General features: G+C 38.1%; 4 protein-coding genes and 1 long non-coding RNA gene across 8 annotated transcripts; 2 read left to right on the plus strand and 3 right to left on the minus strand.

Annotated features, from left to right (window-relative positions):
- Window positions 1-5,315: 5,315 nt before the first annotated feature.
- LOC130563966 (coiled-coil domain-containing protein 60-like) lies at window positions 5,316-33,262 on the minus strand. The gene is made up of 14 exons (XM_057349809.1): window positions 33,026-33,262; window positions 28,769-28,846; window positions 28,365-28,438; window positions 25,652-25,828; window positions 25,141-25,266; window positions 21,244-21,348; window positions 18,081-18,171; window positions 16,833-17,062; window positions 11,727-11,810; window positions 10,734-10,874; window positions 10,381-10,548; window positions 9,715-9,904; window positions 6,460-6,563; window positions 5,316-5,809 (listed from the first exon to the last, which is right to left on the minus strand). The coding sequence occupies exons 1-14, from the start codon at window positions 33,260-33,262 to the stop codon at window positions 5,803-5,805; spliced, it is 1,812 nt and encodes a 603-aa protein (XP_057205792.1). The 3' UTR covers window positions 5,316-5,802.
- Window positions 33,263-34,226: 964 nt separating this feature from the next.
- On the plus strand, window positions 34,227-37,197 carry si:dkey-1k23.3 (heat shock protein 67B1). The gene is made up of 4 exons (XM_057349822.1): window positions 34,227-34,611; window positions 35,477-35,540; window positions 35,619-35,739; window positions 36,655-37,197. The coding sequence occupies exons 1-4, from the start codon at window positions 34,227-34,229 to the stop codon at window positions 37,195-37,197; spliced, it is 1,113 nt and encodes a 370-aa protein (XP_057205805.1).
- A 1,717-nt stretch (window positions 37,198-38,914) lies between these two features.
- On the minus strand, window positions 38,915-47,096 carry hspb8 (heat shock protein b8). The gene is made up of 3 exons (XM_057329026.1): window positions 46,399-47,096; window positions 44,788-44,851; window positions 38,915-39,674 (listed from the first exon to the last, which is right to left on the minus strand). Exons 1-3 carry the CDS (start codon window positions 46,787-46,789, stop codon window positions 39,506-39,508), a joined length of 624 nt encoding a protein of 207 aa, XP_057185009.1. The 5' UTR covers window positions 46,790-47,096; the 3' UTR covers window positions 38,915-39,505.
- Window positions 47,097-47,898: 802 nt separating this feature from the next.
- srrm4 (serine/arginine repetitive matrix 4) lies at window positions 47,899-102,141 on the minus strand. Its single transcript, XM_057361227.1, has 13 exons — window positions 101,439-102,141; window positions 70,272-70,412; window positions 62,044-62,136; window positions 61,440-61,511; window positions 61,298-61,324; window positions 61,075-61,125; window positions 58,325-58,405; window positions 54,758-54,896; window positions 51,335-51,657; window positions 50,886-51,071; window positions 50,708-50,797; window positions 50,465-50,593; window positions 47,899-50,099 (listed from the first exon to the last, which is right to left on the minus strand). Exons 1-13 carry the CDS (start codon window positions 101,567-101,569, stop codon window positions 49,856-49,858), a joined length of 1,707 nt encoding a protein of 568 aa, XP_057217210.1. The 5' UTR covers window positions 101,570-102,141; the 3' UTR covers window positions 47,899-49,855.
- A 16,027-nt stretch (window positions 102,142-118,168) lies between these two features.
- On the plus strand, window positions 118,169-126,903 carry LOC130564215 (uncharacterized). Of its 4 annotated transcripts, none has more exons than XR_008964223.1 (4): window positions 118,207-118,790; window positions 119,099-119,257; window positions 124,022-124,243; window positions 126,653-126,903. It is a non-coding gene; the product is annotated as an uncharacterized LOC130564215 (long non-coding RNA). The 4 variants fall into 4 exon arrangements; XR_008964222.1 differs by lacking the exon at window positions 126,653-126,903 and adding an exon at window positions 125,746-126,242; XR_008964221.1 differs by lacking the exon at window positions 126,653-126,903 and having other exon boundaries at window positions 118,169-118,790; window positions 119,099-120,280; window positions 124,022-124,661.
- Window positions 126,904-144,179: the final 17,276 nt, after the last annotated feature.

The raw sequence follows: 144,179 nt of genomic DNA on the forward strand, positions 1-144,179 counted from the left end.
GGTATTTTACCAAATAAAGCACAAGCTTCACCTTTAAAAAAAAACTCAGTTTATCTCCACCAATGTGATGTACGAAGGGTAAACATTGAGCTCATTGAACAACTCAACACGCACACAAAATAAATAACGGCCTGTATTTCCTGTTCAGGTGTGTGTCTTGACTCGAAATGTAAACGACTTACTGTCTTGGCAAGACTAGAAATACAAGTTAACAATGACGTAAAAGCAAAACTTGAATTGTTTTGCATGTATTTCCGATTAAAACAGGAAGTTAGGGGCGGGGCCTACAGAAGAACTTGTCGCTTGTGTTTAGCCAATTAATTTCATAATGGTTTTTAAAGGATGTACTTAAAAATATCTTTCTTTAAATACACTGCCCCCTGCAGAACTCCTCAAGCTTCAAAGCCCACAAGCACGAGTGGTAAAACAGTTCCGATGTAAAATTAGCGTGTGTGTGTACTGTGACATATGAGTAAGTGTGTGTGTGGTGTCAACACTGTCCATGTCTGAGGGACCAACAAGATGGCCAAAAGTGGAAGCATGATTAACACAAGACAACTCTGAGAAACTATTTCCTCATTCATGGGAAACGGAAAACTATATTCTCTTCTGTTCTCACTCATGAAACCTCATGATTCAGCGAACTGGGTGTCATCCATTTAGGTAACTTATAATTACGCCCAATGCGTTCTAATACACATGGAAAGAGATCTGTTTGCTTTCCTGTTCATTTCTAGGAAGTTGCTCAGCTGGCCCATGTGCATGGACCTGGATTTATCGCAATGATCTTGGATCTTTTTGGGATTGAACCTGTGACCTGTTAACATTTTAGCAACACCCCTTACAATTACCCTCCATTAGATTCTCTGGTATAACAAGAGAATAATAAGAAATGGTCATTGATGTGAACATGATATACAGCCACAGGCTATAAATTGCTCATAAAATGTAGTAAAATCAAAGACATTTACATATTAAAATCCTGTCCAATGTTCAATGTCCATGGGCCATGACACTATTCTTGCATATCATCTTACTTCCTGTTAACAAAATGTGTGTGCAAGTGAACCCTCAGAAACGATTTTCAAATATAACGCAAAGAATCTGTGAGGTTATTTGTTTAAAGGAAATGATAAAGAAATGACCGTGTCTAATGTCCTTAAAATGGTTGTGACAGCATGTTGTTCTGCTGCTCAGTTTAACAGAGGGAGAAAGACGGATTAAACCACAATCTGCTGTTGCTATAGTTTCACTTCCTGTACATGTATCAAACCTCACAAAAATATTTGATCAGCTCCAAACTATCAGCCATTTCCCCTTGACAGAAAGTGCATGAGATTGCATCATGCAGAATAAATAACAAGCTGACAAAAATATTTTAAAAACAACTCCAAGTGTGTCATTTTTGCACATTTGTGCTGTACTCCAGCCAGTGAGCAGGAAGATAAATATAAATAGTGACTAGTTTACAACAGTGTAAAATCTTAAACTGTTTGTTAATTGTAAATATTAAACCAAGACAAGACATTAACCATTACACAGCTGTATATATATATATATATATATATCAAATGTCTTTGATATATACATATATATATACAGTGAGGGAAATAAGTATTTGATCCCCTGCTGATTTTGTAAGTTTGCCTACTTACAAACAAATGAAGGGTCTATAATTTTTATGGTGGGTTTATTTTAACTGATGGACACAGAATATTAAAAAAAATCAGGGGAAAAAAATGTTATATAAAGGTTATAAATTGATTTGCATTTCAGTCAGTGAAATAAGTATTTGATCCCCTACCAACTAGCAAGAATTCTGGCTCCACAGATTGGTTATGTGCCTATATGGACCACAGATTAGTCCTGTCACTTTAAGAAAGTACTCCTAAATCAGCTTGTTATGTATATAAAAGATGCCTGCCAACAGAATCTGTATCTTCCAGTTCAACCTCTCCAACACCATGGTCCAGACCAAATAGGTTTTAAAGGATGTCAGCGACAAGATTGGAGACCTGCACAAACCTTGAATAGGCTACAGACAGAAGCTTGGTGAGAAGGAGACAACTGTTGGTGTGATTATTTGGAAATAGAAGATATACAAAATAACTATCAAATGCCCTTGTTCTGGAGCTCCCTGCAATATTTCACCAATGGGGTAAAGATGATCATGAGAAATGTTAAAGATCAGCCCAGAACTACACGGAAGAAGCCTGTTAATGATTTCAAGACAGTTGGGAACACAGTTAGCAAGCAAAACATTGGTAACACATTGGTAACACGCTATGCCACAGTAGACTAAAATCCTGAAGCACCCGCAAGGTCCTCCTGCCCAAGAAGGCCCGCCTGGCTCGTCTTAAGTTTGACAATGAACATCAAAATGATTCAGAAAAGGCTTTGGCGAAAGTGCTGGCACTGCTGTGAGACCAAAATGGACTCCTGTGTTTGGAGGGAGAGAAATGCTGACTATGAGCCCAAGAACATCATGTCTACAGAGAAGCACAGTGTTGGAAACATTCTGCTTTAGGGCTTTTTCTCTGCTACAGGTATACAGGATGACTTCACCGCATTGAGGGGCTGAGGGACTGGCCCATGTACCGTAAAATCTTGGACGAGAACCTCCTCCCCTTAACTAGGTCACTGAAGATGGGTCATGGATGAGCCTTTAACATGACAAAGACGCAAAACATATTGCCAAGACAACCAAATAGTGGCTTAAGGAGAAGCACATTAAATGTCCTAGCCAGTCTCTAGACCCTAGTCCTATAGAACCTCTGTGAAGGAGGCTAAAACTCCAATTTGCTGAGCGACAGCCAAGAAACCTTAAAGATTGACAGAGGAGTGGACTAAATGTATCCGGACACATGTGCAAACCTGCTGACCAACTATCAGAAATGTCTGACCTCTGTGCTTGCCAACAAGGGTTTCTCCACAAAGTACAAAGTTATGTTTTGCTTGGGGATCAAATACTTATTTCACTGACTGAAATGCAAATCAATTTATAACCTTTATATAACATTTTTTTCCCCTGATTTTTTTTAATATTCTGTGTCTATCAGTTAAAATAAACCCACCATAAAAATTATAGACCCTTCATTTGTTTGTAAGTAGGCAAACTTACAAAATCAGCAGGGGATCAAATACTTATTTCCCTCACTGTATATGTATATATTGCGTAGGATTTTTTTTCTTTTATAAAGAAAACTTTTACCGAAATGCCCATAATGGGAAACTTCAGTGGGAGTGCGTGATCATAACTACATTTCTTAGTAGTTAACTACTAGTTTCTTAGTTAAGCTGACCTTAAATGATGGCACACATCTTATTTATTTTCAACTTCAATGACATTTACTGTAGACTGTGGGACTAACATTACAGGAAGTCGGAAGAAATATTACATTAATTCTTTCTTTCTTTCCTGTAAAGATTATAAACCAGGTTTTTCAAGTTTTATGCATGCCTGAGTGGCGGTAAATCAGAAGAGAAACACGCACAGGATTGTTTTTCTATGAGGACAATATATCAAAGCACCTCAAAGCCACTACATTTTAGAAACTAAAGCATTGTAAGATTTTACCAGCATATATTTGACACATATGATGTAAATGTGTCCTATGGTGTGACAGCCAAAAATGAGAAAAAAGTAACAAAGAAGATAAACATTTTGTTTTCAACAATTTTGGCATGTCACTCCATAAAACACATGTACAGTGTATTTGTCAACTACCCATTTGCAATATATACAGTACACACAAACGCACACACACATGCACGCACCCACGTTTTAAAACGTGTTGTATTAAAGCACCTAATAGCCTATAGAGTGACACAATTTGTTAATGTATGACAACATATGCACTTGCTATAGCAAATTTAAAATAACTTTTCTATTAGTTTCTTTTAGAAGGGCCATGTCGAAGTGATCTTACTGAGTATGTCACACATTACCACTGTGACACAGGACATCATCCAGTGAAGTCAAGATCAACACAGTCTAAACACAACACACTCACGTTGTGTCATAATGACTGTGGGTGGAATGTCACCTGTCGGGACTTTCAAATAACGAACAAATTCTTAAAGTTGTAGTTACTGTAACTCTTTAAACATTTTTTAAAAATCATGTTTGTTTCATTGTGCATTCCTAGTAATATCAATCAAACTGCAAGTGGGTTGTTTTGATTAAGAATAACAAAAAAATAAAGCCAACTAACACAAAAAACATGATAATGTAATGAAAAATAAAAACGGAGTTTTTGCAAATGAATGTTTGAATGTGAATGAAAACGTGAATGTTTACTCTATTTTAATTTGACTTTCAACTTTTTACCATAATATTAAACATTTGCACCATTTTAGATGAAAGATAACTATGTAATACTTTTACCATAAAACCTTTTGCATAAAGTTTTTCCGTTACATTACTGATCATTTCTCTCTCGATATACTGTACAGTACATATGATTTTAGGGTAAATATGACCTGGACATAACCTGTTCTCAGTGCAGCAGATCAGACTGTAAGCAAACACACACACACAAAAATAAATGACTGCAAAATTGTTTATATTAAATTGTTTATAAGCACTGAATTCAAGGTTAAAGTCCATTCCACAACTTCTTTTTTCAGGTGACCTAAGATAATATAAAGTACATTACAGGGGCGACCAGTGTGCTGATGGTAATTGAAAAGTAAATATTGAATTTTCCTTCAGATGATTATTGACATTGTACAATAGCACAAGGCCAGTCTACACTAACCAACATCTTTACACAGACAAACAACAAGCAGTCTTTCAACATTTTAAACTGCATTTGCGCACTTTTTAAGAATATAACATTTACATTCAGGTGTTTGGCAGATGTGATCAATCATGCATGTAACTACAGCTGCTAGTTTAGCATCTGTTTACAGTAAATAAAACACTGTGAGGACAGTTTAATGTTATCTTCTGAACAAGCTGTGAGTGGGGTACAGATGTGCCCTGGACTGAGGCACTCAGGCATTTTAGAAATCTCCAAACAAAAAGCACGCCTACACCCCCCGGGTGAGCTTTGACCCCTAAACTGCCCAGAGTTCCTGTCACTATGTGTAAAAACAGGACAGCTTATCATGTTGGATAACAAGTTTAGCTGAAGGCCTAAAACGAAGGGCAAACGAACCACGATGACATGATGCAACAGATAAGCATATTGAACATGGTTTATTTGTCAAATAGAGTCTTAAATATCAGGTAGAATAAGTAACACTCAAAAAACAACAAAAACTTTACTATTACATGTAACTAGAAAATCCGTAGTGACAAAATCGTTGGCTTAAAACAACATACATGACTGTATTATTGAATTTCATAATATTGAGCAACATTTTTGAACGGAGAAAAGACACACAAGGTGACGGTTATGTGTTTCAACAGAGATCTGTTGAACATCTGTGGGTTTGTCCCACCATGACACATAATCCAAAAGTGCAGAGCCGCAGAAAAAATAAAGAGACCATTCCAAATTTTCATTTATTTAGCATTTCTAGATGTATTGTGATGAGTGTCTGTTCAATTGGAACAAAATCAAACCTCAGGAGTCATCCAAAAGCAATGTGAAAGACAACATGACAAGACATATAAAAACGTACATATTATTTATGTATTTATTACATAAAAGTAATATTTGAACTTTTCCTAAATACATTTCCTAAATACAAATATTACTGTTGTGATGCTTTAAAGTGAACATGAACTTGTTTTCTTTGCAGTATCTGAGGTCTGAAAAATACACAGCATCTTTTCACCTGTTTCTCCAGTTTTCATTTTCTGCAAATAAATGCAAATAGAAACAATGTTTTTATTTGAAATTCGGGAGAATGTTGTTATTAGTTCACAGAATGAAACAAAAATAATAATTTGATCTATACCTTTAAATAGTAAATTCAGAAAAACTGAAAATGGTATTTGGAATGGTCTCTTAATTTTTTCCGCAGATGTTTATTTGCATAAAGAAAATAAAGCCTAATATTTTGTTACATTGTCACATTTTACTGACAATGAAGCACATTTTATTCCCCAAGTATTACTGTAATGCAAAAAATGCCATTATCATTACAATAATGTATATTAAAGTAATTGTTTGCTTCATAGTATTGATATGTTAGTATTTGATGAAAAATGAAAAAAAAAAGTTCTATATAGCACTAAAAGTGGTTCTTGGCTCGTAATCATAGGGGAACCACTTTTAGAGTGAATGCTCATAACTAAAATTTTATTACAATATTACAGTATTATATGATATGATTATCACATTGCAGGAATGACAATTTTAGGTGTCGAGTGTTTATTTGTCATCAAAAAATGTCACCATACAAAGATATTTTAACAGCATGCGGTACACAAATAGACTATTGATTTTGTGAAAATGTAAAACATGACTTGTATTCTGAGCAATAGCCGAAGAGAGGATGAATTACATGTTGTGTGTTACACTCTTGGTGGTCTGTGATTGGCTGAGTCTGCGGTGTAACCATGAATCGTACTCTGCCTTGGGCATCTTTACTGCATTATCTCTCACTATCTGCAAATAAGAGAGTTAGAGATAAAAGACCACTTCTCATAATTACAACCCACTCGCATCCTAACCTCCCAGTTCCCGACAATAGCTTATTACCCCACCGGATAACCCATCTTTATACGGCCCAAATGTTGGTGTGTTACCAGAAGCCTGTCTGGACTTGGTTTAAGGGAGTCAGCAGGGTTTTGGCAGTTACAATCAAATAAGATTAATAGCTTGAAAGTTGCTACACCTGAAAATCTAAATCTGCAATAATTACAGAGACATTAGTAAGTAGATTGAATGAAACTAAGCCAACACAATATGTCTGCAAAACCTCTATATAAAACTAAGTGAACTATAAAGTTAACCATTCAAATAATAAAATAAATTGTTTACTTTCTATGAAGGTAATTATTATTACTGACCAAGTTATACTATTCAACTACATACAACCTCATTGGATAAGAGCGTATCAGAATTAGCTGCTTCAGAATTAGAAAGAAAATCCAAAGGGAATACAATCAGGTGCTTAGCTAAAATAAAAAGGGCCCCAACATTTTATTATGGCACATCAGGCCCACTGACTACAGAAGACCCTATTGGACCCCCTTATCACATCCCCCATGTCCTTTCACACCCGACATGGATAGCTAAAATTGGATTATAAATAGATAGTGGAGCTGATGGAGGAATCCACAGCTACCACATCGTAAACATTAGTTTGTTGTATTTATGCCTGACAAGATCATTATCACATCCGATAAAAGGACAAATTAAGTTGTGTTGATACAAATAGGCGTCTTGCCAAGAAAACTGCAGTTAATCTGTCAGAGTAAAACACACAACACAGAAACAATAGATAACAGCAGCTGACAGTTGGTGAAAACACTTTTCATCCCTATCATTTATCTTTTTTTTGTCATTTACATTTATTACTAGTGTTTTTTCGATAGTGATGGTATATGTAAAGGGGTCTATGAGAAATGTATAAAGACCGACAGACAGGGTCGGTCTATATAACCTTCCTCGCATGAAAACATGTTCCATTAAGACACATAATACTTTGCGTCTTATTTTTTAAAAGTATTTTTTTTATATTTAACCCTTTTGTTGTGTTCAGCTCTGTGGAATCTAGTTTTTAAATCTCAGACATTTATATTTATTCAAGATACACTTTTTTTCATTCACATTATAGAAGAAAATCTACGCAGTATCTTGTTTTACCAAAATAATGAATAACGCTGTGGGTCCACTAGACCCTCAAACATTGACTGAGTAACAAAACATGGATACCATACAAGGGTTAAACTAACAAACTTCCTTTTGAGAAATATTTAGCTTAAAAAGTGTACTTGTGCTAACTTTCTTTAGCATACATGTCCTGGGGCGGTCTGGACCCCTCATAAGCCTTAAGGGACCTCTCATAAGGTCTAAAATAGTGAACTTGGGGGTCCCCTGGTTTTTCATTAAAACTAGACAACTAAAAACACTTTTTTTGTCAAATTACCATGCTAAAACAAAACACTTTTGTCCATTATTTGTACAAATTTCATAAAACTAAAATGTCATTTTTATCTGAAAAATCCATGCATGCTCAAGCGCGCCACACAGTGTTCAATGAAGACATGTACAGAGATGTCGCAGCCAGTGGATCCTCTCATATTGAAAGCGTTTATCTTAAAACTTTACAGTTTGGCTAGTATAATTTTGATATCTCACATTTTCAAAACAGATGCGACATGGTACTGAGCCACTACAGGGACGTACAGGTGGTGGAAATAAAGGAAAGGTAGTGAAAATATTTTGCTCTCCCCAACATTGCGTTCCTTTGCAAAACTTTTGCGTTTCCCCAAGAATATTTTTCTTTCCCTCAGAAAACTTTGGCATTCCCCAGAGATTATTTTGCACTCCCTTCTGGAAACATGAGCTCAGACTTTGACGAGAAGGCTTCTGCTTTTGCCAAAAGGAATGACATTCGTTTTTCTTATTCTGCATTGGTTCATATGGATTATTTTCATATACTTGATCTACATTATTAGGAGATGAATCACGTTTAAAATGCTCATACGTGTCAAGGACGGCGTGGCGAGAACCCAAACGCATGCAGGCAGGCAAAGACGGTGTAAACAAAAACACTTTATTTGACAGAAAGAAAGACAAAGCAAAACACCCACGATGGGGAAAACTGAACTAAGAATATATTCAACAAGGCAAACAAAAACTTCCCTCAAGGGGGCAAAAACTAGAACAAAGAAAAAATCAAATTAACAAGACAAGAAACTACCTTGGAACAGAGACAGATGACAAGGGACGAACTGGATACAAAACACGACGTAGCATACGGCACGCAATACAGGCAATACAATACGCAAGACACTACAGAAGACAATCCAACAGCACAAGACAAAGAAACATGAGGGTATATATAGGGAGAGACAAACGAGGGATAATTACACGGGGCAGGCGTGGGACATTAGACATGAGAGGAAAGCAATACAAGAAACGAGAGGGGCGGGGCTAATGACAAGACATGAGAAAACACATGAGATGTCAAAAAACAAACATCTCATGGCTTTCTCACAAATAACCTAAGGCTTTGCCATGGCTCTGCTACAGGACCAAGAAAAACATGACTAAGGAAGCAGAGCCATGACACATACGCTTCTGCGTATACGGTGACGCGTTCTCTCCCTCACTCACTCCAAATATTTTTTTATTAATATTCCAATAAAAGGGAACAGCACCGCATTACAATAATATAAAGAACAAGAATCAAAGAGCTTGAAGCTTTGAGCTTGAACACGCCCCTGTTTGAGCCCTCGCCGTGGCTCTAGCGAATCACCTGCTTTGACCCGGAGCGGCGAAGTACCGGCAACATGTGAGAAGTACAGGTACACAAGAAAAAGTGAAGGTACGCTAAAGATTAATAGAGAATTGGCTCGTACCTGCCCACTTCAAGGACTGCGAATGAGATTGTATGAATTCATAAGAATTAGCCAAAATTAGCCATCTTGTAAAACGGTTACGTGTTGACTGTGAGATTGTGCTGAAAAATCAGTTGTTTTTGATGATTTATAACTCAGAAATGAAGGAATTAAAAAAAGTAAGAAATGACAGCAAAGCATGTAGAATCACAATGCAAAGTTTAGAATAAGTGTACAGTAAGAAGTACCTCTATAGACACACACAGATCCGGGCAGCAGAGCTCCCATGGTGGGAGGGAGTTTAGGACCCTGAGGAAGCTGTGTGGATGAACCCGCAGTGTGAGGCCTTCTGTAAATCGACTTAACTTCTCCAGCAAACATGCGACCCTCCTGTCTGAGTGTTTGATGGGGGTCAGGCTACTGAGCAACTCTGAGAGCCTTGAACACACACACACACGCACGCACACAAACACACACACACACACACACACACACACACGCACGCACGCACGCACACACACACACACACACACACAATGGTTAATGTAATGTTATTATAGATGGTTTCATCAGACACATGCGCTGGCCCAAAGTTACTTTCCGGTCTGTGTTTGGGTATAATATAACAATTTATTTTATATTTAATTTATAATAATATTACTTCATATTAGTATGTTATTGTATATTAATTGTCATAAATTAAATTAAAATGATTTATTCTTTGCGGAGATCTACCAAAACCGTCTATAAACAACAATGTTGAATGCATACACACACTCGCACACCTGCTAATATTCAGATTAGGTGGTCTACTGAATCCTGTAGTGTCATTAACGTTAATATTTACCAAACACACGTAAGTGGTTCAGCATCAGTGTTTTCAAAAGCACCGAATCTGACTCACACACACGCACCACTGAGTGCTGTATGGATCTTCTGAACACACAGCATCAGTCACTTTTGAGTCCTGTGCCGTTGCCGTAGAGACCGCAGAAGGTAAACAGGTCACAGAAGGAATTTGTCCATGTGATGTCATATTACAAAGAGACAGATATCGCTGGACCCCATTATCCCACCTCTTCCTACAAAGAGAGACGGAGGATTTATATGTTAAATTATTATAGCTAAGAAACAGATTTTTATTTGATAATGAATCTTTGATTCGGTTTAGACTGCCTACACAAATAAAAAAAAGAATTCTTCATCATCAGTATAAAGCAAATATTGCACCTGTGTTTCAACATGACAAAATTAAGAAATAACTCACTTGGCACTGCGCTCTAAAGCATCTGATAAACTAAGCATCAACTCTTCCGCTTTGTCACCAAAAGATGCTTTCATCGCATCCAACATGGCTTCCTTCTCACGCACCAGCTGGGTGGCAGAGCTCAGTCCCACAGGGAAACTTCTTGCATAGCAAAATAGGACAGCGAAAAAAAACACAGTTGCAGTTTCATAATGCCAACACAACAAATGTGCCCTCACGGAAGTGCACATGTGAGAAACACACGATGCACCTAACGGAGCGCAAGGCCTCATGGGAATGGAACAGCAAAGCTGTAGAGTTCATACATTTGGGGCTATACCCTACACACTTTTGCATGCAAAGAGGGTGTAGTCCCAATTATAAGAACACAGATCATAATTATTAGAAAAGGCTGTTGCACCGGATCTTTACTGCATACTTTTGTCATTCTTAGCTACGACAGTATGGTGTTAATAAAAGTGTGTTGGGTGTGTATGAGCTCTATTAATTACATGAAAAAAACCTTAAAAAAAAGTTAAAATCTTTGTCTGGTTTTACAGTACAAATATCTAAAAGTTCTTACATCAAGATTTTCTTCAAAAACAAAATGATAAAAATAGTTTACGCTTAAAACTCACAAAAATCTGAAAAAACTAAACAAAACATAACTGCTAATGGGGTAATGAAAGTAAACCTGTACGAAGTTTAACGCTTCATGAAGGATTTTTTTATTACCCCATTGGCAGATGTTTTTTTGTGTAAGCATAAATTTAATTTTTAGATTTTATTTCAGAAAACAATAGTGAATCTTTGTCATTTTGCTTTTCAAGTGAATGTGCTTTAAGATATTTTTTATATTTGTAGTGGAAGACAAAATACATTTCAATTTCTACAAAATCTGAATTTAAATGTTTAAATTGAATTTAAAGTGTGTAAATTTAGTTGTTTATCGGTCAAAAGGTTTTCTCATAGAATCACTCATTTCTCATATGCTGTATAAGAACCCAGACACACCTCTTAATGCTCTGAGTCCGAAACTTTGTTTTCTCATTGGCTGTGTTTGGCTCTCTCTCAGGCTGGACTTTGACTGACACATTGCTGTATTAAAAAAGAGACATACAGTCATGTGAATGTTCACAATAAACACATTGACTGGGGTCATCATATTCTCACATGATCACATTCACATAACACTATAACAGGTGTCTGTCTTGTGCTAAAATGAGATCCGAGCAGGTTTTGAGAACACTCTGATACGCTTCATGAAGGAATTTAAAGAAATCTGAAACAACACACATATATAAATATAAGGGTAACACTTTACAATAAGGTCTCATTGATTAACATTTTTAGTTAATGCATTAGTTAATTTGAATTAAAAACGAGAAAAATATTCCTGCTGTGTTTATTAATCCATGTTAATGTTAATACAAATACACTTGTTTATTTATTTTATTGATACAAATAAGTTGGACACTTTTGTTTTTCAATATTTTGTTAAAATGTTAATATCTTCCCACTAAAACAGGACTATGCCCATATTAAAATGATCCACGTGCGCCCTCTGCTGGTTGACAGATACATTACACTAAAATTGTCATTCTGTAAACAGATCTCATTTAGAAACATTTGACAGAAACAAACACTCAGGCTCCACATCCAACTGATAACCATTCAAACAGATTTATCGCTACGGAAATATCTTTCTCAAACACAACACTTCATTAACCGACACAATACACATCTATCTTGAGTGAAGGATGGGGTTTTCATTACATAAAATAAACTAGGTTTTCGAGACAAAGACGAAAAGAGCCATAACTCAGAAATAGATAGCTCCATAAATACACACTATAACAACGTCATTTGCGTTCCTCTGGGTTTATCATCTATTAAAATATGTACAGTGCTAATAAATTGGGAGATTAATCACGTTTATATAAACTGTAATAATAAATAATGAATGCTCACATTGAGCGATTATTTTCAAATACGTTCTCATACAGAATGTTTTTTTCAACCAATTAAACTGTTAACAATAAAAGTCCAATAAAGAAAGATATCTTCAGAGTCCAGCTCTTAGATTATGCACATAAATCGTTGGGGATTAGCCACTCGCTTGATTAAAAAAGGTTCTTTGATTATTTTTTCGATAAATTAAATAAACAGTAATAATTGTGCAAAACAAAGGCAGCTCGCAAGCTTTCAACAGGACTCAGCACTTTGATCTTCTCTGTGGTTCTGAAGGATTTTAGCTTATTATCTTCAGTCAAAAATGTGGGACTCCCATAGTGTCTGACCAATGACGGGATGGGGCCCAAACTGCCACAGGGACAGGAAACAGCAGACACATGTGAAGCACAGTGGAGGTGTACATCTTAAAACCAAGTGAAGGATCCTTCAAAGAGTTTTTTCTGAGGTTAGAAAGAGGATTGTACAATGCCTACAAACTAGCTTTTTTCCAAAATAGGACTTCAAGATGAAGACAACAGAAGCCGTATGAATAGTGCATTGATGTGCGCGACAACAGAGCAATTGTGAAAGTGTCTAATGGTGTCTGATGGATATTTTTCCTGTGTTTTTGTCCTGAGAGCCATTCGGCAGCACAGGGCTGAAGTGCATGATAATGATAATAATGACAAGGACTGTCGCCATGACAATGTGCTTCATGTGATTGTGTCAGCAGGGTAAGTGACAGTTCAGCTGGCAGTGAGATGGGAAACAGATAATGCTCATCATTTGCCCCAAAACTTCTAGAAGCAAAGTGTCTTTTCTGTGTGAATATTTGCAGTCTCCTACAAACTGTTGCATGTGCAAACCCAAGCGTCAACTTTAAAATTCAATTACAAAAATGAAATATTTTGTGCAGCACTCTTATTTTGGATTATGAAATTTTGGAAGAAGCACTTTAAAGAAATTTACATGCCCTCTTGTCATTTCAAACCTGTATGAAATTCTTTCTTCTGCAGAACACAAAAGAAGATATTTTGAAAAATGTTGGTAACAGAAAACGTCTCGGTTACGACTGTAACCTCCGTTCCCTGATGGTGGGAACGAGACCTTGTGTTGACAGACAGACTGGGGTTTGATCTTGAGAACCTATCATCTCCGAGACGAATTTTAAAACGCCAATGGGCTTGGCGAATGGCACACGCACGCCAGTCCCCCGCCCCGCGCATACGGGTATAAAAGGGAAATGGTGGCGGCCATTCACTCATCTTTTGGGCTGAGGAACCTGAGAGGCATCTCCCGGTCGCTGCAGAGGTGTCGGCGAAGCATTGTGCCATGATGACACAGTCATAACCGAGACGTTCCCCTTCAGTCGGTCTCTCGAAGTTGTGTTGAGAGACAGACTGGGGACCTATCTTTACACGCCACGGCACTAAGCCGTATCACAACCTCCAGCGGAGCGACACTGACTGGACTAGCGAGTCACAAGTGAGCGCTACTGCGAGACATAATCTTCCAGTGGGATCAGTACTTAGTAGCATACCCTGAGAGGCTCGTACCGACGGCCATCACGGACGGTGCACTCTTGCCAAGCGCCCAAGAACCCGTGACAGCGTAACTAGAGGGACGATCTGCTTCACCGTGCCGTGGGAGGCTGGTTCAGTGACTGACAGAGCGGTCACCTCGCAAGGGGTGGAACCCCGGGGAGGTCGACGGCTCTGTTGACTTACCTGCTTGTTGTCGCTGACCGACGCAACGTCCGGTGGAGGTTGCGGCCGGCAGCATGGTTCGTCCGAGACACCATCGAGTCGAGAGTGCTGTGGAGAGAGAAAACCCAGGGAGACACACTCTTTCTGTGAGAATGTGGGCACCGGGCCCTGATAAGGCAGTCAGCGTCCCTCTCCGACCCATGGGCGCTGGTATGGCAGGGGTCAGCCCGATGTTGGAGTCCCTGGGTTCTTCCCATCAGGGCCGGTCTTCTTCCTGGCATCCTCAAGGTGACAAACAAGACGAGACAGACTGCGACAGTGACAAGAACCAGCAAAACATAGTAAATAAAATCAAAGGCAAACAGGCATACATGTCACCCCAATCCTAATGTCATGTAAAAAAAAACAAGGGAGGGGGGGTGGGGGAACACAAGAGTTCATGGAGGGGAAGTCCAGAAGGGTTGGGGCAAGGTTGGAAAGTCTTAGGCCGGGGGGGTGCTCGGGAGGAAGAAGTGCATGGAGTCCGAGGGGGCTTGGCTGGAGAAGTCCTGGGGGGAACAGGTTGGGGTGGCAAGGGTCCAGGGGTGAGCAGGGAAACTGCTGGCTGGACCGCCGGCTGGAAGGTTGAAGAATTGAAGGTTGAAGATCGGCTGGGCTGGCGGCCAAAACACCGGCTGGGCTGCAGGCTGCTGAACCGGACTGGACGCCGGCTAGAATGCCGGCTGGACTGGACTTGACTCCGGCTGCTGGACCGGACTAGACACCGGCTGCTGGACCGGACGCCGGCTGCACCGGACTCAATGCCGGCTGCGCCGGACCCGGGACTGGATGCCGGCGCTGGTGGCAGCGATCCCCTCCTCCGCATCTTCCTCTTGCTGCGGGCCACAGGACTAGTGGCAGGCTGCCGAGATGCGGTGGGGGGCATGGCCAGCTCCACAATGGAAGAGTCCGATACCGTCCCCCAGGACTCTCTCCGCTCTCTCTTGCCCCAGAGACTGGTAGGAGGGCAGGACCAGCGGAGCTTGAGGTGGGAGGGGCTGAGTCCCCCAGGGTGACGGTAGCCAGGACGCAATCCTCCAGGACGCAATCCTCCGGGACGGTGGCCATCAGGGAGGAGACCCAGGTTTAACCACGTACCTGGCCATGTCGCTGAACCCCAGGGGGCTCAGCATCCGGTCTCCGCCGGCTTGAGGGGTTCACTCTGTCTCCCCTGCTGCAGCCGCGAAGTCCCAGATGAAGTCCCGGATTCCGCGATCCCCTGACGGACCCCAAACAAAAGGTGGGCCTGGCGGGACCACCGGAAGGACCGCGAACACTCTTCCATACTGTCTGCTGGGTTCTCTTGTTGGCTAGTTTGTTCTGTTAGGAAATTGCAAGGACAGAGAACCCAGATGCAGGCAGCAGGTAAAGGGTTAACAAAACAATGATTTATTTAACAAAAATACAAAAACAAAGACCCACGAGGGGGTAAAACAACATTGACAAAGGAATCAGGTCACAGACTAAGCAGGAACGTGAACGTAAACTAACTAAACTGGACTAAGACAACACTTGACAAAAAACTTACACTGACTAGACTTGACTTGACTTGACTTGGCAACACGGAGCAAGAACAAGACGTTATGTCTACAAGGACATGGAACAAAACGCACTAGCACAGGACAGAAGACACAAGGGCATTATATAAGGAGGCTAACAAGGGGTAAATTAATACTAGGCAGGTGTGGGGAATTAAACACTAACGGAAAGCTAAACGAGGAAACCAAAGACGAGACCAGAGAGAGGGCATGTTATGTCAGTACCAACAATATCATGTCTCCCTCCACACAGAACAAGAGGCTCTGCCATGATCCTGCCACTAGACCAAGAAAGACATGACATGATGAGGCAGAATCATGACAAGGTGAGTAAATGATGACATAATTTTCATTTTGAAAGTGAGCTGTTCCTTTAATGAATTATTCCATTAAAAAGGTTAATTTGATTTAAGTTATTTGGAGGAATTTCTGGTGTGTTACTAACATAATTCTGGTGAAAATGTTTAATACTGAGCTCTATAATAACAAGTTCTTATCTATAGATTTGTCACATACCTTCCTGGCATTGGAATGTGTCTGTTTTGTTTTGTAAAAAGTTACTTTCAGCTGGTTGATGAAGTTTTTTAATTTAATTATTTCAAAAAGAAGTATTGTAATTTGATTTTATTTCACCAGCCTCACCAGCATGTTGTCATATTATCGTTACATTTGATATATTTTAAGCGTGTTTCGGCAGTGCTCCATGCTTGCTCTCTCAGCTTTTATTATAAGCATTGGTCTATAGAAATAACCTAAAATATTCTTTAAAAATAGCCATTTTGTATACATGCTCCAGCATGCATGTCTAAACCATTTAATACACCCTGGCACCGTGAAAAGCTCATGTAGATCAGAGAGAGAAGGTGAAGGCTGACCATGCTGACCTACATTCTGATGGCGAAGGATCAGAATCGGGTTTCCGTGCGCTCAGGGCCTCAAAGCCATCACTTGAAACAGGGTCACTGCACGTGAAGTCGGGGGCCACCGTGAACGATGACAAGCTGCCCACCGATGATGCTGATGCTAGAGAGGAAACCACACTGAGGCTGGAGGTCTTCAAGGTCAGATGTCGTCCTGAAGAAACACGAAGGGGCTTTGATGTGACATGCCGCGGCTGGTTAGAGAGATTGACAGAGAGATTACAGTAAGGGAAAACTGAATTTGGAAACATTTTCCATTTCACCCCCAAATTAAAATCATAATGTATTTTTTTTAATTCCATATTTTGCAAATGCTACTTTTAGGGCAAGTTATAATGCACAAAGCAAAAACCCAACTGATTTAATTATTATTTTGTTGAAAATATTTTTTTAAATAATTTCAAAAAATATATAAAATTGAATATATCAATTATTAGTATTATTATAAACATAATCATTATTATAATATTGCAATAATGGGTATTTACCATAATACAAATATAATACAATTTTATAATAATAATAATTATTATTATCATTTTATAGTTATAATATTTTATAAGTATAATAAGTAAAAATTATAGTACAATATTTAAAAAAATATACAATTTTATATATTAATTATTATAATAAATATAATTGCTATTATTATAATTAATATTACAATAATTGACATGTTCAATTATAAAAATATAATAAAATTTTATAATTATTATTATTATGCCATTAAAAAAAAGAAAATTGCATAATTGAAATAATAGTGTAATATAAAATAATAACAATATATAACAAGATTTTTATAATTTAATTATTTCGGTCAGTATTTCTTTTATATTTGGGATGAAATATGGTTTGGGCTTGTGATGAGTTTCATGAGATTGATCAAAATCAATTGTTTGTCATTACATAATGTGTATTACATAAAAAGAAAACAGTAGACAGTCTTTCCAGCAAATTACACAATCCTGAACCTAAAAATCTTTCTTTCCTAGCTCAGATTTTTAACCACAACACCTACCTACATAATTACTGAGGAAAATGGGTATTTGAGTCACTGTTTCTTTGGGAAAGCAGGCTATGTTGCATCAGACCACTGCACTTATCTAAACCCCTCTGGCACACTTCAGGAGAACATAATGCTACACAAAACCTCAGCGGAACCAGAGCTACACAAACATTCCAGTGTAAAAGAGGCGATTTGGGAGGAAAAACCTTCGGCGTGGCGATAAACTGCTCCCACTTGGCCTCTATTGCCTTTTCCTTATTCAGTCTCTTTATTGTGGTTCTGCTTCTTCCAGGGTCCCTGAAACATTCAGAGAGAGAAGGAAAGAGCGAGAGAGATAAAGAGAAAATCTTGACATATTAATTATTCGTGCAATCTCTCCATAATGTGCTCCCCAAACCTGGAATATTATCAAAATCATATGTCACCTTGAGAGGACGGTAAAAATTGAGAGAAGGGCAAAAACAAGTGCGCACATCCCAGCTCTCTCTCCTCCTGGGTCGGGCTTTAACGGCTGCTGATAAAGTTTCATTATTTTTTGTAATATCTGCTCTCTACCGTGCTGTACTGTTTCCCATAAAGCTTCACTTTATTGGAAATTGGATTCTGGGATGGTAGAAGCCCCTCCAGGCTCTTCTGGGAGCTCCTGCTTACAATCTCTCTTTCTGTCTCTCTCACACTCACTCTCTCTCTCTTCTTCCATTTGTCTTGGGCTTCTTCTCTTCGTCCATCACTAACCTGTACCTCCAGGAGATGAAGGAATCATTTTTTTTGCCCTATCCTCCTTTTTCCATCATCTTTTCCCGTCTCTCTCCGTCTAACTCCATTTAAGCTCTGTGATGTAATCGTTTGTCCATTAACTTCTGATCTTGTTTGCTCTTCTTTCTATAACATCTTATTAGTTGTGATTTCTAAGGCAAACATCACTATACCTACTGCTACATACCTTTAGAGATTTGAACAAACCAACCTAAGCCACATCTAGGGACCAGAATATCATAGAGACTTGGGGGTGGACACTTTTGACTCGGGCCGAGTCACCCAAGCAAAAGAATAGCAATGTGCAAAAAAGAAAATTTAGAAAATGAATATTTTTTTGTATGCTCAAAAGCAAAAGCATTTGTTTTTTTCTTGAACTGGTGTGAGAACCAGGTCACAAGCTGCTTGCTTATTCACATATCCTATTCAATTCTGCATTTGAAGGCAAAAATGGTAGAAATCTAATTAGGTCATGACTTCAGGGGACACAGTCAGCTATTAGTGAGGGTCACTTCACACACTTACACACTAAAATATGTGATACAGAGATACTGTGCCCAAAACTACAGCTTCAGATTTACATATGTTCATCTTATGCATGAAAAATAGGTTTTACCATTTCATTATAAAAAAAGACAGAAATAGTTAAAGCTCATCGAATGATGCAATAGACATCATGGGCACTTTAACCTCTCACAGACTAAGCATATGTACCACTCTTCTAAACAATGGTAACCCTAAAACTAAAAAATACAACAAACTCTTTTAAACAAAAAAGATAAATGAACATTAAGCACAAACAAGTCTTTTTTCTTTACTGAAAAACACTTAAAATAACACAAAATTTTGAAATTTACTGCCTAAATGCAGTCTTCCCCCTCAACCAGTCATGTTGAATTAACTTGTTTATATTAAGTGAACTCAACAATTTTACGTTCTACTCAACAATGTTAAGTTGACCAGTCAAACACTTGTTAAGTAAAGCTGACAGATCTAAATTTTTAGTATAAATAACATAGTTGACTTACGTTAATTCAGTTACTTGCATTCTTTATGTACTGTGAACAAGGATGGGTTAAGTAAAACTAACAGCAGCGACAGTTCATTTTTTTGAGTGTGACAATAAGTGTGATTATTGATATTGGGTTAATACTGCATGATAATATTGTACATAATTCAGCCTCTGGTTGACATTACAACATACTAGGTGGTGGTATTTCAATAACATTTTGCGTTTAGAATCACAGTGGTTACAGTCGGTCTCTACGCCTTCATGTGCTTATATTTCAAATTTGATTCATTTGCACTAAAAAACAACAACATTAATTTCACTGACAGCATATATATATAAAAACTAGATATTGTGGTAATATTGTTATTGCGCGCACTTTTGTCCATGATAACTGTGTAGTGGAAAGTTTATATTGTGACAGCCACAAGTTTTTTGCCTTGAAAACAACCAAACGTATAAGGTTAAATGACGCTCTCATATCCAACATCTAAGCCATATATGTACCCGACAATGAACTACAACCTTTCAGAGAAAACAGATTGCTGTAAAGCACTCGAGACATGCTCTAAAACTTAGATCGGAAAGTCATAGCAACCATAAAGCCTCCAAAACTGGTGTTGGCTTAGTCGAACGCTCTGGGCAAGTAATTTAAACATTGCAGGTTCAAATCCTGGAAGAACCTGTTCATGTACTGGATCACATTTGTGCCCCTGAGCTATAGTCGGTTAACTCTCCAGGGTATACCATTGAGGATTGTCAATGCAGACAGTATTCTGGAAGTTGCTTTGGATAAAAAAACTGCCAGCTGGAGGACAAAACATCCAACCAAAAGCGATTTGCCTCGAGTAAAACAGCATTTGCTGTTTGGTTGCCAACAAGTGATTTTGATCTGCACTACCAGCATCTGCACCGGACACTTGCAGAACAATTTTTTTTTGTGCGTATTAGCTGCAGATCCGAGATTATTACATTTTTGGGTTGTTTTAAAACAACTGCAGCACAAGTGGATGATTTGAGGCATGTTTGACAGCTTGCTATAGGTGGCTTTTAATTAATTCACCCAGAAACTCACAAACATAATTTATTATTTTCAATCTTTACAGTTCCAAAAAAAAAAACGGGTCTGTTGGTCACTCCAACATGGTTGACACATAAATCTTTACACTAAAACATATACTTAAATGTCCAGTAAATGAAATTTAGCCGCATCTAGTGGTGAGATTGTGAATTGCAACCAACAGCTCACTCCACTCCTCCCTTCCGAAGCACTACGGTGGCTCTCACAGGACTAAGATGTCGTCATGTTTTCGCTTCTTTGCCGAAAGAGATAACGTATTTACGAAACATGCTCTGTAGAGCAGTTTGTCCGTTTAGGGCTACTGTAGAAACAACATGGCTAATTCCATTCAAGGGGACCTGTGGTGTATGTAGACGGAAATAGCTCATTCTAAGGTAATAAAAACATAACGCTTCAATATGTAAGGTCTTTATACACTTCTGAAGACATAGTTACATTATTATATTGCATTTCTGTTAACAGATCCTCCAAAAAACTACACACTGTACCTTTAAATATCTTGATATGTACGTTTTTTACTCACTTGGCATCCCAACAAAAAGTAAGAGGTCCAAGTTTCCCAGAATGGTCTAGAGTCAATGCCTCCAAAAGCCAGGTCAAACAGCACAACTGGCGATACACACACTCTCTAGAAAAAAAAGTAAAATAACTTTTATACAGCAGAAAATGAAATCCACCCCAGTATGCAAATACAATTTCCTGCAGAGGGCAAAGTGATGCAACCTTGTCTAAATCTTGCCCTCCTGACAGCAAACAACATCAGCAAGGACAACTGTTTCGCACATGTTTCCTTCAGCAATTATTTTTCATAAAGAAATCAATTTTTTATTTAATGGACAAGCCTTAGTAAAAACACGTCCATTTCCGTGCAAGAGGGGGTTTTCAGAAAGTAAAGTGGATTGCTTTTGCGAGGAGATCTTTATGATATCGACAGAGCAGTTTTGTTGAGAGGTCTTTAATTCTTTTTTTATTTGTGTCTCCTGTGTGCGGACACATTTTACGCCTGTTGTATTAACTGTAGAAAACGGGAATCAGATCCAACAAACACGTTAATACATTTAGTGCTTAATCTACTATTTATCGATGAGAAGAAAACCATCGATGGAGAAAAGAAACAGCAACGAGGAAACTGATAGAGAACGATACTCTTTCTGCACTTCGTTGATAATCTTTTAGAAGCTAACAGCTCAAGGTTATCTTCGTGTTAAATGAATTCCTCTGCATTTCTTTTCGCATTAAGCCATTACTTTGCTCTCTGCTTTCAGCCTTCAACATCAAGGTTAAGATTTATAATCAGAGCTCAAGTGAATGAGATCCAACTATTCAGTGTTGCCAGACAATATGCTTCTTGACACCACGCATGCCAGAATGCAGACACTGCGCTTTGTGACACGTGGGTTAAATGTACGATTTTGGTACAATTGGCATCTGATGGATTGACATCTCAGTCGCTTTCAAGTGTATGCGACCGACATGTCGCATTCTCACATGGGGAAGTTTTCAAGGTCCATTTCTAATGTACATTTTGAGTCAGATTGCATAAATGCTTTTCTCTCACTGTGATTTTGCATGTTAGTTTTAAAACTTTTTTGGGTGATTTTTCGATAAATTCTGTTCTCCAAAATAGGGCACATGATGTCCCAAAGATAAATGTGAATAGAGTACCTCAGAGACTAATTTTTGTAAGCAAACCTCTGAAGCAATTTAGCACATGGTTCCATCGCCCCAAAGTCTATGGGTTTTTTTTAATGTTTTTTTTTCCAGGTAAATCGCCTGAAACAAGGTCTGGTTAACAAAACCTCTAAATATTTTCACGTTTTAATTTATGACAGAAAACAGACTAGTTATAAGCCGCTAGTGACTTTTTAAAGCTTTATTGTGTCTTAAGAACGGCGGTTGCTAACAAGTTGCTAAAAGCGACATTGCAGCTGGCAATGTTCAAAGATATCATTTGTGCACGAAGGCAGCTTAGGCCGTGTTCACATTTGACTTCTTTTTGAGAAGAAAATGTTGACAATGGCGCTTTTCTAGTAAAAAAAAACCTCTTGCAGTGTTGTGGTTACAAATAGCAGCCGGCAAAGTTCAAAGATAGCATTTGTGCACGAAGGCAGGTTAGAGAGACAGGCTTCATATGGCAGCGCAATGGAATTCTATATGAATTATAAACAGAGAGCGTCTTTGCAATAACCAATCACATAAACTACAATGCTAATTTCTCACTAGAAATGCAGTCAAACATTACTTAAAGTACAAATTATGCTTACATTTTTACAAAACTATGCTCCAACGGCGTTACGGCCGCCATTTTATTTTTTCGAGCTTGAGCCTTCTCGACCAATCACGTTCGTTGCATGTTGTTATGGAAACGTCATGAAAAAGGTGTTTGATGTAGTGCGTTTTTTTTTTCCAGAAAAACGCTCTGAGCTGCAGAAAAAGACGCTGGCGCTGGCGTTTAAAGAAGTGCTCAGGACATTTTTGAAAACACGTTTACTCCATAGGATTATAACATAAAACAGACGCAAGCAGCTTAAAAAAAGAAGTCAAGTGTGAACATGGCCTTAGATGTTATCACGTATAAATCCAACAAATAATGCAACATGTACACAAATCTCTAAAAACGTGGATAGGGATTTAATCACGGAATAATTACTTAACATGGGACTCGTTTTCAATAAAGTTTTAAAAAGTTGTCAGAGGCTTGGTGGTGGTGACATTGATATCGAGTGACCGTAGTCTGTTCGGTTTATAGCCTCATGTTACCATTTTACATCTGGCAATTGTATTACGGCTTCAAAAGTAACAAATGTTGTGTTCATTTGTAAAGATGATCTTGATAGACAAAACGTTTGAGCATCATAAACCTTTGTTAATCACAGATCTTATTTTTTGCGATCTTTCAAAAGTCCATGGGAAAAATGCGGAACCAGTGCGGCGCTAACTTCCAGGTTGGCCTACAAAAATACGTCATCTCCGCACCACTTAATTAAGTGAACTGAATCTGATCATGAAAAAAATACTGGTCATGATTTGAGATTTGTATCTTCTTTAAAAATATTTACGGCAGTAAAAAAGTCTAACACAGAGCACTGGCAACTAGTTTTTTAATGTACAACCTTAAGAGATATCCCATTGCCATAGCACTGTAGTTTTATGGGAAATGAAAATAACCCTAATCTTTTCATAACCCCAAACCAGACCTATAGGTTTTCAGCCTTCTGTACAGAGAATTTTGTCTTAAAGCTGCAGTATGTCACTTTTTGAATTATATTGATACCCTTTCTCTTAAAAGCTCAGATCAACACCTCTTCAGGTTACTGGCGGCAACTATAAAATAAATAGAAGATATAAAAAATAACAAATTCCCTTTCCAAGTGTTGGCAGAAACCGCAAATAGGTTATCAAAGAGGTAATGATGCAAGAACAATGTACTTTGACTCCAGCATGACATACCGTTCCATCAAGAAACACTGTAAATGAGCCATGTTTATTTTTCAGTTATTTTACTACATTAGATCCGAGATATTCAGAGGGTAATCGCTCTATCCCGCTGGGTGAGGCTGATGGTTGAATGAGTTTTGTTTTTCTGGAAGCTGAGACGCTCGCAGCCAAAACTCTCTCCGATTGCTGTAGATATTTCCAGCAGATGCAGAAATTATTTTAATGTTTTCCATCTCTGTGCATTTTCTTTTGAGAGCAACATTTTTGTGTCAAGGAAAATGAGATGGTTCGTGTTTATCTAACTGTTAAGAAAAACAGGGTGATACGTGTCAGTGTTCCAACCGTCCATGTGGAAAAGTGACACTTGAAAGTTTTTATAATGCACTGATGAAGGAGGGCACGTGCAATTTTGTTCTTGTTGCACAGTGACAATAAAGGAACAGTTCACCAAGAAATGAAAATTCTGTCTTCATTTACTCACCATTGAGTTGTTCCAAATCTGTATAAATGTCTTTGTTCTGATGAACACAGGGAAAGATATTTAGAAAAATGCTTGTAACCAAACAGTTCTTGGCCACCATTGACTACCACAGTAGGAAAATTTGCTTTATTAATTTCTTTGTTTCGTTGAACACAAAAGAAGATATTTTGAAGAATGTAGGAAACCTTTGACTACTATTGTAATTTTTCCTACTATGGTAGTCAATGGTGGCCAAGAACTGTTTGGTTACAAGCATTGTTTCAAATATCTCTCTCTGTTTTTATCAAAATAAAGAAATTTATACAGATTTGGAGCAAGTCGAGGGTGAGTAAATGATGACAGAATTTTTATTTTGGGTGAACATCTTGATAAAAAAGATAAAAGATTAAAAAACACATTTACTTCCAATTGTATAAATTGTATATTCCAAAATGATACGAAAAACAACAAAATGCCTCTCTGGTATTTTTATGACAGAAGGAATAAAGAGGTGAGTGCTACCTTGGTAGCTGGTGAGGCTGAGCTGAGGTCAACGATCTGTGGACGGGTGTAAATGGACGAACAGACCGAATTTTCCTCCTGTTGCATTTCATCTCTGAAGAGGATGATGCTGCAAAGTCACACCACCTGACAAAACAGCTGTGTTTGTGTGAGTGGGTGCAAATGGAAGATGGAAGATGTGTTTACATACAAGTGCTGAGTTCCTGCATGCAGTAGTTAAAAACATACAATTTTCCAGGAAAAGTCAGCCTCATTGCAGAATCCATCTGTTTGCGACGGTTATGCATAAGACCAATTGTGTTACACATCTCAATGGCCATTTTAGATTTGTGTTTAAATGTGAACACTTACATTTATAACACGAACAATAATGGAAATAGACGATTGAGTGTTGTTTAAAACAATTTGAACCAAACACCGATTAAAACATTAAACCTACCCTGTATTGTTGCTTACGTTGTATTACACAAGTAAAGGTAGAAACTGTAAGACAATGAAATTCTGAAAGCACCTCTCAATGTCATTGTCCTCATCGGAATCTGAGGAGACAGCAGGAGGTCTCAGCTCGGCGAGTCTCAACTCCTTCTTCCTCCGTCTTTCTGTCGCCCGCTCCTCCTGCGCCTCCTGCTCCTCCTTCTGAAGGAGGTGAAAGTAGCTACGGCCCTGTTTCACTGCAAGACTGTGCTGCCTGTAGAAACGTTTAAAATACAATTTTGAAACAGACAAGAGCATTTGATTGAAGATATTTGAACCAATGATGACATTACAAGTGGGAGGACACAAAGAACTTCTCTGTGATGTCATCATTGGTTCAAATATCTTCAATCACATGCTCTCGTCTGTTTTAAAGTTGATTTCCAAAATTTGGTCATACAGTAAAAAAATTATTAATAAATATATATAAATATACATATTTTATACACATACATCTGTAAAGAAATGAGTTATCAATCATTTTATAGATGGTTTCATCGGATGTTAACTTCCGGTCTGTGTTTGTTTATAATACAACTATTTATTTTTGTATTTAATTTATATACATATCAATTAATATTTGATTGTATATTAATTGTATTGAATTCATTTAAAACTATACTCAACAGTAATTGATTCTTTGAAGAGATGTAGGCCTACATAACGTTATATTGTTGCCACTGACACCGTCTATATTTGATTTGATTAATTTGATAACTATTTATTGTTCACTTTGATTACAAATGTTTACGTATATATTCAATATGTTTGTTTTTAATTCTTCAGTGTAAAAAGCATGAATTTTCAAACTGGCTCAGGCTGGTTTGTGTCAGCTGTCAGTCATGCTGTTCACCAGCAAAACAAAATTGGTGAACGTGATAGACCAAGAGACCCTTGGTAATGTATACAGCAGACCAACCTCCCATGGTGGCGGGACCATCATCCAAAACACAAGATAGTATGCTTAAAGAACCTAGAAAACTGTAAAAACCCTGCCAGCTTTTGTCCTCATGTTGCCTTCTATAAAGCTTCAGTCATGACACTGAGCATGAATATTTCAGCACGCTCGGCTATGGCTGCCCACGTCTGTCATAAATGTCAACCATTTTGTGATGCACAACAAGGGAAAGGTCGAGAGAGGACGTGAAAGAAAGAAAGAAAGAAAGAAAGAAAGAAAGATAGGAAGAGAGACAGCCGTCTACTCTAGCCTGTGTTGAGACTGTGTTAAATTCTCCCACAAACAAAATACCATCGGTGAGTCCTGCCAGGGTTTTAAGCATAGCCGTCAGCCAGGACACATGCTGGGGGGAGCAGATCATATGAATTTATACTGCAAGAACACACAATTTATCATTTCAATTAATGGATACATATAAATTTCCTGTTGCGTTCAACCTGATGTGTCCTGTTGGAGTCTACAGAGTGTGCTGTCAGAAAAATAAATTAAATATTACATTAAATGCCTGGCAGTATAATTATGAATTTAATAGGGTAGTTTAGGCAAAAAATGATCATTCTTTTATCATTTACTCTCCTTCATGTCATTCCAAACCCGCATGACTTTCTTTCTTCTACAGAACACAAAAGAAGATATTTTGAAGAACGTTGATAACCAAACAGCATCGGACCCCATAGACTTCTATTGTATGGACACAAAACCACCGAGACATTTCTCAAAATATCTTCTTGTGTGTTACACAGATGAAAACGTCATATACAGGTTTTGAACGATGAATAATCACAGAATTTATGAACTATCGCTTTAAATACACTGTAAAAAATGTGAAGTTGTTTCAACTAATTATTATTTAGTGACTAGTTCCACCAATATTTTACGTTCACTCAATTTCGGTCCCCAAAGTGTTACTTGAATTGTTATTTTTTAGTTGGCCCAAACTTGACTCAAATATGAAAAAGTATGCTTGCTCAACTAGTTTTATAGTTCATTCAACTAAAGTTTTTTCATTAGTTTAATATTTGAAAACATACAACAAAGATTCTGTCAATTAAAATGTAAGTATTTACCCCACGTTTTATCTGTTACTTCAATAATTGTTTTTTATTTGGGAATTTTAACTACAGTAGTTGACCCTATCTCAGGGAATCTTGTCATCTACTATCATAATAAATACACAGGTCTCTGCCAAGCTGAGTTAATTTAGCATCTTTAACATCAATTTCCCTGTAGCCTATATACAATAAAAAATAAAATTTAAATTTTCCTGTTAAATTTTCCTTCAGAAAGAAATGAAAGAACCTTACATTGATTCCATTTGATTTTCTTTTAAACATAAGTCTAGAATTCTTTGTTACTATTGCTGTTGTTTATAATATTTGTGTCATGACTTCTAATAATAAGAAAAAACAAAAAAGTTGATTTGGCAGGTTTTTAGTTCATGTTTGATCTTTCATGTGTCACTGAAGTGCCTCGGTTCTGTCAGGTAAATTATGACTGCATGACGAGAAGGCGGAGTTTTAGAAAAAAGTGGATGAGTCTAATTAAGTTGTTAAATTTAGAAGTTCTCTTTTAGCACATTGCAAGATTCAAACAGTAAATGTGTAGTCAGTTTTGCAAGTCATAAAACACACCTAAAAGCATAATCATATTTTCTGAAAACATATTTATACTTGGTGTAAGAATTCAGTGATTTGGCAGTGCTTAACGACAGCATGTGGATGATGCTCACTGTAGCTAAATTACACACTGATGCAGACACAAACTATAATTACCACACAGCAGGAACTCTAACCTTGCTAGCCGTAAGTGCTTGCGAAGAACAGTGTCCTCTCTCTTCTGAAACCGAGGATATTTTGGTGGCAATTTCTAAAAAAAGATAAGGCAGACACTTTCAGCAAATTTCCCCAAATACTTCAACACTTAAACAGATAAAATACGCAAAATAAGAGAACAGGAACTATCGCCCTAAAATTACCCCAACTGACTCGAGATGGGCACGATTCTCAGAATGTGACATTCCACATAGAACTTGCACCTTTTCACACAATGAATTCGCTGATTTTAATTAACACGTTTGTTTGCGCCTATGTCGTTTGCTGTCTCAAACTTTTCACACCGCTGCAGAAAGAGGACAGGCATGTGGAGATATAGTCATTGGGTACGTGCGAGGGAGTCGCTGCTGATAGAGCCTCGCACCTCATTTTCCTGTGAAGAATGTAGAGGGGTTTCGTGATCCAGATCATCATCAACTTCAGAGATCTCCCCCTTTGGTGCCTATTAAAAAAACACCCACAAGTCATTTGAGAAAGATTTGACTGCAAACGCAGTTGCATAGGAATGAGAAAAAGAGTCATGTGGCAGTACGGCAAAACAGACAGTTCAGAGCAAGCAAAGCTTGTGCTTTCAGTTGTCAGAAAATGTAAACACTTTGATCAAAACTGTCACACAGTCGTGACAAAAAAGAGATGTGGTGCTTTCAGGGACACTTTCAGGTACTGTCCTCTTCCTCTGCTTTTAATCTGTTATCCTGTCAAAGACAAAAGTTTATAAATGAAAAATAAAAATGTTACAGTTTAAATCGACTTGGCCATGCTGCACGGGATGACAGGAAGAGAAATATACTTCTTTCTACACTTCTATAGGCTACTTTCTTTATTATTTCAACATATTCACACTTGGTTTTCATCAATCCAATAGAAGTTTTGAAAAAAAAAACATGAATGATATTGTCTGTATTCAAATTCAGACCTTCTCAATTTAAAGGTATAATTCACCCCAAAATGAAAATTCGTCATTGACTCACCCTTAACTTATATTCTGTATGACTTTCTTTCTTCTGCACAGAAGAAGATATTTTAGAAACCAAGCAACATTGGACCCTATTGACTTCCATTGTATGGACACAAAACCACTGAGGCATTTCTCAAAATATGATCTTCTTTTGCGCTCCACAGAAGAAAGAGTCATATACAGGTTTTGACATGAGGATGAATAAATTATGACAGAATATTTACTGTTTTATTTAGGTGAAGTCTAAATGACACTCAAAACCACAATTCACTCTAAAAGTCTGGATCTCCTTAAAATAAGACATTTCAGAGTTTCCCCTCATAATTCTGGTGAGGTGATCCAGAAGTATATTTCTCTTCCTGTCATCCCATGCAGCATGGCCAAGTTGAAGCAGAAGCAGACAAAGAGAAAAAGTTCGGAGTCAGAGGCTGAAAGAATGTGTCCTCTCTCGGGCAGAGGTCTCGGCACCGGCCGCTCCCTCTCTACTGTCCTCCGTGCCCTTGTTCTCCCCCTTGCTGATAGATGATCTCATTTGCAGTAAATCTGCTAGTGTTTGAGCCAGACGTGCCAGAAGAGAGATCTTTCTCTACACTGCTTGCTTTTCTGCTCTTATACTTTAATCCACAAGTTGTGAATTGCATTCATACACAGTTTCAAGAAAGGTAAAGCACAAAATCTGGTAATAGTACCTATTCAGGACCACACGTTCTGTCAGTGATTTTGTTACACAATCACATCCTATGAAATTTACATCTTAAAGGAACAGTTCACCCAAAAATATTTTTTAGTCTTCATTTACTCACCCTCCAGTTGTTCCAAATCTGTATACATTTCTTTGTTCTGTTTAACAAAAAAGAAAATATTTTGAAGAATGTAGGACAGCAAACTTTTGACTACCATTGGAATTTTTCCCACGATGGTAGTCAATGGTGGTCAAAAACTGTTTGGTAACAAGCATTTGTCCAAATATCTTTCTCTGTGTTCATCAGAACAAAGAAACGTATACAGATTTGGAACAACTCCATGGTGACTAATTGATGACAGAATTTTTATTTTTGGGTGAACTGTCCCTTCAAACAAGCCAATATCAAGACATTTTGTCATTTAAATATTCATAAAACTATCATAATAGCATTCGCAATCCGATTTATTTTTTTATTTTAACATGCAGTTGTGACAAATGGTGCACGGTAATGGTCATCTACTATTGAAGAAATACATAAACTTAAAAAAGATATGTACTAAATAACCGTGTCTTATGATGCTCTCACTAGAATAGATTAAAGTGTTCCTCTACACAAATACAATTGTCGGCATATAATCACTTTATTGCTTGTGAGAGATGAGTATGCACTTTAAGATGGTGAATAAAAAGGAAGCACGCCACAGAAGCACAAAGGACATTTATTAAGTCTTTCCTTGGAGAATCGCTTACGATTACTTTGTCTCAATACAACACGACTGTCTTCAACAGCTGATTCTAAAATTACAATTATAAACAGAGCAACTACGACTAAAACGTGATTTTCCTGCAGCTCATTCAACGTTACACCAAGCATAGGTCTGATTCCCAGGCAGTGCGTGTACAGCAGTGATAAAATGTAAAATGTGAATCAAAACAAAAGCATAATAACAATGCTAATGATATGAACAAGCTCACATTGACTCATATGAATGCTTGTTTCCATGATGTATTCACCTTTTTGCACACATTGCATAACTCTGTAAGGCATGTAGTGACAGAAAGCGATGCTGTAGCTCTGGCTCACTTCACAGAAGTAATTGTGTTTCAAACGACAGCCTCTGTGTCTCATTACATCCGTGTTGGTTATGTAAAGCCATTGGGAGAATCGCAGAGCCTCCATAACCACAGAGAAAAAATACAAGCCCCAATGGAGCAGTTTGAACAGAAGACATCATAGACAAGAAAGGACGATGTATACATGTCTATTAAAGGGATAGTTTACCAAAACTTTCTTTCTTCTTTCTCAAGATATTTTGAAGAATTTTGGTAACCAAACAACACCACTGTAAGGACAGTCCAGTCCACCTCAAACCTCAGGAGTGACAAAGTCATCCAACAGCAATGTGAAAGACTGACAGCATGACAAGACACATGAATGAAGACTTTTCCCATGTAGAAATATTACTGTTGTGTTGTTTAAAAGTGAATATAAACTTGTTTTCTTTGCAGTATTTGAGGTCTGAAAAATACAGAGCATATTTTGACCTGTTTCTCCAGTTTTCATTTTCTCAAATAAATACAAATAGAAACAATATTTTTTATTTTAAATTTGGCAGAAATATTCTTAGTAGTTCACAGAATTAAACAAAAAATGATCTTTATGACCTAAGTAAATTTTAAATTCAGAAAAAAAGGTCTCTTAATTTTTCCCGCAGCTGTATTTATGCATTTACAGTATATTCATGATTATAACAGACACTTTTATCCAAAGCGATTTACGGTGCATTCAAGCTATTTTTTAAAGGGGATGGGCAACGTTGTTTCATGCATTCTGACTTCTTTACAATGTTAAACGTGCTGACATGGTCAACTTGTCAAAAAACGAGTTGTACGTATGACGTAGTATTTCTGTGCTGGGTACACTTCCCCAGCATACGTATAGGTTTCGTTAAAGTTTTAAAGATCGAGTTCAGTTCGTTTCTACAAGAGCGCCATGTAAATAGCTAATGTTTTGTCATAGAAATGTTAGCGCCCATTCACATGTCGCATCTAAAAATGCGTGCAAAACGCGGACTGCGTCGCTTTCTCCCTCTTTTCAGAGCACCCGGGAGTTTCCACTCACGTTTTAAGCGCGCTTGACAAGCGTCAACATTTAAACAACAAACCTGAGTAAACGACCGATTGTAATATCCAGTTATCCGAAAGCTGAAAACATATCACATACGTGTTTAATGTCAGTTTGACGTGACAAAAACATTACCAGACCTTCACTAGTTCATGCTAAACTGCGTGGCTTTGACTCAGGTGTGTTTATTGTTGTGGTTAGCCTATTAAAACAACTATAGGATTTGCAAATAATCCAAATGCATCACTTTTAAACAAATCTCGTTCTTTTATTCTGTTTCTATATTATTTTAAGTTGACCTATTTTTAATAAAAATGAAAAAAGTGTGTGCAACTTCTGTAGTTACACAAAAAAAGTTAAAGGGACAGTTCACTCAAAAATGGAAACCTTTATGTAATTTCAAACCCAAATGCATGATGATCCTTTATGAAAGACAGGTTGTAATTTAATCTGGTAGTATTTGTATAAAAATATCAGTTGTGTTTACTTTCATTACTGATAAACATGAAAAGACAGAGATGGTTTTAGCAATTGTTATGTAATTTGCACTCCAAACGTTTTAAAATGCACATGTGTAGATCAAGAAAGTCAATTTTTTTGTTTGGGACAAATTCAGTTTTTGGACCTCGGTATTTCCAAAATGCTGCATACGGCCCTGTCTGTAAGTACTCAAGATTTATACTGAACACACTTTATACTGAAAATGATTGAAATTGGGATTTTTGGTACACCACGACAAATTAAAGTTAGTTAATAAAGTGGTTAGTACCACTCCCTTTATTGAAGTGTACCGCTCTCAAGGGCCTTAATCAAACTCAATGTGATGTCTTGTGTTCCCCACAAACCTACAAACCTTCTCTAGTTGTCCCAGAAAACTCACTAGGAGTCTCTTTGGTTCCAGGTGAAGTGGCTCTGAAACATCTTCAGTATAGCTCCACCCGAGTGAACTGTACGCTCCACAGGTCAGTGGCTTCTGTCTGCTGTTAAATCTCTCCCAAAACATCTCAAAGTCACACAGTTTACTTGGAAGAAGTGTCTTAACTACCACGCACGGTCTGGAATCTAAAGAGACGTCACTTTGAACTTCCATTATTACTTCTTTAGGTTAGAACCAGAGCATCAGTTCACCGTAAAATCCATTCCTGCAGTATTCCATGTGCCTTTGACTCTTATTTAGATAGTTCAATACATTCCTCCAAAAAAGCAGCAGCAGTCACATCTTTAACGCAAAGTCTTGCGATGCAGCTAAGTCTATTGTTGGGCGTCTGGTTGCCAATGGTAACAAAGCCATTGAAAAACCAGTTGGAACCCGCCCTACGGCCAAAGCACTTGAAACCAGGTTGGATGGATTATTAGCTCAGTTGTGCATCACAGATATTGCTTGCGCCGTACCACGTTGGTTTAATAAAGCAGGCGTGAGATGAAATAGTATTTCATTTTATGATTTTTTTTATTATAACACACACCAGGCAAAGACTAAACAGACTCCCATGTTCACAAACTGAAATAAAATCTGTACAAAATAATGAATTATTGAGCAAATGTAACCGCAAGCCTCTGTAGTCGGCACTGAGATTAATAAGGGGTGAGTCAGCAACACCGGGCCCATTACATTTACACCGTTCGCATTTTCAGTCGGATTCTAGGAAATAAAGTTCACAAGCACTTAGACGCCTCACTTTTATTAACAATCACTTCAATAAAAAACACCAAAGTCTAAGCCCGACCTTACTTAGGCTATACATTTCTCATCAAGCAGCTATTTGTTGCTTTCTTTTTAGATCCATAAATATCCTTAATTAGCATCTTCTGTAGAGCCCGTCCACCCCCTGATAGCAGCCGAGTGAACTATCAAACCATCACTTCAACCCTACATTCCATTCTAACAATATCATGGTTACAGATTAGTAAGTGCTAAAACACAAAGATGCTATATAAGAGAGGCTGAGATGTCCACCAGACACATTCTGCCTTCGCAAACTTTCCCAGCACCTCTTATATATCGGCTGGAACCTTCAATAACCTTCTCATCTTCACGTTTCAATTTTCCCACCATGGCGGACGCTATTAAGTTCTCATCTAGGCCTCAATATTGTCATGATGTCTCTTGGTATCCCCTGAGCTACAGATGGCCCAGCGTAATCTTTAACCAGCACTTTGGCCTGCCTCCATTATTGGACCCTAGAGACCTGAGTTGGATGGAAGGTATTCTCAGAAGGCTGGGGACGTCTGCTTGGCCCGGGTACTTACGATCACCTGCGCTCGCTCCCTTCAGTCAGGCCGCGGGACAGACCATCTCTAAGCTGCACAGAGAGATGAGAGGAGGGTTATCAGAAGTGGCTAGCGAGATGTGCAAGTGGAAAATTAGTCTGGACGTCAATCACTTCGCTCCCTCTGAGATCACGGTGAAAATACAGGACGGATTTTTGGATATTGCAGGTATGGGTTTTTTCTTGCAGTAGGAGTAGTGTGCGTTAATCAAAGCATTAAGCTGTTTTGTTAAGTTCTTCATTTACACAGTATTCAATCATTTTAATACTTTTTTGCTTATTCAAGGCAATACAAATCTTCATAAGAAATCATAATAAATAGGTAACACTTTACAGTAAGGTTCAGTTTATAAATATTAGTAATTAGCATTAGAACTAGCAGTGAACAACATGCAGACGCAGAAAAAAAATAAGAGACCATTGCAAATTTTCATCTAATCGGCATTTCAGTATTGTTGCCATTACAGTCCAACAGCAATTTGAAAGACTGACAGCATGACAACATGAAAACTGGGATAAAAAAATACAAAAAGTACAAATATTACTCTTTTATTGCTTAAAAGTGAATATGAACTTTCCTATGCAATATTTAAAAATACAGAGCATATTTTCTGTTATTTTTACCTGTTTCTCTAGTTTTCATTTTCTGCAAAATAAAGGCAAATAGAAACAATATTGTTATTTGAAACATGTACATATACCTATAAATAGAAGAAAAAAAACTGAAATAATTTTACAAATTGTCTCTTTCCGCAGTATTTTACACCATTTAATAATCTTTGTAATGTTAGTTCATATTAAGTTGTTTTTTGTTTTTTCATGTTAGTTTATTGTGGATTAACTAATGACACACCTTTAAATACTGAAAATTGATTAATTAATGATGACAAATGCTTTTCATTACCAAATGAAACCTCGTTGTAAAGTGTTACCAAAAATTACCTTTGTTCTATTACATTATATTAACATTTGACATGTAAAAAATATGCAATAAACTCCAAAATTAGTAATGTGTTTATGTTTTTGATCCATAGGCAAACACGAGGAGAGACAAGATGAGCATGGGTACATTGCTAGATCTTTCACAAGAAAGTACAAGTAAGTTCATTTAACATGACAAATTGCCATGCAACTGTGAACCGATAGAGCATGTTAATAGATATTTATTTGCTTAAGTGTTCCAGTTGGTGTAGATGCTGAAAAGATCCAGACGTTTGTGTCAGCGGATGGGATTCTTACAGTGGAAGGGCCATTACCCAGCATTCCACACCCTGCTGATGTCATTATCCCAGTGCAGGTATTGATTGGTCGTGATTTTAATCAAACAGGCTAAACATTTGGCCACAAGATTAAAATTGAGGCACCATAGGAAATAATTTTGGTGTCATGACCTTATAGAGCTTGAAAACCAGGAGGCATACATTTGACTTGCTTATGGGTTAGTAAATGTGGCAGATGGATTTTCATCATTATAACACATACTGTAGAATACTTTCTGTCCGTCTTGGTAAAATGTCCTCATTATAGATTTTTTTGTAAAGACAATCCAATGGAAACCTCTGTCTATCCATGGTAAAATATCTAATTGGTTAGCCATTATACAAGAGCAAACTGTCACACAAAACTGTGTCTCCGGAATTATATCGGCCAGTGTAAAATGTTGACAGTTTTTGGCTTTCACAAGGAAATCCTGGAGGCTAAAGAAAGCCAAACACTGGAAAACAAGACAGCTTATAACCCATTATTTCAATTATTGTGTTTTGGGTATTTTTATTGCATATGAGTTGGTCATTCAACTTAATTTCTCTCACTTAAGAAATGCCAGCCATTGTTTACCCACCGCATGTCTTTTCCCTCTCGTGCCAATTTGTTGAGCCATGCAATTATAACAGGGTGCAAAACAAAATGTTTTTTTTTATAGCCAAAGGACTTCAGGAATAATCATTGACAAACAATTCTGCAATGCCTAGCAAACGTCAGATGTCCAAGTCAATTTACAATTTAATCACCCTGCAATTCCAATTACCAGATTCGTAATTGTTCAAATACCTGACAAAGAGGTTCAACGCAAACACTTACTTTCCCTCAGGGGACGAATGGCCTTTCCTATCAACCCAGAAAATGAATAATTTCTGCGCATACTGGCCTTGGCATTTTGGGGTCTTGATGTGGCATTTTTAACTTTTTGAAAACGGTTTCATATTTGCCACAGGTTGAGTTGGAAGCACAAACCACGGAAGAGAAACAAACGGACGGCCATGAGCCTCAAGCTGAGGGTAAACCAGAAACCTTTCAACCCTTGGGTGTACCCGGAGAGCATCTTGAGGTGGAAGCTCAGGAACGTCCTGGAGGCCAGCAGATCGTATCCGAAATGTCCCGTTCTGATGTAGGCCCGTCCGGAGAACAAGCAGCTCCGTCCATCACAGAGCCAGCAGTCGACGTTGGTGAACCCGGAGAGGAAGACAAAGACAAAACCGTTCACGAGGCAGACGTGGACACAGATCGAGACAGCGAGGACATCTACGCAGAAAAGCCCCAGGCCCCGGAGACTCCAGATACCGTCATCTCAGAGCAAGAAGAGCAGGCAGAGGTCATCTCAATTGGCCAGCCTCAGCAGTCTGTGGGTGAAGAATATACATACCCTGCTGTGACAGCAGATGAGCAATCAACCTTCGGGCAAACCCAAGAGATCTTCAACCCACAGCAAGTGCTCCAGAAGGAAATAGCTGTGGAAGAAATGGAAGTCGCCAAATAGGATTTTGGCGACAAAAAACCATCCCCTGCTCTTTCCTTAGCCTTTAAATTCCCATCATTGTTTACCAGTTTACTGTAACATGCATCCTCTTAGCACTAATAAACGCCTGAGCATGATCTTGTGAAGCTCTTCCTTCAGTTTTAACAATAACACAGGTAATTCATCACGGAAAGGTCTATCAAATTGACACCCACATATTTGAAGAGAATGTGAGGTTTATAGTAAATGTGATTATTTCACGTCCAGGCAGAAAATATATTGTGCTATTTGTCTAACTCAAATGATTATAATGGAAGAGACTCTTTAGCGTGGCTATATTCACAATCCATTAACCTCAAAACCTCAAAATTAGATGACGGGAAACCAGAGCTTTGATCGATTCCATGAGAAAAATCCAATGGGCAAATAGGTCAGTTAATCAGCAGCGGAGAACCGTTTTCTTCAGTATTTTCCCTCCGTATCGGCGTCGGGGAGATTGAAAGTGAGCCAAACCGCTCGGAATAATCTCCACATTAATCTGTCACCCAATTACTGAAAGCGCGCAGAGACAACTCCCCTGAAATCGCTCTCATAACCAGCTCTCCTAAACATGGCCAATCTGCCTACCAAACACCCCGATGTGATGAGTGATTTATAATCAGGCCCAGACAGTTTTCTTTGCATTTTCTTTGTGTTTATTTTATTGAAAAATCTGTGAAATGCCCTAAACTTTGCAAAAAGTTTTAAGCAGAGTTTAATCAAATTCTGTATATTATATTCTGTCTGTTTTTGACACCTTAGAAAAGAAAATAGAAAACCGACATCCTCCATAATGAATTTCTTAACCATATAGATTTGCAGAGAAAGGCTTACTCTTAAAATTTTTATTTAATATAAAAATGCATAGCATTCATTCACAAACAGAAAAAAGGGAACACACAAGTATGAAAAGTACATAACAGCCCTTGAGAAAGAGCTCCAGCATTCAGGGACATTTTGCAGAGGAGACCTTCAAACAGAAGTCCAACGTGACAAATGTTCAGATGACTCAAATACAGCCGCTTTATGAAACAAGACATTTTTACTCTGAGTCAAAATGATAGAGAGACAGACCTACTTAAAACGTGACGTAATAAAAAATATGATTTATTTATTAGCATCAGCATAAACCATCTTCTATAGTAAGTTTTCTCCTATACAGCATCACAACAGAGCAACAGCTTGACGATAATCTTGCTGTGCAAATGAGTTAAAATGAGCTAAACTGTCAATGGGAGATCACCTTTATATCTTACTGTACATTCACAGTCGTGTTTGTGTACTTGTGTTTATGTACAAATGCTATTTTGCTTTTTTATATCTAATATCATAAAGTCACTCTTCAATTTTATATGATTTGTCCTACATGTGACACTGCTGCCCTCTTGTCTCCATTTCTGAGTTTAGACGGTTTCAAAGCAACAACATAAACGTTACTGCAAATGCACGCTTTTGTGGTCCAAACCTAACTTCCTGTACATATCCACAAAGAAAAGAGTCACCGCTGATTATTTCTGATGACAAGGAAAAGAAATAAAAAGTCAATTACATTAGCTAGCAGCAAGTTAAAAGTATCTGGTGTCTAGCATTATTTTGGGTTACCAATAGAAGAACCATTACTTGGCTAAACTGAAATGCTACAAAGTTACAGGACCCATTCAACAAATTGTTTATTTAATAAAATGAACACACAATAAAATTCAACAAATTGTTTATTTAATAAAATGAATATACAATAAAATTCAACAAATTGTTTATTAAATACAATTATTATACAATGAATTATTATTATGAATATAAATTGATTCAAATATAAATAGTTACATCATTAGCCAGACTGATGAACAAACACAAACCGGAAGTTAATTTCGGGCCAGGCGCATGCGTCCGATGAAACCCCATCTTTCTGGACATGCCTTAAAGGGGGGTTAAAAAGGGGTCGTGTCTAATTAAGAGGCACTTGTAATTAAATCTGAACATCAATTACAGCACTTTTCAGTACAGAAAGCTGGCCTGGTCTTCGTCTTCCTCTCATTTCATTGATAGCTCCATCACATGTGTTTATCCTCCTCCATTTGGTAACTAAAGGCTACAGGTATTTGATCCAATCATGTACCACGTAGAGGAACATCAATTTATGGACCACGGAGCTAATTTCACAACAAGTTAATGACTTTTGGATTAAGAAAATGCATGAAACTGATCAAACTAGACATTTGCAGCACTTGGAACAAATTCCATGAGAGCCCCTGCCCGCTCCCTGTCAGTGGTGTGCTTCAGAGAGAGGGATTTAAGCCATGCTGGGTTCCTGAGGTCTTGCCTTGGGTGCTTCTGTGGGTTCTGCGGGCGTCTCGTTGCTGTAGAGGTAGTACGGAGGGGTCTGCCTGGCTTCAATGATGAGAACCCCTTCCGGAGATAGAGAGGCAAACACAGTGAGAGGGTCCACGTCAGTTGGTATCCTGTGGAAATAAGTTCAGGAGAATGTGCTTAGACGGACCTCGGAAAATAAGTGAAATAATAACATTTGGATGTTACATGCACATTTGACTTAGAGAAGTCAGTGTGCATGATAAAGGAATAGTTTACCAAAAAAGGAAGAAAAAAATCACCATTTTCTCACCCTCATGTCATTCCAAACCTGTATGCCTTTCTTTCTTCTGCAGAACCCAAAAGAAGATATTTTGAAGAACGTTGGTAACCAAACAACATTTGGCACCCTTTGACTTCCATTTTATCAACACAAAACCTTATCTCAAAATTTCTTTTCTTGTGTTCCACAGAAGAAAGTCAAAGGTTTTTAATGACAAAATGGGAATGAATGAGTTTTTGTTTTGGGAGAACTATCCCTTTAAAGAAATATTTTACATAAGGAATAAAACGTATTTACTCCAAACCTATTAACATTTCTTACTTCTCAGAAAAGGAAAACAAAAACAAAAAGGAAAAGAATATCGGTAACACTTTAGAATAATGGTCCGTTGTTAACAAGTAACTATGCAGAAAGTAATAGGCAGTACTACATTAACACTTACCTTAATACTATTAACTAATATAGAAGCAAGATTAACTAAGCATTAAGTAATAGCTAATTTAGGACAAAGGTAGTTCCTTATTTGGTATTTGATAATTACTAAAGAAAAATGCCATCATTGACAACTACTTGCGAACTATGACCAATTAATAAAGAAAAAACAATTAATTACTAATCTCAACATTAACGTACATAAAGTGAAAAAATAGGTTGTTTGTGGATACTAATTTATGTATAAATACAAATACCAAAACATGAATGGATATATTCTACATATAGCCTATCCATAGAGATATATTTCATGTAGTACTGCCTATTACTTTCTGCATAGTTACTTGTTAACAACGGACCGTTATTCTAAAGTGTTACCAGAATATCTATGCAGAGTTGTGATATGGTTTTCATTGTATGCCATTACTGTAAGCAGTGGCGCCCCCAAGTGGGGACCAGGGGGGCCACGGTCCCCCCAAAAAAGTCACTGGCACCCCATTGGGCCCCCCAACCAGAATGAGATTTTTAAAATATATATATATATATTTTATATTAGAATAATAGTATTCATATTTATTAATTAAAATGTACATTATCGAAGCACTATGTAAAAAAATAACTTGTATAATGTGTTATGTAGAATACGATCTCAACCCCTCCTCTCTCGTTTAACCTGCGAAACCGCGACTAATATGCGCACGGCAGCCGCAGTACCACGCACGTGACGTCATGTTTGCTCCTGTTCAGTCAGCACGCATGAAAGGGGTAGAGGGTTGGAGACGAAACTCACAAACTAGTAAGTAAAACGTGGTTTACTGTATGATAAAATTTATTGTATCAAACTCTAATACGGGTTGGCTAACTGAGATTAAGCTAGTCGCTAAGGCATTGGATTTGAATTTTTCTGCTGCTCATACTTGCATTTTGATCGATCACTATACATGTTTGGTTAATACATTACTCCATCAGCTGATCTTTAAATTGTTGGATTTGCAGTTTTTGGCATCTATTACTATCATATTTTTTTATAGTCAAATATGTAGAACAGTTAGCGAATTAGCATGTATCGATCAAACACTGAAAATATTAGTAAATTAAATTAGAAATTAAATCGTAAGACTAGTAATAACTTTATATGATCCCAGTAGTATTAATGGCAATGCCAAAACTCTTAACCATTAGATTCAGGCATAATACAAATTTTTAAATGTGCCACCCTAAAATTTGTACTGGCCCCTTTGTGCCACCCGATAAAAAAAGTCCTGGGGGAGCCACTTACTGTAAGAGAGAAGAAAACTGAGATATTCTAAAAAAACTCATTTTGTGTTTCACAGAAAAAGGTTTGGATCACCCTGAGGTTGTGTAATTGCTGACAGACTTTTCATTTTGGACAGAAATAACCGTTTAAAACACACATGCACACTAAAAACTACTTCTCCAAAGTGACTATGAAACGAACTGGTGAGTTTGCTTACATCCGAGAGCAATATTAACACAGCATGTTTGGGAACTGCACACATTATACCTTTGTATGCTCGGTATGTTTCATTTTTGCTTAATTTTTAACAAACGTCATTTTCTATGTGGCAGCTTGTGGCTAGAAGATAATACTCAAAGCTTTTCGTGGTTTTCATTTAAATGGTCTGCCTGCCACCACTTGCAATAAGAGAAAGACGGAATGAAAGAGAGGGAGCGTGTAAACCCTGCTCCAGGTGCTGGGCTCAGAAATAGAGTCTGTTGCCAATTATTACAAATCGCCTCCTGATGTAAAGTTTATCACCAGATATTTCCATCTACACACTACTCTCATCATCCAGCTGGCAGGCTGTCTGCTGCCAATTTAATGAGAAGAGTTCTCACTCTCTCTGTTTAAATGTGATGCCTTTAAGGCAGGATTACCATAAATTCATATCGACTCTACAGAGAAAGGGTGGAACTTGTTGTGGAAATGAATGGATGGTGATATCACACAGAGGCACTCCCTACTGCAATGTCTTCTATTGCAACAGTTTGGGAAGTGGGTGATGGATTGTTGGATTGTTTAGTTCTTCGAGCGGTGAAAACAGAAGAGAAAACAGTGATAAAATAAGAAGAAGAATTATTTTTTAAATCAAACCTTTTTTTAAAATCAAACTTTTTAAAAGATCTGCATGAATCTCAATATAAAATATGGTCCTGTATAGAAGGTTTCAGCGGCAACAACAAAAACAAGCGTTTTGTGGTGCAAACTTAACTTCCGGTAGATCTCCGCAAAGAATCAATAACTGTTGAGTAGTTTTAATTGAATTCAATACAATTGATAATAAACTATAAATGAATATTAAATTAAATATAAAATAACCAAATACAGAGCGGAAGATAAACTCGGACCAGATGCATCTGATGGAACCGTCTATAGTGAGGCTAGTCCATATAAATTGCAGCAATGCTATAATATTAAAACTGCAATCAAAACCTTTTACTTGAAAATGAACAAAAAACTGTTATTGAGCAATGAGCAAGTAAATAAAAAACTGTTTAAAATTTTCTTTTTATATTATGCTTATAATATTTATCATTTATGGTGTTGGGAACGATTTTGAGAAAATGTCCGTTTGAAGAAAATGTACATTGGACATCAATGTAAAGATATGTAACCTGCAATTGCATGTTTCAAACAGAGGTGGCGATAGAGAGGCAAAAAAGATTCAAAGTGTTCTAGACAACAACTTTGTGTGTCATATAAATACTCACTTAATTCACAAGCGAGACCAAACAATTCTAAAGTTTTATATTTTTATAAATATATTTTATATTTTTTCTATAGTCCTTAAAATATACAGCACAAACATATCATAACATTGTGCATTTTAACTAACCATATTTCTGAAACACAATTCCACTGTCATCTCGAATGGATTTTTCAGGTGCATTCTGGGATTTTAATTCTGTGTTTAAACTTTGACAAGCCATCTTATAAGACAGCATGCATGAAGATGCCTACTACAGAAGAGCAGCATCAAGAACATCACCATGCATATGATGTCTAGGTTTGAAACTTGCAATTCAAAACAGAACAATTGTTTCTTTCAAATGTATCATGGGAGAGGGAGACACAGTAAGAGTCCCTGAGCTTTGTCTGTCATCATGGCCAAATATGGCTTTAGTTAAGGTTCCACACTCGTTGCCATGCGTCTGTGAAGTTTATATAAACCTTAGCGAGTCGCCAAAGTTGACTTCAGTGGCCTGGTGCTATTCAATTAACACGGCAATGCTACAGTTTTTTCACATCTTTGTGTTTTTCAGGGTGTCCGATAGGGTTTAAAAACAAGGACTGACCCTGTAAGCAGTGGCTCAAACATGCAGCTCTGTTGCTGAGGGACAAAAAGCTAAGATGAATCACATTCAACAATATCTTATTGCCATGGTGCTTTCAACACCAGAAATAGTATATTATTCAGAGTGATACATTGCATGTTTGTATGCATCTAGTCAGTTGTCTGCCCAAACAGCATTTTACAGAATCACAAGTGCACTTTTGACAAAAAGAATCTTCCAAAAGGTATAGACAGATACATTATGCTGATTTCTAAAATGCCTAGTTTTAGTCTAAATCTAAGGTAGCAGAAAAGGCAATCCCATAATGCACTGTGATCAGCTCTGAGAAAAACTGAAGATGGAGTCAAAGGACATGCAGATTATAGATATGCTAAAATATATCAATAAAATAGCCAATGATACCATACCAAAACATCTTTCGTGTTTTATGTGATGAGAACTGTTTTACATATCGCTGCTGTCCTTCTGAAACCTCGTATTGCCATATTTCATGATTTTTATTTTAATTTTTTGCCATCGATCATTATTATTAGTCACCCTTTATGTTTGTCACTGGGTTTTGCAAATATCTGACCAATAATTGTATAAAAAAGTGCTTGTCAATGTTGACAACACAGTATGTAATTATTTAAAATGTACAGTGTTTTTTCCATTTCCTGAAAAACAGCTAAAAAAATCAGAAGGACAGCGACGATATCATATCCACCGCCCATGCGGAGAAGTGGATCATCCTATTACACGTTTAAGGGACAAATAAGAGGCAAATCTGCAGTTTCACAATTAAAATCAGCTACTTTCATCAGGCTATTTCTGTTAATAAAGACATTTATCATTGAATAGATACATATAATAGTCCTACATTTCTGTCTTGTGCTAGAATAGTCTTGCTGTTATCCAATTAAATGTTTTTTTGCTCTCTCTTCACTCTGTTAGAGAAACAGCATGGCAACCAAAATCTCATCGCTTTGTCGCTTAATTACTGCAGACATCAGAGCCGTGTGATGTTTCGTCTCCGTCTAACAATAGTTTTCTCTTTTTTTTATTTTATCTGTAACATTGATTCCCTTTCACTGCCAGCTACCATCCAATTTGATTCTCTGAAGAGTGAGAGAGAGGAGAGGTAGGGGGTTGGAAATGCTTCGTGCTTGTAATAACTCAGAGAGACATTCCTCTGGAAGTTGCTCGATCATTCTAGAAGGTTCCAAACTGTCTAACACGACTGACACACTTACTGGATTTTCTTTGTGAAGTTTTTGGTGACGATTCCGCCCTCGTCCTGCTTTTCCTCGTGTTTTCCTGGTGAAAAGATTACAGCAGTCGTTAACACAGAGATCAATTCGACTGAGGTGATTGATACATGATTGATACAGCTGCATTATGCCATTGTGCGGTTCTCAATAAAGCCTTGAAAATATTTAGCGAGAAATACAACATCGAGGGCTTGGTGCGCACATAGGATGTCTTTATCTGTAAGCACTTGTTGCTTTAACAAACGCATTCTTTACCTGAATATGACCTGAAACAAAGATTTTTAACATCCTCAGAATGATTTAGTGTAAATAAACAGTTTGTATATGCTTTTATAAAGTGCTACGTCAGGACTGTGTAGAAGCCTCTAGATCTCTCCATTCTTTGCAGCTGTTGGTCACCGAATGCCAGTCATGCCATCCAGCGTCTCGGCACGGCCCGCATATCTACAACAGCCGCCTCTTTACAGCACAGGATGAACGTAGATGAATAATTCTCCTAGGAGTATGCTCATGATATCTGGTTTCAACGAGAAAGAACTTAAAACGACTTCTGACGTAAGCCGTTTCCGGCACAAACCCATTACCACATAAATAGACATTTACCTACAGGCCTTTCCCTATTTAACAAAGACACTCAAAATCAAGTGTCCCTTTGGAAAACAGCGAGACACCCTTGGTAGTTACCAGCATTTGACGATTCTTTCCCTCAGGATGTTGCTGAACTTTCAAGGCGTCCCAAAACTGGTCACTTTGATTTGGAGTTTAGGTCAAACTGAGCTTAAAGTAATTTTAGAGAGAACATAAAAACCTCGCTTTGATATCTCTGTGTGGCCACTTCTAGAATGAGGTTGTGTGACGTTAACAAAGTGTGTTTCCACCCTCCTCCCACTGTGACTGATTGACCCAGCTGGCATACCAGCAGAGCGGTTATAAAAATCCCAACGCATGAGGCCTGTGATCTCTCCTGAACCCTGAACTTCTGTCCTGCTGTTAGAGTCAACAAATAAAAAAGGATTTTCTAGGGTACACAGCCATCATTTCCAGGGGCCTTTCATTTTACACACTCGGAAGGTTAATGTTTGAGTATTTTAACAGAGGTTGGACGGAAATCGGTGACCTTGAGTCATTTAGGAAAATGGAACAATCTACAGCAAAGTGCAGCATGGGACTCTTTGAGGTCTAAATATGGGTTGTTTATTATACCGTGAGAGATCCTAAAAGCATCTCAACAGGTGGTGATTACACGAGACCTGCTGGTAATGTGCAAGTCATCCCTCAGGAAATGTTACCATGGTTTTATTATAGTAAAAGTGTAGTAGCCATGTTTTTTGGTCTATTTCTTACCAAGTTTTACTACAAATTTAATGAGTACAGTATAGTAATAAAAAGCTAGCCTATTTACAAACAAAAGTATATATATTTGTGACATAAAATAGTAAAGAAATATATACAATTTCAAACTACTAGGTCACAAATCCAATCCTTCTGTGGCGCATGCATGTCGTCATACTTTGGACACACTGTTGTAGGTATGTCATTGGTTTTTAAATGCCGCGTGCTCTTTGCAAAAAGATTATGGTGTGTTTTCCTCACCTGACACTTCTACAAAACCGTCTTTTGTTTTGACGTTAAGCTCCTCTGGTGTGAAGCTGTGCACGTTCACGCACACTTTCCACGGCTCGTCCGGGTTGCTCGGGGACGCGCTGGATCTGCGAGGGGTCTCGCTGTACCTGGTACTGAAACCCTGCGGCGCGCCCATGCTCGTCCGCGGAAAGCCCGTGCGCAACGAGCCGGTCCACGGCGTGTCGAGGCGCGCGCTCAGTCGAGGTCGCGCCCAGCCAGGCCAGTCCATAGATAAATCGTCGGGAAACGCAGGCAGTCCAAAGTCATCGTCCATAAACCTCGACGCGAGCGACTGTTCCCTGAAAGGATCCCGCGGGGCCCTCTGTCTGTTGCTCATTGTGTAGAAATCTCCCTCTGCCATGGTGAAACTCGAAAAAGTTGAAGAAAGTGTGTCCCAAAGGTTTGCTGTCAAATGCCCACCACCAAATATTAAAACTAGAGCTAAACTGATTATGTTGTTTACCGTTATAAATAAAAACACAAAATCACCGTATCTCTCCTGTCGCGTAATTACGCACAAAAGTTTTGCCTAAATGTTGTGTTCCAGAAGTTTGCGTGCTTGTCAGTTTTATATGCGATTCACCGCAACGCTACCGGTCAACAAAGTCCAGAATGTGCTCAGCTGCACACAACAGCTGAATGAAGACCCTCCCAATCCAAGTTTAGACCCCGGGCTGTGACTGGCTCTGCCGGACAGCGATGGGTCTAATCTCACCCTCCCCGTATGACTCATTCACTTTTTAATAGAAAACTAGTCACTCCTCAAGGCCGGAGAGGAGTCACGCTAGTATGAAGAACGACTATGATGTTCTAAACTCGAGATGTGACGAAACGCATCATAGTTATGTGGCATCTTCTTTTCCTACTTAAGACGTGTTCGCGTAGCCGTCACGAAGGGGTAATGAGACCAAAATGAGAGTTAAACTAATGCACTCAAGTATACATGTGAAAAGCATGCATCCTAAATATCTCCGAGTTCATTACTCCGAGTCAGAGAAGGAAAAAATATAAGCCACACTCGAAAAATGCATTAATGTATACATGTATACATTAATACAGCATACTATAAGAAAGTTCTATTTGTTTTAAATAGAAACAAAAAATAATTTTGTACACTTCAAGCAACATTTTGGAGAAATAAATGTCTCAGAAAGGTTACTTCTGAGAAAAGCTCGAAATAATTTGACCAGAGATGCCACTTGGGGTATATTTTGTGGTCTACTACAATGACATTCATACACAAGTGTTTGATGTTGGATTCAAATCTCAAATCTCATATAGCAAACAGTTTCCCCATGTGTCACATAACAAAACTGTTGTGCCCAGTTTTCCAGATACAGGGAATGGCTCAACTTACCCACTGGATAATTTCACACAATTTTCCCTGTTTGCAAACACAAATGCAAGGAAAAAAATTGATTAAAAAAACGACAGATTCGATAAAATGACGACAGGCAAAAAAATCAAGATACTGTGTAAATAATTTATTTATCACAGATTTAGACCACAGAGAACTATTCATTTGAAGATCAAGGGAGACATTGATATTCTTGTGTACATAGACACCCAATATTTACAATATAGAACAGAGAATTATATGAGGGGGGTTTATATTCTTAAAACACTCTGATTGTGCTAAAATAAAGTATTTGCTTTATGTTTTTACCTTTTATTCTGCTTCTAAATATATAAGAATATTGCAACACATCTGCAGGTGTTCGGCAACTGCAGGAGCCAACGCCGACCTCCATAGCATATTTTCTCTCTTGATTTTGTGTAAACTAGACTGGATTCATGGCTAAACATCAGTATTTTAGAGGGAATAAACAATGCAAATGATGTAAATCAGAAAGCTTGCAAAGAGTCAGTGCAACGACTGCATCTCAATAAATAAAGCCTAATATTGCCACATTAAACGTTTGCATATTTACACGACAGATTTACATAATCATTTACTCATTTACGCTCCGTGACGAAAGAACAAGATGGATTTAAGAAGATAAAACGTTTCAAGTGCTTCCCCCCTCTACGACTAATTATCTGTACAAGTGTCAGAATTCACAACAGTCAGACAGCTAAAAATGTACAGTGCATAGAGATCACCATGCCTTCGCTTAACAAGCACTCCAATAAGACACGTAAACAAAGAAACTGCCGTAATGTGTCGCGATGTGATGATTTTTAGAAGCCGTCTTGTCAATCTGCATCACACACTTACTTTTTTGATCCTTTAGGAAAGCCTTGATCTAGACATTCTGACTGATTTCATATGACAGCTGTCTGCATTTATCTCGGTCTGTAACGGTTTCTCGGTTTATCCGCAATGATGTGTCACCAAGAAGGAGTAGCAATGTTTCTTTTAACCATTCACATGTATAAATAAAACAATTTATGTGACACAGTGTGACTTGTTTAGTGCATATTTGGACGTATTTTGATGTTTTGAGGAAAAGAAATGAATAGACCAGTTAAATGATAATAATTTACAATCATAAATAATTCAAATGATCTGAATAATAAATAGAGAAATGTACTACTACTAAAAACCTTAAAAACAATAAATAATTTAAAAAATAAATTTAAGGCTCAGGGGTCAGGCTAATGTCAATAATAATAACAACAATAATAAATTCCAAATATGTACACATTTCCTTCCTGTTCGCACTTCATGTCGTCTCTCGAGGATTTCGAGATTAATCTGCAGTTTAACATATTTGCTAACGCATTGGGCAGCTGGCCCAAAAGAGGGTTCCCTCCGCTGGAGCACACCCGCTAGATTCTGACCACCTGCCATCATCTTCATCACAGCCAATGACATTTAAATTGTTTTCCAGTTCAACAGAAGATAAATAAAGCTGGCATTTGAGCTGATGGGGTGTGTGTTTGCCAGTGGGGCCAATTTGGATGGCACATTTTTCAAAGTGAAGGTGTGTGCAACACACCAGTGGCCGTTCTCAGTAAAAGCTGTTATGGAAGCAATAAATCTTTCTCCTCGAGCGCTTGTGACGTATCCTTTAAAGAAAGAAAACACTACAAAAATACGACAGATTCATACAGTCGAAGCGTGATCCTGCACGTACACTTTGTTTAATCTACTACGGCGACGACAACATCCTCACGCTTTTGTGCAGGGTATGCCATAAACTCACCGTGTAGCTCACGTGTAGCTTCGGCATCTATGACCCTTGGGATCGACAGACAAGTTTTACGTTTGAGCAGGGCGGATGAAAGCACACAGTTTAGTACACAACAATATGGAAAGCTTCAGTCTTATCTGACAATGAACAGATGATCCTGTCACTGCCTGCTGTTCCGTACCCAAGCACAGCATGTTCTTAGCGTTGTTCCATTTCACTTGCTCTTGCAATCGGATCTGGTCCTCGCTTGTGCTGTGGCTCAGCATTCCTGCAGCCGGTTCGTTTGTAAATTAGGGACGGGCTCGGCTGTAGCTCGACACTGAGTCATAGCTTCTGCTTCGACTGCGTCTGCTATATACAGAGTTCCATGATGAGCTGCGGCTGTAGCTCCTGTACGAGGAATAAGTGCGACTGCGACTCCGGCTGCGTGAACGACTGCGATTGAGAGAAAACAGGTGCCAGGAGAGGAGGCTGGAGGAACGGCTGCTGATGGAAGGGCTGGGCCGGTGGTAGGGGATGGGCCTCTTTCTGGCACTGCGAAAGACAGGACAGAAGAAATTGTAAACAGTGAAAGGTATTGAGATTATAATGTGCTGGCTAAAGTGATCATTTAGTTTGGCAGGCCCGCATAGAACGTGTAGTTTTTGCAGCAGAATTGCATTGTCCATAAATCCTAAATTCATATCCCCACCAACAGGGGGCACCAGTAGGACTGGCTCTAATGCCGCCACGCCATAATACATTAAAGGTGTAGACTAGTTCATCCTCATGTCATTCATAACCTGTATGACTTTATTTCTTCTGCAGAACACAAAAGAAGATATTTTGAGGAACGTTTTACCCCCATTGACACAAAATATGTGTTATTTGTGTGGCACTAGTTAGCTATAAAAACAGACCTTGTTATTCTACGGGCTTCCAGGTGGCTGGGAGAATCTCTTCTTCTCTTCCTCATTGGAGAACAAGGTCTTCTCCGACTGCGCTTTCTTCTCTCGCAAGAGCTGCAGCGTCTTTTCCGCTCTCGAAACCTTTTCATGCACGCGAGAGAGATGCGAGCACGCAGGTGTTCAGTTAGAGCTTTTATCACTGGTACTCGCTGTCAAACAAAGCATTATTTTATCATTATTTCAGCAGAAATGTACCTGTCTGGTGAGTAACTGACACTACGGCAGCTGCTCGCGCTGGACAGACTCCGCGAATCCAGCGAATGACTGGATGAACGGGAATACGATCTGTAAATGAGTCGAGGGACATGAGAGCGTCAGACAAAAAGCGATGAACGAGCTTGTGGTTTTTATAATTGATAGTTCTGCAACGCACCTCCTCCCCGAGGTCAGGGATCGGCTCCTGGAATAGCGTCCTAAGTATCTGCTTTGGGATGATACGCTTCTGCGGCGGGGTCTTGTTCGATTCTGATATCTATCATAAGACGGACTCCGATTCCTATTAGAGGCGAGATGTGGAGACTGTGTCCTTTCTAAATCGGAGCACCTTCTCAGATCTTCACTGCAATAAGAAAGAAATGATTGAGTAAAACAAGAAAAGCATTTTGTATTTCTAAACTCAAAAGGACTAAGTGGACCATAAGAAGAACAAGATTAATTTTGTACAATTCCCATTTCTATAAGTTAGTGTACAACTTACTCTCGCTGTTCTGTATCAATTCAGACAGATATTGCGGTTGAGGTACAGTGCATTTACTGTATATTAGCAAAGAGAGAAATATCACAAACATTTCAACACTAAAAAATAATATTACACGGGCGTACCCTTTAAGCTTGCTGAAGGTGTGCGGGGTATTTTCTCTGAGCACAGGTTTACCCAAAGAGTCGTAACTGGTCAGTGAATTGCCTGAATCTGAGGCATTGTCCCCATCAACAAGTCTAAGTTTCTCCGAAGATGTCAGTTCCTGACACGAGACCTTTTCGTTTCCTACGACCTTCGACCTCGTGATGCCAGTTTTACTTGACGGCGGAGAGGACGTGTCATTTCCCGAATCGTACTCCGCATGTCCTTTGCCCTTAACGGACAGTGAGTCCTGGACAATCGCCATTTTGTTTAAACCTTCAACCCCACGATGTGACAGAGAGACCTGTGAGCAGACAAAACAAAGCTGTTGTTTTTCTAAACAAAAGACGCAACGTTATTAATCTGCTACCTGCAGTGTGAGTACTCTTTAAAAGACGCATAAGTCCCTACAGAGCACAAAGAAGAAATGAATCCAGTTTTTTCGGGACAGAAACAAAGATTAAAAAACGCCATGCAAGTCTGTCACATGCGAGAAATTCTAAAAGAACGGAGAAGAACAAAGCAAGAACCGTTACAAAAGGAACTAATGAAATAGAGACTGATAAGAGAAGGAAAACAATGAACCAATGCTAATGAAATAGGCAAATTAAAGAAACATCCCCATAAAAAAAGAGAGTAAAAAGGAATCTACATAAATAACCTTCCAGTTACGTTTAAGTCCAAAAAAAAGAGAAAGGAATGAAAACAGAAACCAAAATAAAAAATCCCCAATTTCATAGTATTTGTGCTTTATAGAACATTGAACAGACATCACAAAACGAGCGTAAGTACAAACTAATATAATAGGATTAAATATACTGTATGAAAAGGTTGCAGACAAAAGAAATATCTCCATCACTACAGTCGGTAAAATCCTAAAAGAACATGTTTCTGCTTTAGTCCCCTGTCGGAAGAGATTTTACAGTCCACCAGCGGCCTACAGAAAGTCCCTAAATCTGCGGATAGCATCGACTTACCAATCAAGACTTCCTCCTTAAGTAGGTAAGGTGTAAGAAAAAGGGAAGAGCGGGTGACATAAGTGCATCATTAGAGTGGTAAAGTGCAAGAAAAAGACAATAACCCTTCTCTTCTTTAAATCCAACTCCACTCCATACCGGCATGTGCCTTTTTCTACATGCTTTGTTGTGCATCTCTAGATATTTTTCTGTTGAGGGGCTGATTGTAAACAGAAATTTGACTTACAAGAATACATCGAATATGGAAAGAAGTTTCAATAAATTTCCAGCATGCTTCAATGGTGCAAAAAGCAATAAAAATGGATATTATGGTGGGATTTGAGAAACTCTAAACAGCCCAGTGGTTATTTGTAATGATTTGGCCTTCTGGCTGTAAAGTGTGGGATTGATACATTTACATGTACATCCAGGTTATGAAGACCTTATTTTCCATTAGCTTTTTGTATGAATCAAACAAAGCGTGCATTGCTTAAACAGAGAGAGGTCGACGTGAACCAACCAGGGACTCATGTCAGGTCCAACAAAGCAATATAACGCACATCAAATATTGTGTTTTAGTGTGAGCTTCACACAAAAAAATTCACGAGATTTAAATCTGTGGAAGGCCATTGAGTTCTTTACATGACCCATGCATATGCCATTACATTCATTAAGAACAGCAGCCTTCGTTTTTCGTGCATGTAAATGTCAAATATTAGACATGATTAAACACTGGAGACTGTAATTAGAGTAACATTAAGGATTACTTGAAAGAAATGATAAGCATTTCATGTTTTACTGACCCATTAAAGTGCACACGCTATTATACGCTGTGGCAAACAAACAATCCCTAAAGACCTCTGTAATTTTGTTTCAATTGAAGACTATGTTGGCAGTATATTTTCAACTTTCTTACTATAATACAAATACAAATACTTGAAAAAGATATATCATCAGAATGAATGTAGGTATAGTGATTCATCGATAATTATGCTCAAACTTTTTTGATACAGTTTTACGTGACACGACAAGTACAGACATTTAAGGGATAGTTCAACCAAAAATGACAATTCTGTCATGAATTACTCACCCTCAAGTTGTTCCAAACCTGTATAAATGTATTTGTTGGCTTGAACACAAAGAAAAATTGTTTGAAGATTGTTAGCAACTGAGGTTTCATATGGAGCACCATTGACTACCATAGTGGATTGTTGTATAACATGTTTGTTCTGTTGAACACAAAAGGTAATATTTTGAAGAATGTAGGAAAACAAACAGTACATTTTGCTCAACAGAACAAAGAAATGTATACAGGTTTGCAAGAACTTGAGTTAGAGTAATTCATGACAGAATTTTCATTGTTGGGTAAACTACCCTTTTATCCCCAAAAAATGTTCCCCATTAACTTCCCATAGTAGGAATAAAATGACCATGGTCAAGTCAGTGGGGACCATAGTATTTCTTTAAGCAGTTATCTGGGAGCATGTCGGTTTTGAATGATGTTTGATGTATGTATGAGTGGATGTATTTCGAGTGTGGCAGTAGGTTGTATGTGTCATTTTTAACAAGTATAATTACTGAGAGTGGAAAACACTTGAAAAACACTCTCATTGAAAAGTTAATTAACTTAAGTTTAAATTGTGTGTCAAGCGTGTGTGCAATATGCAAATGTGTTAAAACGCTAACCGCAAAAATAACCTCACTCCAAAGCTCTGCTACAATAACCATTATTGTTCCTTTTAAAAAGACAACAAATCAATATTATCCTGTTTTAATTCTATTTTAATCTTAAAGGGATACTCCACCCAAAAATGAAAATCCTGTCATGAATTACTCACCCTTAAGTTGTTCCAAACCTGTATAAATTTCTTTGTTCGGTTGAACACTGAGAAAGATATTTGGAAGGATGTTAGCGACTGACAGTTCTGGAGGATCATTGACTACCATAGTGGGAAAAACTATTTTGTCATTTTTTAAATTCTGTTGAACACAAAATAAGATATTTTGAGGAATTTAGGAAGGAGGGCACCTCTGACTACTGTTTTAATTTTCCCTACTATGGTAGTCAATGATGCCCCAGAACTGTCCGTTGCTAACATTCTTCCAAATATCTTTCTTTGTGTTCAATCGAACAAAGACATTTATAAAGGTTGGTAACAACAATATTTGGGTGGAGTATCCCTTTTACTGTGGCTAGCTTCAAACCAAATCCTACAGTTTTTGTAAAAAAATAGCAACACGCGAAATGATTCACGAAAAGTGTTTCTCCATGTGGGGAAAAGACACGCGGTTACAAATGCATTAGTGTGACAGATAAGTGTAAAATAACTTTTCTGTAAGCCTGAACGCCCATCAGCGGCAAAAATAAATCAATGGTTTTACAAAGGTCTTAAACAGAACAGGAGTGGGCACTGTAAGCGCACCAGGTGTCCCATCAGAAACACTTACGGTGCTCGCAGGAAAACGGCAGCAGCACTTAGATGAGATTTTACTGGTCAGCTTGATTGCCGACCTGCGTGCGTCGCCTCTGTGATCAGCTGATGAATGCCCACTCTCTGGGAAACTAGATTTTTCACAATCCTCAGATCTGTATAAACAAAGCACATTAAAGTTAAATACCTCGCTAGTCAGACTCAGGTGGAGAAAAAAATACATCTTTATATTCACAATAAATACACTATATTTTCATCAGCAAAATCTTCACTACGAAAGTAAAATTTAGATGCATCATGACTAAGTTCCCTTTTGAAAATGAGATACAATGTAAGTCCTTTATACTGCAGGTTAACATATGGTAAATGTCACCACCTGAATCACAGTCTGAAAGCGTGAGAATGAAGTTAAACCACTAGAGTCTTCTGTTTTAAAAAAGAAAATGAAGGTTTGTGTCCATAAAAGTAAGAAATCCACAGTAGCGTTATATGCATATTTTAAAATGTCTAGGTGAGATGTTAAAGCTGCAAAGTATAATTATAAATCTGTCCACGACAGTTAGGAAGTGTTTTGTTGTAGGGAATCCATTCAAAAATGAATACACATCTACACATTTAGCTTCAAATCTGTTTGTCTTGCACCAATAGAGCACAAAAAGAAATCTCAGGCAGGAGAAAAATACACTGACAGGTGACTAACGTTGTCATTTACTTAAAGGAGCAATGTGGAGATTTTAGCAGCATCTAGCGGTGAGGTTGCAAATTGCAACCAACGGCTCACTCCACCCCTCCCTTTCGAAGCACTACGGCGGCTCTCACAGGACAAAGTTGCCATCGCGTATGTGCTTCTTTGCCAAATGAGATAACGTATCTACGAAACGCGGTCTGTAGAGCAGTTTGTCCGTTTAGGGCTTCTGTAGAAACAACTTGGCAAATTCCATGTAAGTGGTGTATGTAGATAGAAATAGCTCATTCTAATGGCTGGAATACACTACAAGACTTTTAAAACCTGAACAGATTTTTTTTTAAACTAGACATCACACACTTGCAGACTTTTTGAAAGTTTCAGATAGAAACGCACTAACTGATCAAATCTGCAGACTGGCACAGAGTTTCTGCAACAAGTCCAGACTGAAAATCTTGGCAAAATCTGAGCAAAAGTGTAGGGTATTTTAGCTTTAAGGTAATAAAAACATAACGCTTCATTATGTAAGGTCTTTACACACCTCTGAAGACATAGTTATGTATATTAGATTGGATTTCTGTCAATAGATCCTCCAAAAAATACACACAGCATTTGTGTTCTATTGAAATTAAATTTGTTTGTAATAACACTAAATTGTGTGAACTACTCCTAATAGCGACAGAGATTCCATTTGCTTACATAATTGGCAACATGCAGATCCTTGTATAATTGTCCTCCACCATCGTCTAATTCCACCGATCTACACAAGCCTAAGGTGATATAAAATGGTTTCCTATGAAAGGACGTGTCAATTACACCAGCTCAGGACACAGATTATCTGTAATGGTTCTTTAGGATGTGAATAGGGAGTCACGGAAATGGGGACTGACGGCTATTGTTCCTAATGAAAGGCCCATGTAAAGCTTCGCGGCGCTCGCCTTCTATAATGATTTCGTCCTCAGAACATCCCTAAGAAATACCAAATAATGGAGAGATCAGTTAGGGATTTAAAAGCAATCATCTCCAGTTTAAGATTATTTCAATTCGAAACCTGGGCCAGTTCGGAAAAAAGGCAGAAATTCAGCGATGGATGCATGAGAGAGGCTTTTGTATGAAGGTCTGATAAAGTAATCAGTGCGGTGCCAACCAAAAAAGTGTTTTTCTGCAAATTTAATGCATGAAAAACCTTATGTCTGTGATTACCTTGATGTCTACATCTAACAGACAATGTGTTTTAATAAATAAGCGCTTGACCCAGCCTCATAAACTCCACTCATTTGCCTAATAAAGAAACGTAGGCCTACACTCCGATTTGTTCGTCATATACCGCTTGTACATCGGCAATCGGCAGGATTGACATTTATATGCTTTACAGACAACCCACGCGACGATTTACTATTAAATCCATCATTTTATCTTCCCGTGTCACTACACAGCGCTCCATCTCCACCTCAGACCCGTTTCCCCACAGCCCACTCCAAAGGGGCGCAACCGTCCGTGGGGGCGGATCTCAAATTTCATTCGCTTCCAGTTTTCATTGATCTGCACGCCAAATGTTGGGCATCAACTGTGAGAGGCAGATAAAAGAGTTTCCTCCATGTCACCTCTGCCTTTATCAGTCATCGCCAGAGTAGCACTGGACGCTCGCTGCAGATAAGATAAAAACCTGACTGGCCAGCATGAAAGCAAAACCGCCCTCGCTTTAAAGTTGCTGTTCGACCTTTAAGTATTTAGAAACTTCCGGATTCCATAAATGGAATTGATTTTAATTAAATGATTATTATTTATTAGGGGTGACCCCGAATAGTGGAAGATCCGATGCTTCGATAGGAGGAGCCTGATTCGACTACCAATCTCACAGTCTTATCTTCGCAAAGGTGTTATACAATGGGGATTTTGCCATTTTGGTTATATGGGCAGTGGCGTAGCAGACGGGCATGCAATGCGCCGACAAAAATATTATTTATGATGTAAAGAAATGGGACATTTTTAGGGTTGGGTACCGAAACCCCCGGCGCATATGAGCGCGAGGTCTGGCTATGACCCAGCGTGCGTCTCTCCGCCTCTTCAGTTCTGTGACACCGGTAAAGAGAAGCAGCACGTTCCGCACGCACCCGCAGATGACTCACAAATGAATGTGTGCACTGTTTCCAAACATTTGTCACGTACTGAATGTTTGGGAATATAAATATGAATGAACATTTTGTCTATAAATGCACGTTACTTAGACTGAACTCTGCGCTGCATGATACAAAAAAAAAATCAAGTAATATATCCAAAATCACAGCATATAAAGCAAACACGGCGAAGACTTTTGAAACTTGTCATTCTATGCACTGGAAGCAAGCGCGTCAGGAGGACGGAGTGCTCAGGAAAAAAGGTGAAAGTTAGTGGTAAGATACTTTATTGCATTCCTCCTTTACATGCGGTAAACAACGTAACTTTATTGCTAGTTAATTGGTAATGAACGTGCTGTATTCCCGTTTGTAAAAAAATATTCATTATTATTAAGTAGTTTTGAAAACAGTTTTGAGGCGAGATCTGGTCCAGTAAGTGGCACAGCATTGTTACGTGATGTTTAAGGAAAATGTACATTCATTTTATTATTTGTGGCTTGTGTTTTGAATATATGTTCCCCTGCATTTCAGATATTTTGCCTAAACACATTTATTTTGCACATTTTTGTGACTTGAATCTGGCTTATTTCGTTTTTTAAAATTATTTATTATAAAGGTATATTCTGTTCTAAACAAATTCTGTAAATTAATGTTTGATTGTTTTTTGGTGCATCAATGTGTGCTGCACTTTGCACTGTACCCTTGTTTATAACCACCTGGTGTACATGGAGGTACACGTTCAAACTTGCTATCTGTCAACAATTTAGTTATAGGGTCACACCTGTCCCTGTGTTCCACATAGGAGGAACTCCTGATTTCTGCTTTCCGGCGTCTGTGTCTGCGATGAGGGTGGCTCCTTGACCTGAAAGGTAACCGGTAGAGACAAACATGAAAAAAAAGATCTTGTATGCTGAGATAGCGGTTTCAGGGCTTAAAACAGCACCCGAAAAACCGAACACCACACCCATGTTTAATTTAATTTAAAACTATTGACATTAACAGGGAATGTACTGTATCTTACGGCAAGGGAGAGAGAGAAAAGGAAGCAAGGGTGAGAAAGAGTAATTATGGTGCCATAAGACAATGAAAAACATGACATAACACCCCGGCAAGACTCTGAGCTTTTTGTGCGAGTCTCTGAAGTGTTATAATTTAATGTGGCACATGTAAAACTGTGTTAATTGAGTCTGAAATGGAGACAGTTAAGTCACACGTTCAGCAGTTAAGTGCATATCCACATGAGATCAGATGGGAAACTTTACATTAAAAGTGCAGAACATGTTTAATGGCTTGTGATTTATGAAGGCGCTTTACACATACATTTTTTATAGCTTGTACATATTTTGAGCAGGAGTTTGATGTGTTTTTTCAACCTCTTAGTGCATTCAGTGCTTTTTTTGTATTGCACACTTGACATGTAAATATAATCCTGAAATGAGATGATGGTTTACAGCCTGTAATGGATGGCTTGAATATGAGACTTATCTTGAACACTGAATTGCCCGCTGGCCAACTTAAACCCTGAATACAGAGACGCAGACAAATTTTAAAAAACAAATTTTCATTTTCATATTGTGGCCATTCCAGTCCAGCGTCTGTTGAATTTCAACAAAATCAAACCTCAGGAGTGACAAAGTCCTCCAACAGTAATGTGAAAGACTGACAGCATAACAAGACACGTGAAAACTGTGATAAAAGCCATGTTATCACACAAAAACATTATTTTTGAACTTTTCCTAAAAACATGATGTACAAATATTACAGCTGTATTGCTTAAAAGTGAATATTATAAATATAATTTAGAATTTCAATTTGATAATATGAACTTATTTTATTTGCAGTATTTGAGCTTTTCTGTTATTTCAGACCTGTTTCTGCAGTTTTCATTTTCTGCAAATAAATGCAAATAGAAACAATATTTTTATTTAAAACTTGGAAATATTGTTAGTAGTTCACAGAATTAAACAAAAATGATAGTTTTACCTAAACACATACCTATGAAAAGTAAATTCAGAAAAACTGAAAACTAATTTTGAAATAGTCTCAAATTTTTTTCCACGGCTGTTTGTTGGTGATGTAGCCAGATTAATTCAATCATATTTAATATTTTTATTTGAATAAACCACAGGAAGTACATGGTTACCTGACATTTTATTTTTTTAGAAAGGCGTTAAAGTCAGTAAATTGAAAACTAAGGATATCAACATCTGAATATTTTCTAATTCAACACCGGTCATAAGCGACAGTAAACTGAAGTCAAAACTGTAAAGGTTGTGTAAACATAATCCATTTAACCACAGTTTAGTAGTACAAGGAATTTATAGCGTGTGAAAACATCCAGCACATGCACGAACCCTGATGATTTTAAGGATCAAAAGCCCAACCAGTCTCTCCTTCTCTGACTGTGTGTGTAGCACGCTAGCGCCGTGAAATTGGTTTATGTATCTGTTTTCTGGCTTTTTGCCTGTTTCAGTGAGAATCTGGTCTCAGAAAATACAGAGCCGTGCGCTGTCCTCATTCAGACTGAAAGGCCGCGCCGCGCTGCAAAGGGAGCCAATAACGGTGCTCTCTGAGAGATGCTGAGGTGCAATACAGAGTGACTGTCAATAAACCTTCATCTTATCTAGAAAAAGTGACTCCTTAGCATGAGAGGTCAGAGCAGGTGCTTGATGGTAGAGCATGTATTGAGTTTTTGGACTTGAATATAACTAAATAAACTGTTAGCGCTTGACAGTTTTTGGAAATGAGAATCTGGTCTCTTTCAGAATTGCTCTTTTTAAACTACAGGAAGCCAATTATTTTATGACATTCGGTTGTTTTAACATTTGAAAACTTTTCGCTATACGCTGCACTATATCCAGTATTAATGCTTTTGAATAAGGTCCTTAATGGCTTTCTTTAATTTCGCATGGCGTTTTAAAGCAAAACTTTCTTCTTTTTTCAGTTTTTCAATGGTTCTTATTTAGGTAATATACCAAATTCAGCCTGGTACCATGGTGCCCTCCTCGCTGGCTGCTTCCAAAAACAAAATCACACATGGCTAAACCAGTAAATGAATCGGTCAAAAACGCTGTCAGTTAAACACCTTAAAGGGACAGTTCACCCAAAAATGAAAATTCTGTCAACATTTACTCACCCTCATATTGTTTCAAATCTGTATAAATGTCTTTGTTCTGCTGAACACAAAGGAAGATATTTGGAAGAATGTCAGTAACCAAACAGATCTCATCCCCCATTGACTCCCATAGTATTTATTTTTCCTACTATGGCGGTAAATGGGGATGAGATCTGTTTGGTTACTGACATTCTTCCAAATATCTTCCATTGTGTTCAGCAGAACAAAGACATTGATACAGGTTTGGAAGAACCTGAGGGTGAGTAACGGATGACCATGATGATCATTTTTGGGTGAACTATTCCTTTAACAGAACTAATAATGCCAGAATCACAGCCACACAGCAGATCCTGAATACTTTTGACTAACATGTAAATTACATGTCAATGATTAAGTCGCATTTAAAAATGACCAACCTTCTTTTATGTTTTTTGTCCTCCTTCTTTTTACGTCTGGGACTCGAACCACTAAGAAAAAATGTAAACAAATCAGGCTTTAAAACAAGGCAAAATCAACCTGTGTGCATCTTTTGAACTTATAAAGTCACCAGCAATAATCAGTAGATATTATCTGTGTGAAAATCACATAAGAAAGCCTCTATTGAAGACAAGCAAAGTGTTAAATAAAGATGAGGTTTACTTGTGTCTCCCCTTCCTTGAGGCAGACCTAGAGCAAAGAGAGGCTGACTTTAGAGGCAGCGGTGACAAAACAAACACCACAGCAGCAAAGCGTGTCCAAAATAAACCTCCAAACATGACCCGAAGTGAAAATCAATCACTACCTGTGTCGCTTCCTTTTCTTTGAGCTCTTCTTCTTTTTTTTCCTCACCGGCGACGGACTGCAGGAGGGAGACCTGTGTGATCAAATGAAGCCACATGCGGTCAAAACACGTGCAGCATTTTGCTTGATAGTAAAGAGCCAAGACTGCAGATGACAGTATATGTGTTTGGAAGATAGGAGAAGCGTTTAAACTGCATGGGATTCAGTCATTGAATCGCCGAGAATACACTGGCATTGGAAACCCAGATGTCAGCGAGAAAACTGACCGTCGAAAATAACAGAAATGCAAATGCGTTGCCTTTTAAGCGTAACGGGAGCTGAGAACAGTTCTTCTGTTCAATGGCTCTTGTCATTACATTCATCATGTACTTGGATTGTTCACTAATGTGAAACTTTAAATCTTTTTCTTGATATACATTGTAGACACACAGCATGAATTTACCACTTTAATAAAGTGCATGGCCTATCGATCAAAAATGCACAGACACAATGCAGAAATGGGTGCTTGTAAGTGATACAGAAATCTATACACAAACACATATATGTCTTTTCAGTTTTGACCTTGCACAGTGGTCACACAGAAGTGATTTGTTTTCCAGACTGACCTGTGTCTCCTCCTCTTCCTTTCAGACTTCTTCCTCTTCTTTTTCTTCGCTTTAGGCATCGGCCGAGGGGAAAGATCGGCATCAGAAGACACACTGAAAAAGCAAAGGACACAGAACATAAGTCTCTTTCTGTTATACTCACTGAATAGGTCATACGGTGACAATTATTCAATAGTAGATGCTTGATGAATGACTAGACCGCACAAGAATTCATTTATTGTATGTAAAGGTCAGGTCAGAGATAGACATACATGGCATGATTTCTGAAAGCACAAACTGAAAGAAATCTTTTTCTTTAGCAATGGATGAAAGAAGACATACAGCTGTCTGTAACACATCTGAGAACATTCAAGTTCCCTTGCTTGATATGTAAACCGAAAGAAGCCCCTTTGAGTTCAAGAAAAGCACATTAGAAATAAAATGCATTGTTGATAGATGCTAGAACAGCGACTGCAAAGAAAAACTAACAAACTTTGAATCACAATTCATTTTTACTTGTAAGAACTACTTTTGGAATCTCAGTATGAACCACCAAACCTGGTCTTTCAGATTAAGCTCTAAAAGCAAAAATCACATCCTTGTTAACTACACTGTAAAAAATGATTCTGTGTCGTAGTAGATTTCATGAAATTAATTGAGTAAACTTGACTTAATACAATTGTGTTCTTGTTTTTTTAACCAAAATTTAAGTTAAAATTATAGAAATATCTTGGAATTCTAAATGCACAAATAATTGAGTGAATTCAACTTAATTTGATCATGTTCAACCCACTTAAAATTGTATAAAGGATCTTTATTTAATTATTTTGTGGTGGAACTACATGAATTATTTAAGTTAATTTCCCTAACTGAGCAGTGAATTTAGAGTTCCCAGCATGCTCTGCATGCGACAGCATTGGGAGAGTCATTTTTGTGAAAAAGTGCTATTTTATGTGCTTTAGAATAAAATGAAAGACTTGATAGTGTTTATGGTTCAGTTGTCTTTAAGATTTAGAAGATATTCTGTTTGTATTTCTGAGTTTCGTGGTTACCATCTTTCAGAAGAGTGGTGCTTGTGCTTAGGTTGTGGGAGAGCTCAAGCTGTTTGTTTTTTCACACAGTGAACAGTAATGCTGTACTGAGTCAACTCTCATCTTACTTGTACATCATATATGTTACAAACAATAATAAATGTTAAACTGAAGTTAAAAAAGATCAATAAGTTATCTCCAATGCTCAAATTAGTATTTCTTCTTGATTTTTTAAAGTTTATCATGTGACGTGCTTAAATATTTTAGGTAATTTTACTTGATTTATTCGTGGAATATTGTGTTAAAAGTATGCTTTAAAGTACTTAAAAATATTTTGTGTAATACTGTTACCTTAATTTTTTAAAGTAAATAGCTGTGTCATTTTTTACAGTGTACAGTATATCTTGTACCTATCACACTGTTGCACAACAATATTGTTACTATCGATACTATTGTCACACACATTCAGAAAAAATTCAACAAACTTATATGATTTACCAGGAAACAAAATCTGCAATGCTACCTGGCCCTAAAAAGACAGCACACCAAGGTAGATTACAGTATCGCTACACTGTGACAGAAAACATTGAGAACCAGCTTGACAAGGTAGAGGCACCATGGATAGAGACTAACTATTGAGAGACAGACAGACACAGAAAAATATGGCTTTCTTACAGGAAGTAAAACGTAGTGTCCACACAGAGATCAAAACAAAACTGAGACAGAGCTGCATTTTTGACAGAATGCACAAAATATACACAAGTCCAGGGAAAGTATTATCATAAAAACAGCACATTTCAAATTCAGACTATAAACCTAAATCGGTCACAACATGTGGGACAATAAGTGATCCCACTTACTCTGTTCATTTACCTGTAACCTGTAAATTCATGAATGTTTCATTACCGATACAAATTCTTCACCTGTCAGCCAAAAACATCTAAATTCCTAAAGCCAAGAACAGACACGGCACTCTGAAAAATAGGGATTGAAGAGGAAGGAGATAAAACAGACAGAAGAGAGAGAGCATCATGTTGGAACAGGTAGATGACAGGCCGTTTTAAAAATCAATTTACTTTTAGTGGCGTCAGTAAGAATGGACATGATGTCCTAGTGGGACATGTGTGCCATTTCAAATGCTCCGAGGTGTCACCTCAAAGGCATCTTTTTATGGCAATGACATTGAAGGGAGTATAAAGAGCGATGCCACACCGTACCATAACTGAGAAACTCCAGTGTGCATCTGTCAAAAACATTAACCGTATCATAGGGACCATTTCCCCTTGGAAATTATTACCAGGGACATTGTTTACATTTAGGAAGACATTTTACCCATTTTAAACATATGGTGTTTTTAAAAACACTTTCAGCAATATTCACCCCTGAAACTGTCAACTAAGTTGTATATAGAGGCACTAACTCAAAGTTAGTTTGGTTGAAAATAAATTATCATGAAACACATCCAACATTAGAGACCATTAGAACAGAAGAATTACTATGGGCAAAAAAGTGCATCACTAGAAAATTTCAAACAGGGATGTTACACACGAACAACGCATACATATACAGTATATCACATTCATAATCACAGTTTATTACAGCACAGGGTGCAACGTTTGTTATTTTGATTGCAGCCATGACACGCCACTTAGTCCATCGGGAGAGATTAACAGTCATCTCCAATCAATGTGGGCGTAATACGTTTTACTCAAACCACTAATATTCCTGATTCAAAACGAAGAGATGAGACAAGCCGAACAAGTTAAAGGCATTTTCTAAACTAATTGCAAAGGTTAAAAGTCCAGCCCCCAGAATGAAAAGGATTTATCTAACATAAAGACCAAAAAGCGGGAATGAGCAAATACTATTCCCACTGTCCCCATCTTATTTAGCCACATCAAGTAATGTCCTTCCATCACTTTTAATCCTTTGAACCCATAAAAATCCATTAGACGATTAAAAATCCCCCAATCTGTACCATTCAAACACAGATAAGGCCCATGGAATGGAAGAACTGACCTCTATGATATTTTCAAAGGCAGATTTTCTGATAGTGACCCAATTAATATCAAAGAGACTCAATTTAGCTCACTACTAAGTTGAAAGTGTTCTGCAACCATAGAATCTTGTTTTATAGGAACAAAAAAACACTAATTATTACAGCATGCATCTGTCTGTGAATATCCCTTTGCACAATACAGCGAGCACATGAAACCCCCACAGCCCGCACAACACCCTACGTTCCCACTTTATGATATTTTGGCGGTGATATTTTAGTTCAATCAGCCTGTTTAGAAACCAGCAGAGTTATTATCGTATTATAGTTTTTTAGTTTTATTCATATTTTAAATGACCTTTTATCTTTAGATTTTTAGTTTTTGTGTTAATTTTAGTTAAAGTTTCAGCAAGTTTGGTACATGCTTTTGCATCATTTATTGGTTTATTTTTAATGTTGCTATATAAGATTAATTCATTTTTATTTTAGCTTTATTTTAGTTTTTGTTTATTATCATAATTTTACTGCTTTAAACTTACTTCAGTTTATTTTTGAGGCAACATTTCAGTTTTTCCTTGAGTTAAGTTTTTCCAACAATTTTTAGGTCAATATTTGATTTGATTTCAATGAACAGGAACGTTTTCAAAGTTTTAATTTTAGTAAAATAAAATAACCTTGGAAACCAGCCTGTTTAACTCCACATAAAAGGCGAATAAAGAAGTGAATAAACGCCACTGCGTCAAGTGACATTCACCTGACAGCAAGCGACGAAATACAAAACGCAGAAAAAAACATGACAAATACACATGACTGATGCAGGTCAAAGTCATGGTGGCAGCAGCAATGAGATTTCCTTCTTGTGGCACATCGCTACAGCAGGATAATAATATTTCATAGACACAGGAGAGTGCTGTCCGTGACAGTCGATGAATTACAGTGTCGTCGCTTTGGCTTTACTCAGACAGTCAGTGATTCAGTATGAAAACTGAGAGGAGACCATTTAGGTGGATCTAAACACAGACGGTGGTTTAGCCAGGCAGTCTGTGTGGATGTACGAGGAACGGGCGGCACACGAGGGTGAAAAGCTGTTGGGTTTGATATAAGAAGGCAGTTCATCCAGCCCTCTCTGCATTAGCAAGTCTAAAACACATTAGGAGCTGATTAGAGGCAAAGCAAGTGCCATTTGTGTTTAATTTGGAACCTTTGTCTCACATTACAGTCTTTGCGCAGAGGCACGCACACACATTGGCATTACAACGTCTAAGATTTTTTGCAGTTAATCTTGTTCCTATTGAAAGGGTCTTTTTAGCAGAGTTTATAAACAAAATTTGCTTAGTGAAAAATATGGAGAAGGGCTACCCATCCTGACAAGCGATCATAGTGCCAATGAATCTATAGCAAAACATCCTATTTCATTTCAAAATTTACATTTGGATTTATGCATTTGGCAGACACTTTTCTACAAAGCAAGTTACAGACCAATATTATACATATTTCTCTTAAAACATAATCAGTGTAATTTTATGTAACGTGTAACGTTACAAATAAAAATAAAACTCACGTATGCTCACGAAAAATGCGACCTCCGAAGGACGTAGCCTTTGAATTGAGACACAGCTTATGCATTACCTTTGAGTTTGTTTGACATTTTTGGGGATATAAACACTCCACAAATGCTGATTAATCAGGGGCATAAAAACTAACACTACACTACAATGAATAAATATTTGTCAATTTATTAGAAACAGTCATTTTTGTATTGCACTAAGAACCATGTCAGAATACAAAAACATCCAAAAAATAGATTTCATTTTCTTATTTCTTTCTTTCAGCATGTTTAAGAGAGGACTTGTAAGACTCATCTCACCAACATATAAATTGTACTTTTTTTGCTGTATTGCACCTTATAACTGACAGGATGATAGGAAAATTATGTGAAATTATTAAATAAAAGGGATAAGAAGGGAAAACAGGATTAGGAATTTGTGTACTGCTGCTTAATGCGTCTAAGCTTAAGTGAAAACTAGACCTTGCTTATTATTATCAAAAGCTCAGGAACTTGTGCCATTTTTATGTTAACATAATGACTGCTGCCAAAACTGTGACACGATTCATGACTCAAGACTGTCACTTCGACCGACGGTGTTCCCTTCTGTGTTCTCAGTCCGTAGAGGGCATTAAAAAGCAACACATGACATCCCAATGCTATCCGACAACTTTCATTCACACTTCAGAATGTCAGCAATCTTAGCAGTGTTTCCCCACTGTCTTCTAAAGGCTTTCCTTCAGTTTCGGTTGACCTTGAAGGCGCACAGGTGACAAACACGCCCCTAATGGCCACCATCACTTCAGCTGTCAGAAGGAACAGCACAGAGAGGGGCATCCTGCGAGTTAGACCGAACGCTGACACACACAGGAGAATATTCAAGGTTAGAGAGTTAAAAGGCTGTCAGCATTGATAATGGACATCTCACTGTGAACTTGAGCATGGTTTACACTGGCAGCGCTGTTGTACCGTGGAATGATACTTAATCCCTTGACAAACGAATCAAAATAAGAAGCTTAATATTGTTTGTACAGTGGTTAACTAAAAAACTGCATTTAAGAGCCAATAAAGTACCTTCTGTACCTGCAGACTAAAACTGCTGTCAGAAATGAAATTTTTTAACAGAATGACTTTTAACCATAGACTGTATAAAACATGGACATCGTGTCCGTGACGTCACCCGTAGGTTTGTGAAGAGCAATTTTGAAGCCTAAAGTGGGCGGAGCCGGTTGTCGCCATCCTGGCAGCGCGTTGCTCCTGGATAATCGAAAATGGGCAAAGGGGCTAGTAGCGACCATCGACTGTAGAGACAGCAACATTAATCCACCTGTCACTCAAGCGGCCACGCCCTTAATTATGCAGAATTTTAAGGCTTAATATAATTTAAACAGATGAGTTACAAAAAAATCAACACCTTACAGTTGTCATGAAGGGCAAAATGAGCTATATAGACCAAAATCTTTCTGTACAAGGCTGTAAACATGTTTTTTTTTCTGCTAGAAAGTTGGGCATTTTAACATGGGGCTCAATAGGCCTTTTTTAGGCTTCCGTGTTTTCCGAATGCGGAAGAGTCGTTAGTTGTGTAAAGACATTTCCGGCAGTATGTACACAAGCGCTATTGCAAAGAGAGACTAGACAATTGTAGCCCAATCAACGAAAATTAAGTAACATTCTAAAGCATGCACAATTATTTAGACCAGGATTTGTTTTACACAGGATGTTTCTCTCCAAACAGTGTTTAAAGTTTTATTTATAATATTAATAAAGCACTGCTATGAAAACACCCCAAAAAATAGAAAGGCAATTAACTCCAAAAACATCCTGGGTTTCAAAATTACGCTTTAGAACGCTTCTGCATTTTCGTTAAATGGGTTACAATTGTCTAGTCTCTCTTTGCTATAGAACTTTTTCACTTTTTTTTACACAAAGTGAAAATAGAGACAGATGTTATTTACACTAAGTTTAAATAGCAGTAGGTTCTGTATACACTAAGTGAAAATAGCAACATTTCTTAGCGATATACTATTTACACTAACCGAAAATAGCTGTATTTTCTTTGGATTAGGTAGAAATAGTAGTTAGATGCTATTTACTTATAAATAGTGGCAGATAACATTACTATTTGCACCTCAGTATTGTTGTGCATAAAACATTATGCAATAATAACAGAGTGTAAATCATTATATTTATAAAAAAATATTTAAATGATGGCAACTTATTGAGATATTAAAGCCCTACACCTACCCCTAATCTTACTCTAAACCTAAACTTTATGAATAAAAATGAATCTTTAAGTCTTAAATCAATTTTATTGAAAACAAATGCTTTTATGATCTGTAAGGTAATAGAAAAAGGTTAAAGAGCGTTTTCAGCGAGAGGTGGATTAGAACCCCAGTTTCCAATGCCAAGCTATACAAACTTTACACATTATGCCACTGGAGTCGCCATTTGAAATGCCCTCGTTCTTACACGTTCTCTATTCTGATTACATATTGGTGGGCGGAGCTAGTGCAAATAGTCTCTGCCAACAAGGCGGGCTATTTGTACTCAGTGTAAATAGTCACTCCGAATAAATTTACTAACTAACGCTGAACTGGATATGCCACCTAGTGGCCTATGAGATTCTGCTCTGTTTTGGAGTTAGTCTCTAGTGGCCAGTCAATGAATTGCAGTTTAAGTCACTTCCGTGTTGGTTTCACGAGAGAGACCGGAAGGTCGCCGCTTGCTTTTAACAGGAGTGCCCCTCCCTAAAAGACAGAAAGTTTCTATTTGAAACATCACATTACTGAGAGTGAAATTAAAACTATAAAATATGCCTAACCATATGAGAAGTTGTTTCTTTTATATTAGAAAGCGAAAAGCGAGAAAACAAATGTGCAAGTACACTCGTGTAATGAGATTTTGGAATCTTCATTCGCCACGGTTGAAGAAAGGCTGTCTGTGGATTTCTCAAATTTAGCATGATCTGACTTAATCTTTCTTTGATCTTTCTTTTGATTGTTCAGCAACACTGTCGATTATAAGATCACTAAAACACAAGATGAAACCAGATGAGGCCTCTGTCGCTCCCTGGCAGAGAAATCGAGCGTTAACCTACCTAAAGTTTAGCCTGTCTGAGATAACAAGCAAGCGTCTTTCCTGTTTTACATACTGATGCATTGCTGTTCCACTGTGTCATCACACACACTTTGAAGGTATCAGAGGAATTACGGCGTTAAGAATTCAGTGCTGAATCAATTTCTTTCACCATGGAGTTTGAATTTTTGTGGATGGTAGTAAGAGGGCCCCATCAAAGACGCTTGTGTTAAAATTTTCAGCAACACCTGAATGTTTACACCATGGCGTGGAGATAAGAGTGTTTATGTATGCGCTGCTTTAAAGTTTGGGGTTCCTAATTCATGCTTGTAGAGCGGGGCTACATCTTAGAAGTGGATTCGGTGCTTCACATTTTCACGTGTTTGATCTTCTCCAGGGTCAAAATAAGATTCATGCTGGAATACACTTATCTATGCAAAGGTTCTACAGGTCGAATATACGACGTCTTCAACACCACTCGGTTCAAAGGTGGTGGAAAATGGCGATTTTACCTACAAACAGGTTTTAGAATGGCACCCAAGCACTGAAACGTCTTTCAGGACAAAGAAGTAAATGAGGTAAAAGTTCAGAAGATACAAACCTGCGATCTCGGCGGTGGCTGTGATGTTTACGTCTTCTGTGTTTTATGTGTCCATTTTTCTTTCGAGGTTTTGCAACGGTGTCTTTAGTTTCCGCTTTCTCCTCATTGTCTTTAGGCGACAGGTTAACGGCTGTCTCCAACCTGAAAAGAGAGAAACACAAAAACTTTTTAAAAATGAATATTCAAACACAATTAGTTGAAATCATCCTGCATTCAAGTCCAGACCAGTATTAAAACAATAAAAGAACCGTAGGGTTATTTTAAACAGTCTGTGACTTTGTTTTAAAGTGCGCCGATGTTTGGGTTGATGTTTGGGTATCTGCCGCAAAAACAGAAAGATTTTCATTTTCTTTTCCCAGACCTTCATAAATGCAGAGGTCATCTGCTCAGCTTTCAAATGAGGTGTCTACAGAGAAGCCTATATTTTACACGCCTCCGTTGAACTGCCATGAAATAATGTTTAGGTTGTAAGGCACATGGTTTCGAGACTTCACGTCCCTGTTTCAGTGACGTGTATCATTTCTATCCTACGGTAATGGTTACATTAAAAACCACACGTTGTGTGTTATGTTTGCTATTAATACAATGCCATATGTTGTTCATGATGATTCTCTAATTGCATTCAATCAGCCTGAAAAATGTAATCATTTGTTGGCGTATAACATTCCTTGCTTAAGGGTTAAATGGTTAGGGGGATCTCTATCATACTTACATGTGCTTTAAATAAAATGCACGCAATGTTTTTGTTTGTTTAGATATACATATACACATATACATACAAAAAAAAATCTGTAACCACATACAGTACGACTGACTTGAAAATTCACACTTAATGGATACTGGCAGAGAAAGATGTTGGAAAACAAGATGATGTGACTCGACACTGAGCCATTCTTTTCCTATCAGTGCTGTGTTCCTCACAAAGAGTATAAACAGAAACGTGTAAATAAAACTGATTGCTAAAGCCGGGTGGGTAAGCCTGACTCGATACCCATGGCGTAATTACAGATCCACCTCTGGAGTGCGAGAGCAAGTGTGCGTTCACGCTCGTATGTCCGTGTGCACCCACGCACGTTTGCATATGAATCTGTTCGCCTGAGTGCCTGCGTGGCGTGTGTGTGTGTCTGATTGTAATGAGAAGTTAATCAGTCTTGCAGATTAAATGCTGATTGCCTCTCTCTCACAGCAGCAGGAGGAGGCCTGCCCTCTGCTACCTCTGGATAAGAGAGGGCAAAGCACAATCACATTATTAATGTCAACCTTCCGGCACTGCAGCCCTACACGGCCCTCCAATGTGCCGGTACGTGATTGGAAAACACACCGCCCTGCAGGATATAATAGGGAAAGGATTATAGACGGTGAAACAGTGCAAACACGTTGGCGTGAGGGCGGATGAATGACCCAAACATCTTTTTGCGTTTATGTCCGAGTTAGGTGTATTATTGATGGACGGTAACAAATACTGAATAAATAAAAAAGGTTGTAAGATTGTGTTGCAAGGTCATAGTGATTTTGCCAAAGCTGATGTTTCTGGATCAATTTCTTTTCATGAAATAATGACATTTCTGTTAAACAAACATTGTTCCTGTCTAACCATAACCCTACCTCTAAAATCAAAAGAAAATGGAAATGGTATACAAGCATCTAACCTAAACCTTGAGCCCATACCTAACCCTGAAATGTTGTTAGCTTCCAACATAATGGCCATTATTCCTAGGGAACAAACATCAATCAGCTTGAATGTATTATTTGGAAAAAAGCCTCTGACAAATGCATTAAATGTATAAATATGTAATAAATAGTGAGATCACATCCACTGGGGTTTAAGTCTGACAGTAATGTTGTCAAGCAGGACACGTTCCCAGATCAGCTTTTGAGGGTCCTAATAATCAAGGAAGTTTGCTGCCGTAACATGGCCGCAGTGATATCACGCAGCGCATTTCCACATTCCACATTTCCACATGCGCTGCGTGATATCACTGGAGTATAGTTCCTAATCATATCGGCCTTGAAAATCGCAACTTTTCTTTTTCCGCCGGTCTAAGCACACGATATAAGTACAGAAGAGTCAAGTTTTAAATAGGAAAAATATCGAAACTCTTTGGTCATTTTTGAACGTGATGCTACTGGTCTAATTGGATTCAATGATCTATGCTAAAAGTGCTATCGCCAGACCCAGAGATCGGCTGAATAGATTCCAAAATGGTAAAACTCAACTTATTAACTCTGGGGGAGCTGGAGAATGAGCCTATTTCCAAAAAAAGTGGAGTGTTCCTTTAACACCGACCGTTAAGCTATGTCAAAAAAAAGGCTAAGCTGTCAACTTTTTTCAAAGCACCAGGGCCACCAGTGAGTAGCTACAAAAGTTAGAATGGGACCCAGCAACAAATCCATAAATAAAGCACAATAACCAAGCCAAGCCAGAAGAGAGTAACTGTTGTGATATGACAGCGTTCTCACCTAATAGAAGTCTCTTAATTTTCCACAGGCTCCTTTTTGCACGGGCCCGTGGCTCTTTACTGACTGTCAGCTAGAATGGCCCACTGATGAGAGCTTTAAATGAAATCGATTTCCCCATCATGAAATGACTTTTCTCTGATCGCCTTCAGATTTTATGGGAGAACATTTCCCAGCGAGTGGGATTTATGGCTTGCTGTTTATATCTGTCTCAAGCATGCATGCACACAAAACACTTGCATTTGGGCTTGCTAACTTTCAAAGCTATCTTGTGTAAATGTAATCTATTACTCTGGATGGTTCTAAAGGGTCTAAATGGGACTATTTTAACATCACAGCAGGAAAAAAACCTTCTAGAAAATAACAACATGAAGAGTTTTTTTATTTATTTTAGTTAGATTTATGGCAGAGCCTTTATTTTAGCAGTTATAGAACAGAGAATTTGACATTTAGGTTGGAATAAAATGCATTTTAATGAGTACTGTAATGTGCAATGTAATGAGTTTATGAAAATTACAAACATGCCCACAAAAACGACAAATCAAAAGAATATTACCAGACTTCAGCACGTTGTTTTGGTGCCAACTGTCCCTATATATTGTATGTTTCAAGCCTAATTATTTAGAAACGTCATGGCACAACCTTCCTTTAAAATGGATGGAAGTAGCACAAACAGCATGGGATGAGTAATGCAACAAAGCACTGAACAAACACTTTAAACCTCTTATGCCAATCATGAGTAGCAAGCAATTTAAACATTTTGATCAATTAACTTGATCAAATGTGGTTTATGAAACTTATATTCATAAAAACACAACTGGGCAAGAACGAGACAACAATAATGGGCACACAGGGATTAGAAAACTAGGAGTTGGAAATTTAGAGCCATGTTCTGTCCACGGTGTGTTGTTTACGCTGTGATTTGATGGCAGTCTAATGGCAGCTCTCCAGGTTTTGTATCGCTGTGTTGTTGTGGGGGAGTCACGGCTCCTAGCTTGGGTCTCCTCTTTTCGTCTGTCATATGACACTGATACTCAGTATGATGGGAGAGAAAGGCAGGGAAGAGGAATTTAAGACTGGGAAGATGGAGTATGAGAAAACAGATGGTTCATGGTGCACACAAACACACAAACAAAAACAGTGGGGTGGCTGGGAAAATGTCAAATCAACACAAGGAAGACGGAGAGAAACACAGAGGGCTATTTCAGAATTTTATAGACACACAAAGAACACACACAAGTGCTTGAACACACACAACTTCTCAACAACAGCTGAGAAGATCCTAATCAATGTCTCAATCATCTTTAAAGGTGTGATGAACTGGGCTTGTTTATTGTTTTATACTGTTGTATGAGGTCTACTTATGACGTTAGCGTGGTTTTTACATTCAAAAACATCAAAATCAATATTTTCTCCCTGGTTTTTGAGACCGGCTCGATAAACGATTTTTATCGGTTTTAATGGGCGTGCCGCATTGAAGACTTGGAAGTAAACGCCCACTGCTTGGATAGCAGTTTGCGTAGTAAACTTAGTTGGAGTCTTTTGTGAATTTGGTTAGAGACGTAACGGTAGGTTACACATTCGCCCTATTCGCACGGGATTCGTATTATCTGGGGACTTCGTGTGATTTATAAATGACCTCACCACATCAGTATTTCATGTGGCGCATTCGCACGGGATAAATTAAGCCTGTGATTTTACTCAAATTTACTGACTTATTTCACAGATGTGGTGGCAAGGCTTTGCGTATAGTTTGTATAGCCTATAGTTGTATCGTCAATGACGTCATAGATAGGTGCATTCCAGGACCTGGTGTTCGCTGGGCCTCGTGTCAATAACAAGGGTGTTTTCAGTTCTGACACTTACAGGATGTTTGCTTGAATACGATTCCCTCTTATATAACAAATGCACGGGTTAAAATTGATGTCTTAATTCATCGCTCCTTTAAAAGCTTCTAGCTTTTAAAGGTCATGGTCGCACATGGTCGCACTATAAAATATCTTCATATTTTTCAGACACTGCAAAGCAACTCCAGGAGGAAAAAGATTGCTTTAGACGTTGCTCTTTCATGCAGCAGGAGATCTTAATTAAGCATCATCATTGTCTCAGATACTGCATTTCTCCTTCAAATTACATAACATAAATGACACAGGAAACAAACGAGAATATTGTCAATGAACAGTAAGAATATAGAGTTATAAAATCGATGTGGACAACATAACTGTGATTATTTTTCTCGCAGACAAATTCCATAGCAAATTTTTTATGTTAGATCACAGCTTTTGGTATCTTGCCAAATTTAAGCACAATTTTGGACCCATTTTTGACTTTTCCTTAAGCAACCATGCTAGATATGCGAGCATTTACATTATAACTGAAACTTACGGTAAACTATACTTAAAACAGAGTAAACAGAGATGAAAATATTAAGACTGAAATGTCTACAATTACATTTTTCAAGACATGTTTTGTGTCTATACATCTTAAATAATAATGTTTATGCAGAGAAATTTAGAAAGGTATCATATGAGATGACAGCAAAATAGTGTGTTTGAACACATACTGCTTATCAAAACAAAGCCTGTGAACATGAAATCACCTTTACAGTTCCCAATCTTTTATTTTTTTTATTTTTATAGCGCTTTTTACAATTTGCATTGCATCAAAGCAGCGCATTGCATCAAATGTTTTATTAAACATGAAGTCACACACACACACGCACGCACACACGCACGCACGCACGCACGCACACACGCACACACGCACACACACACACACACACAAACACGTGAATGCAACATTTTCATAATAAAAAATGTATCTAGTCCCCACATCTAAACCTTGATTTATAAGCTTTTCAAATAGTAATGACCACCTCAAATTCTAGTTTAAAACATTTGAAACATGTTCTTTGTAACATCAACTAGGCATGAACAACCTGCGCACAGACTTAGCACACACACACGTGCAAACTGCTTATTGTTTCACTTTTTATTACACAACTCTAAAATACTGAGGTCGCTCTGATTCACGCTGAGAAGTATTATTTGAGGATGCTGCTAGTTACCATGGCAGCCAGATATGAACAAGTATGAGACGTTTCATGCAAGCTGACTCATGACCCATAATTACATGCTTTAACACTCAGACTAATTAGTACCCCTGTCACTCAACAAAAGGACTCGCCATACACTAAAACAAACGCCTCACTTTAATATACATAAATGTTCGATTTTAGAACTGCCACTCTTATTTCATTTGGCCACTGTATATCCTTTCATCTTCGTATGCTTCTCACCCTGAAACAGAATAAAACATGAAAGGGTTTCATTCTAAAATCCAAGCTATACTTTACCTCCAGCACTAAAAGCAATGCAGAAAGTCACATCTAATAGGCTCTGGGTCTGTGAGAGGACAAGAGACATTAAAACCAGACACCATCCTCCGACTGCAGACACATCAGATATACGAGACCTCAGTTCATCCTGTAGTTCAGCGGGGCCATTCAGTCCTATTAGTTCTGTCATATCCACAGCCAAATAACGGATAATCACTTTCATAAAACTGGAGGACGGCAGAGATCATTTAGCGAGAGAGAGATGATTGAGCACGTTAATTAAGCACGAATAGCGATTAAATGACTCTAGAGCTCCATCTATCAAAATGGAAACTGATGATATTGTTTGTCTAACATTCGGGGTAAAAGGCAGGCTCTTTTCATTGTGATATTGATACTAATGATGGGTATACGGAGGGAAGACGAGGCAATTAAACCATGTTTAGTCAAGACTGTTTGCTCTACATGCACATCCGAATAAAAGATACCTTACTTTTAAAAGGGTAAGATGCATTTCAACTTTCAAGAGAGTCCAAAAATTATATAATATCTTCTGCATGACCTATTATCCCATTACTGACCTGAGCATTAAAAGCAAAGAATCATGGGAAATCTCAAAAGGATAAAGCAGTGTGCTCCAGTTATCTAAAGTTTTAATGAGAAAAGAGACCATCACACGGCTATTAGGCCAGGAACAATGCAAATGAAAGAATGTTGTGACAATTATAGAAGTTTTACTATCCTTGAGTAAAGCAAACACACACACACACACACACACACACACACACACACACGCACACGCACACGCACACGCACACGCACACGCACACACACACACACACACACACACACACACACACACACACACACACACTCACAACGACAGCAGATGTGCAGAACAATCCCATGGGCACCCTACATAAGGAAGCATTGGAAACGTGCAGCATTTCCTGTCTACTTGTGGAAGTAATTCCAAACGTAAGTGTCCTGAGGGATTGTTCTTGGATCTGCCCCCCTTCTGGATGCAACTTTCAGACAAGTCAAGCTAATACAAATCAGTTATCGGGAAGTATGAACGAGCACACAGAATGTTAAACATGTAGCTGCGTAGATTTAAGACATGCAAAGAAAAGCGCACTTAATATATTCTTGCCATTGGCTGTTCAGATACAGGCCAAGACCACATCCAAAAGATGATTACAATGTCAAACGCAATTATGCAGGATTGTTTATGAACATATCGCTGGTCATCACATCACTAATAGGTCAAAGTGCAGATTTTTGTCAGGCCTTAATTTGACTTCATGTATATTTAGTGTGATGCATTCGAGTCTTCGACTGATATTAGGGCTGTCAAACGATTAATCACGATTAATCACATCCAGAATAAATGTTTGTGCTTACATAATATTTGTCTATGTATTGTGCACATTCATTTTGTATTTATAAACACATACATGTATACATATTTAGGAAATATTTACATGTATTTATCAATAATTTAAATTGTTTATTAATTTATATATTTCTTAATGCATGTATATGTGTATGTTTTTATAAATATAAAATTATTATGCACATTATGTAAATACAAACTTTGATTCTGGATGCCAATAATCAAGATTAATCGTTTAACAGCCCTAAGATATATGGGCGATATTTATTATTTTTAAGATAAGGATAGTTAAAGAATTTCCTATCATCTGACAAATGCACAAATTATGTTTTTTTTAAAGAAAATTAAATTAAGGTCTGTGAATGTTTTTATGCATTTATTTTATTTTATTTCATTTACTACCATTAATTGTGGCATTTTACAACATTAGTGCACATACTGGCCCACCTTGCTCTCTAGATTTAAGTATCAGTCCTAAAAAAGCAGTATCAGTCAACCGCTAAACAACATCAGCCTATCTGCAATATGAGGCCTGCCGCCTCTGCTAAGAAAATAACCTGGCATGGCATCATGGGAAAAAGAAAATCACAGCATCAGACCTCATTATCTCCCACTACAATGTCCTCACTAAATCCCAAACGAGCAGTGGAAGGTAATTGATTTGTAGAGACACTTTCAGAGTGAAGGGAAGAGGAAAGTGAGTAAAGCTGGCAGGATATAGGCAGCGAGACGAAAATCTGCAAACAGCTAAGCCGAATTGAGAATTGCCTATCCTATTTCCAACTCTGCACGAAGGCACCGCTGAGTGATACAAGTGGACATGAAGGATTTAAGTACAATCACCCTGATTTAGCAACCCTCCTGTCTCTGCCACATTTGTTCTGCTCAGCTGGAGGTACGCAAGAATGGCACAACAACAGAAGGTCACAACCTTAGCCCTGATTCACATTTCGCATCTAAAACCTCGCAGAAAACGCGAGCCGCGCCCTTTCTCTAGTCAAATGACCCGCGATGCGCACGCGGCACTCTGTAAAGTTGAACCATTTCCATCTCGATGCAACGCTGGCGCGCATAGAAAGATACGCGCTGCACAAAACGCTCCCTATTTGCGCACGGCTGCCGCGTGTCTACATTTAAAATAACGAACTTGCACGCGCAAAAGACACGAAATGTGAATCGCCCCTTACAGTGCAAGTGAATCGTTCAGAGGTGATGTCAAATCGTACATTTGCATTAGAGAGTGAAATTGGGACTGCCCTGACGCAGATATTCAGACAGGTGTCATGATGAACAGACGGATGGACAGATGGAATGATAAAAATGAATAATTTCGTTATTTCCAAAAAAATCCAGGAAATGCTTCCGTACAGATGTCTACGAAACCTTCGTCCTTCTGGGCAAAAATCCACCACACATCGAGAGGAAAGTCATTGTGAAGACAAGTGAAGTTGGTTTATTCAATTATTGCACCCTAATGATAAAATAGAGCAACATAATAGTTTGATTAATTTCCTTATCACGCTAGGCACAAAGAGTAATTATAGCTGGGTCCAGTACTCTACCAACCACCCATCAATCAATTTAAGCACTCTTCACTCCTTACCGTCCCCTCCGCTCGAACAAAACAAATTACCCCTCTTTCCTCTCTCACTCTCTGTCGCACTCTCTCGCTACGGATCAATTTTGCTTCAGGCCATGGAAATAATGGCAAGCAAACTCCAGATGTTCACACACATGCGCACACGCACACACGCACGCACGCACGCACACACGCACGCACACACGCACACACGCACGCACGCACGCACGCACACACACACACACACACACACACACGCACACACACACACACACACATTCACTAAAGCCAAAGACCCTTTACAACACCCTGACAATTATTCTGTAGAGATGCACTGTGGGAAAAGGGCACTGTTCACAAGAAGAAATCAACAGCTTGCCACTCCAACTTCGTCCAGTGCAATGGTGAGTGAAGCATGCTGAGACATATGTCCATGACCTAATGGATGCATATGGAGCATGCCTTCTCAGTTTTTCATATTATCTATTGCTTGCTTGATCTATAAAGTAAAAACACACATGCATGAAGCATAAATTAGACATCTAATATTTTTTGCTATTCGTTTTGTTGTACTGTTGGTTAAAAGTTATTTGTAAGGAAGCGAAAGTCATTTAAACACATCGTAAATAGGATTTCTCAGGAACTTGAAGCTGGCATTAACAAAATTACCATCATCTCTAACTGAAAACAGATTCTCTTGCACTCCGTGTATTCAACGCAACTATGCTAAAAGCTCAGTTATGCATTGGGAGATTTCTGAAAGCAGGGAGAGTCTGCTGGAAGTGCTTTTGTGTGTCGCCAACTAACCTCTCCATCTTATTCCAGCAGATTAAAAGGCACATGGTCTGCAATTGAATTATGGGATCAGAAAAAGAAAACCTGGAGAGATCAATATGGCACAAAAGACACTTTTTAAATGTAAACAAATTTAAATGTGCAACTGTGTAACCTCAATTGCAGGTTTTAGTTTCATGCCTTTTAGCATTTGCATTTAAAAATATGTATGTGTATTATACATACTCTTTACTAAAGATGCTACGAGATTTTTAATTGTAATGAAAGATCTGAGGAGGTTAGGAGATTAAATGGGTATCTTACTGTCGGTGCACCTTTTGCTCTCCCCTGGGCAGCATATGCCACGTTTCACAGCCTTTGGGACACAGACCTCAACCAATCTCCACCCCATTTCCCCATTCCTGCAGACACTCTTCAAATTTCATTAGCTTTATAGCCTCCCATGAATTACAAGCCAATTTATTTCATTTCATTAACTTCATCAAAAAGCCTTCATGATTGCAGGGAGACAGAGAGAAGAGAATGCAGCACAGTACAGAGAATTCATCTACAGGATGAGAATAAAGGAGTTAATCAAAGGTGTGTTTTGAGATGAGAATGAGATGTCTTCAAAATCAAATAAAATTCTATTTTGCTTAAAGAAATTGAAACCAGGGCTCGACATTAACGCTCATTCGCTTGTCCGGGACAAGTGAATGTTTAATATAGGCACGTGAGAGAGAATTTTACTTGCCTGACTGGACAAGTAAAGGCTAAAAAACACTACTAAGTCTTTTGCTCAGATTTTGCCCAGATTTTCAGTCTAGACTTGTTGTGTGCCAGTTTGGAGATTTTATCAGTTAAATCTGAACAGATTTTTTAAACTATACACTTCAGTAATCAGTAAACAGTAATCATACACTTGCAGACTTTTTGAGTTTCAGATAGAAACACACTAACTGATCAAATCTGCAAACTGGCACAGAGTTTCCATACTGAAAATCTGGGCAAAATCTGAGCAAAAGTCTTGTAGTGTATTTTAGCCTTAAGTGTGTTTCTATCTGAAACTTTCAAAGTCTGCAAGTGTATGATGTCTAGTTTTAAAAAAATCTGTTCAGATTTTTAAAGTCTTGTGGTGTATTCCAGCCATTACTTGAAAAAAATTAAAACAATAACGAATAATAAAGAAATCTGTCTGTGCTAAGAATAATAAGAATTGTTGCATTAGACAGAGCTGCATGTTTGTGTGAATTGACTTTGTCGTGGTAGTGCTTGTTTGTGTGTGATATTACGCACCACATTGAGTCCATGTAACTCGACGCAGAAACGGAATCCTGCTATTTAAATACGTCACCTGGCTGTTCTGCGTGTCCGAGGTGTACAGGTTAACATACTACACGAGTGATGGTCGACGATTTAGGATATAAACACATAAAATTCATCTCCAGAGTTCTATCGTCAAGCACACTAAAACTCACAAAATAAAAGTCCTGTTAACTTGTAAACTCTGTGACATAGCAAAATAATAATAATAATAATAATTTATATATTTCTATATTTTTAATATAAAATAGCACAAGAGAGATTAATCTTTGTTCGTTTTTTTTCCCTCAAAATTTTAAACAGGAAACAGTTATGGTAACAAATCTTTGTTTTGCCAAACTATTTTAAAAAGAATACATCAGTGTGTCCAGACAAAGCTCTTTCTTAGCTAATAAAATAAGATTTTCACATTGCAGTAATCAAAACAATGTGCTCTATTGTCATGAGACTAATGTTACATTGCAAAAGATCTCTATGCGGTCCTATGTCTTTATTTTCTATTATGTCCAAAATAAAATTCCTTTTTTTATTTGAATGAAATATGACCTGAATTTTTCTTTGTGAGACACCGATAAAGAACAGTAGTGATGTAGCGCCTTCAACACGGGAACTGTAATGCCTCTCATAAGGTCATAATTAACAATGCTAATCTCACCCTCATCAACACATTCTGGTTTGTTAACAACGAAGAACATACCCTGTATCACAATGACTCACAAAGCCCATCAGCTACTCTGCAAATTACTCTCCAAAATCAAGTTTGAGAAGATGAGGCATTCATTGTTGTGCAATGATTGAAGCTAAATGTGCCTGTAGTGGTTTGTGATAAGACCAATCTCTATGACACTTCCTGTCTGCCTCTGGGGGAAGAAAAAAATGCCTCTCGATACACAGCTAATACATGACGAGAATAAGCGAGCCAATCAGTAGGCACACTGTAGCTAATTACAGTCAAAGAGAAGCGTGGAGGACGGAAGAACAAGTGTCAGCTGGGGTTGCTGATTGGAGTGTGGCATTTCTAAGGGTGCAAAGGGTCCACCATTAACACATCAGGCATGGTTCACTGCAACACATTCAACTTCTTAGCATACAAAACTCCATTGAGCACCAGGCTGAGATGTGGGCTAGTTGCCACTCAGAAGTAGCGGGCCGGGGATTTTGATTGAAAGGATGAGATGGCTGGTCCAAACCCGTGGGCTTCATTTTATACACAAAAGAAGGCAGATGGCTCGGCTTGAGATGAGATGAGAAACTTGTGATTTGTACTTCTTTCGTGCATTTGATTTATTTGGGAAAGATTTTTTCTACATTAAGGAGAGATACGGGAACGTAGCAGGAAGTCTGTATGAAGGAGGCCAATTAATTTCAGGCATGCTGATATTAGATGGCTTAGGAGATGAGCAAGAACCAAATACATACAATTTATTTCAAGTTCATTGCTTTTTCAACCAAGGCTTTGAAAACAAGAGAGGTAGTTTTCAACTTCAAAGTTGAGCGAAGAGAGCAATGTTTATGTTCGCAATTGCAAACAACATAAATCTGAAAAATCAAATACTAATAATATTTTATTAATTCTAGTAATATTAACTCAGAAGAACTGCAAGACACATTTTGTTTCTAACATGGCTATCCACTTCAAGTGGGCAAAACACTACAGCTTTTCTAGGTCACTGATATGACTGAATTCTCATTCACACTGTCCTCGTGTGAGTGTACATAATTTTAATCACACAATCATGAATCATAATATTTGTTTAAATACTGATTATTCATGAATGTACAGTATGTAACTTAAAACAAACGTTGTGAAGGAAAAAATGAAAGTAGACCAAAAGAAAAGTATAAATTAATACTGCTCTGAGAGCATATCTAAGGTGAGCGAGGAGGCAAACAGTGAAAGTCTGTACAGTCTGTGCTGTCTGATAAAACTGGCAAATGCAAATAGAGCTTATTATCTTTAAATTGCACATGACTAAAAATAGAATCACAGGCAATGGACCCTGCAAAGCCCCCTCCTAATTTGACACTGGCAAGAATTTCATACACAGATCACGATTACATAAAAATGCTTAATGAAAAACAGAACTAGGGACCATTAAAAGATGATTTAGTTTGAGAAGTTTACAAAACCTTTACACCCTGTTTACATTGGACGTGAGCAACGCAACACGACAAACCCATTAGTTCAAGGCATTTATCGCTTTGCATCACGCCACATCCAGTGTGGACAAAATTTCGAATTATAATGGGTTCTATTGTCTTTTTGTGCTTCACATCGGCGTCCGGTGTTCGATTCATTTCAACAAAAATCTTTTCTTGAAAATCGTTTATTGTTTAGAGTGGAAACACAACTCTCTGCTAATGTCAATGTGCAACTTCTGTGTAATCTGCTGTAGCTGTATTGTGTTGATAAAAAAACTTCCCCAATAAATCAAGTGTTTTTCACTTTATATGTATGACAATTCTTTAGACTCTGTATGGTTGGGAAGTTGGTCTATTTTCCTTTGCTGAGATAATCCGTGTCTTTTCTTCAGTAATGAGCGCGTGCTGACATCTCATAGTCAGCGAGTAAGGATAAGGGTAACAGCGTTGAACCGAACGTACGGCCAACGTACTGTGCAGTGGAGCACGACTAAGCAGCTTCATACTGAGACTCAAAATGGAAACCACAAACCACAAATCATTGATTATTTCAGTTCTGAGTCTCTCTCTCAGAGGAGAATGTCATTTGTGGAGCACAGAGCCGGAGTCGTTAAACCAAACCCCACCAGAGCTGCCTTAATTATTCCAGCCTCTCAACAATACACTATCTGTGAGCGGGGAGGTTCATTTTGCTACAGCCCTGGGAGTAGACTAGCAGAAAAACACTAAGGCATCCCGTTTGTGTAAGTGACTCTCTGATTATGTTATAAATTACAGCATGAATAATTAAGTGAAAAACAGACAGATGTGTCCATCTTGAGGTGTATTAAATGACTTACCGTAATCGCTGAGTCCAATCGATCATGCACAGACACAGGTGTGATATTTACATGAAGTGATTTAAATTTAGGCTGCATCTCAAGAGAAAATACTTCACTCATTTTAATCATGCACGCCCACTTAATACATTCTTTTTTCCCCCAATATTCCTCATTGATAACCTGGAAATTTAAAAACCACACGGTGAAAAAAAATCAACAAACTAGAACTGAACTTTAATTGCTGCCTCGAATTTTAAAGTAAAATGAAAGTGGTGGCAAAATGTCAACCTGCTGTGATACGTTTGCAGATTGCGTCTATTAAACCACTCTGAACGTAATTACCGATGAAGAACATAGAGTCGAAATGAGAAATTATGGTGATGAGCTAAACCGATGGAAAAAGATGTTACAGTATCAGGATGAAAACATTTTCGACAGTGTGTCCATATTTTCCTAACTGTTATTTACTGATCACTGTAGTAATTATCTGCTTTAAACACATCAAACCCTCCCTAAAAAAACAAAGACAAATATCCGTTTCTTCCCTCTGGCAAGTCATCTGCATGCGGCTGAGATGCGAAGAGAAGTAGCGCGGCCCTGACGAGAGCCAGATACGGTAATTAACGTGATGAGAAGCTGAGAGGAAGAAGCAACAGTGTCATTCCTCGACTCCACATCCACCCCAGTCCACTACCCCCTCCTCTCTTTCGGCCTTTGCTATGCAAAACAGCTCACTGAATATTCACAAACCTCACTTTTTACGACCAACCAACACATTTCACCACAGCACACTTTACAAAATAATAAAATCAAATAAAATATGGATAGTTTTTTGGAGGGCATGATGAAACAGTTTCACTTCATTGTCTCCCTTGGTTAAATTTATATGATTAGTCTATATATTGAACAGCAAATCAAGTGTCTTTGTTAATATAGAATTTATTTTGGGTGAAGTACTGAATTCCCTTTTTATGGACAGCTCTATGCTTCCCACAAGACAAACCATTAAAGACAAGACTTTTTTAGCCAAATTTGTCCCCAAATCATATCACAGCGGGTTGCTGTCTACCACTACAACACTGAGCAGCAACAATTCAGTATTTTATAGAACAATAAAAATCGTGATTATACAGTTTGGTACAGCAACAAATGTCTTGCATTATGATCAAGCGGCGAACTGTTTACTATTATTGGATCATTAAAATCCAGTGTTGCCAATGCAATAAAGCTTCTTACAACCTCATATAATTTCTCACTTTTCAGCACTTACTCAACAACCACTCTCAAACACACTCAAACACACACACACACGCACGCACTTTCTTGCTCATTAATTTGACACACAAGGTATCTGATATGTCCTCCCCACCTGTGCTCTGGTACAGGGGCAGATGGAGAGAGGGCCCCATTCTGAGCAGGACTCATCTGTCTGCTTTGTGAATTACAGTACCCAAGACTGCTCTCTCCTCTGCCAGAGACTGCAACCGACTGCGCAGCAAGACTGCAAGAGAGCTATTTTGGAGTTGGATGCTACTGACAGTGGCCCGTGTATTGGCTACCTGCTGACAATGTTCCGCATGAAAGGATGGGAGGCTTCTGGGACATGGAGAGAAAACACACACGGAGAAAGGCCTGTGCCACCCAGCCAAGTCCTTTAGTTTCTTATCTGCTGTTCTCAAATTGTATTAAATGATTGCTCACAATTTATGATGTCTTTTAGGACATCTGGGAAAAACATTTAGAAACATATTTTAGAGTAAACATTTTAAAAACATTTGTCCTTTAAAATAATTTGCGCTCTGTTAGAAAGATCATATGTTATCATATAATATCATGATCATATCATATAGAGTAATAATAAACTTTATTATCATCACAAACACTGTGTTGAAACTCACATTTTACCTTTCGAGAGCGGTCTCTCAACATTGTGTAATCACACTATGGGGGATCCCTCCTTCTCTACCTTTCCTGAAGCCTTATTAAATCACGCCAGTGCCATTCAACTCGCACTGGCCAATGCTGCTCAAGATGGCGAAAAGGGGCAGCTATATAATGTGCCATCATAGCGGGCATTGCCTCAGAAACTTCTCCTTCACGAACCTGAAGTCTTGCCGTTGATAGGTCGTTATTGTATGGAACAGACGATTCCCGCGTCCCGTACATGCGTTTCGGCAGATGGTTAACAAGAAGAACTTCACTTTGAATGGATTATAAGTAAGCGAAGAGGAGCTACAGGTTAAAGGCAGAGGCCCACTGCTACCAGCGCGCCACTGGTGGGCCCGCCGCCTCCCTGGAGCAGAAATATGCGCCGCTCCGGGTTACAGAGCACGAGGTGATGAACACCGACAGCTGAGATCCACCCCTCTATCGAGGCTCGGACCACGCATCAACTGGTCGGGAGACCAGGAGGAGGACATTAACATCACGTTCTGGGCGTTTTTCTCAACTAAACTTGGTGTAGATCACGCCACAGTGTGCACACTTACATGAGCAGATCCCTGTGCAGCAGCCTGCTATGTAACGAAGCATATTTCGGCCGCTTCTCACACACTGAGAAGACCCTTTCCCATAGGTTTTGCCTTGTATATATGCTGTGTAATTCAGCCGTTTCTTAAACAATGAGCAAACCCTTTCCCATAGAGCATTTTGTTCACAAGTGTGTAAACATATGGTCACACTCACTCTTGACTCAGACTCGGTATGAGCTCATCTGTGAGGGTTCACGTGGGCGACTTATGTCTGCTCGAGACGGAGGAGAACGCGCACTGTGTTTATTCTTCTCCCTGTCAGGGGTCCACCTTTAGGGGATGTGCTCATAGTACTCTAGCCGAGTGCCAGCTAGCCATTTCCCGTTTATACAATAACGGTTCCCCCATCTGATAAAGTTCCCCACTTCTCTTTAGCCATTCCTATTGGGTCGCGGCTATCGCTGCTTTTAATGCATGAATGTTCAGTAGGAAGCACAATCTGGTATTCAGATCTGTGAGGGTAACAGAACGGCTGAGACCCTGTGCCCTGTGTCCTCTGCTCCGGCCTGAGATTTCTCTTTTAGAGTACTGGCATAGGGGATATACAACGCTCTCCGCGTATGAGGTTGAGTGTGGGCTCGGTGATAGTATGTCACACGTAGATCGCATGATTATGTGCCCATCACTCTAAATGCCATTTCGTGCATAAATGGTATGCTCTCTGCATTTCGGTCGAGCTGATGGCCTCGTCGGACGCTGTCGATCGGCATGCACCATATAAAGCTATTCTTCACTGTTCTCACGGCGTGATTGAACACATTACCTACTGCGTGAGCGGAAGTGACGCAATTTTGCGAGTCGAACTGGCAGTTGATTGGCAGTTGACTTCGCCTATCAGCTGTGGGCATTCCTAGCGGCTTCGCTATTGGTCGGACTTATATGCGCTTTACCCATGCTTGGTGTGGTTTCTAGCCCAGGTGGTACGGGCTGATCTCTCCGCTCTCACGGCGGGATTGTATACACTCCCCATAGCACTCTTACGCAATGTTGAGAGACCGCTCTCGAAAGGGAAAGTCTCCGGTTACTGTTGTAACATCGGTTCTCTGAGAAGCGGGAACGAGACATTGCATAAGCTGCCGTTCAGATCAGGTAGACTGTGCATTCAGTCGAAGATTCTGAGGCAATGCCGCTGTGATGGCGCATTATATAATGGCGGTAGAGCCCGCCCCTTTTCGCCATCTTGAGCAGCATTAGCCAGTGCGAGTTGAATGGCGTTATTTGACTGGCGTGATTCAATAAGGCTTCAGGAAAGGTAGAGAAGGAGGGATCCCCCATAGCGCTTTTATGCAATGTCTCGTTCCCGCTTCTCAGGGAACCGAGGTTACGACAGTCACTGGAGAAGTTTTCTTAGAGGCCATTTACACAAGACTGTTTTCAACTAAAAACTGAAAACTTTTTATGCGTTTTGGCCATTTAACCGAAAACGACGTTTTGGGGGACTGAAAACGCAAACTTTTGAAAACGGGTCTCAAAGTGCAAGTTTTGGAAACAACGGCATTATCGTTTCCGTGTAAACTCGAAAGGTAACGTTTTGCCGTTTTCCAAAAACGATGTAAAACAGTGTATGCAGATTTTTCGGTAGTGTTTCTTTATAGCGCAACATCGCCATCCAATGGCCTGGCATGCATAATACATTGTTTTTATTCATTTTCCCGGATCCAGGTAAATGCAGATCGTTTTGATGACGCTGTCGTGTGTACATAAAACTTTTCAAAAACGCAAAGGAAAAACTTTTCCTTTTTTTATTGTGTAAACATACTCTTAATCTGTGAGTCTTCATTAATGAGAAAGTGCACTCCCTCCGTTCAAGCAGGTACAGAAAGGTCATTATGTGGATGACCAATAAAATTGCTGTCATCATTTCCTCTAACCTTATTATTTAGTACCTCATCACAAAAGAAGCTATTTTCATTTTATGTGAGGGAGGATCGTTCAGAGTCTCCTCATGAACATCTCCTCTCAAGGGCAAGTGGAGAGTTTTATTTTCGATCATAAGTTACCTTAAGGACCTAAAATCTACAAAACGCAGCAAGATTTAGTTAAATCAAGTTTATACGTCACTTTTAACCACAATATCTAACAACATATTTTCATTATGGACCAAAATCAAACAAGGACTCAATAATGAAGTGCTTTAAAAAACCACTAATCAAAGATATTCTATTTCTGTACTAAGGGGTAAAATACCACGGCCGATCTTATAATGTCTAATTAATTTTTTTGTTGGTGGTATTATCCGGTTTGTAAGCTTAAAACCCTGTAATCAAATGAAGTAAATATCATAAACTTGCACAAGCTTAATTAAACTCTGTCCGTTCAATTTAGAGGCAGTTCAAGGAAATGACCAAATATTGCAACACATGCTTCTGAATGCTTTAATAACATTAAGTGGAAACTAATGAGAAAAATGACAGCAATATTACGATTTAATTGGAATTTATAAGAAGCTAATGTAATCGTCTAAATGAACATATTTTACGTTTTTCTTTGTGCAAGTATAATCAAAATACACAAAGTATTTATACTTACGGCTAAATTTCTATGCTAATTAAAAACCAAACATTATAAGCTATTTAAAAAAGAGAAAAATTCTAGAATAGCAGATTCATATTTTTTATTACTTCTATTAGACAAACTGCATATTTTATGAATTTCATCTAGAAAATCTTAATTGTGAAAAAGAAATAAACATTGTTTATCCAACCTTGTTGAACATCTTTTATGAGCATACCAGGCAGGGAATATCTGATTAAGCTGGGAACAAAATGAATAGGCCTATTGGTCCCAAAAGACTCCACTTGTATTCTCTGAGTTTATGACATTATTTCGCCCTGTTCTTGACAGCTACTTTATGCTAAGTCATTCAGAAGTGTCAGTCAAATTTATGCCATCCTGCTCCCACTCGTGTCAGCTCTTATACCTTTTCTCTTGTGACCCTGATACTTTTGAAGTAGAAAGGAAGAGAGGATGAAAGAATAATGACCATGATTAGTTATACAGTTTCCCTGCAGATTTTGACACAGAGAAAATTTGATATCAAAGCAAAATATCTTTATGCATACTGTAGATCAAGAGAACTGGTCTTTTAAGAATGAGTTCAGAGAATATGATTATTATGTTTACTGTATTGCATACATGCATAGTTATAATTGTAGAATAAGCAACAATGTACAGAAATAGAACACAGCAGACTGAAACACACGAGACAAGAGAAACATATTCATATCTGATGTACAGTCTCATTACTCCAGAGAAATGAGCATATGACTTCTTAGAAACACTTGGCCCTGTGCAATACAACTGATACACTCTTGTGGCAGCACAGTATTTCCTTTTTCATTCAAAACTGGATACAACTACTTAATTGCTTTCCTATCTACAGGATTTTAATGTTTTGAAAAGGCTATACAAAACACTGAAATAGATAACAGCTCAGAAAGTAACCTCGAAAAGCCTGTGAAGATACTGTCTTTCAAAAGCTTAATTTCACTTTGGAAGAATTCAAATGTTTGTGGAAAGCACAAGGCTTTTTAAATCATTTTTGACTGCCTTTTTTGTGGAAAGTAGGGTTAGTTTAGAGTGGTTAATGAGTCAGCACAAGAGAAAAACACTTTAAAAAATCCACACTGTGGGAGACAATCTCTCTAATGCATTTCACAATGCACCATAGCAGCCAAAGAACGACAGCAAACCTGTCAGCTTTGGTTTTTGTAATAACTGCTCAGCCGAATCTGTCGGCTACTGAAATGTCAGTGGCAATATTGCTCATTCTAAGAGACCATCACAATTTATGGAGCGCCTCCACAGACTGCATTCTCTTTGAGACTGCCTGACACATAAAGTGCTACGTTGGGTTCCAATAGCCGATGCCTCCTGCACAAATTTGATATATTTGACCCCATTAGACCCCATTTTGTGTACGAGCGCACATATATTGGACACCTTATGGACACCTTATGATGTGAAAGGAAACAGACTTTATCTCCTTAACTTATTGTAAAATGCATCCAAGTTAACTCTAAATTAACTTGTGTACTGGCATTCAACTGAGCACGAGTCGAGAAATATGCAGCCTGCCTACAAAAGCATCTTACAAAACATCATTATATTTCTGCTCTATTAAACTTTACTCTTTTGCTTTGACAAAAGAGTGTTACACTAACGTTACACTTTAGTCTTTCCTGTGGCTCGGTGGTTAGAGCATGGCACTAGCAATGCCAAGGTCATGGGTTCGAATCCCAGGGGATTGCACATAGTCAGAAACAAATGTATAATACAATTCAATATAAGTCGCTTTGGATAAAAGCGTGTAAATAACACAAAAAAAACACCAAAGTAAAAACAGGCAGCCAAGGCCAATAATGCTTGAGAAAGCATGTAAAATTCAGGTTCATTTTACTTTACTTAAAACTTTAAAGTGAAATACTGATTAAGACAGTACTTTAAGAGTAGAAGATAGTTGAAGCCTAAACATCTGCTGTGCCAGAGAGTGAAGGCAAGGAAATGTCAACTTAAGGAAAACTTGTCCTTGACTGCAAGATTGATCCCTAAATTGAGAGGTGGGAGACTTTCATTCACTCGTTATTGCTGTCACTGCACCGCCATTGTGCAGTGACTCTCCACGAAAACAGTCCCAGCCCAAATGAAGTATCAGTTATGCAAATGGAAGCAATTTTGCATGAGTGGCAGATCATCTTCCTGAAATGAGGATGGGCAAGAGACGGAAATGAAAAATGAAGGGGAGGCACAGAAGTGGAGAGCTAGCCAAGCTTGAAATGATTTAATTTAGGTGATGAAGGTTTGACTTTGATAAGTTTGCATTTTAATAATGGCCCTTGATCACTCCAGGGGTCCGGTGGGGAGGAAAATAGCGCTGAAGCACGTGAGTATCAGGACTCGATGACAAGCTGATAGATGGTTACCTCTGCAACACATGATAGCTTGTAGTAAGATTTGCATGCCTACTTGTCGAATGTTCTGTTTGACACAACCTACAGCAAATTAAGCCTCTGAAATTGCAGGTGTTCACTTTGATTTGTTTATAGACACATGACCGATTTCAGCATGTAAATATATCTGAGGATGTTAATGGGACTATTATTACTTTTATATCTCTGAAAGGTTGGTTTTTGTTTGTGACTTTTTCCCATTTTAAAGCGAAAATCGTTTTTTTTATAAAAATGTTACATGTATAGTTATCTAGTTATCTATGTTTTCCTGCTTTAATTTTGCTTTTATATGTAAAGCATCGCTCTTCAGTGGCAGCCTGCGTATTTCTATATGAACGTGGCATATTCTTACATTCTGTCTAAAAATCTCTAAGATTTCTTGTTTTTGTTGTCAGTTTGAAGTTGCAGTGTTACGCATTAGTCGTTTTGAAACTGATTGACAGCTATTTGGCGTTTACAGACTTGTTTTTAATTACCTTTATAAGTTGACGTAAACGCTAGCCTGGCTTTTTCATGAAAGAAGACAAAAGGGCTGAAAATCGCAAATAATCATGCTTACTACTGCCTACACATGCTGCCAGTCGAAAAACGTGTTTTGTCCTTGAGTAAACATTCACGTTGACAAGATGCTTGAAAACATTAATTTGCCTGCTCTCTCTCTCAATGCATGAGCATTGTAACGGTGTAAGAAAACTTGCTTTTGGATGCTGTGAATCTGTGCACAATAGACATTTAAATAAAAAAGCTGCTGTTAACAAATTCAAAGTCAAAAATTTTGCATGTACTATGACATTTTACATGAACAGTACAAAAATGGAAAAGGGAAAATGCTTTTTTCTCATATCATCATTTCGGCGGTTACTGTGGTTGATGTGATACAAAAAGTAAACTTGAAGCAAATGCAAACTGTTTTGGTCCTACAGTATCAGAACTTTGAAATGCCTCTAATCACATTCATTAACTAGAATTAACTGTTAAATGACATTAATACTGTTTCAGTATTAAGTCTATAGCTAAAATACAGAATTAAAAAAAATTGCATGCCTTATTCCCACCACAATACTGACAGTCACAGGACTTTCAATACAACACCTCTACAGGAGAAAGTAGAGATAGAGCTCTGCATCTTTTATTCATAATGAGATTATATGCCATTTTGCATACACTACAGCTAAAATCCTCTGAAAAGAGCTGCTGTTAAAACTTTGTTCAGCTGAAATGTATATACATTTTATTCAATTAATTATTAAGGTATGACAAAAGTGCATAAGTGGATTTATGCTCATTAAATATGGCTATTAATATTTCATGAAATTGGTATTGCTTGCCTAAATGTATCCAGTGCTGTGCCAAAACTTTATGGATTATTCATCCTTGTAAAATTACTCCAACATATCCCCAGGTTGTGCCTCATTCTCATTTTCCTTAATCTCTCCATCTTTTCAGTGATTCACAGAGGTTTTAAAGTGCCTCTACACATTAAGGTTTGTGGACCACACTTGGCAAAGGAAAAATATACAATCAAAATAACATGAGGATGAAGATTAAAAATAGTGTTTCTGTCTTCAACTAGGTATCTTTAATTTAAATAAGTCTATAATAAATCTATAATGCAGACTGTTTTTCGCAGCTGTTGAGGACATAAAATGTCCACAAATATTCTATTAAAAGCTCTCTCACTTTTAAATCAGATGACCACTTCATACTTAGCATCAACGTCAACACAAGTCCTCTACATCAAAACCATATATTGCATTTCAACACGTTACTTGTGTTTCAAAGCTGTGCCTTTCATCTTCATGCAGACTGAATGTTCAATTCACTTCCGGCTAAAGAAAATGTGTCTCCCCTTGAGAAACCCACTACCACTTCTAACATTAACTAACAATGTGCAATATTTTTTAGCGTTTATTAATCATTGTAAATTGTAGTACAATCATGTGTTCATGCGTGTGCATTCATTTTTGGAGATACACTTGATATCAAAAGTTTGTTGGTAAATGTTGATGTTAACAATAAGGTGAACAAATGATGCAGAAACATTGTTCTTTTGACTCATTTCACTGCATTATGGTATTAAACAAAACTTTACATTCACATACAATGTGACAAAATGCCAGCCTAGCATCAGCTCGGATCAACTCCACCTCTTAAATTATTTACTTTTTTATTAATTTTGTCATTTTCTTTGGAAAAAACATACATTGGCAGTTTGTACAACTTTAATGTAAATCAGAGAGTTACCCAGAAATATTTACATTATTGTAGTTTCGTAAAGTTTATCAAATTGACTATACTGTACTTGTGCATAGCTGTTAAAGGTGTCATGAATTAAGAAATCAATTTTAACCCGAGCCTTTGTTATATAAAAGCTCATCGTATTCAAATGAACATCCTTTGAGTGTCAGAACCGAAGACATCCTTGTTACTGAAATGACAACTTTTATTGACACAAGGCCCAGCGAACGCAAGGTCCTGGAATGTACCTAATGATGTCATTGATAGGTTGAACACCGCCTCCACAGAAGAATATCAAAGACTACTTCTCTAGCCCTGCCCACTGGTTCGCGAATGACTTAAGCTATGTACACATAGTACACTCCCGCATTTGTAATGATTGACAAACTGGTAACCATAGCAACATATTTTTCGGCTAAAGATTTGTTTTGTCCGTCAATTTAAACTAAACCGCTGATACGCGCTGTGTTGTGTTCACACAGCGCTCTTTTGCAGTGTTGCCATGTTCGTTTTTTAATAAGCGCTTTTATGCTTGTTGTTTCGACTTAGATCAAAAAGCCTCGGCACTTACGTCTTAATAAATGGTCAGTTGCAGATTTTGAGATTTTTTGGTGTTATAAAATATATAAACAATTAGCATTTTAAGGTTTATTTTCGTCTTGTCTTTATTTGCTTATTTTTTCTGTGAAGATCTGGCAACTCTGTCACTTTAGCGAAGGGCTCTCGAAAGCGGCTAGCCCCGTGTCATATGTGCAAAAGTGAGGACTTCTTTCACTGTTATTTTTATTTAGAGCGACCAAGCAACAAACATGCAACACATTGTGCAGCGCCTGGTTGTGGAAGAACACAGTCGCTTCCTTCGGATTCTGATATTAGGAATGCGTGGTTGAAGTTTATTTTTAAAGACGTTCCAGCTCACGTGGGTAAAACATTGAGTGTTTGTTCGCTTCATTTCACCGTGGATTCCTTTGTAAACATGGCACATGTCGATGCTGGATTTGCAGAGAGACTGAGATTTAAAAGCAATGCTGTGCCGCCAATATCGGATCCAACCGGAATCTTATGTGAGTAAAAATATATGTACGATGCGTCACTATCGCTTTGATATAGATTGCTTTATATGTCCTGATTATGTGTAACCTACGTGTCTAACCAAGTTTACAGAAGGATCCAACTAAGCATGTAGCTTGTCAAACAGACACACAGAAATATACATCACAGGGCACGCCGCTGTCTTTTGGAACTGTTATCCAATCATAGCAGTGGGCGTTTACTTCCAAGTCTTCAATGCGGCCCGCCCATAAAAACTGGGTAGAAAATAGCCTATTACTTATCGATTTTGATGTTTTTGAATGTAAAAACCATGTGAACATCATAAGTAAACCTCAGGCAACAGTATAAAATAATAAAAAAGGCCAGTACATGACACCTTTAAAAAGTGCATTTTGTACGTAGTTTTAATGTCTAGCTGTTGTGTGAAGTGCTTAAATGAACAGCAAACAGATGTTGACAACTTTCCATTCTTGAAAGTATGCTTTACTTTCGTTAGCTTTGTAGAGATTGGTTAAAACATGATTGTATAAAATCTTGATAGTAAACAGAAATCACCCTGTTTGTAGCTTCCAGAAGGTCTGGAGAACAATCATTGTTAATTGATCAAGAAGGAGCTACAATTTCTGACTGACGATTTACAGAGTATATAAGACTAAACACACGACTCTTAGAGTGTCTGCTTGTGGCAGGATGGCTGGAACTGCAGGGAAGTTTTGTCTTGTGGCTAATTTTTGCGTATGGTTTTGTGCGTTCTGTCGTGCTGTTCCACAGTTTAGTAATTTTCCCCAGGAGCCTCAATCTTCAGTCTTCCAGCAAACTGAACAACAGTTTTCTCAGAAGATTCCACTTCAGAAGCCAGTGGTGCAGTCGGAACCTCTTGACAAGTCTGCTGTAGCTGATTATGAGCAGATCCAGTGCGGACAACCTGGTATCAGCGGTGCCAAGTGTGAAGCTATAAGCTGCTGCTTTAATGGACAGCAGTGTTATTATGGGATGTCAGGTAACGCTGTTAGACCAGTGACATGTTTCTTGCCGAGCTGATTCTCTAACTTCCTCTGTCTCTCATTACAGTGACTGTCCAGTGTATAAGAGATGGTCAGTTTATGTTCGTGGTGGCTAGAGATGTTACTCTGCCTCGTCTGAGTCTGGACACGGTCCGTCTGCTGGGTGGAAATGAAGCACCTTGTGGTCCTGTTGGTTCCACGCCTTCCTTTGCCATATACCAGTTTCTGGACACTGCCTCTGGCACCAGCATGATGGTGAGTTTGCTGTTGATGATTTGGATGTCTAGAACAGATTTGATGTCAATCGTGTTTTTGCTTGCAGGAGGAAAATGGTTATGTGGTGTATGAGAACAGAATGACTTCATCCTATGAAGTGGGGATTGAACCTCTTGGCTCAATCACAAGGGACAGTCAATTTGAGTAGGTCATCTGTTTTCTCTCAGGACTGTGAATCCTTGAACAGATGTAAGAAGCTCACTGTTTGAGGTCTAGACTTCTCTTACAGTGTAGATATTCTGCCACTGCTGTGGAAGCACTGGTTTTGGAGGTCAACACTGTTCCACCACCTCCACCTGTAGCTGCTCCTGGGCCCCTCAGGGTGGAGCTTAGACTGGCAAACGGCCAATGTGTCACTAAAGGCTGTGCAGAAGGTAACGATGTGCTAGTCTTCAAAAAATGGTCTCTGGTCTAAAACTCTAGATGGGACAGTAACACGAGTGTTCATCCTCAGGAGATGAAGCGTGTATGTCCTACTACAGTGAGGATGAGTATCCAGTCACAAAAGTCCTGCGAGAGCCTGTGTATGTTGAGGTGCGCATTTTGGAGAGGACTGACCCCAATCTTGTCCTGATGTTGGGACGTTGTTGGGCAACATCAACCCCTAGTCCTCTGTCCCCAGTGGGATCTTCTAGTTGATGGGTGAGTAGAATCCCAAGCATTTGTCCAGATAGTGTGCTGTGAACGAGTCCTGACTGTCACTTCTGTTTTAGATGTCCTTGCCAGGATGACCAGTTACCTAACCATACTGGTTCCTGTAGTTGGCTCGTCTGGTCTTCAGTTCCCAACCCACTACAAGCGCGTTGTTGTGAAGATGTTCACATTTGTGGATCCATCATCACTGGCCCCTCTGCAGGAGACCGTATGATTTCCTTTCAGCCTTCCGTATCATCTAAATTGTTTTTGTGCTTTTGTATTTGTTGCTAAAGCTGATCTCTTTGTTGGGCAGATCTATATTCACTGTAGTACTGCGGTGTGCCACCCTGCTTCTGATTCCTGTGAGCAGAGCTGTGCCAGGAAAAGTAGGTGTTTCACTTTGGTTTGTGTACAAAAGACATCAGTTTCATCTTCTGTCTCTCTTGTATTCCAGGGAGAGCTGTTGCTGGAAAGAGGAGTGAAGAAACTGGTTTCCAGTGGAGGTGTTTTCTTTACAAGGTACATTTCATTGCTGATTTTAAAGTTATTAGACTACCTGTTGTCAGCATTTGTTTACACCGTGGCATTTTCAGGCGTTTTCCCCCAATGACAATTGAAGTGTCTTGAGGCAAAGAGCTGGTTTTAAAGGAGACACCAGAAGGTTGACAGTTTAGAGATGTGCTCTTAAACCACTTGATATCTGGTGGTTTTTGGCTATACAGGCCAAAGATACAGTGACGCAAGCATGCGCAACATTCATTGTCTTGATTCCCTGTGACTCTTGAAACTCTGATAGCTTTGTGCCATAAATTTTGGTTTCAACCTTGTTACTCAATGTAGATTTGAGTGGCGTTTTTAGGGGATGTAGGATGTCTAAACATGGCGTAAATTAACTTGTGCTTGGAACTAGTTTAAGATGTTTTGGGTTTGTTAAACAAGGCCATATACTTTTTTTGTCTTGTGGGGAATACTTAAGTGATGGTTCACCTAAAAATTCTGTAATTTAGTCACCCTCTAGTCATTTCAAACCTTTTTGAATTTCAACCACAGAACACGAAAGATGTGTCCCTCGTTGTCTTTGGTCGATATTAACCAACGTTTCATTTCGACAAATGAAAATATCCTAAACTTAAAGCATGAAACATAATCTGCCTACACATATGTGAATTGCTGCACCTAACCTAATGCGTTTGCTAATGTGACGTAATCACCTCAGGGGTCATGATCGAGGTAGAGGAAATTCCTAAAGCTGATGGCTTTTTATTTGCATGGTTTTATTTTGAACTTAACTAATGTTTTTTATATATTTTGTTACACTTATTGATTAAATACGCTATTCCTAATAATAAAAAAATGATTTCTGGAAATATTGCGACACCACCCTCGCGGCCCTACTTTGGGAACCCCTGACTTAGATGATGTGCTGGAATGTTTCAGTGGCTAGATTTAAGTAGAAATTATATCTGAACCCTGGAGGCCTGGCAACCATATCAGCATTTCTTCAGCTCTGCTGTCTATGAGCCAGAGCTCAGCTCCAGGGGTTACAGTCCCTTACGAATCCCCACCCAGCCAGAAAGATGGACAGCGTTTCAAAGAGAGAAAGAGGTATAGACAGAAAGAGAGGGGAGGGGGGTTATGAGAGCAAGAGAAAGCAAGCAAAGTAGTCTTCTAAAAACAAAGAAAAATTTAAGATTCTTTGAGGTGTAATACTGTGAGATCAATTTATTTAAATCAACTGAATTGGAATTAAATGGAACTGAGGGTTTGATTGGCTTGTACATGATGCCCTAATACATAAAACTCACTGAACACTGCAGTTTCCTTATGCTTTCAGAGCAAAATCAAAAAAGGAACGGGTGCTATAGGATTTGGCTTGAACCAAGGAGTGTTCTAACAATGTCTGTATAGCTTATACAGTTTTTAAAATCTTGTACAGCCACATTCTCTGAAAACTATATTCATGTTGTTTCTAGAACACAGTATAAAACTTTAAAGAGGCCGACTAGATTAAAGAGGTAAATATTAACTTTCACCAAGTCAATAGCAAATAAAAAATCTATCATTGACAAATGAATCATTAAAAAATGCATGTTCAAATATACTGTTAAATGGGACTGACTGCTTACATTTAGAATTTCAATAAAAAGTTTCAGAACCTTTGGAGAAATGTGCCTTCACCTAGTCCAACATCAATTCGACCCTCTGTATTTTCAAAGAACTCATGGTTTTACAGTTTGTCCTTTCAAGGGCTCCTTTCAATGACAGGTTAATTTAAAAATTACAAGTTTATTTTCTGCTTGCCCTAAGGACAACATTTAATAATGGTAAAAAAGCAACGGTGAACAGTAATTTCTCTCTTGTATGTGGGTGCAGTTGCAATCTTAGGTTCCCGTCATCTCTTTATTCCTACCCTTTTTAAACTAGCATCTGCTGGGCTAAGAGGTTCTCCCCCATACACTTTATCCCATGGGCCATCTGCTTCGTAACCCCAAGACAAACACACTTTCTCTCTGCCAAACTAAAACCTTCTGCATTTTTAATGAGGTTTGCCACAGAGAAGGGCAGCTTGCGGAGCTGCAGTGGCCTGAGGCAGGACCTTCCGGCTTCATGAGAGTGAACTTATCTCTCGCCTCGCCAGAAAACACTAGGGGTACAGAGGAGGATCTGAATATCCCCTCATAATTTCTCTACGGTGTAGGCTCGGTGACACAAGAAAAAGTCAAAGGAATATGAAAACCAAACATGAAGTAGGGAGTGGGTAAGAATGCATAAAACTGAGGGAACCCTTATAAAATAGCTAACGTTAAAAGTCAATATTAAGGGCTGAGTGTACGCATATGTGGCTAGCATTTTCTCACCCAAAGTAATAACAACGTTTTTCCAATTAAGAAGAGGAGAAATGACATTTAAAGCTAATAGGCTTCATAAGACACAGCATCAGCATTTGTTCAACCAAGAAAATACAAGACTTCTGTGATATTCATACAAACAGCATTTTACATTTAAAAATTATGCATTGTCTTGCCTGTGGTAAAATGAAGACGCTAAAGGCTGAATTTGCACATGGCCCTAGTTGAAACGGCGACTTTGGTGTAGCTGTAAATTTGTTGTCATTACCCACGATCTACACATCAACATCAATGTCAGGTGTGCCCTGAAGGCTGGGTAGCCTTATAAATATGTAGATTGTTGGATGGAAAGAAGAAGAGACAGAGGCTAAAACAACGAGAGAGTGCAATGTACCGGAAGCAATTTCAACAATGTAAATTCTTAACCTTATTACACGTGTAACTCGTAAAATATTTAGAGGGATCATTTTTGATCATTATAATGCTGAAAAGTGAACTAAAGGTACAGAGAATCAGAAAGCATCAAGTTTCTTGGTATAGACTTTTCGATCAATATTCACCAGACACTATTTTAATCTTTGACCTATTTAATCACTAAAAAAACCATCAACTAGCCGGCTATACAATCACGATCCACCAATGGAAAAACAGCTGCTTCAGGTTAGTGTCTTAGGGAAATAAGTTGTCAAAGCAATGTCTGATCTCAGTTTCCTATATAATAAATAAATGCTACATGCACACGAACAGAAAAGTGAATCACAAATCAGCTACACACTGTTAACCGGCATAATGAGTACGGAGTAAGGCTTGATCCTGGTTAACAGGAAAAGAAGAAAAGGAAAGCATCGCCCTGAAACGCAACAAAACCTCTAGTACTCTCTATCTGCCTGTTTCTCCCTTCGTCTTTCACATTTTCTTCCTTTCGACACACTGCCGTGCCTCCTAATTCAAGAGTGAGAGAGAACGCACTGAGATGCTCTTTATGTCCTAACCTAAGGGTATGATGAAGGGCTCTACTCTGACTTGATTCATTAGGACTCTGTGTAGCCTCTCGCTCTGCTGTGCACTTGTGTGTGCACAAGTGAAACTGACTGGCCTGCAGTGAAGGACAGCCAATGATAAATGGAGAGAATGGGCAGAAATCACATTCATCCTTATGTGACATGAAATGCTATTAAAAGAGAACACAGTTTGAGGCAACCAAATGTTAGGAATTTAGGGAAGAATTTGAATCCTCAAATTAAGATTAGCTTTCAGTGTAATGTTCCAGAGATTTAGCAATAATCTATAATAATCAATAATCTGTAAAAACCCAATGTGTTATTTAAAACTTTTACCTGTCTGTTTTAGTTGAATGACACACTTTTCAGAAAAGTGACTTCCAACACAGCAATGCTATTTTGGTAAGAATTAAAACACACTTAAAGATACAATACAAAAATCAAATAGACATTTGACATGTACAGCTATAAATGTTAACCAATCATATAGCCTTACATGTGAAAAATCACTTAATATTCATGTTTTATATGGTGTCTCAGACCAAATCAAACTAACCATTTCTCATGTACAGGGCAGCGTAGGATACCAAATATTGCTTATCGGTTTTTAAAAGATAAGCAAAAGCCAAACAAAAACTTAATGTTAAAAATGGTTCAAGATAAACTGAAATTGCCTAAGGGCGTCGAGGCAAAAAACAGCACGAACCTTTAATATGAAACAAATACAGGAACCGCTAAAACATTAAAATAACATTGCCAAATTGACAAAAGACACAAGAAGCCTCAGGCTAAATAACTCACTTTGTCACGGCTCTCCGTGCGGTGATGCTGGCCACGATGATGCTTTCTGGTCGCGGCATAGCCACGGCTTTAAACGTTCCCATCCAGAACTTCTCAAAAAGCTGCTTCTCTCCCAGAAGTACACCCTCCATGGCTCCACAATCTGACGAAAGAAGACCTGTGCCAGAAACGAAGTCTCGGAAAGACGCGCTCGCGATGTAGTTTCACCGAATCCTGGATGTGGTACCGCGTGTATAGGCGGCTTTACGATGGAGCTGTCCAAGTTCTGAAACCAATCGAAGAAGCTTCTTTTCCTTGTATCGTCTTTTGTGCGAGAGTCCGTTTAAAACGTGTAAAGTTGGTTTAAGACTCCGAACGTCTACCTTCGGTTTTCCCCTCAGTTTCACGACGGCGACGGACGTTACGATGACCGTCACAGCGGGCAGCTTCTATTTATTGGCTCGTCTTTCCCTCAAGCGCTCAGCTCTCGCGCCTCCCGCCTTCAACTCAATTTGACTGTCGGAGCCTTTTTCCTTTTTTAATAAGGTCGCCATATCATTTAAACTCCTGGCAGTTAGAAAAACATTAGCAAGCCCTATGTGTTTTACATGTATATAAACTGCACGAGTGTGAGACGCTCAGCTGACCGTGGCTCGTGCGCGAGCTTAAGAAAGTGCTCGGTTGACGGTGGTTTACGCACGAGCTGGGGCAATGTGAAGAGCTCAGTTGATGGTGGCTCGTTTTGTTGCATGTTCCTCGTGACGTTAAAGCGCAAAAGACACTGGGGGGCTATAGGTCACAGGCAGTGGGACTATCCCACCCTTCTTACCCCCTCTCTCTCTCTTGTTCTCTGGCTTGGACAAAAGATGTGCCTGTTGCCTTAATTAGCATAATAAAAGAGGCAGGGGTCGGCGCAGAGGCAGCAGACGGAGCATGTGTCAGGCACAATACTGGAGATGCAAAGCATTTCCCCTGTTCAGCCCTCCAGGCCCCACAGCCAACCCTCCCCTCCCTCTCACTCAACAACCACCTGTCACTAAAACCCACCTGCACCTGCAGAGTGCAACGGTGATAACAGCACAGACAAAGGCGGCAACCCCCCTCACAGCTTTTGGCTAACAATGCAGATGTAAGCTCTTCATATTAATGTGACTCTTTCAATTAGAGTTGAGGTTAAATTACCATTCAAGCAACTTATGTTCGTAGCACATATACAATTTATATTTATTTTATATAGATAAAAATCTAAAATGTATCTAATTCGGTAGAACCAAGAGGAATTTAAATTCAATAAAGTGTGCCCAAACCGATGACTAGTAGTGTGCTATGGTAAAGTAGCCATGTTCCAGTAATGAAACCATATTTTGGCAAACATTTTCATTAATAAATACAGAAATCTGAACTTGTGTGATTTACATGTATTTCAATACATCAGATTTATGTATAGGCTTACCAAACACGACTACCTAACATAGTGAAAGTCCAAAAAAATGGTTTGGATTGCTGTGGAACTAAAGTTACTTTATTGCACCTGAAAGATAAAGTACTACAAAAAAACAAATCTGAATAGAACATAAAAAATAGCACTCTGGAGATTAAGTTCATTGTCTATTGTTCTTGAGTGCTCTTTGTTTGTTTAGCATAAAATGACTCTCATCCCGCACATTTTTCCTGATGTTAAGAGGCATGGTGATAATAAATAATCATTTTAGCTGTCATAGCATTTCTGTTTCCTTGCTATGTATCACGTCTACAGAATTCAGGTTCTGTTGCTGTCACCACGTGAAACAGAATTGTGGGTAACTGCTCAATCCCGTCATCTTTTGTTTAATTCCAGCAGTCAACATGTCAAGAGATGGATGCTCCATACACAGAGTCTGGGGAAGAAAAATGGCTACAGAAATCACTGACAGAAATAAAGAACCATGACACCTCACTCTGGATACTGCCAGGGCAAGATGTTGATTCATATTTAATTTCCTTTGAGTGTAATCCGTACAATGCAAATGCGTTTTGATAACTTTATTTCCATGACTCGGATAATATCCTGACATCACTATCATCTTTAAAAACACTTTTCTCATCGTTCAGTAATTGCATGTAATATATTTATTTGAAGTGCTACGGTACTCTATATTTGCTTTGCTATACTTTTTTGCCAAATTACAAAATGATTTAATCGGGGCAGAGACTGTAATTGAATAGAAAGGAGGTAGATGGAAGCGTACATGCAAAAACTATCTCTGACACACTCTCTTGCATATACAGACATTTACATTCAAATGCAAAACCCTTAAATTATCCATGAAAATCTGTAGCATAAAGTATAATTCATTTTCTGTAAATTAGATTGGATGGGGCTGGTTACATGATTACATGACATCAATTTGGCCAAAAAATCCAAACCAACTGCAATGCCCTCAGTGCGTCCTGCAATTACAACACATCACGTGTACATCCTACCCTCAGCCCGCTGCATAAGGACAAATCATCTGGAATCAATAGCCCCGACTACCAGTGATCTCTATCAAAGTGAGCAAATTAAATTGCAGCTAAAGGCAATCGGTTAATGAACCAGTAGTCTTAAAGCTCATTCGTCGTCTTTTGTCTGTCTCAATGCCCCTGAATGACTTTACAATTAAACTCATTGCATTATTCTGAAAATATGTATAACGGGGTGCAAAAGTCTGACATTAAATATACATAGGATTTATTTTTCATTTTTTAAACCTGGAAAAGTGAAAAACATTGAAAATTGAATATTTAGAAATGTAATACTTTTTAAGTTTTAATTAAGTTAATAAGCAGCTTAAAACTCAAGGAACCTTGTGGTGTCTTGCAAGGTAGTTCAACAGTAAAAGAAACAACCGAGACAGGAGTAGAGATCATTCACCATTTTTACTCGACTTTCTTCATTCACATTACGTCGTTACGTCATTACGTAACAACAGCATTGAATTAATTCTTTTTCAAAATAGTAGTCACAATGCTATGTGACTTGTGAACACAACAAACCTCACTACAGACCACTTCGGAAAACGTAAACAACGCTGGTCCAGAAGAACTTCCCGTTTCAGTTTTTTAACACTATACAAACGTTTCAACAGAATACAACCAACAGAACATTTATAACCGAATCAAATTGCTAAACGAATATCTTAAAGATTTATTTAGTGAGAGACCATTTCAAAATTATTTTCAGTTTTTCTGAATTTACTATTTTTAAGTGTGTTTAGGTAAAATGATATTTTTTGTTTCATTCTGTGAACTACTAACAATATTTGTACAAAACTTCAAATAAAAATATTGTTTTTAATAACATTTATTTGGAGAAAATGAAAACTGGAGAAACAGGTGAAAATAACAGAAAAGACGTTCTGTATTTTTCAGACCCCAAATAATGCCATGAAAGCAAGTTCATATTCACTTTTAAGCAATACAACAGTAGTATTTGTACATGTATTTTGTTATGTGATAACCTCGGTTTTTATCACAGTTTTCACGATTCTTAAAAATAAAGTCACGTTTCTTTGTTATTAATAATTCAACATAGCTCATCCAAACTTTTTTTACGGAAGTAAAAACAAATTCTCCATCTGATTTGGTGTTCTTTTCTCCTCTACATGCAAGAATTTATATATTGTAAATGCTGATCGCAGCAGTTCTTTTATCCAAATGACCAGCTCCATACAGGGTCGCAGTCCTCTCATTCTGTGCAAAGGCAGCATTAAAGTAGCAAAAAGTATGATGTTATCAAATCATAAGTGGAGGCAACGAAGCAATACGTTTCAGCACATGCCGGCAGTGTCAGCTTCTGGCCATATTTGCAGACATCTAAGATTTGCCTTTAGGAACAGTGTGTCTATGCATTTATCCAATTACGAGCAGTTGTCATTCGTGTAGACTACATAAAACATAAAGATTCAATCAGCTAAGTGCTGAATGCGAAGTTACAGAGCAGCGTTCCTAATGGATTGTGCGTTGTTGAGAACACTGCTGTTCATAACTATGCAGTTTTGGGGAGGCAAAACATGTTCTGAAAAGGATCATTGAGCATTTGGTTAAGGAATATAAATGCAAGGCATTTTTTGTTGATGATCAAGAGCTGCCTTTTCACTGAGTCTGAGACTCCCGCATAGCACAAACTAGTGTTAAATGAACCCTACAGTTTAAGTTATGACTTTAAAATTTCAGTGCAGACGCAAGTTCTTGAATTACATTGTTCGTCATTAATAAAGATGTTTTCTTATTCAAAACATCTTCCAATACATTATTTACTAATGGGACTATACACCTGGAGCGATCTGAATTCAAGATCACAACATTAATTCATATTTTAAGTCACAGGTAAAAAACTCTTATCAGGTCTGCTTATATCTTTGAAAGTACTGTAACTAAACTGCCACAGTTCTTTAGTGTTGTTGACGGACTAGATGAAGTGGTTCTTATCCTAATGGCATCTAAAAGAGCAGTCAGACATGGGAAGGGGACACATCTATCCCCTTACGTTAACTCCACCGTCATTCTCTCCTCACTTTAGGCTAGAAAGAATAAACCTTTCGAAACAGTGTGATGAGACGCATAGCCCAAGGCCACGCATAATGTTTATCCATAATGATAGTCGCCACTCCTAGTTAGTTTAATAGCAATAAATTGTAACTAAAGAGACAGCATCTCCTCTGTGGCTGGGTTAGGGTGCTATTTTAGGCAGTTGATCTGTCCTTTAGTCATTCCCTTGTTGGCAAGAGTGCTCAACATCTCCATTGTGGTCGCCGTTGTGGTTCTTATGTTGTTTGTAAGGGTGCGGTCAAGCAAATGTTGCACCACAATTGTCTCCATGTTTATTTATTCATTAACTGCTTTGCTGTTTATCGGACAAAGTGCTGATTAGGATAAGACATTACTGGATAAGAGTGAATCATTTTTTCTTGTATCGTTTTGTCTGTCTACACTTGCTGCAAACCGCATTTATGTATTATGCATAAATAGCAGAATTACTGCCGTTCTCTGCGCAGTTGTTTTACTGTAGGACAGACAAATGTAAAACTGTTGTAACTTCTGCCACAAATGAAGACAACGCAATTATAGAGCATTATTTAACTCTAGCACAAAAGCTTTTAAACAGAAGTCAGTATGTGTCTTGGTAGATAGCAGAGACAGCGAATGAGAATTGATTAATCTTCCCCCTGCTGGTCTCTACTGGGTCCAGACAATTCCTGTGAAACAAATTGAACATACTGAATATGTTTTTGTGCCTAAAAATAATGAGTTTGTGCAGCACACTGTTTGGCTAGGTGTAAACTGAACCACAAACAGCTAAATACGGTTCTCTTAATACACAGACTGGTTGCCACAAATTGACAGCCACCTTCGATAACCGAAGTGAACACCGTACGTCTTTACAGATCACAAACTAATTCAAAGAGCGAGTTTGTTTGATATGCGTTATTTGAAAGCCACCTCAGTTGACATAAGGGAGTGCTTCTCGGGCTGTTGCCGTCAATCACTGATGTTAGGGCTGTCAACCTTTCTTAAGTGAAAAAAGCCAAAAAAGCAGAAATACTGTATGGTTTATAAATACTGTAAGACTAACAAAACTGTTGATGACCACATATAAAAGCAGGATAAAAGCAGGCCTACAATTTAGAATAAAAGCTAAATCCTTAAAAGCAAAATAGAACGTCTTGATATTTACCATCATTATCTGTCACTATAATTATAGGCATTACTTGAGAGTTAGAGAAAGGATAGTCTTGCACATTCAGACATATGACTACAGCTAAGGTTAGTTCTTTTTTTTTTTTAGCTTAAACAGACCACAAACCACCCACTTAGATAGAAAGAGACATCAGACTAAGTAAAAGGATCAATCACAGTTTTTGTGTTGTTACGTGACTTTTAGGGACCATGACACACTGAGTGTTCGTTTGGTTGTTTTTTTTACGCCATGCAAGCTTCCATGGCTATTTTCATGGTGAGAAAAATGTATATATTAAATATTTCTAAAGCCCTGTGCAATATATCGCAAATGTGCATTTCGCAATATTTTGCAATGATTGGATCAATTTAAAAACTCTATAAGTTACGTATAGACCACTTTGTGTCACGAATGTTCACGGAGAGAACCCATGCAGGCAGCGGTACATGAAATAACTCAACTTTATTAATTACAAACAAAAGCCCACAATGGGGAGTAAAACAAGAACGTAACTAATATATTAACATGAAACAAAAGACTTCCCACGAGGGGTAAAAAAAACAAGAGAACAGGATAACTCAACTTAAACACTCACACGACTTTGACAGGACAAAAAAATATACAAGGTGTCAAGACAAGGTAATATCCAACAAGGTAAGAAAGGCAACAAGACAAACAAAGCACACGCATGGCAACAAAGCAAATGAAACAGTACAGGACAAGAAACACAAGGGCATTAAATATGGGAACTAACAAGGGAAGATAACAATGGGCAGGTGTGGGTAATGAAACAACCCTGGGAAGCTAAACGAGGGGGCGGGGTCAAGAGAGGAGACCGGAGAGAGCATGGCAAGCCAAAACAAACAATGCCATGTCCCTCTCCACACTAAACACATGGGTCTGTCATGATCCTGCCACAAGACTAAGAAAAACATGACCAAAAGAGGCAGAATCATGACAACTTTGGATGACGTAAACTTCCCGTATTAGTTTTTTTACACTACACAACGATTGAACAAAATACAACAACAAAACATTTTTAACCAAATCAAAATGTTAAACGAATATCCGGAAGTTTCAATTATATATTTGAGATTTTAAAATAATAATAAAACTGAAACCAGACGTGCTTCTGGACCACATCTTGCGAAGTGGTCTATTGTCTATAAGTTTTAGGTTGATGCAGAAAGCAAAGAAACTGTGTCTGATGTGTTGACGATGGTTAATAATCAGAAATAATGTGGTTATATAATTTTCAGTTTTTAAATATATATTTGACAAACTTGAACCATGATTCTATCGCGCATCGCATTATTTAGTACATTTTTGTATATCACATTTTTCTTTAATATCGTGCAGCCCTATTTTTTCAATATCTTCTAAAACTATTTAAATTTATTTTAGAAATATAAATATCGTTTCGCATATCAACTATTGCATTATTTAGCATGCTATGGCATTTTTCTTTAATATCGCACAGCCCTAGTCTTTATTATATCAGGTTAACATTTTAAATTGAATTTTTTTCTAAAAACTGTAATGACACTGAGTGAACAGCTCATCTGTCTCACTGACATGCATGGACCACTCTTTCTCACTGTCCAAACATTTAACATTTTAAATGTGGGTTCAATTTAACAGTGGAACTAAATGGAAGATGCAGAATCTCACATACTGTATTACTCGGTGTGTTGAAATAAACCTGATCGCCCTGTCAGGGTTTATTTTGCAATAACAACCTGCCGACGGTATTTTATCCCTCACTAATTGGCCAATACTTCAATAACAGCCTCTTTGCTATAAGCATGCATTCCACTGTGACAGATTCATGAAATAACCCGTGTCTCAAACTGTGCTCAGAATTGCCAAGATATTAAACTCTCTGATCAAAAGCCAGAGATTTCAATATAAAATCAAACATTTCTCATTTCATTCCCACAAAAACTAAATTATGGTCTGTGATGTCCAAATTGTTTTACAATATAGCTCTAGACATTTATACTGTATGACGACAATTGTCTTATTTGTGTCTGGTTGATTGTTTAACAATAACCTTGTAAAGTCATATAAACATCATCAGTCCCAGCATTTGTTAAATGGATACTTCACCCAAAAATGAAAATTCTGTCATCATTTACTCACCTTGGAGTTGTTCCAAATCTGTATAAATGTCTTTGTTCTGATGAACACAGAGAAAGATATTTGGAAGAATGCTTTTAACCAAACAGATTTTGCCCCCATTGACTCCCATAGGAAAAATTACTTTATCTTTTTTTTTCGTTCTGTTGAACACAAAAGAAAACATTTTGAAAGTAGGACGGCAAACAGTTCTGGGGCACTTTTGACTACCATTGTATTTTTTCCTACTATGGTAGTCAATGGGGAGCAAAATCGGTCCGGTTAAAAGCATTCTACCAAATATCTTTCTCTGTGTTCATCAGAACAAAGACATTTATACAGATTTGGAACAACTCCAAAGTAAGTAGGCCTAAATGAAGACAGAATTTTTAAATGAAGATTCTGATCAATCTTGTATCTGACATGTCAAAAGTCTATACAAGCCCTACCACCATCACACATTTAAACCCTGTTGTTCTACGGACACATGCTTATAAAACCCTTTTTCTTTTCAACTTTGCTTAGTAGTTTGCATCATTGCAGTGTTTTCGGTAGCTGTCAGACAACATTCTGCATCATACTGACTCCAAATTTTTCATTTATTTTTAATTGCATTTTAGGAATTCGTAACTTGTCCCTGGCAGCTATTTACACAGTCAGTGTTGCGAGTACAGTACAGTGTACAGATTGTGTTTCTATTCACAGCTGTGCTTTGATTTTTGCACTTCAAAACACAACAAAGATACTTGATACACATCTTATTATACAAAAAGAGTGGCATACATGGTTTTGACCTCTTATAATTATGTTAAAAGAGAAGTTGCTTTTACCATGTCAAAGTAGAAGCACTATTATCGCCTGATATCAAACTGAATGTTTCACATGTTGTTCAGCAGTATCGTTTGGCACAAGATATGTGGAGAACTATTTTTTTATAAAGCGCTGCATGTCATTGGTTGCTATGGGGTTAATGACATAGTGACTGCACAAATTATAAAATGATTGCTTCATGCTGTTCATTTTAATTGCTTCTTGCAGTGCTAGCAGACAGATAATTATTCGTTTTTATCTTGATATATCTACACATATACTCTGAAAACAAATTCATACAAGACACCGTACAGAATGATATAGATGTAATCAAAATGTTTACTTTGTTCAATTTTAAGGTTATCTAAAGTATCACATATTAAAGACTAAAGACCAATGAAAACTACAGAACACATACAAGTTGTAAAATTTGTGCGGAAAATGCGTTTTTGCGACTGACCTTAATGCACACGCATTTGTAGGAGTTTCCTCTTCAGATGCAAACTTAATGGGTATGAGTATTTAAATGAATCACGCAATGCGGTTTACAAAGGTTTGCGCTGGTATTTACGGCCTTACTTAACGCCCCAAAAAAGCATGTCTTAAACGTTGCGTTAATTTGCGCTCCTCTTGGTAGATATTGCGCCTGTATTTTTTAATGTGCGCCTTGTTAGTAAATCACCCGCAGAAATTTCCACTCCCATCTGCGTTTTTTTTTTATTGCGCTCTCGTGCACTTTTGCCCTAGAAAATGAATCTGACTTAGTGGTTTAAGACCAACGATAATGTGAGAATGTGGCATTACATCAAAGTCAACATTTTTATTCATAAAGAATACACACTTTATAATACACAGTAGCTTTTGTAAAACACTTAAAGTAAAACAATATGACATTTAACCTATACCAAACAGAATCCCTCACAAACACTCCCCAGCCTGCTTTTAGACCATAGCTGTTGATTTATAATCAGTTCCTTGAATTAAAGCTCAAGTGAAGACAAGGGTTGGGACAGGAGACTTGTTTTTTCCCGTACACAAAAACAACACGATCCTGACAGAGTCCTGGCCTGATTATATTAAAGCGAAGGGTGATCAAATAGAAAAGACGTGTCGTAGCCAGGTAAGTGACCATCCATGCCTAATTAAAGCAGTAGATCTGACACAAGCCTCCTAGGGTGCAAGCACAGTTCGCTCAATAAATATTGATCCGCATGTTCTGTCTCTCTCTTATTTCTATCTATTCCCTCTACCGCTTTCCAACTTTCTCTCACTATTTTTCGATCAGTCCTACCACTGCCTCGATGACATGTACACTACTTTGGCCGTCTCTAGAGAATAAACCTCACCCGATATTGCTTGTTAGACAAAGGAAACTGAATTTCTGTTTGTCTTTGAGGAAACATGACTCAAAGCAACAGAAATAAAAAAGAACAATCTCTTTTTTTCACTGCACCAATTTTGCTCTGTTGAAAAGCAAAGAGAAACAAAGGGCTCATTGTGTGTTCTCATTATTTCAAAGAGAGAGGCAAATTACTTTTTATTTTCTTTGCTACTAACAAGAGAAAAATGCAATCTAAAATCTGAATAAAGGAATCAACACGAAAGTCTTTGTTTTCACTGTTTGAAAGCCGTTTGAATTGAAACACCCCTAAACTGATTAAAAATGAGTTAGAATGTTTTGCAGATTTTAGTAACACATTTAATGAATCAGTCACAGACGAGTGGAAAGTTTCAACATAAATATGTTTGTATTGGTTGTTTTGCCAATGATAGGCCAAAGGTCAGTTAGGGGTCAATGCAAAAATAGATCTTCACAAGACTTTTGCTTTTTTAATCACGCAAGTTAAAGTTGGCCATCCAATGCATTATTAAATAAGCAGTAAGTACGTGCAAAGATCTGTGAATAACAAATTACGAGCTAAATTCATGGTGCCGGAACTGCACAGTGAGGGCCACACATTTATCTGTACATCTTAATTAACGCTTCTGTCATGGGGTGCATCTTTGCTCTCTGGTTAGGAGGTTATATGAAGCGAAAAAGTCTTGGCGCTATGTGTGCAGCAACTTAATTGGTTTTCTAAGTTTTCTATTTGAAGACGATCATATTCTGAATTCCAGAGATGTAAGAATTGATTTCTCTCTCTTTTTTTTAGTAGGAAGTGCATTTAGTCGATCCAACAGATTTACTAAACAGGGCAAATAAATTGAATGGGCTTTAAAACTTCCATACCGCCACAATCCGTCTCCCCCGGGGCGGGCAATGTTTGACGAGCAGCAAGTTTAGTTTTCGGTGTGGGCGGAGCTAGAGCAGGTGCAATATGTGTATATTTTGCAAGGGCAAAAAAAGAAACCAAACGATCACCGAAAGGCGAATTCCAATTGACATTTTGCGCTCCTGAAATGCAGTGCAGCAAAGGGCTTGTGTGTAGTGTATTTCCAAATGAAAATGAGCCCCTATACATTTCTTCAAGGAGTACCCTTCCAGCAGGCCGTAAAGGTGATCACCTCAAGAAGTTTTGCCATTTGTAGTCACGTGATGCTGTGTGGCGCGTCCTTGCTTTTCACAACTGATTTTTCTTACTCGTTTACATATAGTCATGTTTGTTCTTTTTGGTTGTTTGTTTCATGTAACAAAATCTTTTTACAAAGTTTATATTATTTTTGTAGCCGTTGTTTTCCCATATAGTATGTTTTTAAGTACAGAGAGCCAGTTGAGAGAGAGTTGAGATATTTTCTGTTATAGAGCTTGTTAATCGACGACACGCCACATTGAATGTTGCGCCATCTCGGGAGGATGGATGCTAGTGCGTTCAATGCAGTGTTTTGTTTTTCTTGTTTGATTAGGAAATATAATAACTATGGTAGGTCAGTCTTGCTGTGTTAAAAACTGCAATAGCATTACGCAGAGTCGTTCAGGAAAAGCCCATGGTTCTTTCACTTTTGATTTCTCCATATATCAAACAAAACAAGTAAGGGTGCATATCAAAACAATAATAGCAGTGGAGTATTATCCTCACAAGATGGCGGCGCCACTGCAACATGCAACACAGGGCGTGACGTCAGCTTCACATTCTCTATAGCCTAATATACAAAACATTGCTAGTTAAACAATATCACAGCATTTAATGAGGCTTACTGTTACAGCATTACATGTAACACGTAAAAGCATTAAAATGAATTTAAAGAATTTTTATTTATTTATTTATTTATAATAGCATTCATAAAATACTGGTTTATGGCCAATTTAGAAGATTAGAAAGTGCTTTATTTAAACAAAAAATATATCATTTCATTTACAGGACTATTTGTGATGAGTGATGTTTCAGTTTTGTCCAGAAAGAACAAACTGCTCTTTTCTCCAGAGGTCATTTTGGAGAAGGACGCTGACAACAGAGCTGGCAAAGATAAAAATCAATCAATATCACAGTATGAAATTATTTCCCCCCATATAATCCTTCAGGAGACAACAACTCATCCATGCCTGCAAGCCAGCGAAATGATAAAATGTACCATTCTGTCAATTATCATTTAACCCCAAATCTCAATATGATCCAAACATCAGGGTTGGGTATAGCTAATTCTATAAGATTTGTGAGCAGTGTCTCACAAAATAATGTTTTTAGATTTTTTATATTGTTTTACTTAATAACTGCTGCTATTATAAGTTATTTACTCAGTTTTGTAGTATCTTAGCAGCCTCCTGCTGCATACATAATAAAATACATAATATATAGACTTAATTAAATCTAAATGACCACTTACTCAAGAGCTGCAATACAAACAACATTATTAAAGAGAATCTTGTGGTGGTGTAGAATAAGTTTTAGGCCCTTGGCTATACAAAGCTCATAAATCTTTATGAATATAATTTAAATAATATATATGCATCCTGTCCTCTTTCACTGGTATAACAAATAATTTATAGCACATTATGTGTGAAAAGATTTTCTGTGTAAAATCATGCTTCATATTTGTGAGCTTTATTGCTGTGACTATCTGAAATCTATGCGATGACACGCTTTATCATTTCTTACTTATGGAAGAATGGAAAATGATTGAGAGATACGTATATACACAATTATTTAGTTCAGAAGTGAGTCTGATCAGAGCATGACAGAATAAAGCGAATGTCCAGACACATTTGGTTAATTTGTTGTCAATTTGAGTGAATAAAACTTTTGGGTTACACTTGCCCGTGCCCGTGTTACAGTGTAATTATCAGTGGTGGACAGTAACGAAGTAAATTTGCCTGAGTACTGTACTTAAGTACACTTTTTGAGTATCTGTACTTTACTTGAGTATTATTTTTTCTGAGTACTTGTACTTTAACTTCACTACATTTGAAAGACAAATATCATACTTTTTACTCCACTACATTTATAAAAAGGTCCAAAAGTAGAAAATGGTTTCTATGCAGCGGGTTTTCCTGTGTGCGCAATTTATCTGGCTTGCGATCTTCCAGGACCTTTTACTGTTGCCAAGTATTTCAGTTTTTCAAAGCTCGCGTTTTTCCGGCAAGCTTTGAATGGCCATTTGGCAGATTGTTTTAACGCAAATCTGGCAACTCTGGGATCTTCCCCGCTAAACTAATGTAAACGTACGCGCTGCTACACCATTGATAGCGCTCTAAAAAGGCAAATAGAACAATAAAAGACGAAAAAGGCACATGTTAAAGTGTGGTGTAATCATCTGTGAGTTACGATCAGTCAAAGATCGTAGAAACATTGTCATGAAAATGATCGGCATAACGGCTAAACGGTAAATAAGCATCACATACACCTTGTGCTACGCGTGCATGTTAACTTCTGATCTGCTGCTGTATCATTTAAAGCGATTTGGAAAATGAATGATGTTTTTACTGAAGTAACTATAGTTGAAGTATTCCTGTTGAAATAAAAACAATAGAACCCTGCCCAAAATACAACATAAAATGTAATGGATTTAATGGTTATAATGGGAATTGTACTATGGATACTTGTTGTCTACTTGTATGTGATGGATTTTATTGGTGGGATGGTAAATCCTATTGGAATAAAACCCAAAACACACTACAAAGAGGAATTTAATTTAAAAATCTCATTCTAATTAAAAAAATCATTGTTTTTTTCAGCAGGGATGGTATTTGCAGTAAAACCACAGTATCCACAAATTTACCATTTTCTAAATATCAGAATCAGAATCAGAATCAGAAGAGCTTTATTGCCAAGTGTGCTTGCACACACAAGGAATTTTCTTTGGTGTTGGAAGCTTCTAGTACAGACATTTAACACAATGACAATACAATATAATACGATTTACAGTCTAAAAGATTCTAAATTGTGCATATATAAAATAAAGACTATTTTACAGAAAATGGGGGATAATAACATATAAGAGACATTGTACCGGGTAGTATATAGTAGAATAAACATATTAACAGATTGTATGTACACTTGTGCAAATGGATAATTTAGTAAGTAGAGGTAGTGTTATATACATGTATACAGTATATACACAATATAGGAACCATACTCCAATTAATAATCTTTAGTAAAACCACACCAACTAAAAATACCATAGTTTCATTATACTAGCTATCGTTTATGTTTGTAGTTAAATTATGGTAATACAAATGGTAATAAATCCAACAAACACATGGCTTCTACACTTTACTATTTACAAGAACCTTACTACATACTGGCAAATTGCTGCTAAAACTGGTAAAGGGAATATTCAAAATAAAAGAACACTGCTCATAAACACATATAGGACTAGGGGGCTAATGAGGATAATTAGGCTACATGATCATACAGGATTATATCTAAACTAAACTAAACATATATGCGCTAAACATATAAAACTCTTAAAGGAGTTGCTCACTGCAAAATTTGCCTCCATTGACTTTATTCCTACTATGGAAAGTCAATGGAGGCAAATGTTGAAGTGAACTACTCCTTTAATACAACTGATACTGTGAGCTACTCTGTGTATTCAGTAGGTTGCTTCAGAGGCATAAGGTATACGACAATAAAACAATGCACAACTGACATAAAGGAAATTTACTTTTAATACTTGAGTACTTTTAAAAGCACGTACTTCTGTACTTTTACTTAAGTAAGAATCTGTCTTTACAACTTTGACTTGTAGTGGAGTAATATTTGACCAGTAGTATCTGTACTTTCACTCAAGTAAGGAAGTTGTGTACTTCGTCCACACTCTAAAAAAAAGCCGTAAAAATAGGGCACAATATACTGTATTAATATGAAGGAATTTTCCGTGTTCATTTTTACAGTTGTTTTACCTGTATTTTACATTTTGCACTGCATTCATTTGCATTTTAGCATTAATGGAAATGTCCGTAAAATAAAGGAAAATGTACTGGTAATTTTCTGCCAGTACTTTATCTGTTTTTTTACGGGATTTTTTTTACAGTGCACCTCTGGTAATTATACACTTAAGTACTGAGTAATAAAAATTAACTACATGTACTAACTATAGGGCTAGGGATAGGATAAGGGTTTGGTTCAGGGTTAGTTACATGTAATTATGCATAATTTATCGTAAATACTATAGTAAGTATAACACGTGTAACAAGGGCACCGTAAAATAAAGTGTTACCAACTTTTGCAAAGCAATGAGAGGCCCACTGTGAGGCACTACACCAGGAAAAGAAACTTTTCAACAGTGTTTCATTTAACTAAAAGTAAAAAAGCCCATCATAAACAGCAACCTTCCGCTCTGCAATTCCCCTTAATACGCAAAGTCACTTTTTGTTTCAGCCCAGCATGAACAAACAAAGCGATTTGTTTTCCCCCTCCATCATATTTCCTCTCTCAGACAGCAGTGCTCAGTCTTGTTAATGGTTTTGGTATTTGAGTTTATTGGTGGTTGTGCTGGTGCTATGACAGAAATGTGTTTCTGGCTTGCTGATTCATATCATTATTGTTGCAGTCATAACATCAGGGAGCACAGCACTGCCTGTACATTCCATCGGGTGGTCATGCTTTATAAGCTCTGATTACTCCGTGGCGATCGGATGAATCTGTGTGCATTGAGGAGTGGTGCGGGAAACAATGAATCCACTCTACAGCAAATGCTTGTGATGATGGGAAATCTGTGACGGATTGCGTACTGCTTGGTTGCTTTGGAAAGTATGAATTACATCCGCACCTCACAAATACCCCGGCTCTCCTGTTTTTGCCAAGTGGTTGATGTCCTTAGGGCAACATCATGTTGACCCTGGGAAAACATTTAAATCAACCAATCAGATTTCAGAAATAAGTTTACAGTTTATTTGAAGTTTAATCTTCCAACAAGGATTAGGTGCTTCTAGACCATTGTTTTTCACTTATCGTTTCCCTCAAAAATATGTTGCCCTTAGGAAATCAACCACTTGGCAAAATCAGGTCGAGCCAAATACCTCAATGTGTGTATCGTGTGTTTTGATTGTTCGTCCCTAGAAAGTCAGTGCGATTAAATGTCAAACTCTGGGATAATGGTCCATTTTACTTGATTATGGATTTTTTGTTATTGGATAAAACTCTCCCCGGTTCACGCTGACAGAGATCAAATTCAGAATGCCAAACTTGATATTTAAAACCGTATTTAATTAATTAATTATTTCATTAATATCGAATTCACAGCCAGATCTTATTGGATAAATGTCTCAAAGATATATCAAACAAGACCGGCTTGAAGTCAGATTTAGAAGAAGAACAATGATGAGGCCTTTAGGAAAAACTGGGAGTGGCTGAAAATCAAGTGACCTAATAAGTATATGTACAAAGTATGAATTTGTTTATTTTCATTTTTTATTTATTTTTAGTCACCTTAATTTACAACAAATTATACAACAATTTTAACAGTAAAATATCATTTTTGTATTGTTACATTTGTAAATTATTAGTTTACATTTTGATTTATTTATCTAATTTACAACTAATTTCATAATTACCCCCACCAAAAAATGAATAAAAAATACATAAAAGGTCATTCAAAAAGTCCCAACCTTACATTTAATCGTACATTATTTAGTTAATTATAAATAAATAAATATTTATATTTTAATCATCATTTACCTCAAAGTGTTTGTCATGTTTTCAATTGTTTTGGTAATGTTTATTAGATTATTGTAGTGTCACATAATTGTGTTTAGTGTTTTGACTTTGTCGTGAAAGTTTATTATAACGCTTTGGCCCATAGAAAGACCATGATAAACGTTTTTAGTTAAATTCTTGATTATTCATTGAAAGCCTGAATTCATTTATCAATTATTCCTATTTCTGTATACAGTCAAACGTTAATGGATGCCCTCATGATGGATGTTAAAATGCCCTCAGCATATATCAAACAAGACTGGCAGGAAACATTTTAGGAGAACAATGACCCGGCCATAAAGCCTTTGGGGAAAATGGAGGCCATGTGAAAAACAAGAAACGAACTCATCCCTCCGTTTGATTCCATTTTAGCGGCACGTCCCTCCTCCCAGGTAAGTGTTGCGTGTAACCTTCAGTCTTCTGGGACAGAGCTGCTTTGTGTTAAAGTTCCTCCGGTATTCCCCTCCGCTGCTTATGTTTTTTCATGACGTTTTTTATCTCTCTCAGACATATGTCCCTCGTCACTCTCTGTTCTTATCAGTCTTCTCTCAGAGTGAGGCCTTGACCACCCCTGGGGAGGAGACGATCTTTCCACTAAATTCACTCTCTCCGCTGAAGCCTCTTGTGATGGGGAGAGCTGTCACTCATCCTGACTCAGGTGACCCCCTGAAGGTAAGAGGTTGGGATGGGACGTATTTTAAATGTGTTTGTGTCAACGGCAGTAAAAGTTGTCGTTGTGCGCCGTGTGTCGGTGTCTCGCCATGACAGCTGTCTGTCAGAGATACTTGTCATGTTCTCGTGCCGATTCGTCTTTCTTTGTGACCTTGTAAATGCCTGCTGTCATAAAAATGCAGCCTGTTATTGCATCTCTAATACAGATGAAACCTGTCAACTTAAAGGGCTAGTTCATCTAAAAGTGAAAGTGATTGCATCATTTACTCACTCTCATGTCAGTCCAAATCTGTTTCTTTCTTCTGCAGAACACAAAAGAAGAAGGACGTTGGTAACCAAACAACATTGGATGCATTGACTTCTATTGTATGGAAACAAAACCACGTTCAGAGACATTTTCCAAAATATCTTATTTGTGTGTATTCCACAGATGAAACAAAGTCAAATAGGTTTGGAATGAGATGAGGGTGAGTGAATGATGCACTTACTTTGCTTTTTGGGTGAACTATTCCTTTAAAGAAAAAGGTATACACAAATTGTGAAGGTGAAAAACTGTATTAGTCTTGCCGAGGTGAGAAAAGCAAGTGGGAAATGTCAGATCTCCCAGCTAAGGTGGAGGCAGGAGGTGGAACCACATACCAGTTTTCTTCTGTTGAAATGATAACTTAAACAGATTAATTAGTGAACCATGTATAAATACATTTGTGGCGTTCTCGGTTCATTTGCCCCGAAAATAATCTGCAGATTCATTAATGGGGGAAATTACCCAGAGAGCCCCTGAACTATCCATTTAAAATGACGCTTCATCTACTTTCAATTACCTCTAAAGCGCGGAGGAATACTGAACAGATCCAGCTGTTGTGCCATTATGGTTTGAAATGTTTCATTTTTCCATCTCAAAGCTTCAAGGAGAGCCAGTGTACAAGTGTTTCTATTTAATGCATGTTTTAATCCATTATGGGGAGATATGAAACACTGATTCTTGTGTGCTCGAACTGCTCTGTTCATAAAATGAAGAAAAGCATAACAGACACCAAGGTCATTGGTTTGATATGTACGCAACGTATGTGGAATGATCAACCTTGTGTGTTGCTTCATTGGATAAAATGTCTACTGAATGAATAGCATGTTGGTATTTTGGGGCTATTTTTTAAAACATTAAAGGGACAGTTCACCCCAAAATAAAAATTCTGTCAGCATTTACTCACCCTCGAGTTGAGAAAGGTATGTGGAAGACAAACAGTTCTTGGCCACCATTGACTAACTGCCATAGTAGGAAAAATTACAATGGTAAATAAAAGTGCCCCAGAACTGTTTACTTTCCTACATTCTTCAAAATATCTTCTTTTGTGTTCAATTTATAAAGCAAATTTTCCCACTATGGTAGTCAATGGTGGCCAAGAACTGTTTGGTTACAAGCATTCTTCCAAATATCTTTCTCTGTGTTCATCATAACAAAGAAATTCGTACAGATTTGGAACAACTTGAGGGTGAGTAAATGAAGACTGGAGAATTTTCATTTTTGGGTGAATTGCTCCTTTACAGTAAAGTCTCTCTCCAAAGACCCTTCAAACGAGTGAACGAATGACACCTTGTACCTCATTGTCTTGTAATACCATACCTTATTCCCTTCCGATTGTACGACCATTAGCTGTGAATGTAGATGTCCATTCATGTCATCTACGTTGCAGCCCGATGTATTCATGTATCACCGTATTTCGACCGCGTTTTTTCGAACACGCATCCTCTCTCTCTCCTCCTCCATTTTTACTGCGAGGAGCGGCGTATTGATCTCTCTACATCTGTTTGCTCTAAATGAAAAGCAGAGAATGGAGAAGGTTGATGAATGTGAAAGTGAATGCTGGATGACAGATCGAGTGTCCCTCGCACTGTACGATGCCAAGCGCTTTGGTCCTCTCGCTCGAATGACGGCATTTGATTTAGTCTGGCTGCTGCAAGTGTTGTCACACACAGAGACCAGATAATCAATTTCTCTCTCCTTCTCACATCGTCTCGCTCTTTTTGGCCGTTCTCAGATGACCAATTTACTCCCGTTCCCATCCTATCTTTCCGTCTCCTTATTTTCTAGGACACGCACACTCTCTTTTCTTCGTATTCCCGCTCTTCTGCTCACTCTCATTTTTTGTTTCATAAATTCTGGTCTGTGTGGACCGCGGCTGGCCTGGTTAAATGTTAAAGTGTGTCGTTCTCCCAGTGACTCAGGAAGCATTACTATGCACAAAGCTCTCAGATGAATTTAAGAGCAAATTAAGGAAATGATTCGACCTATTTTCAGGTGAAAGTATTGAATAGTTTCACACAAGAATATCAAACAATGCAAAGAATGCAGTCAATGGGCTGAAGGCCATTTTTGATGTGGGTTCTTTTTACCTTGTTCGGATTAGACCCGGCCTCAGATGACATGCCCACAGATCACTCGCTAACCGCTTGGCAACGCAAAACTGTACGATTTTCTCAGTCTAGGAGGTGCTAATGTAATTGGTTGACTTTATGGAGCTTGTGGGAATAAGGGCACAAAGGTTTTTTAAATATTGTACCCGCAGTATGTTACTGTGAGAATTTACATACTTTGTGCAGTATCTTCTGCATTCAAAAACTTGGGGTCAGTTACTTATTATTTATTTATACTATTTTTCATATTTAAGAATAGTGAACTCATCAAGACTATGGAAGAACATGAATGTAAGGAATTATGTTTTGACAGAAAAAAATACAAAAAATAATATTTCTTGAGTTTTGAAGGAACTCCCATTCTGGGATCTCGCAGCATGCTTTTTTTGTCATCTGGTTTAAAACATTTTTTTTGAATAAAATCTTAAAATAAATCAATCTTAAAATGTTTACCATTATATTTTTCTCCACATAACTAATTTCAAACATTCAGACAAAACCAGTGAAAAATATGTTTTTTAATTTATATTTAATGTATTTTGTTTTAATAATATTTAAAATAAATATTTTACAATTTATAGTGTTTTTTTTACAATGTAGACCTCTTTGGAAGATTCAGACACTGGTCCAGAGGCACTTCCGGTTTTATTTTTGTTTATTTTATTTTTAAATCTTACATACATACAGTAATTAAATCTTAAAGATATTTGTTAAACATTTTGATTCAATTATGAATGTTTTGTTCGTTGTGTTTTGTTCAAACGTTTGTGTAGTGTTAAAAAACTGAATCAGAAAGTTCTTCTGGACCAGCGTTGTTTACGTCATTCGAAGTGGTCTATACTTATATATTTTTTGTAGGAACATCTGCAGTCTCTAAAATTATTAATTAATTATTATATATATATATATACAGTATATATATATATATATATATATATATATATTACATTTTAAAATACATTAATTTCTCTAATAAAATGTAAAATAATAATAAAATATGTTTAAAAAATTCTGTGTAATATCTTAAAACAAAATCTCTAATCTCTAAAAAGACTGTGAGGTGGCAAGCAGGTTAATGGGTGCTGTTTTTTTGTGGCATGCGAGACAAACTGATTCATGACAGCTCAGGATTCCAAATGCCAAATATCTCACCTTGATGCCACAGGCAGACCTGGCTGCTGTCATCCAGATTTGATATGTCTGGATTTGTGGGAGGAAGACAGTGGTCTACAATCAGAGGTGGGTAGTAACGCGCTACATTTACTTCGTTACATTTACTTGAGTAACATTTTGGAGAATATGTACTTTTTAAGTAAAATTAAAAGTGTGTACTTTTACTCTTACTGAGTAAATTTCTAATAGAAAATCTGTACTTTTACTTCGTTACATAACTTACATTGCGTGACGTTCCTTCGTTCCTTCATTTTAAAATATGCATTATAAAATGCGTTGTTTATTTCAAGGTTGTCGTCTCTTTTTACGGGCATTCCCGAGTGATCGATTCTTTTGAGTCGATTCTTTGGAAAGCATTAATTGAACAATGGGCAAAACCATTTGAATAGGCTAATGAATCAGTTCAAATGATTTGTTCAGTTCGCAGCACGATCTGAATCATCTGAAGCAGGATTACTCACTCCTCGTAGCGCGAAACTTAAGAACACGCAGAACACAAAGAGCGTTGGATGAAGTGGATATTAATCTATATCTATACAATCAAAACTGCAAATGTGTCATATTGTTTGCCAGCGATGATAAATGCCCGCCATTTGCGCGCACCCGCGCTACCTGTTCGTCAGACACAGCAACATGCGCGTTACCTGTCAGACACAGAGACGTGGGCTTGCAGAAATATACATTTGAAGAACAGAAGGAAGAAAACTGGGCGTGTGGTTCACTGTTTACTGTTTGTTTACAAGTAAGAGCGTTTCACAACACACACGTGACACAACACGAGAAAACATGAGCTTTGTTCAAAAGTGTGTATTTCATTTAAGAGAGCACTGCAGATGTTCTAGATCATCTTAGGAAATGCTCTGAGTTTAGTTCATGCTTTAGTTTGACATGGTCTATTATTCTAAATAAGTTGTGTAAACTACATTGACATCAGGACTAGATGAAATGTACAGAAATGCTTGTCTCTTCTGTGTTTGTCTGTTCTTTAGTCTCTCTATATATTGCAAAGATATCTGCTTATGATAATTAAAAATATTGATTAAAATGTAATATTAAAATATTGGCGTTAATATTAATTTAATGTAGTAGGCCTATATAATCAGATACAAAGTAACTAAGTAACTAGGTACTTGAGTAGTTTTTTCATTGCATACTTTTTTACTTTTACTCAAGTAATTTTTAAAATAGTGACTTTTACTTTTACTTGAGTAACAATTTCTCTAGTTACTTGTACTTTTACTTGAGTAAAGATTTTGGCTACTCTACCCACCTCTGTCTACAATTTAGTAGACACCTCCACCTAAAGGAAAAACAAAGTGGAAAAGACGGAGAAATTCATTTTCGAGACAATGCGGAAGGGAGGGTGACATAAAGGTCATACAGTGCATTCAAGGTGTACATTATATCAGTATATGTATTCATTGGGTATCAAACCACAACTTTTGTATTATTTTGCGCTATGTTTAGAGTAACAGGAATAACAGTTAGAGGAAAATTTCTATAATCCCTGTGCTTTCTAAGGTGCCAATAATATAAAAACAAAAGGTTGAAGAGCATCTCCTACTTGTACTAATTCTAAGGTGGTTTTCTGTTTATCTGTTTTTTTATTCCTTCTTTCATTTTTATCCTTCTCTCTTTCTTCCTAGTCATGGACCACAGAGCTTCACTCTAGTTGCCATGTATGATGTCCATCTGTCTGGGCTACACAGTCCAGCTGTGATCCAGTCTGAGCGCTGTCACATACTGGAACAATAAACACGAGTATCTGGCATCCCACAGAACACTTCTGACATGATTGAAAGGCAGAGCTATCCAGCGCTGGGCATGGAAACCATTAGAAGATGGGCAAGATGCTCCGAACAGACAAGGTGAATGAGCAGTGTCTATAAACTAGAACAGCTGCAGGATTGCTGGCCATTCACATTCAAATATGTGAAGTAATTTATTGGCACAGATGCATGTAATTGAAATTCGACTACCTGATGTCTGCTTCTCAATGTGTACTGACAGATGTACAGATGTTTGAAGAAATGTGAGCTTATATTAATTTGTAGACAAACATACTGAATCAAATTAAAACATGAAATACAAATCTACCTGTTCACTTTTGATACATTTTAGTCTTTACAAATGACATATTTTTCAACACAATCTCACAGAAATTCGTAACTTCTTTACGAGGAGGCAAATTTTAATTCATACAACCGTATTCATACGTTTTGGTACAGTTTGCTCTCTTGCTTGTGATGTTAAGTTTAGGGGTGGGGTTAGGGGAGGGGCTTCAGTTACTTTTTTCGAATAATCGTAGACTTTTATTATGGCTGTCAAGCGATTAATCGCATCCAAAATAAAAGTTTGTGTTTACATAATTTATGTCTGTGTACTGTGCATATTAATTTTGTATTTATAAACACTTATATGGGTATACGTTTAAGAAAATGCAAAAATTAATAAACGTTTAAAATATTTTTATTTTTATTTACAAAGTAAAAGTTTTTTCAAAGTAAATAGAAAGTAAACAGAAAACAGAAATACACTGAAGTAATCACATGTCTCTAAATCTGAAGAACAGAACAAATCATTAAAAATATTTCGCTTTTTTGGACTGTAACACCGTGTCTGCACCGGACGCGACCGGTGCGACGCGACACGACACAAGGCTTGTTCTAATGGGATTGTCGCGTCGCACCACGACGCATCCAGTGTGGACAAAATAAACAATTATAATGGATTCTAATGCGTTCTATTGTGTTTTGACGCGTCGCATTGCCATGCCGCATCTGGTGTAGACACGGTGTGAGTCATTAAAAATTGAGACTTCATTCATTTTTAAATGAATGTAAAATATATACATCCATTATGGATATATATTTTCCCTTATATGTGCATTTGAAATGCATCTATTATGAGACTTTGAGGTTTAAATCTTTTAGTTAGACTCTGCGAGTATGCGTGTGCTTGAGACAGAAAGAGACAAAAAGAAAAGGAAAGAAAATATGGCCTTTTAAATGCGCGAGAGACCAAGCTGGAATAAATCCTGAATCCTCTCCATCCTCTCATCCCTAAAGCATGCCATTTTACACCCTCAATGTGCCAGGCATGCCAAAGTAGCTGTGCTTTGCAGCCTTTATCTGTGAGGTAAATGTGTCTATGTTTGACTTACAAAGTATATTAAAGTACACAGCTTTTTACCTACTGTAAACATTCTGTCATTATTGACGTGCTCTCGTGTTTTTCGAAACACAAAGTTATGCTTTTTTTCTAGGTGAAAAGGTGCATTAATTTTTTCAGGGAAGCAAAGTCTGTGATACTACCTGTTTGTGCATACGTGCATACTGTTGATTTGTGTTTATTGTTGTGTTTCTGTCAGCCTGCCCTTTGTCCTTGACAAAACACACAATTCTACATTTCCATATTTGGACGACTAAAGGGGGTCTGGTGTTCACAAGTGGCTTGGGCTTTGAATGCCAACGCTGGCAGCGGATTCACACATCTGTGCTGGAGCTGATAGCAACATGCTAGCACTGCCACGTCACTCAGTGTGTTTGTGTGTGTGTTTTTGAGCGTGTTTTGTCTGTAGAGTGTTAATTGTATAATCTATAATGCCAGAGAGATACGGATGAGCGGCCGGGTTTGGGGAGGTCAAGACAGAATTCACAATTATTGGCATTTGGCAAAACACCTTCTAGACATCAAATGCATGTCTTGGTTGGTGTGTTAGGTAGTAATCAATTAGGAACTGTGTCGTGGTTTATCCATCGACATTTAGAATAGCTTTTTAATGATTTATAAAAAATAACGAATAAAAAAGTGTCCGAATGAGTTATTTGCCCTCTGAAATGAATTTCTATAGAAAAAGTTTAACTGTAGTGGAGCATTTCTTTTTCTAAATGAACCATGAAAAAAATTGTCAGGATCACATTTATTTATTCATGTGAATGAATAAATAAATATAATCCTGACTCATTCAGATTCAGACCTGAAGCCATCACACTCCAAATAAAGACAAAATCATAAAAATGGTGCATATGCGTTTTAAACTATATTTCAGATCTTCTGATCATTGACATTGTTTTTAGGTCTGAAAAAAGATTTATCAAATTATGAATGATGACTGAACTAGCCATTTTTTGTACAAGTATTTGTACACATTTATTGTGATGTATCTTTAAATACAGTACAAATTGGTCTGACTTTTTTCTTATCATGCCTACAAATCTCTAATGTGTATGTCTTTGAAGAAACATAATTCATACTGCGTTGTGCTGCATTAACAGAGGGTCCAGATGGCAGCTGATGCCGGCAACAACATCCCCCCCACAAACTCATGTCATTGAGCTGCAGGAAACCAATGATCCCTGAAGCATTTTCTGCCATGGAAACGAGCTGAAGTTGCCTATACTTTAACTCCTGCAGAGACAATTTAGCAACACACATTAATTATCAAATGCCAAATTATTATTACAACGAATGCAAAACGTATGCATTCAACAAGAACTTAGCACAAGGTTTTTTTTAGTTCAGAGGACCATGCACACATACATTTCATATATATAATTTTTTTAAATGATGGTTTTCTTGTAAAAAAAATTTGTCGTTTTTTGTTGGTTCAACTTTTAAAACATAAGTTACCAGTTAACTCAATGAAACTTATGCAGACTCGTTGTGTTGACTAATATGTTTAAGTTGACTCTAAACTTTTTTAAAAGTTGAACCATACGTTTTTTTACGTTCCTACTTTGTATAAGTTTTGCTCCAAAAGACCAAAACATGAATAGAATTCGCCCTCAGAAGATATAAGCATCCAAAACTCACATCTGCCAGTATGGATCAGTGATTTTAATGACATCATTATGCAAATCAAGGTCTCATCCGATTCCAGGCTGTGAGGTAAATTATATGCTACTGGCTGTTTTAAAAGGGGGAGGAGTCACTCAAGACCCCGCTAACTTCCGGTTTTAGTACAAATTACATTGATATGCTGCACAAAGACGGGCATTTCAATGCACTTTAAAATAGTGGGTCTTTAAAATAGACCTGTGCATTATCTTCTGTAGCACAATTAACTGTTTTATGAACAAATATATATATTTAAAAAAAATACAAATTGTTAAGATTAAAAAGTTATTAAAGATATTATAATAAAAACAGACCAAAAGCATTCTCACTAGCACTCCCAGACTATTGGAGCCCGCTGTGTATTTCCTCACTGTCCTTCGAAATCAATCAGTTCGGAGTTGGTGCTCTTCAAAGACTTATTGTATGAATCTGAATTTGTTAAAAAAAAGAGAGAATAAATAAGAAAAAAGAATACTGGAACGGATTGAGATTAATGAAAGTCTTGTTAGACTTCAAAGCAACCACAAGTGTCATAAACACAGAGAGGGGGGATTTCAGGTTCCCTCTGCAGCTAATGTAATAACAGAGTCGTTTTGGACCCGAGCGGTCACATTGAAAAACAAAATGCTGATAATTAATGTGGTGCCTTTCATCACTGATGAACATCAAACAAGATGCAACACTCGGCTTCCCGAGATGCTCAGAGTGTCTGAATCTCCAGAGCAAACCCTTTAATCCTGCTCAAGATTTCAACAAGCGAGTGCTCTGTAGATTCATCTTAAAAAATGAAAGGTTGTGCAGAAGCCCTCAGCTCTTTTTACTGTAATCACTATTCATGAGGAGAATGCTACATAATTAGCTTCATGTTGAAGGATTGCTGTATTTGTTTGTGCAGTTATATTGGAAAGCTAAAGATCAGTCCACCCAAATAAAAGTATTCGAAAAATAAATTATTTTTCTTTGTTATATTTTAGCATCTTCGAAGTAGTCAACCTCTGCCTAACAAAATCGTACACTTGCCAATTCATCATTCAGCTTCTTGAGGTCTTAACCTGAGTTTTTTTTTTTTACTATTTTTTAAATAAAGTTGTACTTGTCTAATGAAAGTCATTAATATGTTGGCACAGTTATATTTTTGTCTACTAAATTTTATAGTTTTTAAAAATATATACACCTTCACATCAAAAGATTTTAAGGTCATGAGAATCATTTTTGTCAATTGTGTCAAAACTTTTTTGTTTTATGTGCTGAAAAGGATTTTTCCCAGAGGAGAATTGGATTGAAGTTGCTCTTTCATAGCTCAGGAGATTTGATGGAGTTCTCAGTTGAGTTTCATTTAAAGGAGTCATCGGATACAAATCTGAGTTTTTCTGTGTTTAAGTGCTGTAATCGCGTCCCTGGTGCATCTACCAACTCGTGAAAAATGACAACACAGTAACTTTGTTTTTGTGAGGCTTTCTCTGTAAGCGTGCGAGAAATCAAGCCGATCAGATTTCGCTCCTCTTCTGACGTAGGAAGAGGCTCTTATTGTAATATTACCACCCACGTTTCCACCCACAGCGCTGCCGCCATTCTTGTTTTCACAAGCGACAGCGGTGAACTTGTTCTAACGTCATGGCAAAAGTTCACGGAAAACATACTAAATGCACTGTCTTTGGCTGCACAGATGAACACAAATCCTTATTTAGAGTCACAGCCTCGGAGGAGACAAGAGAGGGGTGGATTTTTTTAATTTTTTGTGGAAATCCCTCAGAAACCATAAGTAAAAACCTGCTTGTTAGCGCAAATCACTTCAAGCCGGAGTGCTTTATCAACCTGGGACAGGACAAGCAGGATTAGCTTCAAAGTTGTTCCTCGCACAACGTGAGCGCATTACTTGGATGTGCTGTTTGCTGTGACGGATTTTTTTAGTCTCAGGATGAATTATTTGAGACGTTTAAAACAAAACTAACCGTGGAGGAGATCGGGAAATATTATTTAGCTTAACGATTGCCATGGCAGTACTACACGTGTGTTGTGTTGACACACCGGATGGAAGTGGGGTGGCTTGCGCAGTAACTCATTATCATTTAAAGAGGCATACACCAAAATGGGTTGCTGTGAGCATAGCTGTTTTTGACAAGGCAAGAAGGGTTTTGTTTACATAGCCTTTGAGTGTTTTTAAGCAAATAATGTTACAGACATTTCATGAAGACCCTAATAAATCATACCAACTTGTTGAAAGTGCCATGAGCCTTTTAAGTATCTAACTTATCTAACTTGGTCTCAGGTGTTTCTCCTAAAATTAGTTAGGAGAAATAAAAAATAGAAACAAATGAAATAATTGTTGAGCACATGAAGAGTATGGATATGTAAAATCAATGTTTTGTGCACACTGTAAAAGTTTTACCTATTTGAAAATGATGAGTTCAAAAGCTGCCTCAATTTGTAAGTTAAATCTAAGTGGCTTTACCAGTCATTTAAACTTAAATTATACTAAACTGACTTAAGAAATCTAGTTGAATTTCATATAACCAAAATTCTTATAAATTCAAGTGACTTGTAACGTCAATTAGATTTAAAGATCGCGTATCAGAGGCAGTTTCTGCCAATCTCATATTAATCTTGAGTGCCTATACAGTATTGCATATGTCGTATCTTCGAAGAGTATTTAGTTTGATAACATTTATAAAAGAGAGATACAGCTATACGGTTATTTCTGGAAAAACGCGAGCTGCTAGAGGTGGGACTAGTGGGGAGAGTGGGACGGAACTACAGCACGAGCACACAACACATCATCACATCATCCCTTCGTGTTTTGTATATTATGCACGTACATGCCGATTGACAACAAAACACAGACGTATGACTTAGTTTGACTTACCGCGTGCAGTTCATGTCCGGCATCTTTTAGCACTGGGACCGCACCATCTATCAGTTTCAAACGATCTCCAAATCCAGCGTTATATCCACCGTTTATATAACATCCATCACTGAAATGCCATGAACAAACAGACACACCTAAACTTCTCTATCGCAAGAGTAACGAGCTGCAGCGCAGCCCATCTTGACACAGCGCAGATAACCTTTATGGTAAGCGGGTCTCGCTCGTCGGTTGGCTCGTGGGCGTGCTCTATCGCCTTCGCCTTGCCGTGCTTTTGGCAAATAAAAGGAATAGGATCCCTGTGACGACACTGGGATCCAGAATTAGAAAAAACTTTCCAAAACAAGTTGGAGTGCTGGGGGAGTGTATCAAGTACAGAAATACTACTCCATACGTCCAATTAGTTTTTTAACAAGTCGACCATGTTAAGCATGACAAGCCAGCATGTTTAACAGTGTAAAGAAGTCAGAATGCATGATCTTTCATTTCTAAATTCAAGGCATGCTTTTAAACTAAAAAAGTAGCATGCTTTTAAACTAAATTTTTTTTTTTACGGTAAATTTTCTTTTTTTTTAATCTTTTTTTTTTCAAAGTTGAGAAATGAGTTCATATTAAAATCTTCAATAAATTGACTTGATTGAAGATCTCTTCTGAAACGCAATTCATAATAATAATTTTTTCTCAGGAGAGATATTTGAGACGGAGGAAAGTTAAGCATGCAAAGGTTTCCATTTAATCTTATTCGTGTATAGCAATAATAACAGAGAAACAGCTTGCAACGGCAAGGTTCTGTAGATGTTGAAGCTTCTTTAAGGCAGTGGTTCTCAAACTGGATCCAGGGGGTGTGCAATCAAACATCAGAAAAAGAAGGCCACCAACCAAAATTGACGTCCCAGCGTTGTATAATTGTATAAGTTTTTGGTTTAGTTAAAATTTTATGTTTAAGATCATAAATTCTTTGGGGACCCACAAAGAGATGCACCCCACACAAAGGGGGCCTTACGCTGTAGGTTTGAGTACAACACAGCTTTATGGAACCATACATCCCAACAAAGAACCTTTATTTTTAAAGCATGAATATTTTAAAAATGAATGTTTCAAAAAGCACAAATGCATTAAATGGCCATGTGGTGCAAGATGGACTACTCTATGTTATTTTTGTCACCATGAACTGTTGTATAAGATGTTATGTAAAGATTCATCTTTTGTACAATTTTTTTTGTGTTGCACCAAAAAACAGCCTACAGTATCGGAGCGACATGATGGTGAGTAAATAATGACACAATTGTCATATTTGAATGAGTTGTTCTATTATTACAGACCAAGCACAAGCCTAAGGAATCGCCGCTGTCTTTCAAACATGAGTATGACATTTATTTGTCTTCATGTCCCTCAGTACATTCTTTTCATTGGATATTTCACTCACAGCTCTCTCGATCCAAGTGCGCTCTCGTTCTCTAACAGAAGTATTTAACTCCTGTCTGATTATCACTTCCTCACTCGGAAAAACAGGAAGTGAACGTGATCAAGAATTAAAATGAAGTCAACAATGTGAATCCAAACTGAAGATTAAACTCGAGATGAAAAAGCATTAGTTTCTGTTCCGTATAAATATTGGTTAATTAGTTAAGTTTTTACTCTCGAAAGCAAGCAAATGATGATTAAAGAGAGCTGGATTTCTCTCCAGTCGTGAGAGTGGCAGGGATTTATCTCGGGAGAGGTGCGACAGAGAGTCCGTACTTGTATTAATTTCTCATTCTAGAATGAGAATTATTGATTCAGTACTGCTTGTATTCTCTCCCAGGATGCTTTGCAAATGATCACATAAATCATAAAATGTAATTAGATGTGCACCATCTGCTGAATAATTCTTCGTGAGGGGATTACGGGGGTTTAATGTCTAAAAATCAAGCAACAGTTGCATTAAGTCTATATGAGTATGTTCGGTCAGAAAATTGTTACACAATTTGTAAATACTATGAATGAAGGGTATTTTTATTGATAACTCAAACATTAAATGTGTCATTTTTCTAGTCTTTGCTGACCTTTAAGCTGCGTGCTTTCCTCTCCCTGACAGTCATGCTTGTATTATTTCATTATATATTATACAAGCTCTGAGTCACATTCAGGTAAGGAAAGATGATTGCATCGTTGACCCTGACCTCTAAATACAATAGCATTGCACATCAAGAATGAATGTATCGTTTTCTTATGCCCTGAGACGGATACAGTAATACGCAAAACATGGTTTTCAACAAAACTTTTCTCAGTCTATAGTTACTGATAGAAACAGACCACAGATTAATGTAACAGTACGGGCGATGCAAAAGCCTTTTTTTTTACTTTTTTAAAATAAGGCCATTGGAAAACCTTTCGGAAAATTATCCATTGGTATTATAGCATACTAATAATAAAGTATATTAATCAAATGTCTAATCAACATTTTACTACAATATCATGTGTGAACTATGGCTACTGTAGCAAAACCAGGGTTAATCTGTGGTTACTACAAATTAAAACAAAAATGATGGTTGCTATCGGTAACCAATTGTTAATTTTCCGTGGAGAAAACAGCAGCATCCAGTTGCATAAATTTAGCCACTAAATTAAGACTGTCTTATCAACTAGTCTCACTGACTAGCAATTAGTTAGGACTAATAAGTCTTACTTTTCATATTTCAATTAGGCCAATCTACCTTTTTATTTAACTGAATTAAAGAAGTTATGATTATTCTTGAAGAAAGTATTAGATGACTAACTTCTAAGACTAGTCTAAGCAGTTTATGCAACCGGCCCCAGGCCTTCCCTTAAAATTTGTTTAAAGAACAACACAAAAAGTTGGGGCCTGTGGCCATGTGGACAGTTTGAGTCCCGGCTCGTGGACCTTTCCCGATCCAGCCTTATTCTCTCCTCCCCATCGCCGCCTGTCTGTCTACTGTCAAAAATGGAAAGGCAAAAAACAGCAACAACACAAAAAGTAGCCATTACCTATCCTTCATGAATACAGCAATCCCAGAATGCCACAACAATCTCTGTGAAAAAGATTAGGTGATTTTAAACTAACTACATTTCATTGAATACCAAAAAAGATTCCACAACAAATATTTAAATATTGACAATTCTATTCAATATTTGTGTGACATGCTTAATGCTATTTGTCAACTCTTCCATGCACTTCACATTTGAAACAATATTCAATTCGATTCAGTTCGATCCTATTCAAAAGCTTTGTTGTCTATCCCCAAAGGGGTAGAAGATATTCTTTGGGGAAAGGCTCAACAAACAAACAATATTTATTGGTGTGAATAATGGTGTTTATTGGCATCTTTTTGGATGTGTTACAACTAGCTCTGTGCTTTCATTCCTATATGACAGCAAGTTAACTCAATTGATAGTGAAGTGTTGCGAGGGTGACACCCTAAACCTAATGCCACAATCATTTCATAGCAGAGTCTTCTAATAATCAGTGTTTTTGTCTTCTTTTGAAGCTCTCGAAATCTAATGTATCCATCCAGTGAGTATCACACACAAAGGTCTTGATTGTCACCGCTCTCATTACACACGCACACACGTCTTATGATTTGATTGCAAAATTATGCAGATTAATCCCAACCTCCTATTAGTGTTTGCATCAAATTACAGGCCTAAAGCTCCAGGCACAACAATTCATTTCACATGAGTTAGATCCATTCAAATGGAACCCAGTAAGTGATTTAACATTCAACAGTCAGAAGAGAACATACTGATTTCATTTAACTGGAAGATGATTTCCACTGCCATATTAATGTTGTGTTGACGTTCGCTGAACTTGCTTGTAACTTCAATCAATTACAAATAAAAGAGATTTTTATCATAATGATGCAGCACGATTACTAATGGAATCACAAAAGCAAAGGTTACAAGAGCATTTCGTTTGCAGTGTAAAGGTCGTGGGCTTAATTTCCAGAAAACACAAATACTGATAAAAATGTATACCGAATGCACTGTACGTCACTTGGGATAAAAGCATCTGACAAATGTGCAAACATATAATTTCTCTGTATTAATATAATTTTCTAAGAATGGAAACTGTTTCCATGTTAACATAATTGTCATAACTTGAAATAAGTTAACATGAGGTAAAATGATGAGCATTTGGATTAAAAAAAAAATCAATGCTGCTTCGCCATCATTCATAACATTTTGCACTCCGCTGAATAAAATCAATCTGAAGGTAATAATATTTCTCACTCAGCATTGTCTCTGAAGTGATTCGGCCTGACGAAAACATCTCATAGTCTTTAAAAAACAAGTGTTTTGTAAAGGAAGATAACGGCTGGAACTACAACAAAGGGAATTGTGTTTCACATCTCCACTTGAATGAGACAGACAGCGTCTCATAAGAAACATTCATTACGTTTACTGTAGTACAACACAAACTGTTGCTGTTCTTTTAAAAGCATTGTTGGGTTAATTACCACATTATATATCCAATAATTAGTCAACAGACCATTTTTTACTTAAGGTGCCAATGCTTTGCACAGAACTAGGTAGATCTGCTTTTTCCAATTATGCCCCATATGTGTGTGAAAGGCTCTTACATATGGAATCTACACCATCTCTTACTAAGTTTAAAAACATTTTAAAATCTGTTTTTATGGAAAAGTGCACATGCTTTAAACAGTTGATCAGGATTTTTTTTCTTTTGTTTGATGATGTGTTTTTGTTTGTGATCTACATTATGTCCTTTGCTGCCTATCTTGACAAATCTCAAGTCAAGCCTCTATCCAAAAGCACTATAAAGAGTTTCATGACCTAAAACTTCATTTATGCACCCGAGCTCTTTAATCGATTCTGCGCAACTGGTGTCAGCTCAGAACAATAAGAGCTGTTATTTCACGGCTTATTATGACTCTGTCCTTCACCCTCCGGCAACTTAATTCTACTCTGCATGTAAAAAAGCAACAGCGTTTCGCATTACTCACATGTGAACAACTATCAGCAGTCAGGTATGAGAAGTTCTTTTATTACGCACACAAAGCCATTACCGGCTGACACGCGGCGGTGACAGCTGAAGCAGGAGACGACAATCCACTCTCAAAGTCACGAGCGTGCACCCTGAAGGACACATTCTGCACCTGAACAGAACAAGTAGCCTTCTCTGATGTTCCCCATTAAGTGTCTGATGAATGAATTCCTGCTCCGGAGTCAGTCTACCTTGAAAAGCCAGACTTAAATCAATAAGACATTACACCTATTTGCATCACAACTAAAACTTCCAGGAGATCACATGCCTGGTGTTAGCATTCATCTGGACAATGAGTGCCGTGACCTGATGTTTCATGGTCACGTAAGGATGAATCTGAAATGAAGCACAGCTTAATTTTACAAGGGTTGGGTCTCGGGTTGAAGTCAAGACATCAGTCATTTTTCTGATTCAAAGGAGTCCTGCAATTTCTTCATTCCACATCTGAAATGACAGTTTAGTCATCATTTATTCACCCTCACGTCATCCAAAACCTGTATGTGACTCTTTCTTCTGTGAAACACAACAGAAGATATTTTGAGAAATTTCTCAGTGGTTTTGTGTCGATGCAACGGAAGTCAGTGGGGTTCAACGTTGTTCGGTTACCAGAAGATCTGCAGAAGAAAGAAAGTCATACAGGTTTGAAATGACAAGACGGTAAGTAAAAGATCAAATATTTTGTATTTTTGAGGTGAACTATATCTTTAAGCACACATACACTGTGTTCAAATATGACTGAGATGTAGTGAGTCCTGTTAAATGTAGAGAGACACACATTCACACATCAAAATGTAATCTCCCACACAACTGCACAAAGCCTGAGGGTTTATTCAGAAACGGAAATCTTCTGGCTAGATTGAGGGCAACAGTGCAGTCAAAGATGTCTGAAAGCAAAAAAATTGTACATGACTCTGTTTTCATCGTCTAAGATCATGTAAGCTGCCTAGATCAATTTGTGCATCAAACATTTACTGTGAATAATTAATCCTGCAACATAATTGCTATGAAAACGTTTTTTTTCCTAGTGATGAAAAATAAGCATGTTGAAGGACTTACATTGAAGAAAGGATAAGCATGTTTAGGTTACTTAGCCAATTTCAATTTGTACAGGTCTAGTGGACCCACAGCATTTTGTTATTATTATTACAGCCATAAAAATGTATGAATGTTTGTGACCAAAGAGTTCTTGGTCACCAATACCATAGGAGGAAATATATCAGTGGTAGTCAAAAGTGCACCAGAACTGTTTGCTTTACTACATTCTTTAAAATATCTTCTTTTGTTTTCAACAGAACAAAAAAGTTTATAAAGAATTTTTTCCTACTATGGTATTCAATGGTGGCCAAGAACTATTTGGTTACAAGTATTCTTACAAATTTCTTTTTGTGTTCATCAGAACAAAGACATTTATACAGATTTGGAACAACTTGAGGGTGACAGAATTTTGGGTGAACTTCCTTTAAGCCAGTAAGCAACTAACTACAGTATAGTTCCCACCCAGAATATCCTAGAAACCCTCAAGCAATCCCAGACCCTTTAGCAACCACACAGAACATCCTAGCAACTGCATGTCAATGAAGTAAACCCCCTCAGAATGCTTTAAAACCATGGCAACAACTTCAACATTCCAGTATCATGGCTGCGATTTTGCACAGGCAAGCACCACTTACAGAACATGTCCTTTAGAAAATATACCATTCTAGTTCTAATTTTTTTCTCAAATTTAAATCACTCAGTACTCATTTAAGAGATATTGAAACTAGTACACTGCATCAGACCTTGTCTGCGTTGTTATCCGTTCGGTATTTTCCCCTTCCTGTCTTTCAAAACCCATTTATGACTTATGAAAATATTTTGAGAAATGTCTGTGGTTTTGTGTCCATACAATGGATGTCAATTGGGTCCAATGTTGTCTGTGTAAGAACCTTCCATGGGATCGCTGCTTACCTCTGGGCCAACAGGGGGCGATCCTCTCCGGATTCATTCTCAACGCTGCTCTAATCAAGCTTGACGTGTTACACCTGGGTTTGAACCCTATTTAAAGGGACTCACGTTATGACTCATTGTTCAGTCTTGAGCCTATGCTACCTGTTTGTTGCGGAAAGTAATATTGTAGCAGACTATTATTTTTGGATTCTAAGTTTACCTTTTTGGAATACTGCTTTCGTTGTTGTTACTTCCTTTTTTTGAGTAAACACTACCTGTTGCTGGAAAACTCTTGACTCCTTGTTTTGGCTGTATCCGCTCTTGGATTTGTTAAAGCCTACTACCTAGCTCAGTTGGTAAAACCGGTGGCTATACAAGTGGGAGAACCGGGTTCGATTCCTACCTGGAGCAGACTCGTTACAGCAAGACTGAACCAAGAAATATGAATCCAGCGGAAGAAGCTTCACCACCCTCTAACGTTGATCGTATTTTGTCTGCCCTTGCAGGACAAGCAGCAGCCATTCAGCGACATGACCAGGTACTCACCGAGATTCTTCAACAATTGAGTCTTCAGACGGCAGCGCCTGCAACCCCAGAACGGTTTGATGGTAGCCCGGAGAAATGTTGTGGCTTTATCACCCAGTGTACCCTGGTGTTTCAACTGCAACCTGGCAGCTTTCCCACAGAGAACAGCAAAGTGGCCTATATGATCACTCTTCTTACCGGCAGAGCATTACCCTGGGCTTCGGCACTGTGGGAGCAGAAATCCACACTCACCGCAGACAGTGGCCGTTTTATAGGTGAGATGAAGAAGGTGTTCCATCACCCGGCCAGCGTGGGAGATGTGGAGTATCGCCTACTGCAGCTTTCTCAGGGCACTCGGACTGTGGCGGAGTTCGCCATAGAATTTCGCACCCTGGCTGCAGAGAGTGGGTGGGATCAACGAGCACTTAGGGCTACATTCTACCAAGCCTTGTGCCCCGAACTCAAGGATGAGTTGGCTTTCAGAGATCCTGCACCCGATCTGGAGGCTCTTATCGAGATGGCTATACGAGTAGACTTTCATCTCAGAGAACGGCAACAGGAACGAGATAGAGGGGCGAGTGTGTATTTCCCCCAGGAGCCCCTCAGAACTGATTAACGACTCTTGAGAACCAGGAATCTTGAGGAACCAATGCAACTTGGTAGGTCCAGACTCGACCGGGCAGAGAGGGATCGACGGATGAGGGAACGCCGCTGCCTATACTGTGGTAATTCTGGCCATTTTTGATTCAACTGCCCTGAATTGTCGGGAAAAGCCAGCTCTCGTCCAGGAAAAGGGGAACTGGGTCGAGAGTGGATCTCCTCTCCCCTTCTGTAACCCTTGGAATTATTATTCGAGCTACTATCTCACATAACAATCAGCGTCACCAGATGGGGGCATTCATCGACTCGGGAGCAGCCGGAAAATTCTTGGATCTGGAGGTAGCCAAGGAGCTGGGCATCCCAATTGTTTCTCTTCAAAGACCCCTTAACATCACAGCTTTGGATGGCAGACCTCTGGGCTCAGGACAGGTCAGTCATTGTACTTCACTCCTTCATTTCGAGGTTGGGGACCATAAAGAGTGTATACAATTTTTCCTGACCCAATCACCAGAGCTTCCTCTAGTTCTTGGTTATCCCTGGCTAACCTGTCATAATCCACAGATCAACTGGGCCGAGGGTTGTATCAAGAGCTGGAGAACTAACTGTTGTACCTCTGCATTCTCCCTTTGTCGCTCCCCGGAGATCCGAGGAACCATCCTAAAATCCTCTAACCTCCCCAGATGCCCTGCAACAGCCAGACAAGACATGCCTAGCACGCAGGGACTATCAGTTTCTCATTTCAAACCCATCTCCTCAAGACTCCCAACCCTTCATCCCGAGTCGTCCCGAACATCCGAACCCACGAAGACACACAAGCTTTCCAGTTCAGAGACCCAGGCTAAGGTACATTCCCCGCCCCTTTCCGAGTTATCCCGAGTTCCTCCGGAGTATGATGATCTCAGAGAAGTCTTTAGCAAGTCTCGGGCCACCTCCCTGCCTCCGCACAGGCCATACGATTGTGGGATAGACCTGATTCCAGGAGCAGTTCCACCTCGGGGCAGACTTTACTCCCTTTTCGCCCCAGAAAGAATAGCCATGGAGAAATACCTTAAGGACGCCCTGGAGAGTGGTTTTATCCGTCCTTGATCTCACCTGCGGGAGCGGGGTTTTTCTTCGTCGAGAAGAAGGATGGAGACCTCAGGCCATGCATCGACTATAGGGGTCTCAACCACATAACCATTAAGAAGTGCTACCCTCTGCCCCTGATGATGTCTGCCTTCGAGATGCTACAGGGTGCTACCATCTTCACCAAGTTGGATCTCTGAAATGCCTACCATCTGGTCAGGATCCGAAGCGGTGATGAATGGAAAACTGCATTCAACACCCCGACAGGCCACTACGAATACAGGGTAATGCCGTTTGGTCTGGCTAACGCCCCCGCAGTGTTTCAGGCCCTAATTAACGATGTTCTCAGAGAAATGCTAGACAAGTTCGTTTTCGTCTACCTTGATGACATCCTGATTTTTTCAGCCAATTACCAAGACCACATCCAACATGTCTGCCAAGTCCTGTCCCAGTTACTTAAGCACAGCCTCTTCGTGAAACTGGAGAAGAGTGAGTTTCATGTGCCCTCAGTCTCTTTTCTTGGATTTATTGTCTCGAGGGGTAGTCTCCAGATGGATCCCGGCAAGACCTCAGCCCGGCTCTTTGAAACAAGTTCAACGATTTCTTGGGTTTGCAAACTTCTATAGACGGTTTATCAGGAACTTCAGCTCTGTGGCAGAACCTCTTACTGCATTGACCAAGAAATCAGCTCAGCCGTTCATGTGGACAGATAAAGCAAACCAAGCATTTTCCAAACTCAAACATCTATTCACCTCAGACCTCATCCTAACACTCCCGGACTCAGAGTTACCCTTCTTAGTGGAGGTGGACGCCTCAGATATGGGGATAGGGGCTGTGTTATCTCAAAGGCCTAGAAGGGACAACAAGTTTCACCCTTGTGCTTATCTGTCTCGTCGACTAACTGCAGCAGAGAGAAATTATGACATCGGAAATCGGGAGCTATTGTCGGTAAAGGTAGCCCTAGAGGAGCGGAGACATTGGTTGGAGGGAGCTAAGCATACTTTCCTCATTTGGTCGGATCATAGAAATCTTACCTACATTTGAGATGCCAAGAGGCTCAATTCCCACCAAGCACGTTGGGCCCTGTTTTTTAATTGGTTTGATTTTGTCCTCTCATACAGACCGGGGTCCAAAAATGCTAAACCTGACGCACTTTCACGGCAATTTGACGCACCAGAGGAGAACCAGAGACCAGAGCCCATCCTGCCATCCTCCAGAATGGTGGCGGTTGTCCAGTGGGGCATTGAGACTGCAGTTAAGAAGACCCAACAACAACAGCCAGACCCAGGTAATGGTCCACCTGGACGCCTCTTTGTACCTAACAGAGTTTGTTCAGATGTGTTGCAGTGAGCGCATGATTCCAATCCCTCTGGTCACCCTGGGGCCGTGAGGACGTGCAGACTCATCCGGAGGAGGTTTTGGTGGCCAAAATTGCAAGAGGATGTCCTGGACTTTGTTGCTGCTTGTACAATATGTGCCCAGAACAAGGAACCCAGAGCCCACCCTCAAGGACTACTGCATTCCCTGCCCATCCCTAAGCGGCCATGGTCACATATTTCACTCGACTTCGTCACAGGCTTACCGAAATCCCAAGGTAATACAGTCATTCTTGTAGTGGTGGACAGGTTTTCTAAAGCATGCCATCTCTTGCCTCTACCCAAACTTCCCACAGCAGGCCAGACTGCAGACCTTCTCATGCGGCATGTGTTCAGGATTCATGGTTTCCCCGAGGATATGGTTTCAGACAGAGGCTCCCAGTTTACTTCCCGGTTCTGGAAGGCTTTCGGTAGTCTCATCGGATCCAACATCAGCCTATCGTCTGGATACCATCCCCAATCCAATGGGCAGACGGAGAGAGTAAACCAGGAGATAGAGAAAACACTCAGATGTTTGGCAGCAGACAACCAAACCACCTGGAGCTCCCGATTAATATGGGCTGAGGTTGGGTTCGATTCCTACCTGGAGCAGACTCCTTACAGTCTGGTTACCAACATTAACTAAAAGATACATGTGAGTGTGAGTAAATGATCAAATATTTTTCATTTCTGGGTGAACTATCTAAAGACACTATTTAACTTGTACATCACAACAATTATCTCCTACTGAAAACCACATGAATTTTACGTTTCACTTGTCGTGGATTTTGAGTGGGATTGACACAAAAATGTTTAACTCAACTCAACTCAACTTTATTTATATAGCGCTTTTACAATTTTCATTGTTACAAAGCAGCTGTACATGAGACACATTGACTACAAGCAAAACAATCAAAGTTGTACCTGCAAAAACAAGAAAAGGTTGAAAACACAGAAGACAGACACACCCACACACAAAACACTCCACACACACAACACGCACACACACCAACACACACACACACACAGACACACACACACACACACGTACGTACACAGACAAGTACGCACACACACACACGCTCAGTGAGAGCACACATTTAGGATAAAGGAGAGAGAAGCACAGGTCAAATATAACAGATAATAAATTCCTATATGCAATATTAATTAAGTAAAACTTTAAGATTCTAAAGCAGCCCCCCCGGTCAGGCAGATAGTGCAAAAACAGTATGCAAACGGTGGCGAGGAACCCAAAACTCTAATCGAGAAAAAAAACCTCAGGAGAACCCAGGCCCAACCAGGGGATTCCAGTTCCCCTCTGGCAAAAGCTGCTGCCTCTGCACAAGCTCCAGAGAACTTGCACAACAAGGCTAAATAAAATAAATAAACTTAATAATAAAATAAATTGTAGTTTAAGATTATCATTAATAATCTAATAGCATTTGAAGTTTTGTGGTGAAGACATGTCAAGAGACCGCGTCCTTCTTTATCCAGCTCTATCATCTCAGCTCTTGTCAGGTCCCCACTTCCCATTCTCCGCTCTACCATCAGGTCAGGCCATGAACTGCATCCTGCTCGCTGTGGTAACCTTGGAACAATGAGACAAGACTGGCTGAGAGTAGAGTACTGTTCTGTACTCTTTGATGCAACAAGTACATCAGTTGTGTTTTTGGTTCCGGTTGATCTAACTAATGCAGCCTAAACCCTCAGAAGATTTATATTATGGAAGAGTAGTGTATGCAAGATTAAAAAGATGCGTCTTTAGTCTAGATTTAAACTGACAGAGTGTTGTTTAAAAACAACATGTTTCCCCGTGTCTTTGCACATGTCAAATTCATGTTGTTTTTCTCTGAGGGCTCAATCACATGAAACATTTATGCAATTCTGAAATGAAATTAATAGTGCCTGATAATAAGTACAATAGTCTAACAGTGTTATACGTAGTTATTGCTTAAGCATTATGAGGTGACCTCATGACCTCACGGACCGTTTTCTTTCTTGCTATCGCTCTTCTTTTCTCCTCTTTCCCTTGAAGCCATCAACACACGTCTCTCACTTCAGTAACACTGAGAGCTCTTCCAGCAGAAAGATCTTGAAGCTGACATGCACAGATATGAATCAGGGACGTGTCGCTTTTACGAGACGGCCTCGTGACAGTCATTTCTTCCCCTGCTCTCACACCTGGCCTCCTTTAACACGGCGACAGCGGGATGAGGGCAGAGATAGAGTGATGCACAGAGAGGTAAATGGGTATTCTCGACTAGGGATTTATTAACAGGTCAGTAAAGCGTAAATATCACTTTTCCTTTAGCGGTTTCATCTAAACTGGTGTCAGGGAGGAAATTTAAAGCATGGTGGGATTTCTGAACCACTAGCGTCACCAATTGGTATTGCAAAAAATGTTTTTTTTTATACTGTGTTTCATAACACCCTCAGTGTTCCTTTGATTCTATGATGATGGCGTATGCAAATTAGTTTTTTAAATAAAAAGAAGACAGTACTGCCTTTCGATCTTAGGTTTTTCATCTTTGTGTAGTTCTTAGAATTTACAGTTGAGTACAAAAAATAACTTAAGACTCACACTTTCAATACGGCAAACATTAAAAAGGTAATACAAGTCACTTCACACACACCCTTCTATTAAGTGAGGTTTTTTTATTTAAAATGTGATTGTTTTGTGAGAAAAAGATGATTATAGTTTATAATACAGTTTATTTAGATTATTATTATAGTTGATTTATTGAAATCAAGTAAAATAGCAGTCTAAATATTATCTGAAAAGATAAAAGTAAACACATCTTAGAAATTACCTCAGCAATAAACTGAACTAAGTTTAAGTTGATGCACTAAAATTATTAAATGAACATAAATAAGAAACTTAACCAAATGTAAAAAAATTCCTTAGTATAGCAATATAAAAACAAACAAATAAATAATAAAATGAGAAAAGCACATAACAAAATTGCTAAATATGAAACTAAAATGAACATGAAAACAAAAATTTTAAAACAAATTTCTAAATATTTATAAATTACAATAAAATTATGGTTTTCTTTTTTTGGGTGAAAATTGCATTTTATCATTTTTTGTAGAAAGTGAAATGTGTTGTGTCGTTTTAATATTAATATAGTATTGTTCAATATATGCGTTATGTTATGTTATAATGTACTTTGAATTCAAAAATTGCAAGCCAATTTGGTAAAATGTTTGACATTTTATCTACGGGTGAAATGTGCGTTTCTAAAATTCATTCAAAACATCATCTATTGTATTTGTCTATATAAAATACAGACAGGAAAAATAAATTACGTTAAGTCCAAAATACAAACTAATTTATACCATAAACCTTATTAGCACCTTGTTTATAATCATATATTAGCACCTTGTTTCATTTTCACTAGTTCAATATTAGTACACTGGATCTCTGAGCTTGGCAGAAGAATCATCCTTAAAGCTTCCTTCAGAGTCCCTAAAGGCAAAACTGTTTCTTAGACTAACATAAGCTATTTCAATTACACACATCCTGAAGTGTACAGTGTGTGGCTCAAGGCTGACTTCTCCACCCCTTCATTGTCCCAAGGCTACTGGAATACCATGGTTAACATGAGTTATGCCCTGTGTGGACA

The sequence above is a fragment of the Triplophysa rosa genome, linkage group LG2 (genome assembly GCF_024868665.1).
Source record: "Triplophysa rosa linkage group LG2, Trosa_1v2, whole genome shotgun sequence".
NCBI lineage: Eukaryota > Metazoa > Chordata > Actinopteri > Cypriniformes > Nemacheilidae > Triplophysa > Triplophysa rosa.

Excerpts from the sequence above, each read along its gene's own strand:
- srrm4 (XM_057361227.1), bottom strand. The coding sequence starts at position 101,569 with ATGGAGGGTGTACTTCTGGGAGAGAAGCAGCTTTTTGAGAAGTTCTGG. Across the intron at positions 70,413-101,438 it reads GCACGGAGAGCCGTGACAAA|GTTGGAGACAGCCGTTAACC; the intron begins GTGAGTTATTTA and ends CTCTCTTTTCAG. Across the intron at positions 58,406-61,074 it reads GACAAAAAACATAAAAGAAG|GTCAAGGAGCCACCCTCATC; the intron begins GTTGGTCATTTT and ends GTTACCTTTCAG.
- hspb8 (XM_057329026.1), bottom strand. The coding sequence starts at position 46,789 with ATGGCAGAGGGAGATTTCTACACAATGAGCAACAGACAGAGGGCCCCG. Across the intron at positions 44,852-46,398 it reads CGGTTTTGTAGAAGTGTCAG|GAAAACACGAGGAAAAGCAG; the intron begins GTGAGGAAAACA and ends TCTTTTCACCAG. Across the intron at positions 39,675-44,787 it reads AACTTCACAAAGAAAATCCA|GATACCAACTGACGTGGACC; the intron begins GTAAGTGTGTCA and ends TTATTTCCACAG.
- LOC130563966 (XM_057349809.1), bottom strand. The coding sequence starts at position 33,262 with ATGGAAGTTCAAAGTGACGTCTCTTTAGATTCCAGACCGTGCGTGGTA. Across the intron at positions 10,875-11,726 it reads CGGACTCAGAGCATTAAGAG|AAGTTTCCCTGTGGGACTGA; the intron begins GTGTGTCTGGGT and ends TTGCTATGCAAG. Across the intron at positions 9,905-10,380 it reads GATCCATACAGCACTCAGTG|GCTCTCAGAGTTGCTCAGTA; the intron begins GTGCGTGTGTGT and ends TGTGTGTTCAAG.
- si:dkey-1k23.3 (XM_057349822.1), top strand. The coding sequence starts at position 34,227 with ATGGCGGACGCTATTAAGTTCTCATCTAGGCCTCAATATTGTCATGAT. Across the intron at positions 35,541-35,618 it reads TCTTTCACAAGAAAGTACAA|TGTTCCAGTTGGTGTAGATG; the intron begins GTAAGTTCATTT and ends TATTTGCTTAAG. Across the intron at positions 35,740-36,654 it reads ATGTCATTATCCCAGTGCAG|GTTGAGTTGGAAGCACAAAC; the intron begins GTATTGATTGGT and ends TATTTGCCACAG.